We start from the raw sequence: 140,557 nt of genomic DNA, 5'->3' as shown, positions 1-140,557 counted from the left end.
AGAAAAGAATTCAGGGGTTTTCAGGGAAGGAAAACACCTTAATCGTAACAAAAAAAACCCAAAAACCATCTTAAGTATTTCTCCTTCATCTACTTCCTATTGCATGTTTGGAAGACGAAACAAGGAATTGACCTGCTAGAAAAGCTGGATTTATTTTAACTCAGGTGTTCCCTGAGTAAATACAAATCCATTTTTTAGTGTGATTAGTGCATGGCATTTGCTGATCTCTGTGCTCACTTGCAGTTGGGGAGGATGGCCAAGTGAAAATCTGGTCTAAGAGTGGGATGTTGAGATCCACTTTGGCTCAGCAAGGTGAGTTCATTTGCTCAAAGCTCCAGCAGAACTTCTTCCTTTGGGTTATCCTGAAACACATTGAAATAACAGACCCTAAATGTGGCACTGATGCTTTGTTCAAGGGTGTTAATTAAAATTAAATGTAAGTCAGAGCTGCGTTTCAATAAAATTTCTCAAAAAACCATTTTGTTTTTCAAATTAAAAGTAATGCAATATTTTTGGGCCGTAGTCTCAGTCCCACCCCGAGGATTTGGTGCCATTTCAGTGAAGATCCTCAGCTAAATTTTGTTTTTCAGACTTTTCATAGATGGAGCCCATGTGACCCTGTGACATTTTTTGAAGAAACCACACACACACACCTGGGCTCGGGGTAAATGTCAGGCCCTTATCTCTGCCTGAAACAAATGATCTGAATTCTTTCAACCTGGGGGGGGGGGAGGCATTTTAACCACAGCACTGAGTGTAAAATGCATTGCTGTGCTTTTAAGGAAGTTCACATGCCCCTGCAATGTTTGTCAGGTGGGAGGATAAACCAACTGAACTAGAATTTTAAAAAAAAATTCAAATTGAAGCTCATATTCTTGAGTATATCTCAGTTGATGCTGTCATTTTTTTTTGTGCGTTATTTTGCTTATTTGAGGTTTGAGAAAGCATATCCATTAAATTCTATGCTGTAAAATTTTCATCTTTTCATGGTTTTTCTGCAAGTTTCTGGCGCAGTACAAAAGCACAGTTGAGTCCCCCACGGAACAAGTGTCACCTCCTATTTGTGTATTCAATTTAAAATCTTCTGAGGCCCTGAAATCCTTGAAATTGAGAGTCAGAATCCCACAGTCCCTGTTTTAAGTGTGGCCATACCTGGGATCAGCACAGGACTCTGCAGGAATGCTGAATTTCAGGGAGGTGCATCGTGTTCAACTGATTTTTCCTTTCCTTTATTATAATAAGAACTGGAAAAAAAAGAAAAAAAGATCCCATTGCCACCATTCCTTTGCCTCATTCCCCTCTTTGTGGTAGAAATAACTTCTCAGGCTCATATTCTGGGGCGATGATCCACGTGCCTGTTCTGTCTTTGGCCTTTATTCCTGCTTCAAATTCTTCTTTTTGTTCATTCTCCTTACACTTCAATGTTGTATTTGGGATCCATTTTGATGAGGAAACTTTTCTCCATGGATTTGCCTCAAGATTATCATGGAATCCTGGAATGATTTGGGGTTGGAAGGACCTTAAAGCTCATCCCCTGTCACCTCCCACTATCCCAAACCTGATCTTGGACATTTCCAGGGATCCAGGGGCAGCCACATCTTTTCTGGGAATTCCATCCCAGCTCTCCCAGGGAGGAATTTATCCCTGATATCTATATTCTTCAAGATCTAAAATCATTTCAGTTATTTTTTCTCTTCCTATGACAATCCAAAATCCCCCACAAACTCTTGGAATTACCAAGTGGGATAAGCTGGATCTTTCTTCCTCAAATGCCAATTTTCTGCCTTTTTTCCACTCCTTTTCTCCCAGAACATTCCTGTTTATCCCTGCAGGATTTTATCCCTCTGGGTTTTCCAGGGTGTTGGCAACGTTTTCCCAACCCAGCCCTTGTTAAGTGCAGAAGGAAATGAGTTAACTCAGCTCCTGCTGTTAAGCCCTGGAAATTGTGGTTTAAGTCCTCAGCCATCATAAAAAAAAAAAAAAAAAAAAAAGAAACATTTGGTTTAAATAGGGAAAAAAAAAAAGCCTCTTCTGATTGTCAGATCAGCATTAGGACAGGACAAAAAAAAAATTAAAAAGGAGTTTATTTAGAATTTCTGCTCCAGCTGGTGACAGAATTTATGGCGTTTTCACCAGGAATTGCCAGGAGGAAAACCAGCCAGAGGCACATTTATTTAATATACGTTGTGTTTCTGGGGCTTGTCTGCTCTCGTGGTTGACAAGTTCAAAAAAAAAAATCTGCCATAATTCTGGATTTTTTAAGGCATAAAACCCCCTAAAAGAAAATCTGTAAAATCCAGAAACCTTCAAGAGCAACGACACCAGGTCTCAGTTCAGAGGGTGAATATTTGGGAGCTGAAATCCAGTTTAACCAGAATAAAATCAGCTTTTTTGCACAGAGAGAAGTGGGGATAATACTGGATGCTTTTAGGGCAGTTGTGGCTCAGTTCTCTAAGTCTCATCAAAATATTCCCGTACAAAAATATTCCTGAGTCATTTTTGGAAATAGAATTGAATATGCCAAAATTTGTCACTGAGAATTTTTCCCCTGTGAGAGCATTTTTAAGCCTTTTGGGGTTTTTTTTTATTACCATAAAGTCACATTAAAAATTGTTTATTTGAACAATTTAAATTCAGTTGCTCAGTTTAATACTTAGAGATGCTTTTTACTTCACTTTCTTTGTTTTATTTCAAGGAATCAAGTTGCAAAATCCTTTGATTTTTACTTCAGAGGAGACAAATCCTGTCAAATAATATGGAAAATATTTGCATAGTTGGCAAGTCTGACTTTTTTAAATTCTTTTTTTTTTTTCCCCCTTGGATGTTTTTCCATCTAATTTTTGCTTTATTCTGTTTTCAAAAAAATAAAAAAATCTAATTTGAAAACTGGAACATGATTTTTTTAAATGGAGCAGTCAGCTTTTTTTTCCCAGATACAAAATTCTGGGGGGTTTCAGTCTAAGAAAATTTCAGTAAATTGGGAAAAATCTGTCAAGCCTGTGGGCCAGTTTTATTTATTGCCATTTCTTTTGGAAGTTCTTTGTGAATGGGATGTTTGTGCAGCAAAACAACACTCTGTGTTAATTATGGTGCCCCAAAATCTAAAAAAAGAATCATTTGGATGCAACACAAAACTTTTTCCTCCCACATTTGTGTTCAGCCTCATCATCTGGGGTGAAAAGATTTTTTTTTTCTGGTGTCTCTTGGTGAGTATTATTTTGATTTTGGAGTGGCAGACAATTGTATCAGTGGGTAAAATCTGAATATAAATACAAAATGCAGCTTATTTCCTGTTGCTTCTCTGAACTTTTCTGGATTTAAAACTGTTCGCTTGTAAGAGTTTTAGAAATTGGTAACGTGGTAAATTGCAATAGAGAAAGAGAGAGAAATGTTTAATGCATGTTTATATAATTCTATATAATTTATACTGTATTATCTGCATAGATATTTAGGTCATAGAAATCTAATACATTTTATTGCAGTAATTGGGTGTTCTATTTTATGTACTTAAATATCTATATTTCTATATATTATATATAATTATATATTTTATATGTAATTATATTTTTTATTTCTTTGTATACTATATATAATTATATCTTTTATTTCTTTATATATGATATATAATTATATCTTTTATTTCTTATGCACTGTTGTATCTTCTCATCAATATTATTTACTATTATTATTATTATTATATTAAAAATACAATATTAAAAGGAGTGTAGGAATTCCTGCAGGATTTGTTCAGCCAAAGCCCAGGAATGTTTTCCATGGTTTTTTCCGTGGTTTTTTCCCCTGTTTTCCATGCCCACAGGAACACCAGTGTACTCAGTGTCCTGGGCACCTGACTCTGACAAAGTTCTCTACACCTCAGGAAAGCAGCTGATCATTAAACCCCTCCAGCCAAATGCTAAAGTTTTGCAGGTACCATCAATAATCTGATTAATTAATAAGATTTCTTTGCATAAATAAAGATACAGAAGCCTTTCCCTTTGCTCTTGTTAAGAGGCAGTTGTTGAAAACAGGATTTTCAAGCAGACTTTGGTGCTTTGATTCTGCCTTTTTCAGGTTTATTTAATTCATTTTTCTGTTAAATCATAAAATCCTTAAGGTTGGTAAAAAAACCTTCGAGGTCATCAAGTCCAAGGAGTGATAAATATTAAAAATAGGAGTTGTCAGCATTGTTGCATCTGTGAAATTGATTTTTTTTTTCCATTTCAGTGGAAAGCCCACGATGGGCTGATTTTAAAAACTGACTGGAATTCCGTGAATGATCTGATTCTTTCTGCAGGGGAAGACTGTAGATATAAGGTGAGTTCTTCTTCAATTTTAAAACTACATGACAAAAAAATTCATTAGACATCCTGAAATTTTTGAATTTTACCCTGGAAGCCCAAAATGAAATGAGAAATCTTCCACTTCTCAAGAAAAAATTGTATTAATTACAAATACACCTCACTCTGTGTAGTAACATAAAATTACAGATATTTTTAAAATACAACAGGATAAAAATTGGTAAAATGGGAGTGAAACAAAAAGAAAAATATGTACAAATAAAAAAGTGGTTATTTGATATAAGCTGACATATCAAATTAGAGGAGGTAAAGCTGCTGATTTTCTACTACAGGAACATTAGTGAATCTCTCATTAAATTTTTACATATATGAATATATTTTATATATAATATAAGACAATATAATTCAATATTATATTATATTATATTATATTATATTATATTATATTATATTATATTATATTATATTATATTATATTATATTATATTATATTATATTATATTATATTATATTATATTATATTATATTATATTATATTATATTATATTATATATATCCATATAATCTGCATCCAAAATACAAAGCACGTTTTCTGTACCTTCCCTTAAATAAAAACTGATTTTTAAATGTATCATGTGTTGGTTCTGTCATTTAATTGTGTAATGGCTGCGATAGAAGATAGACAATCAAGAAATTTGAATTATTAAATTGTTTTGTGGACTGGCTTCCTGGTATTCTGTTGATTTCCATTTAAAAAATCTCTTTTTTTTTTTTTGGAAATTTGCAGAGGGGCCTCATGAGTGCAAACAGAAGAAACTTTGTGGTTCTTTTATAGACTTGGGGTCAATTTACAGGAAATAAAACTCAGGGGTGCAAAATATTTTCTGCAGAATATTTTATTCCAGAATTAGGTGACATTTGCCACGGCAAAAAGCAAAGTCTGTTGCATTAAATAAACCAATTCTAATTAAATAATAATAATATATGTGTGTGTGTATATATATATATATAGTTACACATAATTAATTAATTGGGCAATTATTTCTAGAATTTCTATAATGTCGTGAGGGAAAATTATACTTCTGACATAATAGAAGTATAACAAGTGTATATATGAAATAAATGTGAGGTATAATACAGATGGTTTTCCCAGTTACACTAAATCATGTGGGAAAATTACACTTCTGGAATAATAAAAAATGCAAAAAATAGAAAAAAGTGATCTATAGTACAGGGGATTTTTAAAGTTACAATGAAAACATGAGGGAAAATTACACTTCTGGAGGAACAAAAATACAAAAAAATATATCTATAAACCGAAATTGAACTGTAATACAGGTGATATTTCAAATGACGCTAAAACACGGGGGGAAATTTTATTTCTGGAATAATAAAACCACACCCAGGACGTGCTGCCACGGGTGGAAATTTGATTTTTGCTGCAGGTTTGGGACAGTTTTGGCCGTGCCCTGTACAGTTCCCAGCCCCACGAGTGTCCCATCACTTCCCTTGCCTGGGCTCTGGATGGGGAATTCTTTGCTGTGGGATCTTTCAACACTTTACGTCTCTGTGATAAAACTGGGGTGAGTAAAACTCCTCAGATTTCTTTTTTATGTATATAAAAAAAACATAAAGTATCATAAAAATATAAAATTCCAGAGTAAAACTCTAAATTTCCTGATAATACAGGAAATACTCCTCAGGGTATCAGTGTGCAAGTGGGTATTTTATTAGTAAAAACTACTTGGGATTGCCAGCACTTTTTTTTGCTGAGCAGAGTATTTTATTTTTATTTATATTTTGCCTTTGGGGACATGAAATTTTTTGCCTGGAGACCACACAGTTCACGAGCATCTCTTGTGATCATAACTTATCCTAAATTGCAATTTTTAACCATTAAATGGAGTGTATAACAGTAACCTGATAGAAAAGGAAGGGGGAGAACCATGTCCTGCACATTTATTATTAAATCTTTTTTTTTTCCCTTGGAGGTTTATTCCTGAATCATTATTTTTAGAGTTGTTTTTTTTTTTGCAACTCGGTCTCCAATTAAAATGAATTTAATGCAATTTCACCTCCCTTCCTTGGTTCTCTTGAGTTAGCACAGCTTGACCTCGTTGTCTCTGTGAGTTTCCTGTGGTTCTGCACATTTCTGCTCAGATTTTTTTTGCTGCAAACCTTGAAATTTTTGGGGGGGACTTTTATTGTCTTGTTTTCTTGTTGTGTTGATTGCTCTTTTTGGGAAAAAAAAAATTGCTGTGGTGTTTTGGGTGTGCTCAGTCAAATCCTGGTTCACCTCACCATGAATTTGGAGTGTGTGTTTCAAATATTTTCAGTTCATGAAGAGGAACCTTTAAAGATTCAGGATAAAATCTGAGGTTTCCTATAGTGATTCTGATCCCACTGGTTTTCACTGCCAGTGTAGAAACAGAATTTAATTACAAGTTTGTAAGTAAAATTTAATGACAATTATCTTGAGGGAAAGGTACTCAAATGTTTTCTTCTGTCAAGTGTCAATTTGCTGATTTTAAAATGTTTTATTTTGATATCCAGAGAGCTGTAATTTCATTTCCTGTAAAAACATGCAGGCTAAAAAGGAATGTTTTAATGAGCATTTCATACTGGACAGGTTATTGGGAATTTTAATGGAGACAGGCTTATTTCTGGTATAAAATCAAGATTATTTTACCTGGTTTATCACTCAGCTCTTAAGCAAAAATGAACAGTAGCTGCTGTCAGATGCTCTGTGTGTTTAGCAGGTTTTATTCTCTCCAAATTCAGGATTTTGAAGGGAAATCATGAGATTGAATGTAAATATTGCTGGAATTGAGGGAGAAGAGGGAATGATTCCCATCCCAGCCAAGGGCTGGAATTTGAAGAGAACCAGAGCTGCCTTTTCCTGCTCAGCACAGACACTTCTCTTGTGTCTGATGGAATGGAAGATCGCTCCCCAGGGAGCCCTCAGGACAATAAATATTTATCATTAACTCTTCCCCAGCATGTGTGTTCACTTTGGGGCAGAATTGAATTCAATTCTTGCACTCAATGCTCTTTTTTTCTCTTTTTTTTTCCCCCCCCCCCCTACCTCCCTGTCACGTTCAGGCAGCTTCGTGGTAAAGAACAAACTTACAAATTGAACAGTAACATTTTAAATTAAAAAGACAAGAAATGATGTATTGATGTGTGAAATAAATTAATATAGCTACAGGCAAGTTGTGTTCTTGGAAGTGTGGAGGGATCAGTGATAAAAAACCATTAAAAGTGAAACACTGGTCAAATAAATCATTTTAAGTAGCAAATAGGGGCATCCAATTTATATTTAAAGAATGCTGAATGTATTTATACATCTTCTCTTAAATATATTTATACATCTCCTCTTAAATATATTTATACGTCCTCTCTTAGTGACTGACTCACCCTGAATGGGACTGACCAGTTTGATTTAATGCTTTTGTTTATTTTCCAAACTGCTTGTGCTCCTCTTGTTTAACATTTGTTTTCTGCTGATGTTTGTCTGTATATTGATGTTTATTTGGCTGTTAAATCCTGCCCTCTGCTTCACTCCTGTCTTCAACACTGGGCTGAGAAAATCCTATGTAATAAAAGCAATTATTTCCATGAACCCGTAAATTTTTTAATTCTTTTGAACATTCTTCAGACTTTTCCTTGTGTTTACAGAGTGAATTTTGACCATTTTACGGCACTGGCAGTTTGCATATTTGACCGATCCTCTTATATTTTTATATTCTCTCAAATTTTACTAGAAATTCTATTTGAAGGATGGAATATTGCCTGATGCCTTTGGAAAATAGAGGGGAACATTCTGCAGGCTTTTGCTCTATTGTGCAATCAGAAAAGGGAAGCTCAAGCTGCTGCTTTTTCTGGATTTATTTGATAAAATGAAACTTTGAGAACTCCTGGGCTTGTTCTTGAGAGAATTCAGTGGAGAAATGAATGATGGCACAGGAAAAGGAGAACCCCAAATATTGCAATAATGTCAGACCAACATTCATTCCTGGAGTCACTGTCAGACTTTTCCTAAAAATATTTGAAAAAATCCATGTATTTAGGAATTTCACAGCAGTTTTAAAAGTTGTTTCAATTTCCTAATGAAGAGCTCAAATGATTTTCTTTCTGATAACACTTTATGGCCACGATAAACGCCCCAGACATCTGCAGGGAGCATGAATCACTGGAGTGCTCTGCCTTACACAGAGCCTTCGAAACAGCTGGAAAAGAAAGCTTGGAAATGGCTTTTTCTGTTGTTTTTTGGTTGTTTTTTTTTTTTTTTTAATGTAGGTTATGATCTGGAAATATTTGAATGATTTTCAATGGCCTGAAGGAAAAAAAAAAAAAGTTTATTAAAAGAAGGAATTTTGGGAACGGACGCCGTCAGAGCTGCAGTGGCTCTCTGCTTTCCATGGAAAAGCAGCTCCAAAAAAACATTCCTGGAGCTCCTTAAAGTGGTTTTTAATTCTGGCTTGATGTGCTTTGATTCCTTCTGGGTGGATCCTGGATCCAAGGGAAATGACCTCGGAAACAGGCGGGTCTGCCTGGGAGGATCCCAGGGCTCGGCTTGAAACGGCTCCTTCAAAGTGTTCCCAGACAGATTCCAGCTGGGAAAAACATCTGGAATGGAGCTGCCAGGGCTGGAGGCAGCCTTTAATTATTTGGGTTAATTATTGGGGAGGGTTTGGGGCTGAGTTCAGCCTGGCCAGGCAGAGGAGCACTCGTGGGCTGGTCAAAAATCGGAATTTCGGAATTCGGAATTTGAAATTTCCCAATTCAAAAATGGGGATTTCCTTCCTTGGAATTCAAAACTGGAAATTTTCCTTCCCTTGCACAGCCAGAGGATGATGGGGAAGGTGAAGCCTTAAAATCAGGGCTTGAAAATGGAAATTCAGGCAGTGGCAGCATCACCTTTTACTCACCCTGGGGTGTAAAAAAAAAAAGAGCTTGAATTCCTCTCACAGTTCCCAAAGCAGGAGCACCACTGGGCTTGGATTCCATTCACCCCATGGGATTTCCTTCCCACTGAACCTTTTAGGGTTTATTTTACTGGAATTTTTGTGATTTCCTTCCACCCAAATCACACAAAGACACTGATTTCTGATTTGGGGGATTTCCTTCCACCTAAATCATAGGAAGACTGTGTGTGAAGGACTAATTTGTAGAGATTTATGCTCTGCAAAAGAAATCAGAACATGAGATGTGTTAGAAGCATCAGGGGAGGATTTTCTTCCAGCTGTGCCCCTTTTGGGATAATTTCATGTGTCCAAAAGTCAATGCAATATTTACATGAATCTTCAATCACATGATTTTTGTTATTGATTTGCTCTGTGAGATTTCAAATATATTTGAATATTCAGGTAGCTCTTCAATTGCTACCTTAAAAAAAGAAATTCTATTCCATAAAGAGGAAATAATTGAGATTTGCTGCTTGTTTTAAGATCTGCTTTAATATCTTCCTCAAATTCCCTGAAAAGGTTATTTGATTTTTAAATTTGTCATCCATTTTCAGGGAAACATCTGTTTGGAGATTCAGGATGATTTGTGTTTCTGATATGCCGGAAATTGAAAAAAAAAAAAAAGCGTCTTGGTCTGAAAATTCTAATTTTTGACAAGAATTTATTAATAAGGATCTAAACTCCAGAGGAGTCTCGTGGATAAGGCTGAGGCAATGAAGAATTAAGGTCTTTGCTGGAGGAAATCTTGAATTAATCCTTCACTTGGACAGTAACAGAGTGGAGGAAGTGTAATTATTTCTTAAGCACCTTAATTTTATGTAGTGATTGCCTGGATTTATGAATGAGAATAAATTATGAGTAGGAAACTGGTACCTGATATACTTGAAGCATTATGACTTTATTAATTTCTGCTTTACCTGATCCTTTTCCTTCTTTTTTATTTTCCCAAAGTCTGACTTCAACATCCAATCCCAATGCAGCAACAAAATCATTTATTGAAAAATCCCAACCCTGCAAACCTGTTCATGATGATAAATAACTCCTAAAAAGCACAGAATAACTTAAATTATTATTGTTCTTTTCTCTTTTTGTTCCAGTGGTCTTATGCCCTGGAGAAGCCCAACACTGGCAGCATTTTTGCCATGTCCTGGTCCATGGATGGCACCCAGCTGGCCGGAGCCTGTGGGAATGGCCAGGTCATCTTTGCCCACGTGCTGGAACAGCACTGGGAGTGGAAAAACTTGGAAATCACCTTAATTAAGAGAAGAACCATGAAGGTAAAATCACCTCAGAGCCTCGGGCTGATCACAGAGCTGGTTTTCATGCAAAATGGGAATCTTGAATTGGATATTTGTGTTTCCAGACGTTGACTCACAGCGTTCGTTCTCTGGGATTTAGAATAAAGATTTCCATCCTTCCACGTTTCCCAAATTACACATTTGGGCTTTTCAGCAGCAAATTCCTAAACAGACCCTTAAATGCTTTGGGTTTTGTTTTTTTTTTCTTTTTCTTTTCGTGTTGGGTTTGGAATTGGGAAGAGCTGGAGCAGCAGCAGGGCTGGATTTGGGGTTGGGGCCGTGGGTGGGATGTTGTGAGTCAGTGTCTGAGAACACACCAATCGACTCAAAATTCCCAAGTTTTTTCCCCTCATTCCCAGACATCGACTCGTACCAGCTGGACTTGGGAACAAACTCCATGGGATTTGAATTCTCTTTTTCAAGATGCGAAGAGTCAGGAAGTGTAGCTGACCCTGACTCGTCTTTCATTTTCGTTGTTTTACAGTGATTTTATTCCTATATATTATGTAGGAAAATCCTACAGAAAACCTTGGAGATGGAATTTTTTCCTGAGTGTTACAATGGGAAAGTCAATCAGTGATGCTGTGGTGGGCACAGCAATTAACATATCCTTGGGAATGGTTTCTAGACTCTTGGAATAATTGAGGTCAGACCTTGTTTTGCAGTTGGTGGATAATGGAGAACATCAGAAGGAAGTTACCACCCTCAGAACGGTGACATCTTCTAAAAAAAAACCCCAAAACACCCCCAAAAATAGGATACTTTGTTGTTTAAGGTTCCCCCCTTGGATTTTTAGCTCCCTAAAATCTCTGAGCTGAAAAATCTGTGTTGATTTGAGGCAAATTCTGATTTTCTTGAGCAAATTTTAAGCAAAATAACCACAACCTGCTCCCCCAGCTCGTGCCCTGAATTTCCCGTGCCTCCAAGTGTGGAATCACTCAAATTCCAGAGCTCTGCAACGTCTTCATCCCATTCCTGGATATTGCTGGATTGTTTGGATGAACTGTTTATTTTCATAACACTGACATTTATTTAAATAACAACAAAATAAACGTGGACCTGTTTATTTCAAACAACCAACAACTGAACAATCTGAAAACGGGAATTTTCAGACTTCCTCCTCAAAATATTTTCTCCGTAGGAATATTTCTTTAATAAAATTTTAATTTAATCTCTGTTGTTTAATTGCATGTGCCTTTGCTCAGGTGCACAACGTCCTCAACGACGCCGTGGATTTGTTGGAATTCCGGGACAGGGTCATCAAAGCTTCCCTGAATTATGGATATTTGGTGGTCTCCACTTCCCTGCAGTGTTACGTGTTTTCGTGAGTAAAGCTAATTTCTCTTCCTCTGATTGTTTGGGAAAACAAAAAAAAAAAAAAAAAAAGGCAGAAACTCGATTGGAAGCACAAGAATGAATTTAATTGTTAATTAATTGAAATATTCGGTGGAAGATCTGCTCAGTGGACATTAATGCAGATCACTGTAAAAGAGTCAGAAGTATTTTTAAAGTATCTTTTAAATAAAATAATCCATATAAATATAATTTTGCTGGATTTTAGGGCTCCTGAGGCAGCTGCTGCTGATGTGAAGGGATGAAACCATGAAGGCAAAAATGTTATTCCATCATATTTTGTGTTTATCAGCGTTCCTTAGTTCCCTAAATGCTTGAAGTTAGAAAACATCCTTTTAGGAATATTTGAGGATGAAAAATGTGTGTTTTACTTACTGAATCCAGCTTTGTGTTTGAAATACGTGGGAATTAGTGATTTTAATGCTGGGTTTTTTTTATATTTGCAGGACGAAGAACTGGAACACTCCATTGATCTTTGACCTGAAGGAAGGAACTGTGAGTTTGATTCTCCAAGCAGAAAGGTACCTGACTTCTTAAAATGCTCATTCTGACCATAAGAAAAACTATTCAATAAAGAAATAAATTTATTTGTTTCTTGTCTATAGTATAAATTATTTGTTTATTTATTAATAAATGTATTTATTGGATTTCTAATAAATGTATTTATTATGTGCATATATATATAATGAACAAAATAAGCTTAAATTGAAGTATCAGAAATAAACAAAAATTAGCCAGATAAAATCAGAAATATTTCACATAATAAATATTTCTTCTGGAAAAAAAAGATAATACATTAAAACCAAACTTCTCCATACAAAACTTCCGGAATATCTTGAAAATTTAAAGCTTAGGAGTGATGGAAACTGGAAGAAAGTTGCAGGATGTTAAACAATGACTTTCCCGTTGTTGAAAATATCATTTTTATATTATTTAGTGATTTACTTCTTTGTTATTGGGTGGGGTTTTTTGGGGTTTTTTTTTTTTTTTAGGCATTTTCTTCTTGTGGATGGTGGAGGACTTTATTTATATTCCTATGAAGGCAGATTAATTTCCTCTCCAAAATATCCAGGCATGCGAACAGACATTTTAAATGCCAAGACAGTGTCCCTGAGCAATGACACCCTGGCAGTGAAGGACAAAGCTGATGAGAAGGGTAAATTCTGCTTGATTTAGGATAAAAATACATATATTTTTTCTAAAAAATGAATTCAAGTTACGGGTCTTGCTTAGAATTAATTTAAAAACATCAAGAGAATGGTTTGCTGCTGAATTTCCAGTTCATCCATGGAATGTTTACAGAAAATACTTGAATGAGTTTTTACTCCCTGATGGGATTTTTCAATTTTCTCTCTTTCTAAACAGTCCCATTCATTAAATTGTGGGATAAGATTGAGTCAATCTGATCTTGGAAATGGGGATTTATTTAAATAGTGGGTGCGAATTTTATCACAATTTGGTGTCACTTCTGTAAACCCCCATTTGAGACAGGAAATGAAAAATAGGGATAGGAAATGAAAATTCAGATTTTGTACGATTTTATTATCACCATGTGTGAAAATCACTGGTAAAGCTCACACAAAATATTTTGTCCACCTAAATAACACTCTAAAAATCATGGAATCACTGGAGGAATCCATTAAGAACTTCTGGGTTTAATTATTAATAAGCTATATAATTATATATTATTATATGTAGTGAACCATATCATGTATTATTATATTCTAGATATAAATACATTAATAAATTATATAATATATAATTATTTTCCTTCAGTTATCTACATATTTGAAGCTTTATCTGGGAAGCCACTGGGTGATGGAAAACCTCTGACCCACAAGGTAAAGTGAAGGCTTTAATGATTTTATTTTACTCAGAAATTAAGAATCACTAATGGTTTTTCCTCAATAATGGGACTCAAAACCCATTAAAGGTTTTAAAATCTTAATAGAAAGGAGCTTTTCAGCTGACTTTTAATGCTCTGTGTTGTCTTCAGAATTGTTTTATTCCTCATGAAATTCAGTTTATAAAATCACAGAATCGTGGGATGGGTTGGGTTGAATCTCTTTGAATGTTGAAATATAAAATCTCCAAAATAAAAAAAAATCAGAGATTCTCTCTTTTATCTTTTCAGACAGAGATTGTGGAGATTGCTTTGGACCAGAAGGGACTGACAAGTGAGAGAAAAATTGCTTTTATTGATAAGAACAGAGATCTTTTCATCACCTCAGTGAAAAGGTTTGGGAAAGAGCAGAAGATTGTCAAGATAGGTGAGAAAAATTCAAATTGATGTTTGGGAAGATGCTGGGAGGGAAATTAATTTTTTATTTAATACAAGAGACAATGTTTTGCTTAATTAATAGTGAAATTGAATTCTAAAAAAAAATATGGCTTTTGTATGATAGAGGTAGAAACAATTTTAGTAAATTTTATTTAATTTCTGATGATTCTTCTATCAGTTCCATGCAAAGCAGCTTTTAAAATGTTACAAATTTGGGCTTAAAACCTTAGAAAAGCAGCCAGAAATGCTGAGTAACCACCCTGTTAGAACTCCCCTTATTTTGAAATTTCTCCTCGAAATGTCTTGTTTGTTTCTTTATCTCTTTGTTTATTTATTATCATTATTTATTGTGTGTAAATGAAGGGACAATGGTGCAAAGCCTGGCCTGGAATGACGCCTCCAACATCCTCTGTGGCATTCAGGATTCCAGGTTCACAGTCTGGTATTATCCCAACACAGTCTATGTGGATAAAGATCTTCTCCCAAAAACCCTCTATGAAAAAGATGCCAGGTGAGAAGGCCTTTTCTTAATCCAAATATCATTTATTTTCATTATTTCCCTCCTTTCTTAACAAATTGTGGTCAGGAGAAGTGAAAGCTGGCCTTGTGACTTTTAAAATTCTCCTGGTTCTTGATTGGGAAATGAAAAAAAAAAAGGCTTTTATAAGGAAAATTATAAAGTTTAGGGTTGAAATGGTGATGCAGGGTTTGAAAGCAGAGCAGCAGCTTGAGGTAAAAGCAAAATTTGAATTCTTTCTCATAAGACATTACCTCAGGTTTTGTCAAAAACAAGCAGGAAAGATCTGTTTCCCTGGCGGCGAAAATTGAAAGTAACAAAATACCGGGTGACAAAAAAACTGATCTCAAACTCTTCCCTGCAAAAACCAATGAGGAGTATGAGTTTCTTTTCTCTTTCTCCACGCAGTGAATTCAGCAAGAACCCCCAGATTGTGAGCTTTGTGGGCAATCAGATCACCATCAGGAGAGCCGACGGCTCCCTCGTGCACCTGCACATCTCCCCTTACCCCGCCATCCTCCACGACTACGTCAGCACCTCCAGGTGGGAGGACGGGGTCAGGCTCTGCCGGTTTGTCAAGGTAAAGTGGATTTTTTGGGGGATTATTCACTTGCCATTGCATAGGATATTAATGGTTTTGAGTGTTCTTTAGTAGTGAGCTCTCCATATCCAATGCTACTGTTCATTTCCAACCTGCTTTGTCGCTCGTGGTTTTTTTTTTTTTTTGGCTGTTCGTGGGAAATGATGTGGTTTCCTTAATTCCATCACTTCCATGATAAATAATAATTCTTATTTTTAGGCACAACAGACTCCAGCTGGATTGAGCACAGGTGTTCAAAGAATTCAGTTCTAAACTTCAATCTGCAGGTCTGGGCCTTGATGTAACCAATTCAAAGTGACATTCCCACAGTTACCTGTGTAATTTCCATATTTTATTTCACTTCTTTTTTTTTTTTTTTTCCTTTTTGCATTGCTTTCTTTTGTATTTATTTAGACAACAGCAACAGATGAGGTGAGTGTGGTAGTTTTTAAAACAGCAAAATCCCTTCAAACCTTCCTTCCCATTTATTCCTAGAAAAGTTCAACACTTTTGTCATGACTTTAAATATGTATTTCAGACATTTCTGTGATCAGTTATTACATGAATGCGCACCTAGATAATTTGGGTTGCATAATTAGAATTAATTGTAACAGAATCTTTATTTGCAGTGTCCCATGTCACCTGATTTAAGCATCCAAGTCAGGATATTTTGATTTTGGCAGCCCAGACAGAGAGCAAAAAGAAAATATGGGAATGTGTTTTGAGCACCCTCAGTGCAGGTGTTAATTGTGATTTCTGTCAAGAGTGATCCTTCTAAAAACCTTCACAGTGCAAAGTCTTTATTTCCAGATTTGTTGTGGAACACACTCAACAAAAACATTAAAACCACCTTAATTCCTGGGCTAGCAAGTCCAAAATTACATTTCCCCTGTCTGAATGGAGTTTTAGATGTGGTAGCTTAAACTGTGTTAAAATATGGTTTATTGGTGTGTGTTTGTCATAGTGTTGTCACTTGAAAATCCATCAAAATCTCATTTAGGATTTTCCTGGATTCTGACTTCACGAGGTTTCCTCAAGCTTGTGCAAAATACCCAAAATACTCAAAGAAACAATAAAAGTAATAAAAAATATAAAAAGGTATAATATTATTATTACCATGAAGTTTTTCTAATTCCTAGTTCAGAGAAATCATTAATGATTTCCTAATAACAGACGTGGACCACAGTGCCATAAATGACACGCAGAGAAATGTAACATCCCACATCATTGTCAGGCCTGGTGTAGCAGCTTTGAGGAGTCACTTGCAGCAGGACAATAAACATTTGAAGGTTCCCAAGTTGTTTTTATTTTGAATTTCAGGATCAGACCCTCTGGGCTTGTTTGGCTGCCATGGCAGTGGCCAACAAGGACATGAGCACAGCTGAAATCGCCTACGCAGCCATCGGCGAGGTGAGAACATGCAGTTAGAAAATTGGGAATTAAATCCCAATTGAAGGGATGCAAAACCAAAGTGACTGATTAATATCCTCCTGAGCAGATTGACAAAGTGCAGTACATCAATTCCATCAAGGATCTGCCATCCAAGGAATCCAGGCTGGCTCACATGCTGCTGTTCAGTGGGAACACCCAGGAGGCTGAAACCCTCCTGCTTCAGTCAGGCCTGGTGTACCAAGCTATCCAAGTCAACATTAATCTTTACAACTGGGAAAGGTAGGGGTGGCTTTTTTTTCCCCATTAAAATATGTTTTCCTAATTATTTCCATCAGTTGTTTTATTGCTGACTCATTTTTTTATCTTTTAATCACTCACAACTTCAAACAGAAAAATGAATTAAGTCATTGCCTGATGATAACCAGAAAAAAACCAGCATTTCGTTGTCGTGTTTAGAAAATACAAATATTTGGTGATAAAAGCCCAAAACATTCCTGGAAGCATTTTGAAATAACATTTTGCTTTCTCATCAGTGCTAGCGCAGAGGAGCCCTCAGTGATGCCCCAGACTGGCTGGGGAATTTGGGCTGCTTGAAAATGTCTTGTTGCTAAAAATAAAACTGTGGCCACTCAGACTCCCAGCATTGTGTAGGTGGAGAAAATGTGAATTGAGGCTGAGAAAACAAAGGAGGAATTTCTCCTTTAAACAAAACCCCCACGTTTTCTGACAGAATCCTCTGAGTTGTTTACTCCTGATTTCTCTGCTGTTGTATTCAGGCAAAAGGTTGATTTTTCCCCACCAATCTGTAATTCTGTTTTGTTAGGAAGCTGTGTCAGGGGAGGTTTAAGCTTAGGAAAAGAATATTCTTTTATTTTATCATCTAAAAACTCCCTGTATATCCAGTACCAGCATTCTTAAGCCATTGAAAAGAAACCAAGTGTGAGTAATGAATTAAATTAATCTAGTGTCTGATCTTTTCCATCTATAAATTATTTATAAATATTACATAGAATGTATCATCAATGTGTATAATGAGTGTCCAGAACCTCTTTCTGCCTAGAAAAAAGTTATTAAACATTATTATTCTTGTGCTAAACTCTGAAATGTTCTGCATTTCCTTGAAAGAAACAACCTGCTGGGGTCAAATTAATGATGTGATGGGGTTGTCAGTGGGAATAATTGTTGGGTATTTTTCATCACTGACTACTTTTAACCTCCTGATCCTAATGTGGGATTGGATTTGGGATCTCTGCTCTCACCCTCAGAGCTTCTGCAAGACCTTGGTGATTGTGGTGATGCCAGAGCAATTCCCAATCCCTTTCCTGCTTTATTCCAGAGCCCTGGACCTGGCAGTGAAGCACAGGACGCACGTGGACACGGTCCTGGCTTACAGACAGAAATTCTTGGAAGATTTTGGGAAGAAGGAAACCAACCAAAGGTTTTTGCAATATGCACAAGGTGTAAGTGTCCCTCAGGGCTTTCCCTGCTGCTTCACACCGTGACAGATCTGGGAGGGTTGGGATGGGTCTGCACCTCTGCTGTCCTTCTGTGCTTCAATTGTGAACATAAGTGTGGAATTTTTTACAGTTTTTGGCCAGGAATAGCTGGGCATTTTGGGGTTTGAAGATTATATATATTTAATATCTGGTAAAGATCACGCAAGTGGAGGCACAGTTGTTTTCTAGAAACAGGGAGCTAAACTTCACTGTGGTTCAGTGAGTCTCTCAGATAGTTCCATCATTTCTGTGGCATTTTATGGATAGGAACAGTAACAAACCTTGAAGGAATCTGGATATTTATAAACTGCAAACCATTCTGGTAAATACAATAACCAGTTCAAAATACTTTTATTGGAAACCCTCTGCATCATCAGTAAGTTAAGTTATTAGTATTTCACAGATCCTGAGGGCACATCCTGAAGTTCTGATGCTGGATCTTGGATTCCACTGGAATATTTCCACACATTTCCCTCAGGAGAGGCACAATTCCACTGAGCAGCCCTTGAGTCCTTCCTGCTTTTCCCCTCTTTATTCCTCAGCATTCTGAGGGAGAAATGATCAAAAAAGACCTTTCCTTTGTGTGAAATCCTTTTATCCACTGCAGCTGATGGATCAGGGAACACCTGAGCTGGGAATTTTCATTGGGCACTTGGAATAAAGCTGGATTTCTAATGGAAGTCATTAGCTTTTAGCACTTTTAAAGATCCTCATTTCCCCAAACAAAAGTCAGCCCCTAATGAACCATTCCACAGTAGTTTACCTGGAAAATACAGAAAAATAAAGCACAGATTCCAAGCTTTTTTATCCTGCAGCTTTTCCAGCTGCTGTGCGGGAAGTGTGTGTTCTGTAAAACCCATTACAGAGCAAAAATCACATAAATTCCGTGGAGATAATCCTGATTTTCTTCAAATCCTGGAGAAAGCTGAAGATTCCATAAGGATTCCTAAAAAATTCCACCTTGGCAGTGACAAGGTGTGAGCAGGGTGATTTTTCAGCTTGCTCAATCTTGACGTTTGGGTCTCACTTAGGAGATTTCTGGAAGGAAAAAGTCCTTTTCTTCATCCAGTTGCTGGAGGTCTTTGCTGGATCTGAGAGTAGGATGGATCCACTAATGGGAATTTTCAGCTGGAATTAAATTCTTCATGCAACCTATCAGACTCACAAAGCAAAATCAGGAAGAACTGGATAAGAAAAGCCAGATTTTGTGCTCTGCTGTTGCTTCTCAGGGATAAAAAAGGGTCTCAGCTTCCCTCTCACAACCTAAAACCTCTTCAGGCTTAAATAAGGAGTTTTTTCCTCTCTTTTCTGCAGCAGGCAGGATCTAAAATTGTGCTTATTTTATATATCAGCTCCTTAATACCTTACACCTATCCTGAGAATCCTGGAGCCAGTCCATGCCTCTAGAACTGAGGTGTTATTATCATATTTTCACCTGAGAATGTGGGTATTTCACCTCCCCTCTTAGAGAATCTCCCCTGTTATTCCATTACTTAATTACAGCAAAAAAAAATTCCCTGTGCAGCCCTGAAAATCCTTCTCCCATGCCACCTTTGACAGTGTTAATTCTCCAGCAATAAGCTGCACTGCTCAGTGACATTTTTGGATGTGTTTTATGGCCATCAAATGCACCGTGATTCTTTTTTTTTTTTCCTTGTCAAGCATTTTTTTTGGGGGGGAAGAAACAACTTTTCTACCCACATTTGTGCTGTGAGGTTTCACTGACACAGAACACAGCCAGAAAATGCCAATTCTCTGCAGCTGGAGAAATGCCAAGGTTCAAACTAAACCATTTATTGATGCAGAAGGGCAGTTCCAAGCAGGAATCTGATTTCTGTTGGGGCAGATAACTGGTTTCATATCCTCTCATCTTCCTTGGAGGAGGCATCACTCCTAAATTAATGATGCAGGGCTGAATTTTCAGTAACAGGACACTGATGTCATGATCCTGAATTAGAAGCAGGTTATTTTTGTGTTTTATTGCCAGGCACAATGAGATTTATTAAAATATCTCAGCCTTGGTTTGTTTTAAAGGTGGAAGCTCAGTCAGAACTCAGCTGTGCCTTCACATCTTTCATAAGTTTGGCTGCTCAACACTTAATAATTGTGTTTTTAAATTTAATAACTCACCTGTCTCTCTCTGATGTTGAGCTCTGTGTGTTTAATTTTTCTCTCCTTACAGCTGGAAGTGGATTGGAATAAAATCAAAGCCAAGATAGAGATGGAGATTGCTAAAGAAAGAGAACGGGCAGCAGCCAGTCCTGCAGTGAGGACCAGCGTGACTGTGCAGCAATAATTCACTTTTTGGGCACCTTCAAAGTGCTGCTACAATATTTCATTTTGAGCTGGATTTATTTATATTCTGGTGCCAGTGATGGCTTCATATAGGAGAAAAAAAAAAAAAAAGGGAATTAACTGTTCCTCTCTTAGTGGTTTTAAATTTTCATTGCCATTAATATCCTTTAACTGGGGTTATCTCTACTGAAATCACAATTTAAGCCCCAAGTTCAGCAGTTTGGTTATTTCTGCAGCCTCAGGGACCTCTCCAGGCTTGGTTCAATTGCCCTAAAAACAAATTTAGCAAAATGGGAGTGCAGAAAATGCAACAAAAAAAAGGAGCTTGAGCCTCTAAAGTACAAATATTTCCCTCACAGTTGTGGGAATACGTATTTGTTAGGACATACCAGAGGGTTCTTTAATAGATGATTTCAGATGATTTCAGCAACTCAGGTTTGTCACTGAGCAAAACATTCAGCAGTAAAAAGATTTTTTTTTTTTTTTAATACTTTGGAATGTGCTTTCAGGGTTGTTGCCAGTAACAAACAGCATTTGTAGCATCTGACGTGTAAAATTAACAAGAGTATTTAAAATAAGAGGATATTTCATGTATTTTTTTCTGCCCAAAGCACTTGATTTGTAAATACTTTTTTTTAAAATTTATGTTATTTCATCAAGATACACTTCTCTTTGTTTCACGCCCAAAACTCGATGCATTCTCTTCGTGTTATGAACACATTACCAGCTTATTCATCATTGGCAAGGTTTATTATGTATCTTTCAAATGTTGCCAGCAAAATGGTAAATATCTGTACATACAGGAAATTTGTAAATCGTTGTGTGACCCTTTCTTGCACAGCTCAGAAATTTCTGAATGAAACCAAATAAAAGTGGAGGTTTTTATTGGATCTGAGAGCTGAAAAAAAAAAAAAAAGAATATTTGGGGTGTTTTAATTACATTTGGAGGGGATGGGAGAGGTGTTTGATTCCATTTTTTTTTTATCACACACATCCAGTCCTGGTGCTAAATGGAAAACAAAGCAAAATATTTTGGAAAAGCACTTTTATTCCTTGTTTTCACCAGGTTCGAAATACAGTTATGAGCCTGGGTATGAAATCTAAATTTCAAGATATTCTCAGGAGAAAATGTTCCTTTATGGCTTTTCTGGCACTGTGGCAGGGATTTTAGGGATTGTAATTCCAATTCTGGTTTTTTCTTGGGGTTTGCAAAGTTTTGCATTGTATTTTTACCTGTTTTCAGGTTTTTTCAGCATTAAATAAAAACAAATAGCAGGATACAGATGTTTCAGGTACGTTTTGGTTACATTATTGCCCAGGAAAAGAAATTATTTTAAAACCCTCTCTCAAAAAAAAAAACCCCAAACCTCTTATTTAATTACTGACTGCTTGATTTAAACCATTATAAGCCAATTTAAGAAACAGATTAATTACCATGATTAAAATTCAGTTGCTTAGGTGCTGCTGTTATGAATCAGTAATCAAAAATAACCCAAATTTTGCCATTGCAGGGTGGGAGTTGAGTTCATTCACTTCATTTAACCTTGGCCACAGTAAATCCTCCCTGATTGTAAAAGGAGAGGTTGAAAAATACATCTTTAGGTGGAAAATAAAGTCCTCAAGTGAAGTAAAATCAAAAGCTCCAGGTGGGTGTTTAAAAACCTCCTGCATATTTATAATAGTTCAGAGAAAAAAAAAAAAAAAAAAAAATCTTTTGTTTTCTGGCTTTTAAGGCAATAAAACTTTGAGACCTGGATTTGTCTGTGGGATTTTTACCCTTTGGGACTGGGGCAAGGAGGAAGGTTTGAATCATCGGACATGAAGATTTGATTTTACAGATTATGTGGAACCATTTCCTGCAGAACAACCGTGGTGGTTGTTGCCTTATTCACTTCAGAATAGTCCAAATTAGAAATGAGCAAGAATGGAAAAGCTTGAAGCTTTCTGAAATTTATTTCTGAAAATTTTTAATAGATATTTATAGAAATATAAAGTTTGTATCACTCACAGATGGGGGAGGAAGTTGGAGAGAAGCAATTTACTGTTTTTTATATTATAGATATGGGGGTTTTGTATTGTTTTTTACATGTTTTTTATTAAACATAGAAATTTTAAGACCTCCATTTCTTTCTTTTCATGATAACAGAGATGAGATTTTACTCTTCAGGGGATGGGGAAGAGCCAGGGAGAAAAAAAAAGATTTTTATGAATTGATCACATGTGAGAATCTCTATTTACAGAGTTTATTTTTGTTGATCCCAATTGGAAATAGAAAATTTCCAATACTGGAGTTTAAGCTTTTAATTTTAATTCAGGTGCCTTTGCCCTCCTGTAAGAGTTTGGGGAAATAGGATAGTCTGGTACCTTCAGGGAAAGAGAGGGATGAGTCTGCACAGAGCTTGGTTGTACAAAACCCCCAAATATTTAATTATTTCTGTGTTTTTCATGAAGACTCGGCAAGAATTATCTCACTTTGTATAAAGAAATGACTGTGATAGTTGGCGGCCTGCAGTTTTGAAAAGCTCTGATCTGTATTTTAAATAAACCTGCAGGTTTTTCTTTGCCATTAGAGACACCTCCACAAGAGAGAAAGGGAAGTGGCTGCTGCTCCTGCCCTGAGCACATCCTCACTTCCGAGGGCTGAAGTCGTGCTAGGAAAGGAAAAAACAAAAGGTATTTAATGGAAGTTTTGGGCACCGACCAGATCCATTGTCGGGAGAGCTGGGCTGAGCTCGGGGGATGCTGCAGGAAGAATTCAGGAGTAAATAAATGAGGGGGGATGCTGCAGGAAGAATCGAGGAGTAAATGAGGCACTCCCAGCTCCTCCAGGGGTGGTGGCACTGAGGGTGGAGGAGGTTTCTGCCTTTCCCTGGGGTTTGGTGTTCGTCTTGTTCACAGATTTCCCAGCTGTGGGCAGGAGCTCTGTCGTTTATTTCCCTCAGTGCAGGAGAGTCCCAGGTCCCCGCAGCGAGCAGGAGGTGCTGATAATTTATTTGCAGGTTTTGCAGAGGTTCCCTCCTTCTCCTGCTGCCCAGGCCAGGTCTGGCTGTCCCAAAAAACCTCCCTCTGGCACCCGTGGGGGTGAGCATCCCCCAATCGTGTCCACACAGCCAAGTCCCACAGCCGAGAATCCCAAAATCCCCGAGGAACACGAGCCCGGGTGAGGGGATTGCACCGAGCTGCAGCCGGCTTCTCCCGTCACTCCATGGCCTTGCGCTGGAGCTGATGTCCCCAAGGAAGTCATCTTCCTCATGGAATTCCTTCCACGTCCCTGTGGGGCTGTCCCAGTGGGTCCAGGCAGCGGGTCCCACCCCTCCACGGTCCTCAGGAATCCCCGATGTCCCTTTGCAGAGCCCGGTGTGCAGCAGCTCACACCCTGCGGCGTGCAGCATTCCCGGGAAACCCCAGTGTCCCACCAGAGAACGCTTCCCGGCTTCGCATCCCTCCTAGCACACCTGGGGCCGTCCGCTGTGTCTCCCGAGGGTCCGGAGGAGGATGATGATGATGATGATGATGATGATGATGATGATGATGATGATGATGATGATGAGGGTGATGCCATTCCCGCCGGTCCCTCAGTGCGGTGCCCGCGGGGCTCAGCGGGCCGGCCCGGGGGGGCTCAGCCCCGCATCCCCGCGGCCGCGCCCCGTTCGGCGGGCGGGCAGCGCTGCGCTTCCTCATAGCTGGGCAGGTGCTTCACCTCCTCGTAGCTGGGCAGGTGCGGCAGCTCCATGCCCAGCCCCGCTCCCGGCGGGCCGGCGGTGTCCCCGGTGCCGGGAGCCGCGGGCGGAGCGCGGCGGGGCGGGGGTCGCGGCCGGCGGGGCTCGGGGCAGGCGCGGCGGCGGAGCGCGCAGCCCGCGGCCACCAGCGCCAGCAGCACCAGCAGCGCCGCCAGCCTCCGCGCCAGCCACCGCGCCCGCGGAACCCACGGGGGACCCGCCAGCGGCCCCGAACCGGCGGCGACCCCCGCGCCGAGGCAGCCGTCCCGGCCGCACGGCCCCGGGCCCCGGCCGCCCGCCATCCCCGCTGCGCCGCTCGCCGCCCGCAGCGCCGCGCTTTATCCGCGCCCGGCGGCCTTTGAGCCGCATGAAATATTGATGGGGCCGTTTGGCGGCCGTTCACGGCCTAATGGGGCCGGGGAACGCGGCCAGGAGCGGCCTCAGCCGCGGGGTCAGCGGAGGGATGGCCCCGCCACCGAGTCACAGAGGAGCGTGCTCCAAGCTCAGCGCTGGAACCTGCCGGGGGTGATCTGTGCGTGGGGACAGGGCAGCGGTGCCCGGGAGAGGCGAGGAACCAAGGGACCAGCAGGAGCCGAGGATGTGGGGATGAGAGGAGAGGAGAGAGTGAACCTGAGGTTCAGGGATGAGCAGGAGTCAAGTGATGAGTGGTACCCAAGGATGGGAGAGTGAACCTGAGGATGCAGGGATGAGCAGCAGCCGAGGATGTGGGGATCAGTGGTACCCAAGGTTGGGAGAGTGAACCTGAGGATGCAGGGATGAGCAGCAGCCAAGGATGTGGGGATCAGTGGTACCCAAGGATGGGAGAGTGAACCTGAGGATGCAGGGATGAGCAGCAGCCAAGGATGTGGGGATCAGTGGTACCCAAGGATGGGAGAGTGAACCTGAGGATGCAGGGATGAGCAGCAGCCGAGGATGTGGGGATCAGTGGTACCCAAGGTTGGGAGAGTGAACCTGAGGATGCAGGGATGAGCAGCAGCCAAGGACTCAGGGGCTGTGTGGCAGCCAAGGGTGTGGGGATGAGCACTAGCTGAGCAGGTGGGATAAACCCAAAGGTGCAGGGGTGAGCAGTACCCAAGGATATCAGGGTAAATGATATCTGAGCCCTGAGCTCGGGTTTATGTACCCTCACCTCTGAACTCAAGGTGCAGAGCCCAGCACGGATTTTGCAGCTGAAAAATGGGACCAGCAGCAGTGTCAGAGCAGGCACTGACAGACTGGGGCCTGGCACCTGTGCAGGCACAGTGAGACCTTCTTCTTTTTTCATGGGTTTTATTCCTGCCATTAAGGTTTCACAGGTCCCTGTGTCACCCAGTGATGTCCCAACCCACTCCCACGAGCACAGCCCCTCATCTGTGTGGCTTGCTGATTGCCTTCAGCTTAATTGCAGAACTCCAGCCAAAGGGAGAGCAGAGGGAGCTCTCATCATGGAAAAACTAACATCAAACATGGCAAAAGCTGACCAGACCTTTCCTGCTTGGTTTCCTCTTCGGTGACCCTGCCAAATCTGATAGGCAGCTGCTGACCCACCTACGGGAGCGCCGCGTGGGGTAAATTTGTTTCCTTTGTCCTGTTTGCTCGCCTGGTGATGATTTCACTGCTGATAGCTGCAAGCCATCCCCCCTGCTGTCAGCCCCCAGTTTTTGGGTAATTGTATTCCTGACATATTTTGGACAAAAACGAGGGGAAAATTCTCAGCTGTGATACGGAGTTCGAGGAAGGAGGTGATGGTGCTGCTGGGGCTTCTGGCAAACAAGGAGAAACTGCTGTTTCTTTCTGAATTTCAGGGGTTTATTCTGCATCTGTTCCCTCATTTTGGGGACATTCCTCCCTGCAGAAAGGGACAGGAGCTGGCAGAGGAGGGCAGGAGGTGCCAGCAGTGGGTGCAGCCCCAGCTGCTTTAGGAGCTGCCATCATCACACGGGGGTGACTAGGAGGACCCTTTCCTTTGGGGGCTCATCCCAGGATTTGGGATGCTCTGCAGCAGCTCCAGCAGCAGCTCCAGGGGCCACATTCCCTCCAGAGCTGCCCATAACTGAGGTGATGTTTCGAAGGCAAACTGGGAGCAAACAGCAGGCGTCTGTGCAACCTGCCCGGCCGTTAATAGAGCTCAGCCTTTTAACAGCATTTCTGAGCAGCTGGGACTCCCTCAGAACTCCATGAAATATTAAAGCCTCTTGATAGCTCGTTAAAGCCAACGTTTCGGCTGGGCCTGTGTGCTGTGAGCCAGCCTTTGGTGCTCAGCCTGCAGCAGGGGCTTGGGAACACCTCCTGTCCCAGGAAGGAAGGACACGGAGACGAGGACAAGGAAAATCGTGGCTGGAGTGAACAGGGCACAAGAAGGAATAAGAATTCCAATCCTGGTTTGCAGCTGTGCTCTGCAGCAGCCCCAGCTCCCTCAGCCCCACGCCTGGCTTGGAAAAAACTCAGGAATACAGGCTCAGGAGGAATCAGGGCCAGAGGATTCATCCTGGGGTGCCTGTGGATGTAGGGGCTGCATCCTCTGTGGGTTCGGGGGATTTGGGGAGGTGCAGCTGGCTCAGCTGCTACATTTTGGAAATCTGTGGGGAGTGGGAGTGTGGGACTGTGGTGGCAGGCAGGGATCTTTGATTCCAGCAGGATTCCACAGGCAGGGACACTTTCCACTAGAGCAGGTTGCTCCCAGCTCCACCCAGCCTGGAATTTCTCTGCCTCCCAAGCAACAGCAGAGTTCTGAGGGAGGACCAGGAGCTGCTCAGCAGGAATAAACTCATCATTAGTGGCCACATCCTGCCTTCCCCCATCCCAAAATCCGTAAGAAACTCATTTTGAGACTCCCTGGAGTCAGGTAAAATCCGGAGCCGCCGCACAGTTTCTGGGAAGGAGCTTTCAAGTTGATTTTCTCCAGTTTTGCAGGGGATGGACAACTATTGATCCTGCAAATGACCCCTGCAGAAATCCATCGATCCCCTTTGGAGCAGCAGATCGTTAAGGCTCGACTTGCAGACCTTCCAGGTGGAGCCAAAGTGCTGACACAGCAGAATGCCCATTGCACGGTGTCACTGTCCCTGGGAACTTTTGGCATTTGGGGAGCTCCAAACTCCTCCCCCGCGGGAACCTGCTCCACCAAATGCTCTTTGCACAAGTGATGCTTCACATCTGAGTTTTCCTTTGGTGTGTTTTTCCCTCAAATATGGGGAAAACTACTCGGGGAAAAAACCATCATGATGACCTGAGGTTTGTTTTTTTTTAGGGGGGGGGGGGGAAGAGTCTGAAAGCCTCACGTGTTTGGTGGCTGGAAAAAATCCCATGGATTGATGGAGGGAAGCACAGCTTTGGATGTGGATAGGAACGAGTTCAGCACTCCCAGCTTCAATGATATTTTACTCTCTGATAGATCCAAACCTTGTGATAATTGAGGCTTTCGTAGGGATTATGGAGCAAATCTCTGCTGCACTGGAGGTTGGACAGAAAATTCTGTGGCTGCCACATCCCTGGAAGTGTCCAAGGCCAGGTTGGAGCAGCCTGGGACAGTGGGAGATGTCTCTGCCAGTGACAGGGGTGGAAGGGGATGAGCTTTAAGGTCCCTTCCCACTCAAACCATTCCAGGATTCCACGATAATCAAACACAGCCTGGTGGGAACCTCCTCCAAGGCCAAAATAATTCTTCAATCATTCTTAATAGGACAAAATACTCCTGAATATTCCTGTGAGAACTCCCAGAGGAGCTCCTAAGGAAGCCTCAGGAGCTCGGAGCAGGGCTCAGGAAAGCTCTGAAGTGCTGGAATCAAACTCCAAAGCTGAGCTCCAGTGCCTCCCCTTTCTCAAGCACATCTGTAACTGCAATGAGGCCCAAAACCCGAGGAGATGACTCTGCAAATGTGAAAAAACTCCACCAGCCATTACCTCACAGCTCAGAAATCTCCTCTGCCAGCAAATATTTGCTGTTGGACTGTTTAAAACCCAGGGAAAGTGAGAGAGGGAGGCTGAAACCCTCCTGGACAACTCTGATTCCTTCCCAGGCTGGTGACAAGTTTGGGTGTCCTCCAGAAATGAAATGTGTTTTCTGTAATAAATCAGTCAAATCGAAGAAATAAATAAAATTTAATCATTGCTATCGATTCTGTATTTGTTTCTGTATTTTTTTTGTGTAAAACGTTTATTTATTGAAGATAACTTTCTTTCCTCCAGTGAATGAAAGGTGGAAATATCAGGGCAATGATATTGATGTCAATGGGTTTTCAGGCTTCCACCTTGCACGTGACACTGAAAATAGTCTTCTTTATTCCTTCTGCTACCCAGAAGCATTAGAAAGATTGGCTTGGGCTGGTTTTCCCTTTGCAACAATTCCTGATAATTAGGATTTTAATCCCTTGCCTCCGTGGAAAGGCAATGCAATGACTTTGGCGGAGGCTTTTAGAGTGACAAATGATGAGCAGCTCTTCCTATCGGGGACGATCTGCTGCTTTTCCTTCGAACCAAATGATCTTAAGTCCTAAAAGTGATTCCAGGACGAAGGCTCCATCCCGCATGGAATCCCTCTGGGCTCCAGGCAGGAGCTGAGTTGCCACACAGGGCTGGGTGGGAGCAGCTGAAACATCCTCAAATGCACCAGAGGAACAATTTGTCACAGTTGGAAGGATCCTTGTGTCGGTCTGGAATAACCAAAACCTTTTTTTTTTTTTTTTCATTTTGAAATTCTTCGTGTTTTCCAGGGAGCAACGTTTTTCCTCGTTAGTCACAGCAGCTCTCCAGAGGCTGCCGCGATCCAAGCGTGGATTTCTGCCGTGATTTCATCCCGCTGCTATTTACAACCAACTCAGCCCAAAAAAAAAAAAAAAAAAAAAAAAAGGCTTAACCTCTTCCTATTATTTGTGGTTAAATATAGCAGCGGGTTCTTTCCCATCCCCGCCGCTCTCCCACACGAAGGGCATGAGTCAGGAGCAGCGATTCCCAGCGGGATGATCCCGCCCCGCCTGCCCCGGGGCATCCCGAGGTGAAAGGATTTGTGTGACACAGCCCGGGATGCTCTGCCGGCTCCAGGAATTCCAGGAGGGATCGTCCCGGCTGCATTCCAGCTGCCATTCCGCCAGGAATTCCAGGTAATCCCGGTTTTCCTGGCTGGTTTCCGTGTCATTCCACCAGGAATTCCAGGTAATCTCAGTTTTCCTGGCTGCTTCCCTGTCATTCTACCGGGAATTCCAGGTAATCCCAGTTTTTCCTGGCTAGTTCTCTGCCATTCCACCAGGAATTCCAGCTAATATCAGTTTTCTTGGCTGCTTCCCTGCCATTCCACCAGGAATTCCAGGTAATCCCAGTTTTTGTGAGGTCAGAAGAGTGGGGCAACGCCCCAGGGCAGGGAGTGAGCACCAAATCCTTTCCCATTTCCTTCTCGTTCTCCCTTTCCTTCTGAAGAGATTCTATTGTTACCAAACCAAACATTTCCCACCCCAGTTTGCACACAGGAGCCCGAATTCCCTGGATTCCCTGTGCAGTCAGAGAGTTTTCCTGGGGGAAAATCCAACCCCCCCAGCTGAGGCTGCTCAGAGCATCCCCCGGGCACAAGGCTGTTAAAAAATAGGGGGGGAAAGGGAGAAAATTCAAAAAAACAAAAGGAGAAAACCCTTCCAGCTGTTTTTTCCAGGAGTGAGGCAGGCACAGGTCTGTGTGTTCCACAGGGAAGCATCCTCCAGGAGGGCTGATGAGGATGCCGAGGGGGCAGGAGAGGTTTTGACCCTGCTATTTTTACTCTCCTTGAACAACCGTGCCAGCCTTGGAGGAGGCGGCGTGGAAAACAGGGAAAAGCTCTGCAATGGCCCCTCCTGGTTCCATCCCAAGCCTTGGGGGTCCTGCTGGTCCCTTTTTTGGGCAGCACAAAGTGGTGGGATGGCTGGAGAAGGTCAAACATTCCCCGCTGGAAAATGAGGTGGGTGGCTCCTGTGGAGCCCCAAGAGCAGATTTGCCGTGTCCAGCCCCGGTTTCCTGCGCAGCCCGGCGTTCAGTTGCTTCACTCAGTGACATTTCAATCCTGAAAATCGGGAGGGAAATCAGGGAAGCGCTTGCTGGTGAGACGCTGTGCTCTGAGGGGGTGGCTCTGAAGGTCAGGGGGGCTCAGGGGATGCTGAGCTCAGGCACGGCGGGGAGAAAGGGCTGCAGAGCTGGGCTGGGGGTGGGTGATGGCCTCGGAGCCTCCTGTTCCACACAAATCAACCAAAACACCGAAAAATAGAAAACAATAAATAACCTGCAGTGACTCCGAGGCCACGAGTCTGAGCTCTGATCCACCAGAGCATCCTTCTCCCTCCCTGTGCCACTCAACGAGTTGCGACAAAATATTTGGTGGCTCCTGCAATTCCTGTCACCTTTCGGGGCTCCGGGTTGACACGACCTGCAGCAGAACGGGGTAAAAGCAGTGAATATCCAGCAAAAAAAATAACGTGAGTTAGGCTGTCCCCCCCTTTTCTGTGCTGCAGGAGCTGCAGTGACACAATTTTGGCTCCTCCATCCAGCCCAAAGGGGATGTTGGATGTTTGGAGTTATTCCTTGGAGGAACAACCCACACTGGTGATCAGGGATGTGTTTGTGCAGCTAAAATTGGGGATTTTGTTGTGGCTGGGACGTATCCCCTCCCATGGGGGTCCCTGGATGTCATTTGGAGGGGAAATGTTGATTTTCTGTCCGTCACTTTTGCAACCCACATGGTCGGCTGAATGTATATAAATAGTAAAAGATGTATTTAGCATTATATATATAAATTATATAGTGTAAAATCTACATTTTACTGAGCAGCCTAACGAGTATCTGAGGCTACAACTCCACTTCTCCTTTCATTTTCACCTTCCCCCCGTGCTCTTGACCTCGCTGTACCCCCAAACACCAAAAACAGCAACAAAATTCACAGCTTCTCTTGGCCACCTCTGCCAGCGGCTCCTGACCCTCACAGGGAGGAATTTCTTCCCAAAATCTTATCTAACCCTCCCCTTTGGCAGTTTAAATCTGCTGTAATGGGGAAAAGAAAGAGTTGGGAGTGAAAGAAAAACTGCATTTGCAACAGGCACCTCTCCCTGCATTATCCCGTCCCGTGCTGGGAACTGTCTGAGGGATGAAGCAGGAGAGCAGAGGGAGTTCCTGAGCCCACGGGGAATTTTGGGTGGGATTACAAACAATTCCCCAAATTTACAGCCACCAACTCCTCCATAATCAAACAGCCCCATTAACCGACTTTCTCACTTTTTTTTCACTCTCTGATTCTATTATTATTTATTTTATTCTCATACCATTACTTCTTGATTTGATGTTATTGTATGTGATTTTTGATTTCTGACGGCGACATAATATTATTACGGGTGACATTATTTATTCCTGCATCCTAGGAGCCGGGATGGGCCGGGCGGAATCCCGGGAGAGCAGCGCGGGGCTGGGGAGCTGTTGCCATCTGCAGGCGACTCCGGAACAAATCCCTGTGTGCTGGAGCCCTGGAGACTGAGAATTTCGGGCTTTCTGTGCTAAAAAAAACCCACCACATTTGACTTGAGGCCGTGGAAAAGGCTCCCAAAATTGAGTGACAGCACTGGGGTTGTGGGTGTGGGGTTTGAATAGAAGTGTGGGAGATCACAGGGTGCAAAACTTAGATTTAGGGTTTTAGTACAGAGTAATATATATAAAGCAAGATGGAGCGTTTAGGGTGTTGTCTTTCTTCTTCATCTTCTTCTTCATGGTTTTGGGTGGTTTTTTTCTTTATGGGTGAATTAGAAAAATCATCCACAGGTATGTTGGTTTCATATCTTCTTTTCTTCGTGTTAGAGCCGGGATTAATGCACGGGATGGAGTTCTTGTGTTCGGACTCAGGTGTTTATTAATTCTTATCTATAGCACAGTCTCACGAGTTGTGAGTTCCAGCTAACGAGGTGAAAATGGCTCCAACTCTTCCCAAGGGTATTTAAGCACTAATTACCCAATAACGAGATGACACCTGTAGTATTTATACTTTGGACCCAATAACTGCCCACCCGTGGCCCACAATGCTGACCTTTTCACCCAATTAGAAAAAGACACCCAAACCCTTGAAGAAGGAGGTGAAGAAGAAGGACTTAGACAGCGCCCTAAATCCTCCATCTCGCCCCAATGTATATTACTCTGTATTGAAACCCCAAATCTAATTTTTCCACCCTGTGAGATCACACACTTCTATTCAAACCCCACACCCACAAGCCCAGTGCTGTCACTCAGTTTTGGGAGCCTGTTCCACGGCCTCAGGTCAAACGTGGCGCATCCCTGAGGGTCAGCACCTTTGAGCACAGAAAGCCTGAAATTCTCAGCCTCCAGGCTTCCAACAATCTCGTCTATTTGCAAGGTCATCCCTTGAAAACTTGTTTGTATTATTTCTATTATTTCTAATCCATTTCCCGCGGGGTTTTCAGGGCGCACAATCGCAGCCCTCATTCCCAGGCTGGCACAGGAATTCCTGCAGGACTCGGTCAATGGCTGCTCTTTCAGCGCATTCACGCAGCTCCCTTTGCCCCGATCCCTGAACACTCCCCTGTTGTGCTGGGATGCTGCAGGGCCAGCTGCGCCCAGAAACTACAACCAGACACTCAGCCAGCTTGCCTTCAAAAATGGAAACCCCTGCAAGAGCTGGACAATCCATCCCAGCACTGCAAACCCTTCTCACCCTCGTGAGAAGAGAGAAAAAAAAAAAATAGCCGGGACCAGAAAAGTGGGAGATTCTGGGAGGTGACAACAAATTTTTTGTGCCTCTTCCTTATTTTCTGTTGAGTGAGCTGGTAAATGTATCGATTGCTCAAATAGTACCCAAAAAGTGAATGGATCGCCTGCTGTAAATAGCAAAAAAAAATAAAAATAGTAGTAATAATAATAATAGTAATAATAATAGCAATAGTACTAATAATAGTAATGATAATAATAGAAGAAAGGGAAGAAGATTAACAGAAGAAGGAGAAGGAGGAGGAAAAGAAGAAGAAGAAGATTCAAAGAAAAAGAGGAAGAAGAAGGAGGAAAAGAGGAAAAAGAAGAGGAAGAAAGAAGAAGAGGAAGAAAGAGAAGGAGGAAAAGCAAAAGGAAAGAAGTGTCATGAACTTCTGTCCTGAAAAACCTCCAGAAAACCCAGCTCCAATCTGCCAGGGAAGAAAGAAGATGTCTCTCCTCAGCTCCTTAGATACTCCTGCTACCCTCCACATATTTGCTTCAGTCCCGGATTTCTATGATTTATCCCCATTTTTAAAACTGGGATGAATGTGGGGCTCAGGGGATGGACCTGTAGAAAACAGAGGGGTTGTGGGAGGCTGAAATTGCTCTGGGGGCCTCCAGAGCCTGGTTTTTAGGTGGTAAACGTCTGGCACCCTGAAGCCTCTGCCTTGGCTAGGTCCTGGCAGCAGGAATTCCCCTGGGAGCTGCCTGCAAGGACCTGTCCCGGGGTGCCACCAGCAGCTGCGGTTTCCTTTTCCACACAAAGGCCTGGTTTATAAAGTGCCAACAAAGCTGTGCCTCAGGTCTGTCCCCATCCTTGGGAAGAAAAAAAAAAAAAAAAAAAAAAGCTGATTTATGCTCTGGGAAACTGAATCCCAGCACCACGAGACTCCCAGTTTAACTGGGAAGGGTTTGTTGATGTAAACTGGGGCAGTTTTTGGCTGGGGGTGAATCAGCCCCTGAGAGGAAAACTGGAAATCGGAGAGGTTTGAGCTGCTGCGGCTCCACAAACAGCGGGGCTGGGGCTGCCCCCGGGGAGGCTGCGGCTCCTCGGTGCCCTGACACTTCCCGGGATATTTATTGTCCATCCTCGGGCCTGGGGGCCTCTGGAAAAGCTGGAAAACGACGGCTCTAAGCAGCATCCCAGGGATGAAGGAGCTGGGAATGACAAAAGGCACCAGCCCCACCTTCCCCTCCCTCCTCCTTTCCCTCCTGCCATCGCTTTCCTTTCTTTATTTACTCTGCTTTGTGGGGGATTATTTACACTCCCAACTGTCGTCGTGCCATGAACTTTTCCCGCTTCCTTCTGTTTGTTCCAGGCTGGATTTGCCTGGACGAGTCGATAACAGGGGATTTCCTTCCCCGGTACTTCCCAACCCGACCCCTTAAGTCACTTTTCCAGGGTCTCCCATTAAAAGTTGGATGGTTTCGTCAAGTTTCCGTCGGTTTTACATCCTCCCTTTGCTCATTCCTGTGAGCTCCGTGCTTGGAGTTTCCCGGGAATGTGGATTTTTCCAGAACTCTTTGGTGTCCTGGGGCTCCAGAGGGCTGGGATTTGGGGCGAGGGGCAGAACTCCCAATGCAGGATATTTCCAGGAGCACCCAAAAGGCGCCTGGAGCAGCGTTCTGAGCCCGTGTTTGCTCAAGTACTTCGGTTTATTTATGGAGATTATTTTCGTTTCTGCTCCAGGCCCTGGGCAGACACACAAAAAGGGTCACCCCAGAGCCCACCCGCACCCCAAAGCTGCTCTGGGATGGGCACAGGGAGGGAGGAATGATGCTGAGACATGGATTGGGGCTGGATCAGCTCTTGGAATAAGAGAAATGCCCTTAAACCACACGTCTGAACCCCCCTCTTTCCAAGGGGCACAAACGCAGGTGATTTCGGCTGTTTCCAGCCCGGGAGGAGCCGGGGAGGGCTCTGAGGGGTTTTCCTTGGCTGGAGCTCCGGAATTCCCCACACGCGGGGTTTGCAGGTTCGCTGCAGGGCGGGGACAGGTGCCTGCTAGGGCTCCAAATGCTTCTGCTTACGAGGCTTTAATTCCCTTTTTATTCCTTTTTTTTTTTTAAATAAATAAATAAACAAAAATGTCTGAATGTGCCGCAGGTCTGGGCTGGGTTGTTTTTTGGTTTTTTTTCCCCCTTCTTTTATTTTAACTTTTTCCCTCTAAGCAGCTCTGCCGGCAGGAGGCAGATCCTGACGTGTCCCAGGCCAGGTTGGACAGGGCTCGGAGCAACCCGATCCATGGAAATTGTCCCTCCTCCCCTGGAAGCAGGTGAGCTTTAAGGTCCCTTCCCACCCAAACCATTCTGGGACTTTAAAAAGGAATATTAACTCTATATTTATGAATTATTCCGGCTAGATCCGCACCTACACCGAGGTGATGGACACGCACAGCACCGGAGTTCTGAGGGGGGCGAGCAGGAGCTCCAGAGGGTGTCCGGGGGTGGTTGGGGGTGTCCTGGGGGTGTCCGGGGGTTTTTGGGGGGTGTCCGAAGAATAGAGTAAGAGAAATATTAGGGGTATCCGGGAGTGTCCGGGGGGTGTTTGGGGGTGTCCTGAGGGTGTCCGGGGGTGTTTTGGGGTGTTCTGGGGTGTCCGGGGGCTGTTTGGGGGTGTCCGGGAGTGTCCGGGGGTGTCCTGGGGGTGTTTGGGGGTGTCCTGGGGTGTCCGGGTGGTGTTTGGGGGTGTCCTGAGGGTGACCTGAGGTGTCCGGAGGTGTTCGGGGGTGTCCGGGTGGTGTTTGGAGGTGTCCTGAGGGTGACCTGAGGTGTCCGGAGGTGTTCGGGGGTGGCAGGGGCGTGTCCAGGGGTGTTTGGGGCGTGTCCAGGGGGCCGTGCCCCCGGAGGTCCCGCCCCCCACGCGCGGAGGACGCGGCCGTTCCCGCGCGGTGCCGCCGAGCGGAACCTCCGCGATGTCCGGCCCGGCCCCGGAGCCCGACAGGTGAGCGGGGATGGGGTCCCTGCCGTGCCCTCGTCCCCCGGCATCCCCCCGCGGCCTCCTCGCCGCTCCCCGGGGCTGCGCGGCGTCCCCCGCCACCCTCCACCCTCGCCGCTGTTGTCCCTTCCCGCTGTCCCCGTGCACCCTCCCGATGTCCCCCTGCACCCTTCCAGCGTCCCCCAGCCCGTCCCGCAGTCCCCCTGCGCCCCCAGCCCCGCCCCTCGCATCCTCCCATCCCCCACTCCCCCTGCATCCCCGGCGTCCTCCCGCTCCTCCATCCCCTCCCGACCCCCTCGTTCCTGGCCACCGAGCCCGGAGGGTCCCTCCGGTCCCCAAACTCGCCTTTCCACGTCACTTCGGGTACCCGAGCGCGGCCGTGCACCTGCACCGGGGGCTCCGAGCGCCGCCGGCCGCGCCGCCGCTGCAGAACAAAGCGCGGCTCCCGCTCCGCCCCTCCGCACCCCCGGGCTCCCTCCGCACCCCCGGGCTCCCCTCCACCTCCCCTCCGCCTCCCCCGGAGCCCCCCGAGCCCCCGGTACTTCCGTGACCCCGGGCAGAGCTCGTCTTTATCTTCCCCTGTTTTATCGCGCCCCTTTCCCCGCGCGGCTCCTCCCCGCCGCAATTAATGGTTACAGTTATTAATGCACAGCGCTCCGAGCCTCTGCGGGCGGGTTTTTTTGTTTCTCTGGGGTTTTTTTCTTCTCTCTTCCCCCCCCGTTTCTGCGCTGTTTGCCAGCGCGGGAGGAGGGAAATGCAGCTGGAGGGGCTCGAGGGAAGCGATCCCAAATTAGCAAGCCAGCACTTGGTGGAAGGGTTGAAGGGTTGCACAAACATCGCTTGGCTCAGGTGCCGGCCCTGGAGAGCATCCAGGCTTCGTCCAAATCCTCCAGATAAATCCACTTTTTTTCCCTCTCTCTCTCTCTCTCCTTTTTTTTTTTTTTTTTTTTTTTTTTTTTTTTTTTTTTTCTGCGAAGATACAGTTTGGAAGAGCAAATTGTTGTGTAATTTCTCGTGGGGGGAAAAGCTTTTCTCAAGCATTTCTTCCTGCCCTTGACCCAGAAACTTTTGCAGCCCCTTGTGCTGTGCTTTGCCAGGACTCCCCCAGCTGGCATCGATTCCCTGAGCTCCTCAGGAATCCTCACTCATTTGGGATGTTCCTGCCTCTTTGATTTCTTTATTTTTATAAGATTTACTTCTTTCTTTTTTCGATTTTCTGGCAGAGTGCTCCAGCGTGACCCCAAGGCTCTGGTCCCCGAGGTGATGCCCCCTCATTCCAGCCCAAATCAGCCCCCAAATCATCCCCCTGAGTTGAGCAACTCCCACATCCCAGCTTCTCCATCCCCAGCATCTCTGGGATTGCACTAGGACCTTCACCACCTCCAGAAAAAAAAAACCAAAGGGCTGGATGAGTTTTTTTTTCCCCTCCCTGCTCTTCCAGCTGTCCCTTGGCAGGGTGGAGGTTGTGGAATATTTCCCGGTGCCACCACCGTGCTGGATGTCACCTGCTGGTTTATGGTGCCTGCACCCAGGGCCATTCCCTTCCTCAGGGCAGCTTTTCTCTGCTGGATCTGCCTGGCAGATGTCGTGGAGCTCCTGGAAAAGGTTTTCCAAACAGGATTTTTATCTGCGAATGATACACACAGTATCATATCCCTTTCCCAGGAGGGGATGGAGGCTGGAGCTTGGGGTGAATTTGCCCCAGCTGGCTCTGCTGGAGTGCAAAGTTTATCTTGAGTTTTTCTGCCTTCCTGGAGATTGGTTGGATCGCTCCCAAATCCAACGGGCACCTGGCATGGGATCCTGGAGCTTGGCAAGAGGGGCTGGAACCAGGAATTGTGCCAGTGGGAATTGTGTCCAGCAGAGCCAGGTGTCCCCAAAAAGGGCCAGGAGAGAGCCCGGGCAGGGGTGATGCTGCAGGGGATGAATATTCCATCCCCAGCTCCCAGATTGCTGAGGTTGGGAGCCATGCCAGGGCTGGAGCTGGGAATGCTGCCCCTGTGCAGGCGTGGGAAAGGGCTGCCAGAGGTTTCATGTGTGTCTGCTCTTGTCTTCCAGCGGAGCCGAGTCCCTCTCCTCGGATGAAAAAGGTACAGGGATTTGGGGAAGTGCCCATCCTTGGGAATGGGAAGTCTAAAACTGGCTTTAAAAACCAGGTGAAAAGATGCAGGGATTTGGGGAAATGCCCGTCCTTGGGAATGGGAATAAGAATTCTATAAGTGGCTTTAAAAGCCTCGGTGTAAACCCTTCGTTTATGGATTACTTTGGTTTTTCAAATCCCTGTTCTTTTGTTATTTATTCCCTTTCTCTGGGTACAAAATGGGCAAGAGAAGAGTTAAATCCTGCTCAGCTTTTTATTCCCCGCTGTTCTCTTGCAGAGGTGACACCCAATGGCATGGAGGGATCAGGATCGGGATCGGGATCGGCCGAGGAGCAGCCGGAGGGTGAGCGCGCCATGGCGGAGGGATTCCCTCACTCATGGCATGGTCCTGCATCCCAGATTTCCCCCAGCCACATCCCAAAGCACATCCCACATCCCTTTCCAGTGCTGGTTTCTCTTTGAATGACATTTGTAAGAATAATTGAATTAATTGAAGCCACGTTTGGTGCATCCCGCTTGGTGGGACACAGCTCCCGCCAAGGCTGCTCCCACCTGCCACGGAAAACCATAATTTATCTGGGATGTGCCATGGGTGAAGCTCCAAAATGATCCCAGGTTGTAGAAAACATGAGAATTCAATATTCTGAACACCCTTCAGGTGGGACTGTGTGACCCCAGAGTCTCCTCTGGTGCTGGGATTTGATGCTCTGATGTTTTGCTCTGCCTCAGTATTGCTTTTTTTTCTGTTCCATTATCTAACCTGCTGCCTGGCCTGATGGATCCAAACCTCTGGACGGATCCCTGGCCTCACATTCCACCTGTCCCTATTTTTTTAGGAGAAGCCAGTTCCGAAAGCAGCTCCAGCAGCAGCTCAGAAGAGGAGTCAGGTGAGCAGAACATGGTGATTTATTTACCTGTCATCCCTTTGTTAAAACTGATGTTCAGTTCAAACCAGCTGATGCTCTTAGGAAGAGTCTCACAGTTATTAGGGAATGCTAACTCTGATTGCTTTCCCAATAAAATTTTTGGGAGGCAGTGATTTCCTATCAGTGATCAAAGGGCAGCACCTCGTGCTGCTTTCACCTCGCAGACACAACAGCCCAGACACGACACCCACGGGGTGTTTTTACACCACAGCAGTTGTCCAGACACCAAGAGGCCATAAATTTCCTCAAAAGTTGGCAACAGAACCGGCCAAACAGGATGGACAGGAAAAGAATGAAAGGAAATGTTTGCTCTCGGTGGTTTTGCTCTTCCATGGGTTTTGCTGGCAGCAGTTTATTCTGTTTTTATGTAATGCTGCGAATTAAACAGTTCCAGTGGTTTTTCCCTGCAGATGCAGAGGGGTGGGGGTGGAGGGAGGCTGGCTGAGTGTGGGTTTGTTGTCCCTGTTATCCCTTGCTCAGCAGGAAGAAGGCAGTTGGGATAAACAATGCCCCAGGAGTGATGTGGGATGGCAGGAAGGATCTCTTTGGGGAAAAGGAACTGCTGGAGAGCATCCCTAGGAAATGAGGGGTGGAGTTTGCACGTGCAGGGAGTGTTCCTGCTGTTTGCCAGGCTGCTTGGCCTTCCCTGCCTCTCCCAGCCCAGCAGGAGATTGGACTTCCAGGATAGCTCTGGGACAGCCTCCAGGATCCTTTTTTTCCTTGGAGGGAGGTGGGATGGGGAAGCAGCTGATCCTGGCAGCTCTGCCACTCCCCTGCTCCCAAATCCACCCCTCAGGACACAACCTTTGGGCTGAAGTGTCGGCTCTGCTGGAATTCCGTCCTGTTGGATGCAGCCAGGAGAATGCAGGCAATTTAAATCATTTTAGGGACAGACACACTGCAGACAATGTGGTGGTTGCTCCTTGGGAAAGCTGTTCCCAGTTTCCACGCCTTGGCACCGTGAGGCTCATCCCGGGATAAATCTCTTTTTTAACCCCCCGGGAAAATTCCCAGGAGTTTGGGCAATTAAGGAGCCTTTGGCAAATTTGTATCCTGATTGTTCAGCTGCACCCCCCGGCTGTGCCAAGCCTGCAGGGGCTCTCAGGAGTGTTCTCCTTTGGATTTGGTGAATTTAAGCCAATGAAATTGGGTTGTCTCGGGTGAATGTGGGAGCAGAAACTCTCTGGACATTGAGATATTTACTCCAAGCTCCTTTTTCCTAGATGAAGAACAGGAGGAGAAGGAATCCCCACCTTACTGCAATGAGTCAGGTAGGAACAGATCTCCTGAGGGTTTTTTTTTTTTAAATTCCTGGCTGTTTAATTACTTGGCTTTTCATGAGCTCATCTTCCTCTTTTCCCCTTAGGAGGGAGCTGCTTGCCACCCTGTCAGCACTGCAGGAATGATAATGTAGGTTTGTGAGGAAAAAAAAAAAAACCAGCCACTTATTTTGCATGAGATCATTTGCAAACTGCAATTCTACAGTTCTCTCCTCACCTTTTTAAAGACAATTTTTTTGTTAAATCTATTTCCAGGACCAGAAGGAGCAAGTGACCCCCAGGAGACTTGCTGGAGGACAGTTTATGTATGAATTTTTTTTTAATGTGATGGGTTTGAGTGGACATTGTTCTCATCAAGGTGCTTCGGTTTTCGGTTGGAGTGGGCAAACAGCTCATTTGCTGCACAAATCCATTTGGATTTATACTGGGAGGTGCACCCAAATCCTTTAAAAATCACAGTTCAGAGCCTGTGCTGCCTCCAGATCCTGGTCCAAGAGAGCTCTTGGCAGGGTTTTTCAGGATGCTGCCACAACGACCAGCAGGCCCATTCTTCTGGGCTTATTTCAGCCTGGGTGCACACGAGGCATCTCCCCCGCCTCACCCTCCCCTTCAGCACTGCATTTTCCATGGATGCAGCGCTGTTCTCCCTCTCTGCGCCTTGCAGTGGGCGCTGTGGATGTCAGTGCTATCCATGGGAAGCCTTGGCTCTGACACTGAGCCCTGCATGTGAGAGCAGCTCCTGGCGCGGGAAGCTTGATGCAAAGTGCTCATTTCCAGCTGTTTTGCATAGGCTGGGTGGGCCCTCAGCAGTTTTTAACAGCCCAGTGCCAGCTCAAATCTAGCCTGGAGCACGTTGTGCCCCTGTGCTGGGGAGATAAAGCGGGAGGGAGTCTCTCTGTCACCCCTGGTACCTTTGGCCGAGTGCCACGTTTCTGGATGTCTCTTGCAGGGTGCAGCTGGATGCAGAGGGCTCCTACCAGTGCAGTGTCACTGGGCTGATTTTCGAGGTGACGGGCACTGCCAGGATCACCTACTCCCTGTTATCCTGGAGCAAATACGCCCGGCTGGTGGAGAAGCCCTGGATCGTGGGCGGGCCCCTGTTCGACGTGCGCTGCTCGGCGCCCGCCGCGCTCGGCTCCATCCAGTTCCCCCACTGCCTCTGCCTGGGGGGTGAGCCTGGGGCCGGGGGTGAGAGGGACCCCTGGGGGTGTTCTGGGAGCTCTGAGCCCTGTGGGAACCCTGAAGATCCCCTCAGGGAAACTGCCAGGCTTTGCCCTGGGAGGATTTACCACAGAGTTCCCTGCCTAGGCTGAAAGAGAAGACTGCCTTCGGGGTGCCTTGCAGAAGTGCTGCCCATCTAGCCTGGATTGCTTCCTTCGTTGGTCACTTAACCGTGCCCTCCCCAGCTGTTCATCCCTCAGACCCCTCTGTTGGCCTTGCCCTTTGCACTGCCCCTGTGCCCGCAGGTCTTTGGCTAGCGGCCCCGTCTTTAACCCCTGAGCACCCCATGGGTTGGGTCTTCTGTCCCTGATCCCTCCAGCATGCTGGAATTAACCCTGCTGGATAATATCATACAGGAGGCCCCTTCCTGTCCTCCTCTGGGGCCTCCGTGTGCGCATGGCCCTGACACGGCTGCTCCCGTGGCCTGCTCCGGGCGGCTTCTGAAGGAAACCCTTGGGGAAGGCAGCGGCGTTTCCCACTCCCGCCACAACGCTCCGTGTCCCCGCAGGTGACGGCGCCGCCGTGGCCTTCAAGGTGCTGCACATCAAGGGCGGCGGCGCGGCCATGGAGCCCTCGGCCGAGTTCTCGGCCTCGCACGTCAAGTGGGTGGTGAGCTCCTTGTCCCCCGTGGGCCCCCTGATCCACAGCCCCCAGCCCCTGCAGTACCACGGGGCTGTCATCCTCTACAAGGCCATCGACGAGCACCCCTCCCTGTCCTTCTGGGTCTACCTGGCCACCAACAACGACTCCTTCATCAGGGTACGGCCCCGGCGGGGAGCTGGGCGTGGGGAGGGTGGGCTGAGGGACCCTGGCTTGGGAAGGGACCTGAAATCCCTTCTGATTCTAAAGCCTTAGGGGGGTTGACCTGAAACAGAGACTGGAGAGAGCTAGAGGATCAAGTAGAGGTTTATTGAAAGGCCTCCAGGATGCACCTTGGGCAGGACAGGAGCCTGGCCAGGGCTACAGCCAAGCTGGACCCAAAATGGTCATAAAATGGTCACAGAATGGACAAGCAGTCATGAGGTCTCACATTTTTATAAGTTTTGGTCCATTTGCATTTTGGGGTTTAATTGTCCAATCCCAGCTCCAGGCTGTGAGGTCCCATCCTTCTTGTTCCTCCCTCCAGCCCACCCTTGTTTGTGCTTTTGGGCCTGAACATTGTCCTTGGTGTGCAGCAGGAGAAGGATTTGTTTTGTGTCCCTGCTGTGTGCAGAGCTGAGTGACACTGACTGTGAGCTCAGAGCTGCACCCCTGGGCAGCACAGGATCTGAAACACATGGAATTTAAACTTAAGGCATCAATTTCATCCCTGCCATGGCAGGGACACCTTTTGTGTCCTAGGCTGCTCCAAGCCTCAATGTCCAGCCTGGCCTTGGACACTGCCAGGGATCCAGGGGCAGCCACAGCTTCTCTGGGAATTCCATCCCAGCCCCTCTCCACCCTCCCAGGGAAAAATTCCATCCCAGTATCCCATTTAAACCTACAATCTTTGAATCTGAAGCCTCTCCCCCTTTTTTTTCTGTCGCTCCATCCCTTGTAAATTCTCTCTCTCAAAGCTTCAAAGGACAAAAAAACCTTCCATTTTATTCAGGTTGTGAACTCTCTTATCCCATTTCGCCCCCGTGGCAGAACAGCTGGAGAGGTTTAGTGGTGCTTTTTGAGCGTGGTGGTTATTCCACAGCTTTCTGGGAAGTTTGTGGAACAGATTGTGGCTGTTGTGTAAAGCTGGGGCCAGAGAACAGCCCAAGGAACCACCTGAGCACAGGTTTTGAATGTTAATTCCCTTTTTGAAATCAGTAACATTGAAATATTGAGCCTGGAATGGTGTGTTTAAATTTTAGGATATCTCAAAGGCTGTAAAGCACTCCAAAAGGAAATTTGTTCAAATTGAAAAGCCCCCCGTGTGCCAGAAATTACTGCAGGAAGGAAAGAAGTACAGACTGATCTGTGAGCCAGAAGCTGAAATCACTCCTGAGGTGAGTCCCTTACACAGCCCTCACTTCCTGCACTGCAGCTTCCCTGGAAATAGGGCACAAACAGGAACCTTTTGCCTCTAGGAGCCCTAAAATTTGGGGATGAAATCCTGATGCTAAAGTCAACGGCAAAACTCTGGGGAAACTGTATTTGGTTCAGATCTCTCCCAACAGCCTTCTGTTTGGTTTATTTGAGGTGAATATTTATATTTGTTTTATATTTCTGTTGCGTAGGAGATTGAGTTTGTTGACGGATCACTGTTGAAACTGAAGAGTTACTTTGAGGTGTATCTGGAGAAGCCTGATGACTTCACCCTGTCCCTGGTGGAGCAGGACTCGGATGAGACCGTCTGGAAAGCCAAACTCCGAGAGAGTGAGTCCCTGGGAATGCTCTGGGGTGGGAGGACCTGAGACATCATCCAGTTCCACCCACAGGGACACCTTCCATGTCCCAGGTGCTCCAAGCCTTGTCCAGCCTGGCCTTGGGCACTGCCAGGGATCCAGGGGCAGCCACAGCTGCTCTGGGAATTCCATCCCAGCCCCTCATCACCCCCACAGCCAGGAATTCCTTCCCAAAATCCCATCTAACCCTGCTCTCTGTCCATTTGAAGCCATTCCCTGTGTCCTGTCCCTCCATCCCTTCCCCAAAGTCTCTCTCCATTCCTGCAGCTCCTCCAGGCCACCCTGAGCTCACCCCAAATCTTCTCCTCTCCAGGCTGGACAATCCCAACTCTCCCAGCAGAGCTGCTCCATCCCTCTGCTCATGGAATTGTTTCATTTGGAACTTAAAAGACCATCTAGTTCCAACCCTCCTGCAAATTACTCCATGTTCTAATACATTATTCCACAGATTATCCATGGAATTGTATCATATAATATAAAATTGCATGTTATTATTCCATGTTCTAATATATTATTCCATGCTATAATATATTATTCCACTTATTATCCGTGCAATTGTAAATTATATGAAATTGCATGTTTTTATATTATTATTCCATGCTATAATATATTATTCCATATATTATCCATGGAATTGCATAATATAATATAAAATTGCACGCTTTGGCATTATAACTTGCAATTTCTCTTGCCTCTTTGGGCCTGCTGCAGCACGTTGGATTAAAGGGGAAAAAAAATCTCATTCTGTCAAACCCGAGGGGTTGGAATCCACCCAAGGGCTTTGCTTTGTGCCTGGGAATTCCTCCCTCACGTGTTCCCCCTCTGACCTTCCCCAGGGGATTGGATCCATTATGACCAGAACAAGAACGAGCAGAAGAGGAGCTCAGCCAGTGAGTGACTGCAGATGACCCGGGGTGGGGCCCCTGTTCCTTGTGCCCCTCCCTGGCTCTGGGGACAGCAGTGACAGCACCTCTGTCCCTGCCCAGGTGTGAAGAAGAGGAAGCCAGCCCTCAGCATCCTGGAGGAAGAGGGGCTGCAGAGCAAAAAGCAGAAAACTGGCGGCACTGCAGGTGGGAAAGAACCTGCCTGGGGTTGGTTTTGTGTCCTGTGCTTGGAACCCGGCTGCCTTTTCCAAGGATTTTTCCCTGTGGAGTGGTTCGGGCTTGGGGAAGGAAAGGTGTCTGGTGGGAAAGGAGCTGGGGGCGAGGGCTGGGCATGAGCCAGGGGCTGGAGCAGCTCAGGGAGCTGGGGAAGGGGCTGAGCCTGGAGAAAAGGAGGATCAGGGGGACTTTGTGGCTCTGCACAACTCCTGACAGGAGGGTTTAGCCAGGGGTGGGATTTGGGATTTTATCCCAGGGAGCAGGGACAGGAGGAGAAGGGAACGGCCTCAGGGGGAGGCTCAGGGTGGATTTGGGGGAAAACCCAATGTTTTCCAGATGGAATGGGAGCCAAAAGCTTGTCGGACAAAGAGCTGATGATGATCGCCAAGCAGCTGGACCGGCGCTGGCGGGAAATCGCCATCGAGTGCCTGCAGATGGAGATGAAGGACATCGAGGACATCAGGGCCATGGAGGAGGAGGTGAACATGCAGAAATTCCTGGTGCTGAGGAAGTGGAGAGACAGGGAGCAGGGCAATGGAACTGCAGAGGCTCTGCAGAGCAGCCTGGGGGAAAAAGCCACCTACGAGATCCTGCAGACGCTGCAAGGTACCGTCAGCTCCTGGGCACTGAGCCCGTCCCTGTTCCAGCTGGGTTTGGGGGCTTCCATCAGGGAATTCGCAGATCCCTTTGTTACGGAGGGCAAAATTGTCTCACTTCCACCTTCAGCAGCTGACTTCGTGTTTTGGGGTGTTTTCATCCTTCCCTTCAGGGGCTGATACAAAACGAAGAATAGTTTTGCTCTGGTGTCCAAAGCAGTTCTTGGGATTCCCTGGAAGTCCTAAGAGGGGATGTTTGGGTCTTTATTTCAGGAATGGTTAATTAATGGTTAATTAATTAAGTAATCACCTTCCCTGATGGCTTTGTGGTTCCATTCCACGTGAGGCTGGATTTCCCAAGGGAGCTCCCCCTCCTTTTCATGGAGTTCTTATGTTGCGTTCACCTTCTGCAAATCCAAGTTATTCAAGGGGCTGGGAATTATCCCTGCCCGTGGCAGGGGTTGGAATGAAATGACTTTTAAGGCCCTTTCCAACCCAGACCATTCCATAATTTTATGAACTCAGCCAGCCAAAGAGAATTGTCCTCAAAAATCACGTGGATTGTTTTGTTTTGTTTTGTTTTGCAACAGCAAAACTCGGTTCTTTCTTAATTCCTAAATTTAGGACAAAAGGAAATGGCCTCAGGTTGTGCCAGGGGAGGTTTGGATTGGAAATTGGAAAGCTCTCCCTGACAGACTCTGTGCCACAGCCTTGTGCTGCCTCAGGGGTGGAGGTTTAACACATTGATTTTTCAACTTAGAGAATTTGAATTTAAAAATCTTTCCGTTTGAGCCTTGCAGGAACTTCCGGAGATCCCATGATCCAGGTGTGTTTTTTCCCTTCCCTCAGGTTTCTCTGCTCAGAGCTGAGGCAGCTGGAAGGAGGAGGAGGAAGAGGAGGTGGGAGCTTCCTCACCCAACCATTCTGCTCCCCTGGGATCCTGCTGGGACTCAGGAATGTTCGTGGCATCACCGCTGGCTGGGAAGTTGAGGCAGGATCCTCCGGAGAAACGTGAATGGAATTTCTGGGTGGATAGAAGCCACTTCCCAGACTTTCAGGAGAGGTGGATCCCGGATTTCCAGGCTTCACCCACAGGGAAAAGCCTCTCTGGAGAGACACAAACACTGGAAAAAAACAAACCACGTTATCTTTTTCATCAGCTGGAAAAGATTTTTTATTTCCATCAGGGAAAAAAACAGGGAGAAGAATTCCCCTGGAAACTTTTCACCCCCTTCCAAAAAACCCACTGAACTGCCAGAATCGTGAGGTGCTTTGGATTTCTCATGGATCAGGGAAGAATAATCCTAACCTTGCACCAGATTCCTTTCCAGAATCGCTGTATACTTGGAATTATTGTATAGCTCCTGTACATCCAGTCCTTGGTAAGCTGTGGTTCTGCTTCCTGAAATTCCCAAAGTTGGGAACACCACTATGAACTCCAGGCAGCTCGGAATTTCCCCATGGAATTTCTTCCCCCCTCTTTTCTGTATAGCTTGTCTCCATTTTTTTAAAAATGTTGTTTAATACTTTTTTTTGTATGAGAAACTTTTTATACTTCTTTTTTTAAACTTGATTTATTCAAATTTGAATAGAATTTAGGTGCTTAAAAATGTGAGGAGCCGAAATCCCTGTGCTGCAGGATTGGAAAAAAAAAAAAAAAATTTGGGAAGAATGGAATTTGCAGAAGAGAGGAGTGACCAGATCCAGGAATGTCTTGTTTTTAAGGCCGTGGGATACTTGGGATCATCTTCCTCTGTGTATGTTTGGGAAAGGAGAACATACTTTTTAAAAAAATAAGGATTAAACAGGATAAAATTCCATCATTTCCATGTGAATTTTGATGTTTGTTTTAGTTGGAGGAAGTGTTGGGAAGTTGTTGATGTCCTGGGAAGAGGAGGAGGATGGAAGTTGTTCCTCAGCCTCTGGAGGTGCCACCAAAGGCACCCAAGGGGGTTTTTGGGATGGAAATCCCAAAATTTCCCATTCCATTTCACCCTTGCCAGGGGCAGGGACACCTTCCCTATCCCAGGTTTTTTCCAAGAGGGAAACTTGGATTTTAAACCACACCAATTCCAGGCAGGTGCCTTCCCATGCCAGCCATATCCAAAGTATTTCCAAGGATCCATGTTGGATCACAAAGGACAAGAACATCTCCATGATTTTGAAGGAAACTTTGATTTTATTAGGCAATAAATAGAATAAATAGGGAATATCATAAATAAATCACGGACCAGAATGGAATCAGGGAATAGAATGGAACATGGAAGGAATATCATCATAAATAAATCAGGGACTATAATCATAAATAAAGCAAGGAGTATTGTCATCAATCATGAAATAGAATGGAATCTCAGATAAAGCAAAGAGTATCATCACAAAGTGGGGAATAGAATGGAATATCATAAATAAATCAAGGAATATAATCATGAATAAACCCAGGATTATTGTCATAGATCAAAGAATCTCAAATCAAGGAATTCCATCACAAAGCAGGGAAGAGAATGGAATATCACCATAAATAAAGCAGGGAACGGAATGGAACATCATCCTATGTAAATCATGGAATAGAATTTCCTGAGTTGGAGGGGATTCCTAAGAACAGGGATCATCATAAATTAGCTCTCAATTCCAGAGAAATCAGCAGGATAAATACAGGATAAATCAAGAGTTAGGAACATTCTGGTGTTCGGATGCAGCTGAAATTCCAAAACCCCGGGAGTTTCAACACGGATTAAAAGGCACAAATCCCTAAAAAACAAGTTGTGGGAGTTCCACCGAGTGCCAATCCCGCTGTTTTCCCTCCGGGATCTGCTGGGATTCCGGGGATTCAGAGGGAGCTGAGGAAGTTGAGCATCCTGCTGATGGTGACGCTGCGGATGCGGAAAGCCAGGAGGGCCCCGCAGAGCCGCAGCCGCGCCGGGAACGGCGTCCTGCCCAAGCCCACGGGTGATCCCACTGATGATCCCACGGGTGATCCCACTGATGATCCCACTGATGATCCCATTGATCCCGATTCCGCCTCCGGATCCTTCCTGGTGCAGTTCTCCAGGGCCTGCCCAGGAATGGTTTATTAGGAATGGTTTCAACCAAAACAAAAAATTTCCTTGGATTTTTCTCCCCCCCCGGCCCCTGCTCAGGGGTGAACGGCAAGACCGGGATGTAAAGATGAGTGGAGGGGAAGAATTCGGGATGTTTGATTTATCGTGGATAGAGTGAGGGAAGAATTTGGGATATTTAATTTATCACTAATACAGTAAGGGAAAAAATGGGATATTTAATCTATCATTAATAGAGTAAGGGAAAAACTGGCAATATTTAATTTCTCACGAATAGAGCAAGGAAAGAATTTGGGATGTTTGATTTATCATTAATATAGAAAGGGGAAAATTGGCAATATTTAATTTAGCATGAATAGAGTGAAGGAAGAATTTGGGATATTTAATTTGTCATTATTAGAGTGAGGGAAAAATTGGGGATATTTAATTTATCACGAACAGAGTGAAGGAAGAATCTGGGATATTTAATTTATTGTCAATCGAACGAGGGAAGAATTTAGGATATTTTATCATTAATAGACTGAGGGAAGAAATGGAGATATTTAATTTATTGTGAACAGAGTGAGGGAAGAATTGCAAATATTTATCATTAATAGAATGAGGGAAGAATTTGGGATATTTGACTTATCATTAATAGAAAATAGAGGGGAAAATTGGGGTATTTATCGTTAATAGAGTAAGGAAAAAATTGGAAATATTTAATTTGTCATTAATAAGGTACATTTTGAAGTACTTAGTGGCATCAAGAATAGACTGAGAATTGAAATATTTATCACGAATAGGGAAATTTTGGAAATATTTAATTATTGCATTAATAGACCGCAGGTAAAGTAGTTAATGCTTTATGAATGTATTTATTAATGCTATCATTAATGAGGTAAATATTGAAATATTTTGTGTATTGTGAATAGACTGGAGGCAAATTTTGAAATATTTCTCAGGAATAGCTTGAGGGTAAAACTTGAAATATATAATTTAATTAATGAGGTAAATTTATAAATATTTAATGGTTGCCTAAATAGACTGAGGGTAAAATTTGAAAGAATTATATCATTAATAAGGTAAATTTTCCAATATTTAATGATGGCATTAAAAGACTCAGGATGAGATCTGAAGTATTTCATGGCAGCATTTACAGGGTGCATTTTGAAATATTTATTTTACTCTGAATAGCCTGAGGGTAAAACTGGAAATATTTAATTGATCATTAATAAGGTAAATTCTGAAATATTCCACGATTGCATTGATAGACTGAGGCTGAAATTTGCTTTCTCAACCTTTAATCCATCCTGTGCCACATCCACTGCACTGGGTTTGTTAAATTTCAACAGCTGGAGGAGAAATGGAATTTTTTTCCTTCCCTATTTCCTGAATTTTGGAGGAATTTGGGGCAGGAATCCTCACCTCCATCAAAGCATCCAGAGCCACCAGCAGCTGGGGATCCTCCAGGCTCCTCAGGTGTGGTCTGTAGGCTCTCAGATCCTCAGAGATGCCTTGCAAACATTTTCCCTGGGAAAAAAAAAAAATGTTTTAAAAATAGGGAATTGTCAGGAAATGTGGGAATTGCTGCTGGTTTAAAACCCACAAGGAGAAAAAGAAGGAATTTTTTGGGGGGGATATTTCCATTTACCTCATCAAAAGTTGATCTTTCCAGGACTGGGCAGTTTCCAGGCTGCGAATTAAAGAAGAAATAAGATTTGGGATTTAATGGGGAACGTGGGTTATATACATTCCATGCAACTACGAGGTAAACCTGCGTTTTTTCTCTCTAATTTCTGTCTGTTTTACCCCTGGATCCTCAGCCGTGCAGGCTCTGATGGTGTTCATTTGGTCCTCAGTGATGTCCTTCACATCCACCTCCTCAAAGGTGCAATTAAATCTCAGGACGCCACGTTCCTGCGGGGGGAAAAGGAATAAAAAAGGCTCCTTGGCGTATTCATGGTGCAATTTAGATCTTTTTATGCATTTCTCTGTAAATACACACAATAATTTGATGTATTTTAACTGCCTGTGCTTAGATGGATCCCAGGCGTGAGGCTCTGTGAGGACCGTGGTTAAATGTGAAATACAGGAACGAGATTGGGAATAATCCCAGGTTTTGCACGGATTTGTTTTAGATTTTCTTGGGAATAGTTCTGCCTCCGTGGCTTTAAATTCCTGTCAGATGTGGAATTTGGGGAGAACTTCATGGCAGGAGAGTTTCAAATGGAAGTGATCTCTTAGAAAAGCAGCGAATGCGGTGTGGGGAACAGCTCCTGTTTGGTGCTGGGGCTTTTTTTTGGGGGGGGGTTCTCTGCCATGAAGGGTGTAAAAATAGCAGGGAAACTTAGCCCCAAAAAAAAGGGAAAAGGAGGAAACCTGAGCAAAGCCCTGTCCTGTGAGGCTGATCAGGGCAGGAGGAGAGCACAGAGCAGGGAGGGAGGTGCGGAGGGAGGCTCCAGGGAGTGTCACCCTCCTGGGGACACCACTGACACCCTGGGGACATCCCTGGCACCTTAGGGACCAAAACTGCTCCAGCAATTCCTGGTTCGGTGTCACCACTGCCCCATCCCTGGGTGCCATCCCTGCCCCATCCCCGCTGCCCCGCATCCTCCCCGTCCCGTCCCGTTCCCCGCAGACCTTCAGGCGGTGCAGGGAGGCGTTGGTGGCCTCCAGCAGGTCCCAGGAGCGGTTGAGGCACTGGGCCAGGGGGTGGCTGTGGCGGGGCAGGGTGGGCGGTGTCCGGGCAGCGCCGGGCGGTGTCCGGGCAGCGCTGGGCAGTGTCCGGGCAGCGCTGGGCAGTGTCCGGGCAGCGCTGGGCAGTGCCCGGGCCGGGGGCAGCAGCAGCAGCAGCGCCAGGCACAGCAATGCCCGCCCGGCCCCGCCAGGCGGCGCTGCCCGCCCGCTCCCGCTCTCATTCCCGCTGTTCTTCCCGGTGCCGTTCCCGGTGTTCCTGGAGCCGCTCCCGCTGCTGTTCCCGCTGCTGCCGCTCCGCTCCATCTCGCTGCCGTCGGTCCGAGCCGGGACAGCTCTTATAGGGCCGCGGGCCGAGCGGGATTTCCCCCCGGGCTTCTCCGCCTCCCCCCGCGCTCATCCCGAGAGCGGCGGCGCCGGGAATCCCGCCCGGGGCTCGCTGGGGCCGGGGCTGCTGCGGGCTGGGCACAGCTGGAGCTCCTTCCCTTCCTCGGGCTCTGCGCGGAGAGGAAAACGGGATCGCGTCGGATAAACTTCCGTGGAATGGCAAAGTCGTGGAATGGTTTGGGTTGGAAGGGACCTTGAAGATCTTCTCAATGGCAGCGACACCTTCCACTATCCCGGGGATGCAGGGGCAGCCACAGCCCTCGCAGCCAGGAATTCCATCCCAACATCCCGCCTAAACCTCCTCCTCCCTCAGCCTGGAGCGGTTCCCTCTCTGTTCTGTCGCTCCAACCCTTGTAAATCGTCTCATTCCAGCTTCTTCCGTGTCTATTCTTCATCCCGCTTTCTTCTCAAGGAAAAAGTGGCAGAACGAGAGGGAACAGCTTCAGCTTTCACCAGAGGACGTTCGTGGTAGATATCAGGGAAAATTCCTTCATGGAAAAGGTTGGCAGGGGTAGAGTCCCCATCCCTGGGGGATTTAAATCCCTGTGGAGGTGACACCTGGGGACAGGGCTCAGGGGTGGCCTTGGCAGCGCTGGGGACGCTTGGTCTGGATGAACTTTGAGATATTTTCCAGCCCAAACCATTCCACGATCCTCTGGTTCCCTAACGACAAAATCTCACTAAGGAACGTCAGTGGAAACCTCTCCGCATGTTTGCTTTTGCTGAAACGTTCGGAATAATCGACAAACATTTCGATATCGGCTCCTCATTTCAATATGCCTCGTGGCCATTCTCAGCTGCACCGAAAGGCTGCAGAAAACTTTCCCGTGCTTTGGGACTGCCGTGAAGTCACCGGGATTTTTGCTGTCAAATTGGGAGGGAGCAGGATGAATCAAGAGTTTTATATTGCATTTTCAGATTCTTTATATTTTCGCTGTTTCCTATAAGAAGCCTGTGGCGTGTCCTGAGACTTCGTTTTGCTCCAACCCCAGCAGTGCATCATTTATCCAATTTCTCTCTGTTGTTTCCCACTTCTGCGCCGTCATTTTCACTTTGGGCTGTGGTTTCCAGCTCGTGTAGGAGCCAAAAGTGAAAGAGATTTTGGGATGTGCTGCAGGGGTGTTCCTGAAAGGCACCACTTTGGCTTTCCAGGTTTCTCAGCCCTTGCTCCCAGCAGGACACGAGGTTTCCCAGCAGGGTCAGCACCGGGGTGGGATTTGGGTTTGATTTGCTGCTAAATTGGAATATATCCTAATTGTATCCTATAGATCTGTGCTGTAATTCTTCCCTGGATCCCTGGAAGTGTCCCAGGCCAGGCTGGATGGGTTTGGAGCACCCTGGGGTGGTGGAAGATATCCCTGTCCATGGCCGGGGGTGGAATGGGATGGGATTTAAGGTCCATTCCAACCCAAACCATTCCGGGATTCCGGGATTTTAATTCTGGTGAGTGGAATCCATCTTCTCCTCCTTCATCTTCTGCTTGACCAGGCTTAGCCTGAATGAAAAAAATCTTGGTAATTAATATTTCTATTAATCATATTAGAGCAAACTGATGTGTTTTATACATTAGAATATGTTTAAACAGGATAATTCCTCCTTGAGCAGCTTGGGGCCAGTGCAGTCCCGGAGGAAGGGGAAGCATCCCTGAAATGGAGCGGGAAGAATTAAAAAACCCGTGGGTTGTGATGTTCCTTTGTGTTCATTTCACGGAGTCATAAAATCGTGGATTTTTTTAGGTTGAAAGGGATGTTAAAGCTCATCCAGTTCCACCTTCCATTATTCCAGGTTCCTTCAAGCCCCATCCAGCCTGGCCTTGGACAGTTCCGGGGATCCAGGGGCAGCCACAGCTTCTCTGGGCACCCTGTGCCAGGGCCTCCCCTAAATAGTAAACAGAATTAATATATTAAATATACTAAATGTATTAAATATATTTAGTATATTTAATATAATATCGATAATATAAATAAGAATATAATAATATAGGTAATAAATATAATATCTATCTATATATAAAACTGTTAAGTTACAGAAGTGTTAGCAGCTGTAGGATTTTCCACAAGAAAATGTAATTCCACTGCCCGCATTTCCTCCAGAAATTGCTTTTGTTGGAATTATCTTCCGGAGGAAAAAAAAAAAACAAGGATCATTCCGTGTCTCTATGAAATTAGATTTGATCTGATGCAGTCAAAGCTGGGGGGAATCCCTGCTCCGGGCTCTGCCCTCACCCAAATCAATACCCAAAAATCCTGCTTGAGAAAGAAAGGGAGAACAGAAATCAGAAAGAAACCCGGTGAGAAAAGCCCCAAAGCCCAAGGCCTGGCCTCAGTTTGGTTTTGAGGCCCCGAGAGTTGGGTGATGAGAAATGGGATCAGCTCAAGCCTCTCTCTTCTGGAAGAGCGGGAGGTTCCTGGAAATGTCCCGGCTTTTTGTTTCTCTCTCGGCTTCTCTCCCCTCCAATAAATAGAAATAGAATTTTTTTTTTTGGGAGGGGGGCTTCATTTTGGGCCAAGGGAAGTGAAGTGGTTTCCAGGTAAGGACCGTGGACGTCAGCCTGTGCTTTGAGGGAAATGAGGGTTTGGGGATGTTTCCTAGCAGCTGTGGGACGTTGTTTCTCCTGGAATTTAAAATCAGGTGGATTTTCCTCCTTACAAACCCTTTGGGAAGGTCGTGGAGTCACTTGTGACATCCTCGGTGGGGAGGGTTTGCTCCTTTGTAGGGCAGCCCTGTTGCCTGGCATTGTAATTAGCAAGGATTTTATGTCTCTAATTAAGCAATAGTTGCAGAGAAATATAAATTAAAGCTCAGGGTGATTAAATCCCACCCAGGCCGAGGGTCAGCTGTAGGCAGAGATCACTGCTCCATTAAAAAAAAAAAAAGGGAAAACACTGCATGGAATGGGATTTCTGGATGCAATAAATAAGAGAAATTTGATCCTGTGTGCCACTCGCAGAACTTGTGGAATGTTGAATCAGTTTTTTTGCTTCTGGATTGTTTTTTGGGGGAAGACCCAAGGTCAGATTTCTCACCAGAAGAGCTTCACTGGCAGAAGTTGTTTCTGATTTGGGTGGGGAACCGATGGCTCCATCAAATAGGGGGAAAAAGGAATCAGGAGAAACTTTCCTAGTGTTTTTGTGGCTGCTGGTTCTGATTCCTCGTGGAATTCCCTGAAATCCCTAATCCCAACCCTCTGCTTTTGCTGGTATTTCATCAGGGCGTGATTAAATGGTGTTTCTGAAGCTTCCTTGGGGTGCTGGAACCTCTCAAATCCTGGCTCAGTCACCTGCATCTCTTGGCTCTTTTCCAGTCGCCACCAGAATTCCTGAGGTTTTCCCCAGGATCCGCTGGCAGGTTCCTGGCTCTTGGACTCCTGGCAGCTCTGGGACCACCCAGCCTTGGGATCCCCAAATCCAGAGGTTGTCATTTGCAGGCTCCAAAGCCTCAATCCCCTTTCCAGGGTAAGGGATTCATCGTGGGAGAGGGATGAATCCACTGGGACCCACAGGATCAGGGTTGGGATTCCCTAAAAAATCTCACAGGGTGAATTTTGGGCAGGGAATTTCTCCCACTGAGCTGGGAGGAGCAGATATCAGGGAGGAATTCTTCCCTGGGAGGTCCCAGCCCAGAGAAATTGTGGCTTCCCAGAGAACTTTAGGATTCCCCATCCCTGGAAGTGTCCCAGGCCAGGCTGGATGGGCCTTGGAGCAGCCTGGGATGGTGGAAGGTGGAACTGGATGATCTTGGGGGTCCCTCCCAACCCAAAAAACCCCCAAACCATTCCGTGGTTTTATGATTCTGTGCAATAAACACGAAGGAACCTCTCAGCCCAGCCCACAGATTCGGAATTATTCCCATTCCCTAGGGGCCCATGGAACGGGGATTTAAGGTCCCAACCCATCCCAGGATTTTCTGCCTCCGTGTGGGTCCTGTCAACCCTGTGGGCTTTGTTTTTAATCTCCACAGAGTTAATGGCCATAAACCCCCCCAGGAAGCACCAGCAGGAGCCGCAGGGGGTAGGTGCATCCCGCTGGAATTTCGGGAATCCCGTGAGCTCACCCTCCCTGCCCCCAGGCCCTGAAAACACCCCGGGGTGAGGAAGGAGGTGATGCCAGCTGTGCCCGTGGTTTCGTGGCACTTTCAGGGCGCTCTTTCTCTCTCACTTTCAGTTTTCACCCCTGACAGGATTTCTCAGCTCTGGGTGCTTTTTCTGCTCCTTTTTTTTTTTTTTTCCTGCCCCTCGTCCATCCCTGTCACCTCCTGGCTGTGGCTGCTGCGCTGGGATGGGGAGAAAAGCAGGAATCTTGTCCTTGATGGGTTTGGATTTGCCCTTTCACCTCACACTGGCTCTGCACGTGGAGAAAAGAAAGGAATCTGATACTGGATGAGCAGGAGCTGATCAGGGAGATTTGTTTCTTAGCATTTCTTTGATGTAACAGAATTTTCCAAGTGGCAAGTGATGTAATTCTCCATTCTAGCCCGAGGAAGCTGTGCCAGGCCAGCACAGAGGAGCTGGCACAAAGCTGAGGAGCTTGGGGACACCTGACAGCTGCTGGGGTGCCAGAGGATCCCCTGAGTTTCAATCCCAAGGACATGGATTTGGCAGGAGTGATTCCCAGGAATGCTGTGCCCAGGATTTCCTGCAGGCCGGGCGCTCTCCTGGCAGGAATTCACCCTGCAGGCCCAAAACTCAAAAGGTTAAAAACTATTTTTATGGTTTTGCTGTGCCTTGGTGAGGAGAAGGTGGTGATGAGTGCGGTCCCAGTGAAGTGAGGAGCTGACCTGAAGGAGACGAGAGCTCCCAGAGTTTTGTGGGAAAGGTGGGGAAGGTGGGAATGATGGGGAAGGGACCAGCCCTTCCCATGAAAACAATAAACGGGAAAGCTCCAGGAGAAGCCAGAGAGGCACATTTGGCCAGGGGGAATGGATCCCCACTGCCAGAGGGCAGGGATGGGTGGGAATTCGGGAAGAAATCCTTCCCTGGGAGGGTGGGGAGGGGCTGGGCTGGAATTCCCAGAGCACCGGTGGCTGCCCCCGGATCCCTGGCAGTGCCCAAGGCCAGGCTGGAGCAGCCTGGCACAGTGGGAGGTTTCCCTTGCCGTGGGAACGGGGGGGGAGATTTCCCTTCCAACCCGAAGCATTCCATGGTTTTGGGATGATTCCTGGAGGCCAGGCCGGGCTGGGAGCCCAGGGAGGTCTGGGTTGGGTGACGTGGCTCCCACAGAGGGCACAGGAATATCCTTCCCATGCGGGGGACATCCAGGGCTCCCTCTCCTTCCAGAGGCAGCTGCTGCCTGAGGAGGAGCTGGCAGAGGCCGGGAGAACCCTCCTGCCCTCGTGGCTTCCCGTGCGGGAATAAACTCCGGATCGTTTCACGCCAGCGGCGCCGAAAACGAGAAGGGGTTTCGCTCCGACTCCCGTGAGCCGCCGAGCGCTCGGTGCCCTTTCCCCGCGCTGGAGCTGGGTGTGAGCCACAAATGAAACACAAACCTCAAACATCAGCGAACCCAAACCCCCGGGAGAAATCCCATCTTTTGTTTGCTTGTTTCTTGCCACACCCAGAGGCTTCGGTGCCTCAGGGTGACATCCAGCTCTGGGGTTTTGCGGGAAAGCCAAAGAATTCCCGAGTGGGCTGAGCCGATCCTGAGAGCCCAGGAGGGATTGCACGGCTCTGGTGCCAGCCGCCAAGTTCTCCTGCAGGGCCCATGGACACCGGGGTTGTGTCCCTGCTCTGCCCGGATTCCTAGGTGCAGGATGAGGGGGGTGCCTTCCCCACTCCCAAAAAATCCCTCCCCGTGTGGTTTGGGAGCTGCAGAGCCGCTCTCCAGCTCTTCTCCTTGCTTTGGCCGTCAGTCCCCTGAGCCAGGAGTGCTTATTCCAGCCAAATTCCCTGAGCGTCCAGTGGGATTTCTCCAAATCGGTGTCTGGGGGTGGCAGCCCTTTGTCCGCGGGGAGAACACCTGGGGAAATTCCTTCTCCTGCCTGGAAGCAGAGCCGAGCTGAGCTGCCTGGAACAGCTCCAGAGATCCACGTAAAACCACAATTCCCGTTTTCCAGATGGATCAGGACGCTTCACTCTCCATTTAAGGCGAGTTTCTTCCCCAGATGTGCTTCCCTTGGGGAGCTGAGGGCTCCATCAGCAATCCCAGCCTGGCCTCAGCCACTGAAATCCGCGGAGCAGGAGGGGCTGGCATGGCTCAGAACCTGTGGAACCCCCAAAAATCGGGATAAACCCTTTTGCACCCATCCTTTTTGGGTTTTGGTTTTTAGTTTTCTTTTTCTCCTCCACAGCCAAGAGACTTTAAACAGCATTTTCCAGCTGGAAAGGAGCTGACGGTGGATCTGAGGGAAGAGGGAAGGGCTGATCCCACCAAGGGACCGGGAAAAGCAGATTTCTGCCGTTTTCAACCCAAATTCCTTGGAAAACTCCCCGCTGGAGGATTCCCTGCGCTCGGGCGCGCAGGGTGTGAGCAGCAGAGGAGGAGGAGAGCCCTGCACACGAGGCTTTCCTTGGCTTTATGGTAAGAGGGAAGAGAAACTCCGTGGGTGTGGGATGTGCGGGGAAGGGAGGGACGTCAGCTCCAGCCCACGGAGCCTCCCCCGGCCTGAAGGGTGGATTTTCCTCGGAGAGGGAAAATCTGGGAGCCGTTCACCTTCCCTGTGAAGCAGCAGGGATGTCCTGGAGCAGGCTGGGGACAGGAGGGACACGGAGGGAGCGTGCCCCCATCCCAAAATGTCTCATCTGAGCCTCTTTCGTTATCCTAATTTCATCAGTGGAGGGTGAAAAAGAAGAGGAAAAGGCTGGGTGAGTGGTTTTTACGGGATTATGGAATGGTTCGGGTTGGCAGGGACGTTAAAAATCATCTCATCCCACCCCTGCCTTAGCAGGGACACCTTCCACTGCCCCAGGCTGCTCCAAGCCCTGGCCTGGGACATTTTCCAGGGATGGAACAACCACAATTTCCCATTTTTTTTTTTTCCCACGCTCCCGCTCCATGGTGGTGCCTCTGTCCAGGGAGATGCTGCTCAGCACACCCAGGAGCTGCTGCAGAGGGAGAGCCAAAAAAAACAAAAAAAAAGAAAGAAAAAAAAGGGCAGAAAAGCCCAAAAAAGGGGAACTCAAACCGCAGGGCTTCCCTGCCAGGAAGCAGCCACCTCATAAAGCTCACCCCAGTTCCCGAGGGTGGGGGATCCACCTCAGCAGGACCTCGGCTCCGGCAGGAGGAGGATTTGGGGGGTTATTTCTCATTTAATGCAGCATTTCAGGCTCTTCGAGCACGGGTGGGTTGAGGACGAGACTTGAAAAATAGGAATGTTGTGGCTTTTTGATCAGCTGGGAAACAATTCCCAGCCTGGCATGCTGTAGGAGGTGGTTGACGCTTTTTTTTGGGAATCCAGAACCCGCCCAGGAGGATGCAGGAGGCTCCAAGAGCCAAGAATAAAACCCCCAACCCCGAAATCTTGCTCAGAAACCACAGCAGATCCTCGTCTTTTAGAAATATCCTTTAATCCATCAATTCCAGCACTGCCATCATCCACAGCACCCCTCGGGACACACACAGAGCCAAGGAGACCCAGAACAGGAGATTTTTTTATATATATATATATATTTTTTTTTTCCTTGAAAAACCCAATTCCCCCCAGGACAGGAGGGGGGAAAAAAAAAAAAAAAAAACAGCGGTGGGTGAGTGGAATGACAAAATCTCTCCAGCAAGTCAAAGGCACTTAGCAAGGGAACGGAATTCCAGCCTTTCCAGGCTGCCACATCCCGGTGCTCCAGATGCCAGGGGGAGCTCTGGCATTCCCCAGGAGCACCCAGGGGCTTTCTTGCTTTGTTTCTCTATTTATTTATTTTCTTTTTCCTTAAAGCTGAGAGCAAATTCAGTGTTCGGGGTTTTTCTTGCTTTAAATACAGCAGGAGGCAGCTCCTCCGTGGAGAGGTTTGTGGGGTCAGACACTGCAAATTTGGGGGAGGGGGGGGGTTCGAGGGAAAATATTTCACCTTTAGAGGGAAAATTTCAAGCCAGCAGCTCTCCCCCTGTGCAGGCAGCCACCCAAGAGCTGCAGGGAAACCCACACCCCAACATTTCTCTGCATTTTCTGCATAGATTCCAAAATCAGGAAGAAAAGGGTTGGTTGGTTTTTGGGTTTTTTTTTCCTGGGTCGCAGGTGAGGGCTGCTAATCCATCCACCCTGCTCCCTAAATGAAACCAACCCCCATCCCAAACCCCTCCGAGGGCTGCTTCCAACCCTGCCCTTTCTGCAAAGAAAGAAAGGAGGGGGGGGAAAAAAAGTCATTTAATTTAAAAAAAAAAAAAAAAGCTTTAATAAAAGCCATTCCTGGCAGGGGATGAAATTTTACTGCAGCTGAGGCTTTTTGCAAACACCCTGAATAAGTCATCAGGCAGAGCCTTGGCTGGGATGGATTTGCCCCCGAGGAAACGAGAATTAAAAGGTAAAAAAGCTGCTGGGAGCACCAGGCTGGGACTTAGGAAGAGCTTCCAGCTTTAAATCCAATAAAAGAGGGATGGAGACGAATTTATTTTGTCCCAGTGTCCCCTCTCCTACAGAGAGCTCTGAGCCTCTCCTAAAGGCAGAGTAAGGAATTTCCTATTTAATCCTTTTAATTTGCTGCTCATTTTAAAACACAGATTATTCTTTTGATTTCTAAAATTTCATTTCAAAGTTCAGCCCAGACAACAAAATATAAGAAAACCCACCCGGGGCGCGTGTGCGTGTGTCTGCTGCTTCCAACCAGCACAAATTCAGGGCTCAGTGTTACAGAGGCCCACGTGAAACAGAATTAGGAAATTACAAATAAATCACTCCACAAAAACCCTTTTCTCCTTCTCAGTTTCATGTGGTCGGCAAGGCCAAAAAAAAAAAAAAAAGTAAAAATAATAATAATAAAAAAGGCTCTTTCTGGGGATGATAAATTGACACAATTAGCTGGAGGATCCACCAGCAAACTGGCAACAAACAGGCGTGTCATAGGAAACAATGGTGGTAATTTTTATTTTACAGCTTTATACAGAAAACTTCCAACTCTCCGTGTTAATGGCACACCCAAAAAAAACGACCCTCAGGTGGTCAACATTCCCCCCGAAAACGCTGAGAGCTGAGTCAAATGTACAGATTACTGAAAGCTACGACGTCACTACGAGGCAGGCATGGAGTTTTGTTTGTTTGTTTGTTTTTGTTGACTTGTATAGCACCGTCAAGAAACAGGTTCTTTATTTGAAAACTACAGTGAGGAATAAAAAAGTAGTCAATGGTAAAATATCGTCCGACCAACCCCCCACCCCACCCCGCCAAAAAAAAAAAAAAAAATCTCTAAACGACCAAAAAATAAAGTTAAGCCACCCTTCTCTTCTCGCCCATGATTTATAATGTTATAAGTACTGTACAATTCTCTTTGTTTCTGTCGTAATAATAATAATAATATTATTATTATTAATAAAACGCCTGATATTTAGTGGCACGAGTAAAAAAAAAAAATATTAAAATAAATTAAGAAGCGGAGGCAGATCAGCAGACAGGAAAAGCTTCAGACACGGTCAATGAGCAACACTGGGATTGTGGAATTCCCTGGAGAGGACAGAGGCAGGATGAGGGAGGATTCACTTGGCTGGCATCTTCTCCGCCATGTGCTTCTGCTGGCTCTCGGCGTGTCTGGGGACAGGAAGGGGCTGTTATTCCCTGTGCCAAGGAAAAAATGGGAAATCCAACCCACCTGCTCCAGCAACCAGCCGGGAATTGTCTTTTCCCATGGAAAACCACAGAGGATTTTTGGATTTCTTCCTGGCAGGAGGGGGGCAGAAAGGCCAGGGAAGCTTCTTTGGGGTTTCCCTGAACCCTGGAGTGCTTTGGGGCACCCGAGATTTTTCCCTCCCTTCCCACCTTTACCCCCAAATACCAGAGGGATGATGGGGACAGCCAGTGCCCCCAGCGTTCCCAAAAAATGCCATTTATGAAAGGGCCAGGACCCTGGGGAGGAAGGAAAGCACTGCCCAGAAGAAGGGAGGAGAACCCAGGAGATGCGGCGGCACTGGGGCAGCTCCAGCTGCCATCCCAAACTTCCCCCTCACCACTTAATCTGCTTTTTTTTTCCCGCCCCTCAATACTTCAGTTTGGAATCACAGCCCTGGTGTGCTGACACCACCCTTCCTTTCCAGCTCCTTTCATTCCCAATCTTTACACTTCTGACTGGAACATTCCGAATATTTCGGAACATTTCCTATTTCGGAAGCCCATCCCTAATTATCCCAATTTGAGCCTTGCTGCCAGGGCGTGGAGCCCTTTAAGGGGAGCTGTCCATACCCTGCAAGGCTTTTTTTGTTTTATCAGTTATTAAATATTAATATTCCAAAGTTTTCCCCCTGCCTTTGTCCAGCCCTCCTGATGGCCTTGGACATCCAGAGAACTCCTGGATCCTCACAGGAAACAATTCCTCCCCAATATCCTGGATGGAAATTTGGGATTTTTTTAGTCCCAAAACCCCTGCTGGAGGAAAACCCCTCTCCCCACGGCAAACTGGGGGCTGAGAGGGGAGAGAAACCCCTGCCGCACCTGGTGAGGTCCTCGATGTCCACCAGCATGGCATCCTGCTCCGTGTGCAGCTCGTCCCGGATCAGCAGCAGCTGCACCAGCTCCTCGTTCAAGCCTGACCCAGGGAGAAATGCCCTGAGTTTGGGATGTCCTGGGGGACCCCAGGATGGGGTTTCCCCCTTCCCCCCCCAAAGTGCCACATCCACAGGGCTGTGAAATCCCTGCAGGGATGGGGACTCCGCCGCTGCCCTGAGCTTTCCGTAACGAATATATAAAGATTCTTTCCATGAAGAATAATTATTCTTTATCTTTTTTAAAAAAAAAAGAATATTTATCCTTTATATCTTTGAAACTTTTAATATTTATGCTTTCCATGAAGAATATGTATTCTTTATTAATATTTCTCCCGGAAAACGGTTCTCAATTAAAGGAGGAAGACCCCAGAATAACTAATAATTAATTAATAGTAATTAATAATCACCACTTACTTTCTATCTGTGAGTGAAGGTCATTGACTATCACCTGTAGCTGCCCAATGGTCATGTCCCTTAGGTCAGTGGGTTTTAAACTCCTCTTCATCAGGCATTCACTTATATGAGGCATGTGTGGCAGCTGGAAAGGAATATTCGGTGTTTTACTCCTTTCTTCCAAGGTTTTACCGGTTCCTTCCAATATTTTCCTGGTTTCTTCCAATTATTTCTAGTTCTGAGCGGTTTGTCCCCTCAGTTTTTCATCCCCCCTCCCCGGCAAACAGGCAGCACCGACTGCACCACACGGAGCTCAGCCACCACCGCAGCACCGAGCCTACGGCTCGCGGTGCACCAGGATCAGGAAACGACGGGAACATTTGATGGGATTGGGGCTCAGGGTGCCGGTGACACCCTGGTGACAGCCCTGGCCCGAGGCAGGAGTGCTCCAGGGTGGGAAGAGCTCCAGCTCAGAGGTGCAGCCTCTCATTCCCTGCTCCCAGAGCTGCTGCCAGCTGCCGCAGCCAAGCCCCCCGTCCCTGTCCCGTCCACGCCTGTCACAGCGGCAGAGGTGTGAGTGTCCCAGGGCCGCGCTCAGCCCTGGCCTCACCCCTCACTCACCAGATCCGCTACCGGAGATTTCTTCCTGTTCTGCTTCTCCACCTCCACCTGCATCTTGGCCATGGGCTTGGCCATAGCCAGGGCCATCTTGGCTTCAGCCTGGAGCTTCTTCTGCCTGCTGAGGAAATCCATGTCATCCAGGGACTCCGACTCCTCCTCCGTGGTGTCTCTGTCCGAGTAGGACGAGCTCTGCTTGCTCTGGGGAAGCACAGAAGCCACAGCAAAGTTTGACCTATTTTTGTGCTTCTTTTTTTTTTTTTTTTTCCCTACAGAAACCGTGAAGGGCACGGATTTATTTTTTTATCTTAATCTATGGGATTATCTTTAAAAATCAGAGTGACTCCCAGCTCGGCCTCCTTGGCTTTAAAGGGAATGAGGAGAAGATCAGGAGGTGTTGAAAGGTTCAAGTGGAGGCTGTGGTGTTATATCCAAAAAGGAATGCTGGATCCACACAGAAAAACAGAGGGAAGCTGCTGGGAGCTGACACCACTTCCTATCCATTCCCTGAGCCAAAAAGGAAAGAAGGAAGGGAGGAAAGAAGGAAGGGAGGGAGGGAGGAAGGAAGGTTCACACAAAGGCATCAGCTCCGCAGCATCCAGGGTGGTTTCTTATCTGTCCCTCAGCATCTCGCACTTTGCAGAGGGCTGAAAATGCTGCCGGGGGGTTTCGAGCTGCCATTTGAACAGGATCAGCTTCCTGAGGGACGGATTCCCTGCGGCTGCCCTGCTGCAGGCCGCGAGCCCAGACCCACCATGGGTGACAAGGGCGTGTCCAGGCTGGTCTCCGTCTTGCTGTCATCGCCGTCGCTGTCCTTGTCGCTGCCGCTGTCGTTGACAAAGCAGATCTGCAGGTTCATCCCGCTCTGTAGCCTGGGGGAGGACAGGGACAGGTGACACTGCTGTCCCCTGCGGCTGGCAGTGCCGCCAGCAGGGTCACCAGTTCATCGGGGGACCAGCTCAGGGTGACACTGGGAACTCGGTGTCACACCAAGGCAGGGCTTCTACCACCCTCTGCTGATAAACTGCAGGATTGCCCCACACCGCAGGGATTTGGGGGGTTTATAAACTGCAGGATTGCCCCACACCGCAGGGATTTGGGGTTTTGATAAACTGCAGGATTGCCCCACACCGCAGGGATTTGGGGGGTTTATAAACTGCAGGATTGCCCCACACCGCAGGGATTTGGGGTTTTGATAAACTGCAGGATTGCCCCACACCGCGGGGATTTGGGGGTTTATAAACTGCAGGATTGCCCCACACCGCGGGGATTTGGGGGTTTATAAACTGCAGGATTACCCCACACCGCAGGGATTTGGGATTTTATGAACTGCAGGATTGCCCCCACACCGCAGGGATTTGGGGTTTTGATAAACTGCAGGATTGCCCCCACACTGCGGGGATTTGGGGGTTTTATAAACTGCAGGATTGCCCCCACACCGCAGGGATTTGGGGGTTTTATGAACTGCAGGATTGCCCCCACACCGCAGGGATTTGGGGGTTTATAAACTGCAGGATTGCCCCACACCGCAGGGATTTGGGGTTTTGATAAACTGCAGGATTGCCCCACACCGCGGGGATTTGGGGGTTTTATAAACTGCAGGATTGCCCCCACACCGCAGGGATTTGGGGGTTTTATAAACTGCAGGATTGCCCCACACCGCAGGGATTTGGGGGTTTATAAACTGCAGGATTGCCCCACACCGCGGGGATTTGGGGTTTTTATAAACTGCAGGATTGCCCCCACACCGCAGGGATTTGGGGGTTTATAAACTGCAGGATTGCCCCACACCGCGGGGATTTGGGGTTTTTATGAACTGCAGGATTGCCCCCACACCGCAGGGATTTGGGGGTTTATGAACTGCAGGATTGCCCCACACCGCAGGGATTTGGGGGTTTATGAACTGCAGGATTGCCCCACACCGCGGGGATTTGGGGTTTTTATGAACTGCAGGATTGCCCCCACACCGCAGGGATTTGGGGGTTTATAAACTGCAGGATTGCCCCCACACCGCAGGGATTTGGGGTTTTATAAACTGCAGGATTGCCCCACACCGCAGGGATTTGGGGTTTTTATGAACTGCAGGATTGCCCCCACACCGCAGGGATTTGGGGGTTTATAAACTGCAGGATTGCCCCCACACCGCGGGGATTTGGGGTTTTATGAACTGCAGGATTGCCCCCACACCGCAGGGATTTGGGGGTTTTATGAACTGCAGGATTGCCCCACACCACAGGGATTTGGGGTTTTGATAAACTGCAGGATTGCCCCCACACCACAGGAATTTGGGGGTTTATAAACTGCAGGATTGCCCCCACACCGCAGGGATTTGGGGTTTTATAAACTGCAGGATTGCCCCCACACCGCAGGGATTTGGGGGTTTTATGAACTGCAGGATTGCCTCCACACCACAGGGATTTGGGGTTTTGATAAACTGCAGGATTGCCCCCACACCACAGGAATTTGGGGGTTTATAAACTGCAGGATTGCCCCCACACCGCAGGGATTTGGGGTTTTATAAACTGCAGGATTGCCCCCACACCGCAGGGATTTGGGGGTTTTATGAACTGCAGGATTGCCTCCACACCACAGGGATTTGGGGTTTTGATAAACTGCAGGATTGCCCCCACACCACAGGAATTTGGGGTTTTATAAACTGCAGGATTGCCCCCACACCGCAGGGATTTGGGGTTTTATAAACTGCAGGATTGCCCCCACACCGCAGGGATTTGGGGGTTTATAAACTGCAGGATTGCCCCACACCACAGGGATTTGGGGGGTTTATGAACTGCAGGATTGCCCCCACACCGCAGGGATTTGGGGTTTTGATAAACTGCAGGATTGCCCCCACACCGCAGGGATTTGGGGTTTTTATAAACTGCAGGATTGCCCCCACACTGCAGGGATTTGGGGTTATTTTTTTATAAACTACAGGGATTTTGGGTTGTTTTTTTATAAACTACAGGGATTTTGGGTTTTTTTTTATAAACTGCAGGGATTTTGGGTTCTTTTTTTTATAAACTGCAGAAAGAAGAGAACAGCCCTGGTGAGAGATCCCAACCCATCCCCACTTTCTGGAGGTGGAGAACCCCCCCCCCCAAATCCTTTTAATCCTCATTCCCAACGTGATGGGAGCTTGTATTGCTCCTTAGGAACAGCAAACTCCCATTTTCCATTTATCTCTGTCGAGTTTATCAGTTACTATTACCACAAAATAAACAGGATTATTAATTGTTTATTAATGAATAAGTGAAGGTGGTGAGATCCTGGCAAGGAAGCTGTGGCTGCTCCATCCCTGGAATTGTCCCAGGCCAGGTTGGACAGGGTTTGGAGCAACCTGGGATAGTGGGAGGTGTCCCTGCCCATGGATAAGGAATTGGATGAGCTTTAAGATCCCTTCCAAGCCAAGCGTTCCCCGATCCTACTCTGTAATTCCACACAAAACCACGGGAATAACGTCCTGCGATTGTTCCTGGAGGTCCTGGAGCAGGGAATACTTCTCCAGGATTATAAATATTAATGAGCACCAGATCCTTCAGGCACAGCTGGCAATTTCTGGGGGGCACAGCTGCCAAACCCTGATGAGCTGCGTTAATTAGAGCCCTGCTCTAATTACCAGACAGCAGCTCCTGGTTCAGCTGTAACTACACGCAGCGAAGCTGTTTTCCCTTTCAAATGATCCGCAGCTCAATTTAATTCCACAACTGTCCCTCTCCCCTGGAACAGCAGGATCCCCCCTGGGTTTCTGCCTCCCTAAGCCTCCTTTCTTCTCCCAATCCATGGCAACAGGTAGAGCTTCACTCCCAGCACGGGAGGTGTTCAATGCTTCCCCAGTGCCCTGGGTTCCACCCAGCTGAACATAAACAGGATTTTCTGGAGTGTATTTGATGCCAAAACATTCAAAATCCGGGAGAGGAATCCATGTGCAGCCCCAGGGATGGAGCCATGTCCAGAAGCAGGGCTCGTGGATGTGGAGGGGAGGCAGGAAGCCACATTAAAGCTTCTTTTGTCCATCCCCTGGTGCCTCCTGAGCATTAATCACTCTTCCAAATCATTAATCACAACTCCGGAATCGTGGAGGCTGGAATTCCCAAACGGTTTGGGTTGGAAGGGACCTTAAAGCTCATCCAGGGCCACCGCAGCCATGGCAGGGACACCTCCCCCTGCCCCAGGGTGCTGCAAACCTGGCCTTGGGCACTGCCAGGGATCCAGGGGCAGCCACAGCTCCTCCGGGCACCCTGTTCCAAATCCTAAACGGAAACCTGAAGGAAACCTAACCCAGAAAACGTTCCTCTCATTTCCTTTATCCCCTCAACATCCACACGCCGTTGTCCCCGGCCTCAAAGGAGTATTTCCCCACATCATTTGCAGTATTGACATAACACACGAGTATTGCACTGGGATGTTGTCCTAACCACAGAACATTCAGGAATGGGGTTGAAAGCAAAGTGTGAGGGGTGGGAGATCTCCATCCCACTGGAGATGTGTCCCGGTTTCCAGGCTGCCCTGAGGCTCCGGGCTCTGGCTTACCGGGAGGACAGGCTGGGCTTGCCGCTCTTGCTGCAGCTCGTGTAGAGCCCGGGGCCATCGTCGAAGAAACTGCCCAGGGCCAACTTCTGCCTGATGGACTCCCGCTCATTCTTCTGCGCCTGCAGGGAGGGGACAGCACGGCATCAGCCTCGGGGAAGGGACACTGGGGAGGATGAGCTCTGGGAAGGGACAGGAAGGGATGGAGATCTGGGAAGGGATGGGAAGGGATGGAGATCTGGGAAGGGACAGGAAGGGACGAAGATCTGAGAAGGGACAGGAAGGGACGGAGATCTGAGAAGGGACGGGAAGGGACGGAGATCTGGGAAGGGACAGGAAGGAATGGAGAGTTGGGAAGGGACACATGAAAGGATGAGGCTCTGGGAAGGGACAAGGAGGAATGAAGATCTGGGAAGGGACAGGAAGGAATAAAGTTCTGGGAAGGGACAGGGCACGGGAAGGGGGCTTGTCCCACCAGCCCCACCACCAAGCTCAGCACATCCAACATCTCCCGAGCTTTGCACACTTGGGTCAAGCACAGAGCACACCCCACAGGGAATCCCCAGCGTGGCATCTCTCTCCACGTGGGATCAGCCTGGTTTGGCTTGGAAAGGACCTTAAAGGTCATCTGATTCCAACCCAAAGTCGCCGACAGATATATCCCGACATATTCCCCGATATCTGTATCTAAACCCACACACAGCCACCCCCAGCGGCATCTTCCACTTCCCTGAGCAGCTTCCAAGGCCACAACAATCCCTCTCCTGCCAGCCTGCTCAGCGATGGATTTGGAACCATTGTCATCAAATCATCCCTGGGTTTAAAAATGTCTTTTTATATAAAAACATAAATATAAGCACAAACAGAAATAGAAATAGAAGTATGGGAGTTCTAAAACAGCAATCATCAAAGCGATTTGCAATGAATCCCTGATCAATAACTGGGTAATCAACGTGCAATAGATGCAGATCTCAGATCTGGATCCAAAACCTCCCCCGGTGTCTGTCACTAAGGGGTCACGCGCCGACGCTGACAACAAATTCCGGAAGTTATTGATGGAAGGAGCGCTTGGAAAGCCTCAAACATTGAATTATAAAATAACACTCAATACCCAACCCAGAAAACACAACAAAAGGAAAACGGAGCAGGCAAGGCTGGGCTGCTTCCATGCGGTTAATTCGTGGAATTGTGCTTCCCATACCCCACCTCAGGGAAAAAACAAAGCACCTTTTTGTACAAGGAAGCGTGACGAAATGCAAATTGCTCACCTAAAATAGCTAATGATTTAATTCCAGCTCCAGTGCTGATCACACACATTATTACCCTGCCCATTAAATTGTCAACCCCTTACCAAAATACTGCATTTATGACCTAACTCCTTTTATTTCAAACCCCTCAAATAATGAAAATGAACCCCAGGACACCAAGTGGTGCCGAGTTCTCGGGCTGAGCTCCAGGTTTCTGAAGTTTTACCCAGATTATTGTGTTTTTAGGTTTCAATAATCAAATGGAGACAAATTTAGAATTAAAAATAGCCAGCCAGAGCAGGGAAGGAGAAAAAAAAAAAAGCAAAAATGAGTGAAAATCATTTTTTAATGAACTGGAAGCAGAAGGTGCCCATCTCAGGGTGCCCTTGGCTGTGCCACTGCACCAATATTCCACCAAGTCCTGGAAATTTCCCCTCGCCCAGCTCAGATGATCCTCTCCCACATCTCCCCGTCTAAATTTCATTCTCCTTGTGCTCCAACCCAAATCCACCTCCACTCCAGCTGGGACCTCTCCCTCCCTCCTCCGAGCATCCCCACCTCCTCCGTGGGCACCAAAAGCTGCTCTTTTTCCATTAAAACCCAGGCAGAGTTGGACATTTTCTCTCATTTTTGACAGATCTGTCTCTCGAGATCTCTTTTAATTTTGCTGTTTCCCACCGCTCCCAGGCTGACATCTGCACATTTAATCAACGTGCAATTTGTTTTCTCCACCAGGTCGTTACTGAGGATTCTCACTAACTCTGCTCCCAGGACTAAGCTGGGAATATCCCATTTTCCAAGCCAGTATAACAACCATAAAAAAAAATCCAGAGTCCTATTTGTTATTATAAAATGGGGAGCAGTTACCAAGAAATAAAATATACCTGGGGGAACTGGGCTTTGGATAAATGACCTGACAGCTGCACTCAAAATCCAGAGCTGGGTATGGAAAAAATATAAATGGAGAAGGGAAACAGATCTATCTAAATCTAAATCTAAATCTAAATCTAAATCTAAATCTAAATATAAATATAAATATAAATATAAATATAAATGGAGAAGGTTTTGACTATCAAATATTCTGACTTGGTACAGAAGGAGCAATGGGTCAAATCCTCAAAATGCAAAGGTAATTCCAAGGAAAACATAACCCCGTGGTGCTTAATGTTTATTTTGGCACCACCGAGTCAAAAAAAAAAAAGTGTTTCTGCTCCGTGCAGAGCTGAGGACAATTCAGCTCTCACGATGCTTTTGAACAAAAAGCTGCTTTTGATTTTTAAGGGGAAAACAAAACAATCTGGGGTGGATGTTTTCCTTCTTCCCCTCGACCTTCCCTCTCGGAAGGGCAGCAGCCACCTGTGCTGGGGCCCAGGAACGAGAACACAGTGTCAGCCTTGGCTGCTCCAGGGAAAAGGGCAGCATGTCACCGAATCCTGGAATGGGCTGGGCTGGAAGGGACATTAAATCCCATCCAGGGACAGCTCCCATTATCCTGGGCTGCTCCAAGTCCTGTCCAACCCGGCCCTGGGCACTTCCAGAGATCCAGGGGCAGCCACAGCTTCTCTGGGAATTCCAGCTCAATATCCCATCCAGCCCTGTCCTTTGGCAGTGGGAAGCCATTCCCTGCGTCCTACCCCTCCAGGCCTTGTCCCCAGTCCCTCTCCAGCTCTCCTGGAGCCCCTTCAGGCCCTGCCAGGGGCTCTGAGGTGTCCCTGGAGCTTCTCCTCTCCAGGTGAGCACCCCCAGCTCTCCCAGCCTGGAGCAGCTCCGTGCTCCCCTCTGGCCTCTCTCCAGCAGCTCCAGGTGCTGCTGGAGCCCCAGCTCTGCAGGAGGGGGCTCAGCAGAAGGGGACAACCCCTTCCCACCCATCCTCCAGCACCAAACACCCCAGGGACACCGGGACACCCAGCAGGAGCACTGGGACACCGGGCCAGGCCACCAGGGCTATTTTTGCCAGGCTCTGTCATTCCCAGCTCCACACCAGGACTATATTTAAAGTCCCAGAGACCACGGGCAGCGTCTCATTTTATCTCTGCACGGCACAGGGCCTATTCTGGGATTTACAAACAACGCAGAAAATGTGGGGTTTAGCTCCTTTTTTTTTCTTCCCGGGGTAAAAGCAAACCCGAGTCAAACTTTTTCGAGCCACGTCACGAAACGCTTCAAAACCCCGGGGGCTTTCCAGGTGGGAGAAGGCCTTTGGAAACTCCCCCCGCTCTTTTATCACCAGGAGATAAGGAAACTAGCAGGGAGCAAGCTTTGCCCTTCGCCAGCACTTCAAAATCCCGTGGATTCTCCCTGCTCCAGCCCCCCGGCTCCCACCGGGCGTGGGCGGGATCTGGGCAGCATTCCCGCCCGGTGGCACACAAAGGCTCCTTTCTGTCCCTTTTATTTTTTTTTGCGTCCCCTTTACCTTTTTATAGCTGCCCTCCGCGGGCGGCGGGGCTGCTTTCCTGATGATGTCACCCATTCCATCATCCCTCTCCCGGCTCATCATCATCATCCTCCTCCTCGCTGCCGGCTCCCGGCGCGGCCGCTGGATCGCTCCCGATCCCGGCGGGACATCTCAGTCCTTCCCTGCCTGCCCAACCATGGGATGAAGGGTTCGCTCCAAAGCGGTGCTTTCCCAGGCCGGGATGATTTTTTCCCAGCACCTCCGGAGCACCTTGGTTTTCCCAAATAAAGTCAGGGAGCCGCAGGGAGAGGAGGCTCGGCGGGGCTGGGTGAGCCGCGTCCTTCCCCAGCCGCTGCCAGCGCCGGATAAAAATAACCCCCGAGGCTCCAGCGGCTCCACAAGGGCAGGAAAAAATCCCGGTGTCTGATGTCAAAATCCCAGCCTGGCAGCGCTGCCGGCCCGGGAGCAAGGGGCTTGCTCCTTCCTGGGGTTGTTGGCCGGGGAGGTTATCCCAGGGAATTCCTGGGGGTCCCCATCCAGCACAGGAGCGGCAGCAATTGGGAACCACCCGATGGAATTTTTACTCCACCAGCAAGCAGTTGTTCCCTGGCTAAATCGGCTCCTCCAGGTGCAAAAATTCCTACATTTCTTGGAATTAAGGATCAGAGGCACCCAGCCTAACCCTGCTTCCCATCCTGCGGGTGGGGAGAGCCTGGGGATCCCCCAAAAATCCCACCCCTGCCTCCTGGGGGGACTCACAGCCTGCAAAACCGGAGCTTCCAGCTCCTGCCTCCAGCATTCCTGCCTGGAGATCCTTCCCAAGGCCACCCGTGACCTCCTCCCACAGGAATCCCGCTCTGTCCCTGCTGAGATCCCATCCCAGAGGGAAAGGTCGGCCTGGATCAGCTGCAGGGAGAGGCAGAGCTCATGCTCAGGGCAGCAATTCCCAAAAGGAATCCTCAGGAAAGTGGAACTATGCCCCAGTTTCTCCCCAAATCCTGGCACAGCAGCGAGAAAAATCCTGATTTTCGGTGCAACACAACTAGAGAGAAATCATTTTAATTGCCCTGTGATGTTTAATGAGATATCCAAGCCACGCCAACATCATCCCACCCCAAAAGCAAATTCCAGGTCAATTCCCAGCTCTAACAACACCCAAGTGAAGCATCCCGGCACGAATCTACTCCGAATTTCCAGGGCAAAACCAGCAGTAATAAATGTTTAATTCCATTCTCGTCCCTGGATGGTGCTTTGCAGCTGTAAATCCCAAAGGAAACAAAGTCGTTCTCTGGACATTTCCTTATTTTTAGTTCCCCTCCGCCACTGACTCGTCGTGTCTTTCCTGCTGTTGCTAAATCCACTTCCTCTCCCAGGCCAGGATGGATCCTGGCACAATAAATCCCGAATAAATAAATAAATCCCAGCCCCGGTGGAAGGATGTGGCGGCTGGGGATCTGTCACGAGTCCCCTCCTGATTTGTGCCACTCCTGCATCACCCTGTGCTCATCCATGGGCAATGTCCCCATGTCCCACCCCTGCTAAGTGACACCAAAGCCACCCCTAAGGGCAGGAAGTGACACGACCCTAAAACCAGAAATCTAAACGAAGCCGTTCCACCCGTGTCAGCTTTTAGGATGTTTTGTTCCCTGTCCCAGCCTTCAGACCAGCTCCCCTCTGCCCTGCCCTCCTGGGATGCTCCAGGACATTCCCCGAGCTGACCCCACAGAGCTCCCGGGAAAACCCAGCGCCCAGGAGCTATTCCAGGCCACGGGAAAATCCCAAAGCTGGCTGAGAAGCACAGCTGGGACACATACCTCCCTGCTGGAAAAGGCCGATTTCCACCTGGGGTATCAGAAGGGAAATGAATTTGGGGATTCTCTCAGCACAGGGCCCAAACCCCTTTGGTGTTCAGCCCTGACCCACCTTTGTTCCTCCGCTTGGAAAATTCCCCCAAAAAAGCCTCCAGTGGCTGAGGAATGCAGATCCCACTCCCTCAGGCCATGCAGGAGCTGGGGGAGAGCCCCATTTCCATTTTCCAGCAGTAAGGGAAAGCTGAGAGCAGCAAAACCTGGGGCAGGTCAGCTGGGGGGATCCCTGGGATGGGAGCACACGGAGCCAGCACTGCCAGCAACGCCCTGGGAGCGTTGGAATCATCCCTGAGTGAGGCGAGGAAATGGGGCACAGCCACTTTGGGGTGTTTGGAACACGGCTCAGAAGGACAAGAAAGCAGCAAAATTCCCCTTTTCCTGAGCACAAAAGCATTGCTGGAGTCAGTGAAATCCCCCTCAGGGGGAGGAATTCCCCCTTCCTGCTGGGATCAGCCCCCAAACACCGCTGGGAGGAGAGGAACCCCCCGAATTCCCAGCAGAGTTCAAGGAAAGCCCTCGGAGCTGCCAACATCATGGGCACGGAGCACTCAGGGGACCGAGGTAAATTCCAGGATCTGGGAATCTCAAGCCGCCAGAACTATCAGGGAGAGGTTCTTTACAAGAGGGTGGTGTGACAGGACAAGGGGGAAAAGGTTTTAAAGTGGAAGAGAGCAGGGATGGATAGGATACGGGGCAGGAATTCCTCCCTGGGAGGGTGGGGAGGCTCTGGGATGGAATTCCCAGAGAAGTTGTGGCTGCCCCTGGATCCCTGGAAGTGTCCCAGGCCAGCCTGGATGGGACTTGGAGGAACCCGGGCTAGTGGGAGGTGTCCCTGCCCATCAGGACGGGGTTTTAAGGCCCCTTTCAATCCAAACTATCCCGTCATTCTGTGATCCCATTCCACAAAACCTCGATTTTATTGCAAGAGTTGGAATAACCCTCTCCCACCAGCCCTTTCCAAGCACAAACTTGCAAGTGCACAAAATTTCGGGATGAGCCGGGCATCCCTCTGGCGATGCTTCCCTGAGCTTTGGCACACTCCAAGTGCTTTTCCAGCACTTTTTTTTTTTTTGGGATCTCTGGGTGAACGAGGCCTCAGAGCTCCCTGACAAAGGCTGTGTTTGATTGTCACGGCTGGGGGACGTGGGGCAGTGGCACGGAGCCTCCTCAGCTGTGCCAGCCTGAGCACCCTCCACGGGCAAGAGGCCAGGCCAGCAGATCCCCAGCCTCTCCACACTGGATTTTCATGGAATTCTGAGGTTTTCCCCAAAAGCCTGTCCCTTGGGGTTACATTTGGCCACCAGAATTCGCACTCACTGTAAAGAAAAAGGTGATGTCAGCTGATTTCTGGAGCCTCCAAACCAAAGAAACCTCATGAAATCTCCAATTCCTTTAATTCCTTTAACGAGCCACTTCACATTTCAAAACCTTGTGGATTTTATGGATGAATCCTGTGGTTCACTGGGATCCCAGGAGGGGTGTGTGGGGGGGGGGGGGGGCATCCAGCCTGGCCTGGTTCATCCCTGGGGCTCCCAGCCTGATCCAAAGTGGCACCAGCACCTTCCCAACGCACAGGAACACCCGACACAGGCTTTGCCAACAAACCCCTCCCAAAAAACCACCCAGTCGAAGTCAATCCCAACACCTGCACACATCCCAGAAAAACCCCGCGGATCCAAGCAGGCTCCGCCACACCCCCCTCCCTGCCTCACCTCACAGATGATTTCTGAGCCAACAAAACCTCTTTTCTCCTCAGCATCTCTTCTCCTTTTTTAGTTTTCCTCGCACGTGCGGAGCCTGGAACCACGGCCAGAGCGACCCCGGTGCCAGCAGATAGCTCAGCCCCCGGCTGCTGCCAGCACACGCGGCCAAATCCTGTTCCCAGGGGAACTGGGAGGCTCCTGCCTCGGCCACTGGGTGCCCCCGAATTCTCTGCTTTTCATCACAGATTTAAAAATCCACCACTCACCCGCATCGCCCGCTTGCATAGCAATGGTAAAAAATATGGATTAAGCCAGGAAGAGGCCGAGGAGCCTCCACAGATCTGTCAGGCCCTGCTGAAAATACAGATTTACGAAGCAAACTGAGCGCCCGGCAGAGGCTGAGGGCCAGCCAAGCCCAGCTGAAGCACGCAGCAGAATAAAACCTTTATTTCTGGGCTCAAGCCTGGATTTGCATGCTGGATTTTTATTCCGTGTGGCTTCAGAAAGCATCACTCAGTGGGAACCGGCCAAGGTTTCCCCGGTCAGGCTGCAGGTGGAATTATGGAGGCCTAAATAAAACGTTTGATACAAGGGAACGAATGGGAATAAATAAGAAAAATAAGAAAGTAATGTATGGAAAGAAAGATACAGAAATATTCTGTACAGAAAGAAAATAAAAAAGAAAAGGAGAATAGTTAAGAGAGAAAATCCATGGCAGCACCCAGCCTGATCCCAGGAGGCATCCGTGGAAAAGATGGCAGATGCTGGAGCCCCCAGACCGTGGAAAATCCAGCCTAAATTCAAGGAATTCACCTGACTCAGCCACATCCAAAGCCCAGGAGAGCCCGGGGCCCCCTGCACTGCCCAGCCCATTTCTGCGGGAATCAGGGATTAAGGCAAGGAAAGGAACACGACAGGAACATCCTCCTGTCCCTCTGCCCCATTCCCAGCTCCCTCCCTGCCATGGATTTGGTGCCCCAGCCGTGACCTGGGCACGTCAAGAGGTTTTTTTTCGGCTGGAATCCTTCAAAACAAACCCATTTCCAAGTTTTCCCAAGCGCTGACTCGTTCCTCTCTTTGATTTATTTTTAGTTTCTTTAACCAGCTCCAAAAATAAAAACCAAGAAAAGGGGTGCGAGGAGGGAGCAGAGCAGATGAAACACGGCCACCCCCTCCCCCGGGCAGGCACCGAAATCCCATCATTGCTGGCTTCCAGCGTGATCCCAAAGCCCGGGATTGCCATCCACAAAAGGATTAAAACTCGCCCTTTGGCTCAGTGGGGTCGGGAGGGGGTTGGGGTTGTTCTTAATCTCTGGAAGGTTTGGAAACAGACCTAAATTGAAAAGACGTTTCCCTGGATTTTTTTTTTTTTTTCCCTAGGATCTGCGTGGTTTCTGGCTGGTTTCCTTGGAATATTTACGGGTTTGGAGGAGAGAGGAACCAATCCATAAACAAGCAGGCAAAGGCGGCAGCGTTGTCGCAGTAACACCCAGGGATTTTGGCCAGGCCTGTGCCGCAGCTCGGCATCATCATCACCATCATCATCACCATCACCATCATCATCATCATCATCCCACCCCCCCGGAGCCGCTTCCAGCCGGGAAACAATGGCCAACCTTTAACCCGTGCGTTCCTGAGTATGCTGGGAAAACATCCGCTGCTCCCAAACAATGGCACCATTTATCCCGGCTGTCCAGAGCAACAGGCTCCGAGCTGCAGCGAAATCAAAGGGCTGGGGGAGGGGGGGGGGGGGAACCCACCAAAAACCCAAAAAAATAAAAAAAAAAAAAATTAAAAAATCCACCCCAGGATATTTTTTTCCAAAGAGGTTCAAAATGGAAACTCACTTCCAAGAGTGGCTAGACTGGATATATTCCGTGAAAAATCTTTTCAGCTCCTCTCTTGTTTCGCGTCTTTTTTGCCCTCCGCGAGGGAATTTTGCATCTGAGATATTTTTTGTTGTTGTTGTTGGAAAACACGGCCTGAAGTTGGAATTAAACACGGGGATGGAGGAGAAACAAGGACGGGGCGCTGGCCCGGGCAAGGCCCTGCTCGCTGAGGGTCCAGCTCTGGGAATGTTTTGGGAATGGGGGTTTTCCAAAAAAAACCCCACCCTCAGTGCGCGTCGGCAAAGGCATTTCTCAGCATCGCCGTGCCCGAGGGACAGATGTCGGCGCATTTAATAATCGGCCGGTGCCATCGAGCCCCTGAATGTGCCATCGAGCCCTCAGTTAAACCATCGAGCCCCTAATTGTGCCACGGAGCCCCTAAATGAGCCATCCAGCCCCTAATCGTGCCATCAAAGCCCTAATCGAGCCATCGAGCCCCTAATTGTGCCATCGAGGCTCTAATTGTGCCTTGGAGCCTCTAAATGTATCATCGAGCCCCTAAATGTGCCATCGAGCCCTCAGTTAAACCATCGAGCCCCTAATTGTGCCACGGAGCCCCTAAGTGAGCCATCGAGCCCCCAATTAAACCATCGAGCCCCTAATTGTGCCACGGAGCCCCTAAATGAGCCACCGAGCCCCCGGCGAGCCGCTTCCCGTGCAGGTGCACCCACAGCACCCATCCTATATCCAGAGGGAAATGAAGCCACAAACGCAGCCCACCCCAGCTCCCGATTTCCCCACTAAAATAACCCCGATGTTCCCCAGACACGGGGGGACCCCCAGGGATGGGGATGCAGGCCCACAAACACCCCCATCCCCTGCGGAACCGGGAGCGGACCGCAGCCCGTGAATCACCGCCCTGCGCTCGCACAAACGTGGGAAGCGCAGGAAATCGTCTGAAAAACACATCCCCGCTCTGCGGCAGCTCCGGGCCCGCGATCCCGCGCCTCTCTGCCTTCCAGGGAGCGGTTTTATCCCGGCAGGAAGGCGGCGGGATGCGGGCAGCGGGGCCCGGGCAGGCGGCGGGATGCGGGCAGAGCATCCCCGGCCCCGCTGCGCCTCCGAGCATCACATGGCGAGCACAAAAGCCCCGGGGCTGCTCTGCCCGCCGAGCCCTGGGGTGCTCGGTACAAAACCCGGGATGCTCGGTACAAACCCCGGGGTGCTCGGTGCGAACCCCGGGGTGCTCGGTGCGAACCCCGGGGTGCTCGGTACAAACCCCGGGATGCTCGGTGCGAACCCCGGGATGCTCGGTACAAACCCCGGGATGCTCGGTGCGAACCCCGGGATGCTCGGTACAAACCCCGGGGTGCTCGGTGCGAATCCCGGGGTGCTCGGTACAAACCCCGGGGTGCTCGGTGCGAATCCCGGGGTGCTCGGTACAAACCCCGGGATGCTCGGTGCGAACCCCGGGGTGCTCGGTACAAACCCCGGGGTGCTCGGTGCGAATCCCGGGGTGCTCGGTACAAACCCCGGGATGCTCGGTGCGAACCCCGGGGTGCTCGGTGCGAATCCCGGGATGCTCGGTGCGAACCCCGGGGTGCTCGGTACAAACCCCGGGATGCTCGGTACAAACCCCGGGATGCTCGGTGCGAACCCCGGGATGCTCGGTACAAACCCCGGGATGCTCGGTACAAACCCCGGGATGCTCGGTGCGAACCCCGGGATGCTCGGTACAAACCCCGGGATGCTCGGTGCGAACCCCGGGATGCTCGGTACAAACCCCGGGATGCTCGGTGCGAACCCCGGGATGCTCGGTGCGAACCCGAGGCGGCGGCCCCGCGCTGCCGCAGCCCCAGGGGTGGCACAGAGCGGCGCTGGCCCCGGCCGGGGCTGGCTCGGGGGCTGCCCCGGAGCTGCCCGGGGCTGGTGGCCAGGCCGCGCTCGCCCCTTTACCTGGTAGGAGCAGTTTTCCTGGTGAACCATCTCGGTGCATCATCCGCCGCTGCCGCCCCGCCGGCAGCGCCCGCAGCCGCCGCGGCCCCGGCGGGGGAGGAGGAGGAGGAGGAGGATGGGGAGAAGGCAGCAGGAGCAGCAGGAGGAGGAGGAGGCAGCCCGGGAAGATGGATGCGGCCGCGCTGCTCCGCCTGCGCAGCGGCGGCCCCGGGAGCGCGGGGGGGCCGGGCCGGGCCGGGGCCGCCTCCGCCCGCTCCGCTCCGGGCGGGGCCGCTGCCGCCCTGCTCCTCTCCAGGAGGGGGAACAAATCCCTCAAACCGCCCCCCAGGACACGGGGAGGCTCCCCCGGCCCCGGCGATGCTGCGGCAGCCGAAGGTCCAAGCCCCCCCCGAGCCCCCCGGGACCGGCCTGGCGGGGGATGGAGCGCGGCCCCGAGACACCCCGAAAACCAGCCAGCCCCGAAAGGCGAGCTCCAGACACCTTCCTTGTGCCTGCTGCCTCGGGAATGCCGCGCGGGAATTTCTGGGAGAGGCTGTGCCCTACATTCCCGGTTATTTTTACCTCCTGCAGGCGGCAGGGAGGGAGCGGAGCTCGGCCCCAGCGCCCACCTGGCCCCGGTGGTTTGGGGCACGGAAAGCCGGGGGACACGGGGAAAAGGCCCAGCTTGGATATCAGGGGAAATTCCCGCACTGAAGGGTGGGTTAAGCACGGGAAGGAGCTGCCCAGGGCAGCGGTGGAGTCACATCCCTGGAAAGGTTCAAAACCCGAGCGGATGGGGCACTTGGGAATGTGGTTCTGGGTGATTTTGGAGGGTTTTCCCAACCACGACACGAACCCCGAGAGCCTCATTTACAAGAGTAAAAGCACCCTCCGCGGCTGGAGGGTGAGGACACACCAAATGTCATTGTCAATCCTTGTTTTGTTTGGACACAGCTCATCCAAGGGACGCTAAAACACCCAGAGAGAGAGGACGGCGGGCTCACATCACGCCCTGGGCACTCCCAGGCAGGGAACAGCAGAAATTCCATGCCCTCTTCCCTCCTTTCCTTCAGCAAACTGGGATTTATCCTGCTCCTGGGCCCAGCTGTTCAGGGATTCATTCACATGACTGAAATCCGCGAACACTTGCTCAGGGCAGCTCGGATTTGATTCCCCCACACCAGATGTGCCTCTGGAAAAAAATAAAAGGCTTTTGTGGGATCATCACCCTGCCCCAGCTTTCCCGCCTTCCCACCAGCACAGACAGGCTGGAGCAGCTGTGGGAGGATGGATGGAGAGTCCCTGGAGTCCCTGTGCAGCTGGGGCACGGATGGAGAGAACCCCCAGATCCTCCTCCCCAGTGCTCTCTCTCCCCTGGAGCAGCAGACTTTAAAAAAAAAAAACCAAAAAAACACGCTTCATTTAAAAAGAAAAAAAAATTAATATATTCTGCATAAATTTTTAAGAGAGGGTGAAGTCATCCTTGGTTTTTCCTGGATCTGAAGAGAATCCCATTCAAGCAGACATCAAAATAAAAATCCATCCAAACAAACCATCCCCACTCGGCAGTTCGCTGCACAACCTTGGCTTTGTTGGGAGAAGGATCTGTGGCAAGCGAGCAGCGACTCAAATTCCATTTATTCTGTGCATCACAAGGAAAACTCCCAATCCCTCCCCTCATTCCCACCCAAAGCTTGGTGCCCAGCTCCCCATTTCTGGGGCTGGAGTGGATGGATCCCCCCCCCTCCCCAGGAATCAACAGCTTTTCCCTTTGGGAAAATGATCCCAGAGGGAGCCACGTTCACCTGCTGCACCAGAGCCACCTGTTCCCACACGGAGCCAGCCCCGGAGGTGGGAAAGGCCAGGAATTACCCTCGACCTCTGGATTTGCTCCTCTGCCCCAGCTCCATTTGCACTCCCCGGCAGGAAGGAGGTGGGCAGGCAGGTAGCGATTAAAGCTGAGAGGGATTAAAGGCAGGGAAAGGCTCCCGGCTCTTTTCCAGCTGGGTCAGCGGGGGGAAGCGATGCTCTTGGGTGAAGGATGAGCACAGGCTGCAGCTTTCCATGGAGCCACAATCCAGTGGGGAGCTCCTGGGAGCCCTACCAGCCTCTTCCCAGCTGGGAAAAGAAATCCAGGGGGTGCCTGCCCTGCCTGGTTTGCGTTTCTTAATGAGGCACCCCCTAATTTAAGGGGTCTGATACCGCTTGTGAGACGATCCAGATGAGTTTTCCCAAAGATTTCCCCAAAACCAGCTTGGGACAAGGAACGTGTGGCTGGGAAAACCCTGGAGAACATCTCCACAGGGTCTGACACAACACTGGGGTGAAACCTTTCCCTTCAAACCCTTCCAGGACTGGTCCAGGAGGATCGGGAAGGCGCTGCTCTGGGGGTGAGGTGGGCACCAGGAATGAGCCAGGCCTGATTCCTGCACGTCCACAGGGCCTCAGGACACAGGGAATTCAGGGAATTCAATCCCAAGGCACAGGCAGCACATCCCTGCCCACGGACACGCAGGGAAAAGAAACCCCAGCTTTACCAGACACTCCAACTCGTCCAGTGAAACAACAGAAATTCCATCATTGTTCCTCCTCAGAAGGACGAAACACCTGGCATCCCCAATTCTGGGCCAAAAGAGAGAATTTCTGCTTCCGGGCTTGTGTTTTTAGGATTTTTTCCCCCCCCATTCTTAAACTCACGGGAGCCCCCTGGCACATCCCAAGCCTTGTCCCCCTCCGGCGGCGCTGAGGTGGCCAAGGCAGGGCAGGGAATTCCCAAGTTTTCTGCTTTCCCTGGCTGCCCGAACTCCAAGGAAACCATTAACAGGGCGGAGGGAGGAGCACAGGGAGGTTATCGGCTCTCCCATCCTCGTTCCCGCTGGGAAAAACACTCCTTCAAAGGGATAAAGGCGGGCAGGGAAGGCGATCCCTCCCATTCCCAGTGCTGGGAGCCGTGCGAGGGAGGGAAGGGGAAGGATCCCGGATTATTACTCACACAGCAAAGCCACATCCAGCCCTTTTCCCGGCGTTTTTGGGGCATTTCCCACTGTCCCACACATTTATTTTTACACGCTCGTGTCGTGCTCTGCGCTGCAAAAGGCTTCATCCACAAACCTTGGGAACGGGAAAAAAAAAAAAAAAAAAAAAAAGCAGGAGCAGCAGCAAGGCAGCCCAGACATGGAATTATTCCCGCTGGAAACGCCAGGAATGTTTTCCTGCCCACAGGCATTCCCAGAGGGGCCTTATCAGGTGGGAAGGTTTGTTTTCCAGGCTGGTGTTGCCCAACCCACCCGGCTCCATTCGTGGTTTAGTTTGGTTTGGTGGCTTGTTGTTTTTTTTTTTTTTTCAAATCCCAAAATAAATACGCAGCTGGATTGTGGAGCAGGTGAAAATCAGGGAGGAGTTCAAGAGCTGGGAATGTTTTATCTCAGTTTTCAGAGAACTGCAGGACCGTGGAATGGTTTACTTCGGGAGGAATTTAAAGCCCATCCGGCCCCACCCCTGCCATGGGCAGGGACAACTCCACTGTCCCGGATTGCTCCAAGCCCTGTCCAGCCTGGCCTGGGACACTGCCAGGGATGGTCAATCCTTGGGAAAATCCATTCCAGGGCCTCACCATCCTCACAGGGAAGAATTCCTTCCCAAGATCCCATTTAACCTCTGGCAGTGGGAAGCCATTCCCTGTGTCCTGTCCCTCCAGCCCTTGTCCCCAGCCCCTCTCCAGCTCTCCTGGAGCCCCTTTAGGCCCTGGCAGGGGCTCTGAGGTTTCCCTGGAGTTTTCCCTTCTCCAGGTGAACATTCCCAGCTCTCCCAGCCTGGCTCCAGCCCTTGGAGCAGCTCCATGGAATCCTCTGGGATGATGGAAACAGGAATTAGATCCAGCATCCCGGGATTTCAGCTCTATTTGCTGATGATTTCCTGGGACTGAGGGATTTAGCTCCTCTTTAAGCCCAGCTAAAGCTTTCCCTGGGTTTAAATCCAGCAAGAAAAATAAAAGAAGAAGAAGGAAAAAAAAAAGGGATTATTTTTAATCAGTTAATACTCGACATCTGCTTGGGAAGGGGAGTGTTTGTTTGGATTACACCCATGGATAATGCTCTGCACTGTTCTGGTTTTGTTGGAGCGAGATGATGCCCAGGGGTTTTCGCTCATTTTGCTCCAGGTGGGAATAAACCTCCAACAGGTTAAGGACCCAAAGTCCTCCCTTTTTCCATGCCTTTTTTTTACTTCCCTGGAATTTTCTGGAGCCCCTTACAAGCAGCACCTTCACAGGCCTCACCTGAAGCACCAGAAATGGATTTGGAATAAAAAACCACACAACCAGACCAAGATTCTCCCTTTCCAAAAAGCCTGGAGCAGAAGGATCCAGCAATTCCCTGATTCCTCCCATGTCAAACACTTCACGGGGAATTGCAGGGACTCATTTAAGCCACCCAAGTATTTATAACTCTCCAGTGATATAAAAGTCACCCAACATATGGAAAACAAGCGGATTTTTCTTTTTTTTTTTTTTTTTTTTCCCCATGGAAGCCATCCAGGAAGGCTCAATGGCACCACACAGACTTCATTTCATTTCATTTCATTTCATTTCATTTTCAGTTGGACAATTTCTAAAGCTGGATCAGGAGGGCTTCAAAGGGAATTTTGAGGAGCTCTGATGGTGAAGTCTGAGCCCACCAAGGATTCACTGCTGGGAATGGAGAAGGGAAGGATCCAGGGAAACCTTGCAGGGCCTAAAGGGGCTCCAGGAGAGCTGGAGAGGGGCTGGGGACAAGCGCTGGAGGGACAGGACACAGGGAATGGCTTCCCACTGCCAGAGGTTAAATGGGATCTTGGGAAGGAATTCTTCCCTGTGAGGATGGTGAGGCCCTGGAATGGATTTTCCCAAGGATTGACCATCCCTGGCAGTGTCCCAGGCCAGGCTGGACAGGGCTTGGAGCAGCCTGGGATGGTTGGAGGTGTCCCCATGGCAGGGATTGGGACTGGAAAACCTTGAAATTCCTTCCCGGGCAAACCATCCCGTCTCCATCAATTTATCTCCAGCACTTCAGGAGTGTGGGGAGACAGCAGAGAAAAGCTCCAGCTGCCTCCTTGCAATTTGATTTATTTCTATTGTTAGGAATCAAGAGTTCTCCGGGAAATGCAGCATTCCCAGCGTGCAGAATCTATGGAGAACAGCAGCTTTTCAGCAGGAAAAATCAGTTTCCATCTGAGCATCAATAAATTCCCATATTCCTCGCTCTGCAGCAAGATCTGGGAGAGGATTTGTAGCAAATCCCATCAGCTCCAAACGATTTTCCCCCAGTTTTGGCTGGCATACACAGACCTGACATTCCCAGGAAACAGAGGGATCGGCCTGGGTGGGATATGCCAAATCAAACCTCACTCAGCTCAGGGCAGGGCCAGCTGTTCCCAGAGAATTCCCCGTCCCTGAGGATGACAGAGTGTCCCTGGCTGGAGCAGCTGTGGCCCAGCTCCTCCCTGTGCCAGGAGCAGCCTGGCACTGCCGGCCGGGACATCCGCACCCGGCACGGAATTCCCAAATCTCTGCCTCCAAATCCCGTTTCCTGCTCCAAGCTGGGCTGGGCTGAGGGATGCTGGCAGCAGCAGGATGCACCCATCCACTCCCAATCCCACCTGGGAAAGATTCCCAAAGTTTCAGGTCCGTATTGATCCAGAATAAAGCAAAATCATTTCAAGCGACACCCTCGTCTGATCTCCGATAACAAATTTGGGAGGAGTTTTTATCAGCCCTGCTCAGATCCATGGGCAGCACATCCAGCCAGATTTTCCTTGTCCCTCCTCTCCCCATTTATTTGGTTCATTTTAATTTTTCCAATAAAAACTTGCTATATTTGAAAAGAGATTTGAAACATACAAAGTTGCCCCCTCCAGCCCCGTCAAAACGGCAGCAGGGAGAGGAATTAATGGATTTTTCCGAGAGGGGAAAAATGGCCCAGCAAGGGATTTTCCCTGAGGATGAAGGACAGGGTGAAGCAGGAATTATTTGGGAACCTTGCTGGATTGGGAGCACAAACAGGAATTCCACGTCCCTGACTCAACACTTCAGTTACTGGTCTGGAATATATTTCTGGATGGAATACAAAGCCCTTAGAACTGTGGCAAAATCCCTGAAATTGCAGGCTGAGGGAAGCCTCAGCTGATTTAAATGCAGGGGATTGATTAATTAATTAATTAATTACTCCTCGAGTGTGGTGTGTCCAGTGTGCTGCATTTACCCAGCCACAAAAAATCCAGTTATTAATTATAAATAAAGCACTGAGCCAGAGGGCAAAAATCTGGCAATTTGAGGATGGGATTATCCCACTGCCATCACTTCCAGCCCATCCATCCTTTTTTTCTATTCCCTTTGTGCTTCCTGGTGGGAACAGCTGAGAGGCCTGATTTCTTCATGGCTTTATTTTGCGATTTTAATTGCAAAAGGGGTGGCAAAAAACCCGGGGCTGGGACTCGCAGGCCGAAAAAAAAAAATAAACACAGCACATTCCACAAAGTGCACGTGGAATGAGAAATTGTCTTCTTCAACAGAGCCAGACACCAAAACCAGGAGTATCCCGAGCCAAACAGGTGACAGCAGCGGCCTTTAAATGCCTCCTCAAAGAAGGAGTGACTTTGCAGGGACAAATCTTCCTCTGAGTCACGGTCGGGACAAAAATAGAAGGGGATTTTTGCCTCAGCTCCAAAGGCTGATGCCCAAAACTCCAAAGTTTCTCTGGGCAGAAATCCACTCTTTTTGAGGGGCCTCCTTAAAATACGTCCCCCAAACCCGAGAGGTTTCAAACCCTGCAGGGATTTTGGGGAGGACGGACTTTGATTTTTTTGTGGCTGGATAAATGCAGGTGGCCACACCGCACTCAGGGTTAATTAATTAATTAACGAATCCCCTGGATTGAAATCAGCTCGGTTCCCTCTGCCTGCAGTTCCAGGGATTTTGCCACAATTCAAAAGGGTTTCGTGTTCCATCCAGAAATGGCTTTTGGCCCCAGACCGGGAACTTAATGGTTGCCAAGAGGAGGAGGTGGGATTTCTGTACCTGCTCCCACCCCGGTGACATTTCCACAGAATCCCTGCTCTCCCAGCCTGATTAAAGCCCTGCTCTTGCTCCAGGATCATTTTCAGTCCCCAGCCTTTAAAAAGTGGAGGAAAAGATGATTTTTGGAGTTTGTCTCCTCGCCCCAGGGTCACTGGGAGAAAGGAAAAAAAAAAAAAGGAATCCTCTTGTCTGCAGCTGCCTGGGTCACACAAAGGTGATTCTTCTTCCCTGGGTGTCACTGCCAGCTCCAAAAACAATTCCCTCAGGGACGAGAAACCCCAGCCCTGCCTGCTCTGGACAAGCACTGAGGTGCAGAGTGAGTGTTTTAAATCAGACAGGGCAGGCGGAGCGAGCAGGAGGCTGGAAAAAGCTAAAAATACCAGGATAAGCAAGGGTGGATCCCAGCTGAGCCTCATTAGTCATGGAGCGAGGGAGCTGCTGGTGGCACAGCAGCACCATATAAGAGCAAGAAAACAACTCTGGTCTCTTAAATCTCCTTTTTTTTTTTTCCCTCTCCCTCTCCTGTTCCACCTCAGGCTTTTTTTTTTTTTTTTCCCCCCCCTTTGCTCTGGCAGCCTGCAGCTTTTCCTGCTCCTTTAGTTTTCCTGGAATCTTTCCACAGGCTGGAGATCCCGGGTGGTTCGTTTGGAGGTGTCTGCTGGGATGGGGCCAGATTTCACAGACAGGCACGGGACGGGTTATTAGAGGTTGGATTTGGGGTTTTTCTTTCTTTTTTCTTTTTTTTTTTTCCCCATTTACACCATCAGGTCGAGCCTTTGAGTCAAGCCATGGGGACAGGTGTGAAATGTGGGAAACCCTGCTCCATGTGATTTACGGACAGCCTGGATTGGTATTTCCTGGGAACAGGGATGATTCCTGCAGCCTCTGAGCAGGGAGAAGGGCTGCCGGAGCTCTGAGCACCTTGTTTGAGTCACTGAAATATTATTAATATATGGAAATGTCGGCCAATTTGATCACTTGAGGATGGATCCAAAGGAATTCCAGGAGAACAGGGGGTCAAGGCCGTAGCCAAGGATCTCAGGAGCATGTCCTGATTTTCACCTGCTCTGCCCTTCCCAGTAACAGACCCTTGGAAAAGGTCCTGGAGGTGTTTTTCCAGCAGGATGTTTCCCTTCCCAACAGCTCCCAGGTCAGCCCCAAGCTGGGAGCCCTCCTCTCAGGAAAAGCCTCTTGGATCTTTGCAAGGCTCAGCTAAAAGTTGCCTTTAAACCAAGAAATGAGAGATGAGACAGCAGCAGGAGAAAGGAAAGGCCGGCTGGAACGTGCCAGGAAAAATGCTAAAAGCTGGGATATTATGCATTCATGCAAATGCAGAGAATTCCAGATGGGGGGAAAAAAAAAATGATCCCCACAATTATTTTTCTTCTGAACTCCTAAGAACAATTGCTCATCAAACACCTGCCAGGCCAAGGAGCCGGAGGAGAGGACGACCCTGGTACAGGAACGTTGCTCTTTCCCCAAATCCCTCTTCAATAAATCCAATGGAGGGATTACACGGAAATAAAACAAAAAAAAAAAAGTTGGGATTCAATTTTTAATAACTCGCTAAAAGCATTTGGATTCCCCACGGGCCACGCAGCTTTTGTGTGCATAAAGCATCCAGCACTTTATAATAAGAGTTCTCTTTCCTTTTTTTACCATTGCCTCTACCAGAGAGAGGATTAAACCTCAGCCTGGCACTCGTCTTCCCTGGGAAATCCTATTTCCTCTCGGATTTCCAGAGGAACCAGCAGGAAGAAATGGCCCCGGGGTGTGATTTTCCTCATTAAAGGAGATCTATGGATCACCAGATGGGGGCTATAAATAAGATCTCCCACTCTGGTGACGCACAAACGGCTCGGCAGGGAAAGATGAGGGTGCCCCAAAATGATCTGAGGGCCTTGGAAAAAGCTGGAAAAGCTCCAGGGAAAGAGGGATTATGGAGCACCTCGTGTGAAAGGATAATTGGAAGAGGGAAAAATCGTTTTCCGCCGAATCCATGGGAGCTCTGCTGGAGCAGGATTGATTTCAGAGCCAGAGCTGGGAGAGAGACTTTCTCTTTTTTTTTAATCTTTTTAGTTCTAACTGACGAAATTCCAGCACAACAGCAGAATTATTCGAGATTGAAGAGCCTGAACACACCAAATTCTGGTTCTCCTCAGCCCCCCTCAGCAGCGTCCCTGAATTCCACAGGAATTCCTGGATCACCGTGTCCAGCCTTGGAAAATATGGAACTGAGCAGGTGATGGGATTATTTTCAACAGCTTCATTTTTATAAAATTCAATTAATACCCACTGTGAGACACGGGGAGAAGCTGGGAAATCGCATTTCCTCCCCGTGGGGATTACCGCCGACTTTGGTGAATTACACCGGGATTTCGTATGTCCTTTCAAGAGGCTTTCTCCTCCAAAAAAGTCCGTTTTTTTCCCCCTAAATCCAATGGTCCCTTAAAGCTCCTTTGGGCTGCGGCACCTCCTGAGGAGATGGGGACACAAATTCGTGTCACTGATATTGATTGTCCTGATTTTTTTTTTTTTTTTGCTGTTGGGAGTAGGAATAACGCCGCTTCGAGCGATTTCTTCCCAGTTTCCACACAAGCTTTATAAAACAATCAAGTGCTGCACCTGCTTTTCCAACCAGCTCAATGCAAACCACCTTAAATCCAGGCAGAGAGGAAGAAGGAAACAAATCACAATTCCTGCTGTTCTTATCACTGCTAAGGCAACCCTGCTGCTCACAGAAACAAACTCTCTGGGGGGTGTGGGGGGTGTCTGGAGCGTTATTTGGAACATTTAAACAAAGCTTTAAATATTTAAACGATATTTAAATCATTTAGAATAATTAGAACATCCCTGAGGCCCCTGGAATTTTGGAGGCAGGACAGTCCCGGTTTTTCCAGGGCTCCTCAGCAGATCTTCAACGTGGTTGGGGTTGCACTGAATAAATCCCTTTTTTTTTTTTCCTGGTTTTTAAATATCCTCTGGCTACAATTTCTCCCTCCACGTGCACCTGGATTTTCCCCAATCCCAGGTGTTCCAGGCACCCCATCCCACAGGCAGAGCACATCCATCCTCTCCATCTGTATGGAAAATCAGGGGTTTTGCACAGCACAGGGCAGTTGTGGGAATTAAACCTCCCCCTGCCTCGCATTTATCCCACTTAATAAGCCAGGAATATTTGCCTAAGTACATAATTATTATCCTGGGAAATCAAAATTCCTGCTGCCTGCTGCTATTCCAACCTGAGACACTTGGGTTCAAGTGGGAATTTGAAGAATTAGGGGAGGGATGCAAAGCTCCAGAATCTCCCTTTTTTAAAAAACAAAAACCCCACTGTTCGGAGATATTCCAAATTTTGCTTGGCATAAAGGCTCACCCCTCTCCTTGGAAATCCTTTGGATTTCTTACTCGTGATTCCCAAACACCAAAAACGGTCACTTATAATAAAATTTACCGGTTTTGCAGAGCCAGATCACAACCGTGATCCCGTAGCGTCGCATTAAAGGGAGAGTCACTGCTGCCTGCACCACAGTTAGCGCTAAAAAAATTCCAACTTTTCCAGCTTTTCCACATCCCACGGGGAACATTCACTCACCGACCAACTGGACTCCATCACCTGGAGGAATTCACGTGATGGCAGCACTGGGAGAAAGGAGAACCATCCCTCCAGGCGGAACCCACAGGCTGCTCCCCCTTGTGCTTGGCAATTCCTTCAAGGAAAGGCTCAGGGATGGGAAGCAAGTTTTTCCTCAAGTTTTCCCTCAGGGTTTTTAACCCTGGGAGTTTTGCCTGGCTCGGTTTGAGAAGCACCAAAGGCCCATCCCTCCAATCTACGGAATTCCCAGACCAAGCAGCCTGATGGTTTTTTTTTTCCCCAAGGGAATGGCTCTGCTCGCTCGGGCAGGATCAGGAATCTCCCAGCCAACCTTTGAGCTGGGTGGGAAGTGGCCAAAGTCCAGATCCACCAGCAGCAGCTGCGTCGTTCCTGCAGCTCATCCCACCCCCAGGACACTGGAACGAGGCAGAATTACAGCTTTTTCCACGCTCCAAAGGTTTGTTTTCCACGCCAAAGCCTCACAACAACAAATAAATTGGCCCTGGAGAACCTCCCTGAACGTGGATTTCCCTTCTCCAGGTGCCCGGGGAGGAGTTTGGTGCTCGGATCCAGCAGGGACAGGAGGTGTCAGGGGGACAGGGAAGGTCTGGCTGAGCAGTGACAGAAATGCAATTTCCTGCAAGCCCCGAGGCAGATTTTGGGAAGCAGAAATTCCTACATTGACAGCTCCTGGCCGGAACAATTCCTTCCAGGCATTAATCGTGCTCCCAACACTCCCACCCCAGACATCCTCACATCCCTGGGGAGGAGGGAACTCACACTTCAGGCCGGCTCAATGAAGCAATTAATGCTTATTTTAAGTGAGAACCACCCCACTGACAACCTCCAAGCCAATATTTGCTCCCTGAATGCTCCGAGGTGGATCCAGGCTTTACACCAAAGGTCTGGGCCTGATCCCAGCCCTCATTCCCAAAAATCCTGCTCCACCAACACTCCCACGTGGCTTGAACAAGAACCTGTTGGCTCCGTTTCTCTCCTCCCTCTCGCCAGGCTGGTCCGCACATTTTTCCTTCCATTTCGATCCACGAAAATCAGATCCCTGCCCATGGCCGGTTATGAAATGATTTCAAGGTTGTAGCCCGTGCTTCATTAGCTTCAAATGTTCAGAGAGACCCAGGCAAGGACGAGGTGTTCACATGGTCCACGCGGAATTCTGGAATATCCTGGGTTAACCCTGAAGTCTTCTCCCGGAATCGCTAAGGTGGAAAAGCCCTCTGAGACCATCCAATCCAAGAATTAATCCACCACCACGGTCTTCACGGATAAACCACGTCCCCAGGAGCCACTCCCACGCTTTTTGAACACTTCCAAGAGGTTTCCAGCATTTTCCAAAGGCAGACCTGAGGCTTTTCCACCCTCTCCAAGGTGAGTTCAGGACTCTGGATGTTCTTTGCTGCCTTTCAGGGTCGCCCCGTGGGCAGCTCCAAGGGAAGCAGGAGCACCATGCCCACCTCCAGAGGCTCAGGACAGCCTGGAGGACCAGAGCAGCTGGAAGGACACAGGTTTAACTTCCCAAAACGCTGGAAATGCAGGAGTCCAAGTGTCTGGAGAGATGTGCGATTCCTCGGATTCACCTCCACAGGGATGGGATAACGGCATCCATCCATCTCACAGCACAGGCAGGAACATTCCAGATGTGAAAAGATAAAATAGGGACCCAAGCACATCCTTCTCCATGCAGAAAGCTCCGGCAGAAGTCCTGGAAGCTGTAGGGACGAGCTTTTAGCAGCACTGCCTGCCCTAAGCCTTGTGGGCAGCAAAATTCCTCCCGCAATTCCAGCCCTCCCTGGGCAGCCTGGCACGGCCCAGCCTGCCTGAGCCACTTCCCCTCCAGCCAGCGTTTCCTTAATTGACTCCAGAACCTGCAGATATTCCTCCCAGCCAATCCATCCTATTGATTGCAATTATCCTCCGAGAGGCAAAGGGAGGGATATTAAAGCCATTAAGGCAGATTTGGATTTGATTGGAGCCATTAGCGGAGCCTCACCGCTTCCCCGGCACCTCCACAGGGACACAAAGCATCCCATGGCACATTTGGGACCACTCTGGTTGCAGCCAGGAGTTGAGGAAAGGAGGAAAAAGGAGAAAAAAATAATAAATAAATTGGGAGGGAGTGGCTTCCTGCAGCTGGGTGAGGAGATTGAGCCAAGCATCTCCACAGCGAAGCTTCCAAGCAGCAAGTGCCTTCAGGAAAGAGGTTTCTCCTCTTAGGTGGAGGCCAGAAAACTCAAGAGTCACCTGACACAGCCCAGCAGGCTTGGAGGGACTTCTGCCACTCAATCCGGCCCCCCAAAAAAGTCATTTCACCCTTTCTGGGGGGAGAGAGACAGGAATATTCTCCATTTCTAGACAGCATTTGCCCACCTGGGACCCTCCCAGAGGGAGCTGGGGGCATTCCAGCCAGCCCTCACCCCCGGAACAGCCTGCCCATGGACATGGAACATCCAGGATCCAAAAATTAATCGCCCACCACATCCATGGCCACCCCAACCCGCTGGGCCTCTGCTTGTCTCAGCAGCGGGGCTGCCAGTGCCAAGCAGAAGTTGCCAAATCCTTCCCAAATTTCCTGGTAGGAGCTTCTCAGGCACCGTCACCTTTGTCTGCACCCTGAGGGAGCAGCCCTGGCCCTCACATCCTGTCTGCGCCGTGTAATCCCACCTGGAAGCTGAACAACAGCCTTTTCCATGGCATTAACATCATTCACGTTCCCTTTTCCAGCCTTTCCAGCGACTCAGGGCACATGTCTGCTCTGCGGATGTCACCAGAGGTCCCTCATCATTGAAACCTTTCATTTAGTCCAGCTGCAGCATCCCCAACCCAGCCCAGATCCTCCCGGCTGGGAAAACCTCCTAAAAACATGGTAGAGCTTCCGTGGGAGAGGGAATTTCCTTCTCCTGTGAGTCCAGCATGGTCCACACCCCTGAGCACAGTCAGGGTGGGACGGCCAGGGCACAGCACAGCCCTGGGGATCAGCAGAGATCCCTGGATCCGGGCTGGGATGCTCAGCCAGGGCCAGGGAGGAGGGATGGAGCAGGCAGGGATGCAATGGAGAGGAGCAGAGCCCCAGGGAGCAGCAAAGCTGAGGCCACACCAGCCCCTGATGGGTCACCCCTGTCCCCCTGGGGTGACCCCTGCCCTGCCTTCACTTGGGGCATGAGAAACCCCCGGAAAATCAGGGCCTGACGGCTGAAAAATCTGAATAAATCACCCTAATAAAACCACCTCAATGAAACATGTCTCCCAGATTCCTGGGAGCAGCAAGCAGCCGAGGAAACACCTCCACTCCAAGCTGCTTTCACATCCCACCCTGATTCCCCACCCCAGCCAAGGCTTTTCCCACCGAAATCCCCCTTTTCCCGAGGAATCCTGCAAGCAATCCAGTGCATTTCCCTGCATTTGCTCCCCGGCTGCCTCCTCCCCATGATCCCCGTGTTTACAAACACTCGGGCTTCCAGCGGGGCAAGGCGAGGGTTTGTTATAAACACTGAACCGCAGGGAAAGGTCAAGGGCAGGGAAAACAAAAATAAAAAGAGGGATTTGCACTTGGGTCTGGTTCAGTTCTGGGGACACGCAGCTGGTGGGACACGCTGGGAGGGACAGGGGGTGTCCTGGGGACATCAAACATCCCTTCCCAGCCAGCCAGGAGGGGAAATGTCCCTCCGCAGCAGCCCTTTGATCCAGGTGGGAAGTGGGAGGAGCAAACTGGAACATTTCCTCCTCCTCCTCCTCCTCATCCCTGGGAGCCAAGGGAAGGGGAATCCCGGAGCAAAGGTGCCTCCAGGACAGCTGCGGAGTGCAGAAAGTCTCCCCAGGGCCACAAACACCGGGAAAATCCCAACTGCAGAGTGGCAGCCTCCAGATCCTGGCAGTGAGGAGTCCTGGAGCTCAGTCCCACCCATGGGAGATGCTCTCCATGCCCAAATCTGGCTGTCCAGCCAGCCCCGGATCTGCACAGCACAAACTCCAACACGGGACAAGTCAGGGCGTGAGGCAGCCCCAATTCCTTCCAGAGCCTCCCTGCCTGGAGGAGGGAATGGCAGGAAGGAGGAGGAAAATCCTGACAGGGGTAGAATTCCTTAGGTGACAGCTCACCTGGTTAAACTCATGCCTGGAGGCAAAGAGTTTCCAGCAGCGCCAGCAGAGCCGATCAGATAATGCTGGAGAAATCAGCTCTCAAACCACAAAAAATGAGGAGTGGTTTTTTTCTTTTTGGTGTTTTTTCTTTTTCCTTTTTTTTCAGGCTGAGTTCCTGCACAAATGACTGTAATTAAAGCTGTTACCTGTCAGTTCCTCAAGGCACTGAGGCTCCAGTGTTCAGGCTTTGGGGAAAAAAAAAACCAAACCATCCCTGCATGGCAGCAGTCCCACTCATCCCTCAGCTTACTCATCCTGCCCAGCACCCACCCAGATTTGTCACCAATTAGTTGTAATTCAAGGATCCAGGGGGAAATCCCCACCTCCCCGAGCGAGGTGACTTCACAGGAAGTTAGGGCACGGAATGCCTTTTAAACAACAAAAAGAAAAATCATGGAAAGAAAAAAAAAAAAAAAAGAAAAAAGATCATGTGCGCCAGAGGCGAGGCCAGGGGGGTACGGCTGGGGAGGCACACAGGCGTTCCTCAGCCATCCAAAGGCTCCTGCAGAGCTTCCAGGAGAGCTTTCGGTGGATTCCTTTGGAATTCATACATTATGGAAGAGCCTCAGCCCTGCCGTGTCACCGGCGCGTCTGCAGCGCTTGTTCCTCTCACATCACTGCGGCTCAGAAGTTCTGTGCGATTCCCAAACCGCCCTGGATAAAACGGGATGGGGCCGCGATTCCCGGGGGGTTTGTGTAAAAACAGCAGCGGGGGCTTCATCCTGACTGACCCCGGGGCCTTGGGAAGGTTCTTTCCCGCGGGGAAGGAGAGCACACAGCCTGGGAAAAGCTGATATTCCTCGGCCTCTCCAAGGGGAGCCGACTCGGAGCCAGCCGGGTGGTGGCACCCGGACACCAGCCCCCGCCACAGCCCTGGAGCTGCAGGGAACCAGCCCCACCAGTGCCCAAGGATGCTCCGGAGAAAGTTGCAGAATCGTGGAATGGTTTGGGATGGAAGGGACCTTCAGACTCATCTCATTCCCTGCCATGGGCAGGGCACCTTCTACTATCCCAGGTGCATCCAAGCCCCGTCCAATCCGGCCCTGGACACTGCCAGGGACAGTCACAGCTTCTCTGGCAATTTCAGCCCAGCTGCTCTCCACCCTCTTTGGGCAGGAACAATTCCTGCCCAAAATCCAATCTAAATCTACCACCGTGCAGTTCAAAGCCATTCCCTGTGTCCTGTCCCTCCATGCCTTGTCCCCAGTCCCTCTCCAGCTCACCTGGAGCCCCTTCAGGCCCTGCCAGGGGCTCTGAGGTGTCCCTGGAGCCTTCTCCTCTCCAGGTGAGCACCCCCAGCTCTCCCAGCCTGGCTCCAGAGCAGAGGCGCTCCAGCCCTTGGAGCATCTCCGTGGCCTCCTCTGGCTTCTCTCCAACACCTCCACATCCTCCAGGCGGATCCGGCAGTCCCGGCAGCATCCCCTCCGCGCGAGATCCCACCACCCCAAACCAACACCCCGCTCCCCCCGCCCCCAGCAGCGCTCCCCACTCACCGAGGCGGGGCTGGCCCGCGCCTTTCGCTCCTGCTCCCGGCACTGCAGCCCGGCCAGGTGCCTCTCCAGGGCTGCCCAGTCCATGGCCGGGGGCTGCGGGTCCCGGGGGGGCCGCGGGTCCCGGGGGGGCCGCGCCCCTGCGCTCCTCCTCCTCCCTCCGGGCCCCGCGTTCGCTCCGCGCCGCCGCTGCGCGGGGTCCGAGCGGGGCGGGGGCCGCGGGCGGGGGCAGCGCCGGGCAGCGCCGGCCGCGGGGCCGCAACGGCGCCCATGGGCGGCCGGGCAGGGCGGCGGGGACGGCGGGGAGCCCCCGTCCTCCTCCTCCTCCTCCTCCTCTTCCTCCTCCTCCGAATCGTCCAGCGCCGCCAGGTCCAGGCTGCTGGGGGACGGCGAGGACTTGCCCTCCGAGCACGGCGTGGCTTTGCTGGAGTTGGATTCCGAGCTGGAGCGGCTGCTGCCGGCGTCGCTGCCTAAATCCATGCCATCCTCCCGGGAATCCTGCCGGAGAGAAGCGGAGGGCAGCCCGCGGCAGGGATGCCCGGAGCCGTGGCTGCCCGCCGGGCACGGGAAACGCCGGCCCGGGGCCGCCCCCGCGCTCCGGAGCTGCCGCCGGCCCCGGGCGGAGCGGGCGGGGGCGGAGCGGGGCCGGGCTCCGGCTCCGCCGCTCGGGAGCTGCGGGAAACGCCGGCTGGCGGCGAGGAGACACCGCTCCGACGGGCACTAAACCGCCTGTTCTGGTGTTTCATGGAATTATTCTCTTTTCTCTCTCTCTCTCTCTCTCTCTTTTTTTTTTTTTTTTTTTTTTTTTTTTATTTATTTAATTTATTTTTTTTTAATTGTGACTAGGATGTTAGCTGATGGCGTTGTGAGAGCTGTTGTAACAGAGGTTTTTTTGGTTATCAAAAAAATGATTGTTATTCTTTATTTCCGCAGTTCTTAGGTCGGGACGGTCCCAAGTGATCCCCGAGCATCAATCCAGGCTGGTTAGAGAGTGGATCAGATCAGGCCGGAGGGAAAAGGTTTGGGGGTGTGGGTGGAAGAGAAGCTGATCCTGAGCCGGCCCCAGGCACTGACAGTGCCGAAATCCCCCCTGTGCTGGGTGATCCCACAGCGTGGGCAGCGGGGATGGGGGATTCTGCCTCGCTCAGGTGAGACCCCACCTGCAGAGGCGTGCCAGGGCTGGGGGCCAGCACAGGGGGGACCTGGAGCTGCTGGACAGAGCCCAGAGGAGGCCCCTGGAGCCAGGCTGGGAGAGCTGGGGGTGCTCACCTGGAGAGGAGAAGCTCCAGGGACACCTCAGAGCCCCTGGCAGGGCCTGAAGGGGCTCCAGGAGAGCTGGAGAGGGGCTGGGGACAAGGCATGGAGGGACAGGACACAGGGAGTGGCTTTAAACTGCCGGAGGGCAGGGAGAGGTGGGATATTAGGAAGGAATTCCTGGCTGGGAGGGTGGGGAGGAGCTGGGATGGAATTCCCAGAGAAGCTGTGGCTGTCCCTGGATCCCTGGCAGTGCCCAAGGCCAGGCTGGACAGGGCTTGGAGCACCCTGGGACAGTGGAAGGTGTCCTTGCCCATGGCAAGGGGTGGCACTGGGCGGGCTTTGAGGTCCCTTCCAACCCAAACCATTCCATGATTTTCTGGCTGGAGGTGGCATCATCCCCCCCCAGTGGATGTGGGGCCGTGGGTGACTCTGCAGGGAGCCACATCCTCCCTCCCACGGCCCGAGGGACCGCAGGGAACCCGCCACAACCCCCTGCTTCCACCCTCTCCCTTCCTTTCCTTCCTTAAAAGTAATTTAAAGTAACTCGTTAAGAGTCACCTATAAATAACTCTGCTAAAAAAAACTAATCTAGTTTCTGCATTCTGGGTCACCGGAGCCAAGTTTAACACGCAAATGTTCCCATTCCCAAATCCAAGGCAAGGAGACCTTTTAAGGTGCTGTGTCTGCAACGGGGAGCATCAATCACATGGATTAGGAGCTTCGCCACAGGGTTTGGGAGAGCACCCAGCTGCCCTCTGATCCCTGCAATCCCAACCCTCCAGAGGGGGAGAGTTCAGGGCCAGGGGAGAACCTGAAACTCTTAATCAGAGTGAGATTGGAACGCTGCGTCGGGTTAGGAGCTGATTTTGTGGCGGGATTTTGTGTGAGAAACGTCCTTGGGGTCACCCAGCGACAATCAAAATATCGCTGTGCTATCAACTCTGTCTCCACCACAAATCCAAAATGGGATTGAACTCTGCCCCAAAAGCACCACGGAGGGGTTACAAATGCCCTGGGGAGGGAAAGGGAAAGGGAAAGGGAAAGGGAAAGGGAAAGGGAAAGGGAAAGGGAAAGGGAAAGGGAAAGGGAAGTTCCTGTACCAGGTCTGACTCCACATCCCCCTCCTGGGCAGCAGCCACCGTGGAGGGGCATCCCAGCATCCAAACCCCACCAACATCAGATGGGAAAAACAACAGGAACAGGGCACGGACTGGGCCTGAAAGGTTTTAGTGTCCTGGAGTCATCCCCTCTTCTCCCTGTGGGCTGGGAATCAGACTCATGGAAAGGTTTGAGCTGGAAAGGAACTTAAAACTCATCTTGTCCCTGACAACTTCCACGGTCTTAGGCTGCTCCAAACTGGCCTTGGACACTTCCAGGGATCCAAGGGCAGCCACGGCTTCTCTGGGAATTCCATCCCAGCCCCTCCCCACTCTCCCAGGGAATAGTTCCTTCCCGATCTCCCTGTGGCAGTGGGAAGCCATTCCCCCTTGCTCTGCCACTACATTCCCTGGTTCGACATCCCTCTCCAGCTTTTCTGCAGGAGACTCTGACTCCCAGGCACGGCTTCAGAGGGATAAAGGGGCTGGGACACACAGGGAATGTCACAGGGTTTATTTGGGATTAACCTTTCCCTTGAGGTGTCTCCTCCAGGTGCTCTCCAGCTGCTCAGCCTGGATTATCCCAGTTTTCTCCCCTGACCCCCGGGAGCAGCTGAATCCCTCCCTCTCCCCATCTGATCCCTGCTTCCCTCCCAGGCTGCCTGGTGGCTGAAACTCCACAAAAATCAGGCGCTGCAAAGTGCAGTTTTAAAAATAATCCCCAGCAAATGGCAGGAAGGAGCAAAATCCCGGAGATGAATTCCATGGGGAAAAGGTTTCACCGCAGGGTTAGGAGGGGGTGGCATTTGACACAGTTTGGGTGCTGCAATTCTTTATTTGGGGCGGCTTTAACGTCACCACCAGCCTCAAAAGGAATTTTTTTTTTTTTTCCGCTGAGCAAAGGAGGAGCTGCCTGTGGAAAGTTTGATTTACAGGATCTTCACTGGGGAAGTTTCTTCCCTTCAACGCCGCTGATAATGTTTTGTGAGGACAAGAACGCTTCCCTCTCCCTGAATTCCCCAGTGTGGACATCTGGAGTGCCATGAAAGGAATGGCAGGCACTTCCCATTCCCAGTTTTCCTGTTTTAGTGGGATCAAGCTGTTTCAGCCTTCATTCAAGTCATGCTTTAAGGTGCCAGTCCTTGCAAATCCCTCCCCGCTGCCCTGTCCTCAGACAAATTTATTTTCTTACAAGGTTTAACACACCATCCACGTGATTTTTCCAAGTTTCCCTTTTTTTTTTTTTTTTTTTTTTTTTCTTCTGCAGACAGATCCGATCATTTTTAACCCTCCCCACTTCTAATTATACACAGGGACCATATTTCTGCTGGACCCTGCTCTTGCTATTCCAAACACAAATGGCATTTCTCTCTTTCACAAACCCTTTCCCAGCACCGTGGAAAACTTGGGATTTGTAGGGATTTTCAAGGGTGTGAACACAAACCCTTGGAGATGAAAGAATCTGTTTTACAGCTCTCTTATTCAGTGCAAAGGAGGTTTAACACAAACAAGCTTTGTGGGGTTGATTCTGAGGCAGAAATATATCCCATAAAATAAGATTCCTATTCTTTTCCTGGTGCTGGTTCAAGAGGCAGTTTGCTGATTATCATCAGCTATCAAATTGATTCGACTTTTCTATTTTGGCGCTGCTGTAACCCCATTCTAGAATGGGTTTCTTGTGTTCTCTCTCCTGCCAAATTGCAGAAGTTTTTGGGTCAGGGAAGGAGGAGAGCAGGGAAGTCACAACCACCCTTAAAACCCCACAAATCCCTAAATATGGGTTCATTTCTGCCAGCTGGGTCTTTATCCCAACACCCTCATGTCCACCCAGAGCTCCCAAATTGTGTTTTTACTTTAAAAACTGGAGTTTTGGGGTTTTTTTTCTTGAACTGACTCCCACCCAGAGCTGAGCATTGTCCCTACCCAGGTGGGATTTGCCAGGGAAATGATGCTGGGGTAAAAATAGGCCCAGGATAAAGCAGGAAGTTTCCTCTGAGCACAAAGAATTTCCCTTTCCTGAAAGGAAAAGGGCTGCACCGAGATCAGGGCACATTTCCTTTTCCTGCTGCACCCCCTCTGTGAGTATTCCTGGGGTTTTGTTGATTCCATGGGCAGGAAGAAAGCTCTCAGAGTTCACCTGGGATGGTGGAAGGTGCCCCTGCCCAGGGGATTGGAACTGGATGAGCTGTAAGGTCCTTTCCAACCCAAACCATTCTGGAATTCCGTGATCTGATGATCCTGGGCTAAATATTCAGGCAGAGGGGAATATTCTACAGCTTATCCATAGAGAAAATTTATCTCCTCTCCACAAATGCCCAAAACATCCTGCAGTACCTGTGCACTCTGATTATCCCAATCCCTGCCTTTGGGATTAGGAGCGCTGGGATGCTGCAGGTTTTCCAGCCCTGTGCATCCCTGAGATTCCAGCAACAAACCAGACACCACCCCTGAAACACCGACTTAAGGGATATTAATTTACAAATAGACACGGTGGGGACTCACCTGCAGCTCCCTGGGGTGCAGGGATAGGATCCACGCAGCTGCATTCCCCTCTGGAATGCTGCATCCCCCCCGGGGAAGCTGCAGGGCACAGGGCTGCCATGGCACAGCATTCCTGGCCGCGGGCAAAAGCCTCGTGGGCATCGTTCTTGTACCTGCTAGGATTTGCAGGTTTAACTCTTTAAACTTGGCTAATTCAGTTTAGCCAATTAATCCTTTGCTTGATTTAGAGGGGGGATGAGGGGGAGGGGAATCACAGCAGGGCTCTGCGTGATGGCACGGCCACCAAAGCTCTTCTGGTGGCACAGGAGGGGACAGAGGTGCAGGACAGGGATGGGAGCAGCATCCCAAAACTAATTCCTCTCAGGCCACGCTCAGTATTTTGGGCTCTGGCACCCCCCAGTTCTCCAAACTGGGATTTGATGTCTGCTCCACCTCTGCCAGGGCTTCCCTGACTCCCAGAAGTTTCCCCCACATCCTAAAACACCCACAAAACCCACGTTGTCCCCTTTCCTTTGGGAAAATTGGAGGATGAAGGAGCTGCTCCTGCCCAGACTGGTTTTCCTCTAATTTATTCTCTCTGGGGTGAATCATCAAATCACGGAGCGGGTTGGAAAGGACCTTAAAGCTCATCCCATGCCCTATCCATGGGCAGGGGCACTTTCCCCTACCCCAGATTGCTCCCAGCCCTTTCCAACCTGTCCTGAAACAATTCCAGGGCTGGAGCTGCTTCCCCTGTGCCCGTCCCAAACACAGGAGGGCCGGCAAAACCCTCGGAGTAAACAAAAGGGATCTCCTTATCTCTCCAACAGCCTCTGGAATTCCGTGTAATCATCAAGGCCGGGGTGGGGGGGGGGGGAAATGTCCTTTAATAAAGTGCTTCGGAAGGCACGTGGGGAAGGAATGCGAGCGGGGAAATAGCTGGAATATTTCAAATGCATGAATCCGCAGAGCCCTGCTGAATCTTAATATTTATGTTGCCTCCTCTAAATGCATTAACTCCCGAATTCCAGCGTGTGCGCGGCAGCTTTTTGCAGCATTTCTCCCCCGAAATCCCTCCCGATCCTTTGGGCGGAGAGGAATCGGCCCCTAAAGGAAGTCTCAGCTTAATTAAGGAGTGTGTTAATCACCTTAGGGGCCTCTGGTTGTCACTGGGTGGGGCCGGTGTACAAGAGAAGCAGGGAGGAGCGTGCTCAGCTCCAGCAGAATCCAGGAGGGTTCATCCCACCTGCCTGAGGCCGGGAATGTTGGGAGCAAAAACCAGCATTCAGGAATTTCTCCCAAGTTTTTGTGGCATCCCGGACGATCCAGCTGGCTGCCTGACTTAGGGCTGAGGACTGTAAATTTTCAGGGACTGTAAATATTTTACTTTTTTTTTTTTTTTTTTTTTTTTTTTTTTTTTTTTTTTTTTTTTTTTTTTTTGGTCCAGATCAGTTGAAGGAGAGGCACAGAAAACGGTTTGGGAAAATCAAGTTTGGATACTCCTCCCGCAATCCGCAATGTCATGTTGCTCACCAAGATCCCCCTCGCTGCCAGCACCGTCTGAGCCCAGCTCAGGGGTTGAGTCAGGTTACAGATAATTAATTAATCCCAGCCTAAAGCAGCCAAAGCCTGGACACAGAGCCAACCAGGAGAGAGGGGAAGGTGCAATTCCGGCTGCAAAAGGAATTCCTGCTTCAAAGGGTGGGGTCGAATCCCAGCAATCCGCTCCGTTCCCAGTGAATTTTGAGGCAACAGCTGTTGCAGATTCCCGGTTCCCTTCAAGGCCAATCCTCCTTTGCTGTTCCTGCACCTCCAGGATCCCGTTCCCAGAGGGATGAGGTTCAGCTCTGCTCCAGGGCGTTCTGCAGCTTTGCCTTTCCCTGATGATTCCTGGGATCCTTCCAAGGAGCCATCGGAGCAGCACAGCTCAATCATGGGGCACAGAGCAAACTGTTCTGGGTTTAACTTTCGGTTCGTATTCTAAATCTCGGGCCTAAACTCCCTGCTCTGCTTTCTCCTCCCCAGTTTTCCTCTCATTTCTTTGCCGGAGGCGGGGCTGGGTGTGTGGGATGGTCCCTGGGTTGCCCACGGAGTTCCCTGGATGTGGGTGTGAGTTCCCTTGGCTCCCCTCCTGCTTTGGGGGGTGAAAAGGTTGGATTTGATGGGCTGGGAGGGCTTTTCCCTTATTGATTCTGGGATTCCTTTTCCTTAATGATTCTGGGATTCCTTTTGGTGAATGATTCTGGGAAACTTTTTTGGTTAATGATTCTGGGAAACTTTTTTGGTTAATGATTCTGGGATTCCTCTTTGTTAATGATTCTGGGATTCCCAGAGCTGCTTTGGGGAAGGCATCACTGAGAGCCCTGACCCATTCCTGGTGGCCTCCTGGAGCATGTCCCTGCAGTTATCCCCCAAACCTGGGCTGCATCCATGGGGCAGCCCCAAAGCCGCAAAATCATGGAATTATTTAGGTTGGAAAAGGTCTCCAAGATCATCCAGGCTGGGCCTGATCCCTGCCTTGTCCCCAGCGCAGAGCACTGAGCGCCACGTCCTGGAATTCCTTGGACACCTCCAGGGGTAGGGGCTCCAAACCTCCCTGGGCAGCCCCTTCCAGTCTTTAACAACCTTCCCACGAGGAAATTCCTGCTGATTTCCTCCCCTGGGCCAGCCTGAGGCCATTCCCTCTCCTCCTGTCCCTGTTCCCTGGGATAAGACCCCAAATCCACCCTCCAGCTGTCCCCTCCTGTCAGGGAGTTGTGCAGAGCCACAAGGTCCCCCCTGGCCCCGCTTCTCTCCAGGCTGATTCCCTTTCCCAGCTGCTCCTCCCAGGATTTGCTCTCTGAGGAAGCCGGAGGAGCAGCGCAGGAGCCCAGGGAGGCAGCAAAGGGTGGCAGAAGTGCAGCTGCACGGGCACAGATTCCTTTCAGGCACTCCAGAATTGCTCTCCAAACTAGACCACTGTGGAACAGCCACCTGGGAGGGGGGAACTGCTGAGGGAAAGCAAGCTGAAATCCCTTGGGATTCAGACTGCACACAGGGAAAGACCGGGAAAGGCATCCCTGTTATCACCCCAAACACCCTGCACCATCCAAAGGCTCTTGCCTGGCTTTTCCCTGCTTGGTTTTCCCAAATCCGTGGATTTGGGAAAATAAAATCACCGGAGATTCCTCATGTGCCACATCAGGAATGTGGTCACGCGGCCCAGGGAAGTATTTTTATACTCATTTATATTAAAAAAGAAGAAGAAGAAATACAACTTAAAAAAAAAAACAAACCCACCCCAAACTCCTTTATGACACACAAATCCAGGGAAAATAAAATCTGTGACTGCAGCAAATGGAGCAGTGAGGAACGAGCTCTGCTCCCTGATGAGGAATTGTCCTTCACCCACGACAGATGCAGCTCTTGATATTTGTTTTCTGCATAAATCTACATTTTAGGCTGAAAGCAACTGCTCAGGCTTTGTCTTGCTCTGTTCCATCTCTCACTGCTCTTTTCAGCTCAGTGCCTCCCACAAACAGCTCCACTTTGGGCTTTTCCAGCCCCAAACCCCAACCTTTGGAGAGACCTGAGAGACTTTGGCCACGGAATAACTCTGCTGCAGGCCTGGTGGAGTTCAGGATGCTCCCTTTTTCCATGGTTATCAATTCCTGCCAGCAGGGACGGTCCATCCCAGCCCCGGGTGATGGGCAGAGCCCTCAGGGCTTGCAGCACCCAGGGGAACAAGGAGGGAGCAGCTGGAGGGGGAATTGTGCCTGCAGGATCAGAGCTGGAGACAGGAATTGCTGCAGGACACGGAGCTTGTGCTGCAACTTCCGAGAATCCAGGAGTGGGTTGGGTTGGAGGGACCTTAAATCCCATCCAGTGCCACCCCTGCCATGGGCAGGGCCACCTCCCACTGTCCCAGGGTGGGACAAACAGGCCTGGGACACTTCTATTCCTGCTCCAGGCACTGCTGGAATGGGAATTGCTGGTGCTGTCAGGCTGTGGCCCCCTTGGAGCTGCAGGCAGAGCGGTGTCACTGTCGCTGCTCCCCAGTGTCACGTGGACACAACGGGACCGGGCTTTAGGATCACGACGTGGCACATCCAGGGTTACTCCTGGATTAGGGAGAGTTTCCAGGTCTTTAGGCTTTCCCTGTGAGAGGGATGACAGACTTGTCTTTACTAACAAACCCGTGGGTCCCAGGGTTTTGGGAATGGCCTCGTGCCGCCGGATTTCCCCCTGGAATGGGAAGTCGAGGAAACAGAAAGTGGATAATCCTCTTAGCGGGGCTGGTGAGGCTGTGCCAGGCCCCAATTAACACCAGAGGGTTTGTTATTAATTACGGGAATGAGGGGAAATTGAGGATGTTAGTGCTGGGAGAAAGGAGTTGGCCCCAAATAACTCCCGGGGAGGGAAAATGGAATGCCAGGAGAGCAGCACTGGATCAGGGACGGAGGACGGAGGCCTCTGGCCACTCTGGTGGTGACAACAAATTCCCAGACCTGGCACACTCCTGCAATCCCAGAGCTGCTTTTCCCTGGAGCCAGTAGGTCTGGGAATATCCCTTTTCCCTCAGAGGGTGCTGGAGTTCAACTTTGCCCCCCCAAACCAAATCCCTCCCCATCCAGAGTGTCCAACCCTCCACAAAACCCAGCCCGAGCAGGAATTTAAAATCCAGCCAAGATGAGTCTGAAATCCAGGGAATTTCAGGGAAATGAGCCAAATACACATTGTCCCAACCTGTGAGGAACAGGGCAGAGGATTGGGGAGGGTTCCTGGGGTGGACACCCCGTTTCCCAGGCTCTGTGTCCCCAATTCCCATCCCTCCGGATGGATTGTGTCCATGAGAGGCAGCACATCCATGGAGCAGCTCCTTCCCTCCCAGGGATGGGAAACCACGGCTGGAGAAGCCCCTGGAAACAGGGATGATCCCAAGGGATTCAGGGAGGGATCCCGGATCCAGGGGGTGCTGCAGACCCCAGAATTCCTGGCCACCAACTCCTGCCTGTCTCTGCCTCCTCCCAGAACATCCATCCCTGAGGGGAAGATGCTGAGTCACATTCCCAACATCCCAAATTCCCGTGAAATCCACAGCTCTCACGCCCCCAGCTTAAAACCCCTCCTGGAGTAATTCCCTAGAAAATCCCCAGCCCCACAAACTCCCTTTTAGGTCACTCCAAGGAATTTGCCACCTGCCCTTGCTGTCCTCTTTGAGAAACAAAAACTTAAAATTCACCAAATAAATCAAATTAAAGTTAAAAATAATGACCTGAGATCCATTAGGATCCCTCCCAAGGATCCAAGATTTGCTGGTGGAGCTGTTGCTCCTGCAGAAGAATAAAATCCATGGATATTTTTGGCTGCTGAGCTCGGAATGGAGCCTGGGGTGCATTTGGGGATGTGGAGAACCAGCCAAGACTTATTATTATTATTATTATTATTATTATTATTATTATTATTATTATTATTATTATTACTTGCTGTGTGTCCCCGAATAACAATAAATTTCTGTGACGTTTTTATCTGAAATTCTAAGCCTCCAGGGTCTCAATGTATTTCTTAATAAATAAATGAATGTGTAAACAAATAGTGTCCAAATAAACATCTTCATAAATAAATAAATATCTTAATAAATAAATAAATAAACGTCTTTAAAAACAGATAAATGTCCAAATAAATAAATGAATGTCTTAATAATCAGTGTCTTTGTGAGCTGCTGAGGTGGGTCCGGGCTGGGCTGGCCTCCAAAATCAGAACCCCTGGAGTTCTTCCCTGTCCTCCAGCTCCTTCCCCGGTGCCTATAAAATCCTCCTCAATTCCAACCAGGTTCAGGAGGGGGTTTTTTGGGAATTATTTAAAGGATCTGTCCCCCAGACTGTTCCTCCCAGAGGGGCCTGAGGTAAAACCGAGCAGGAGAGCAGAGCTCAGGCTGCCAACAGCCCATTTCCAGGGTACTCACATTCATCTTCCGCTCCCGGCTCCTTTCAGGGCATTTTGGGACAAATCCCAGGGATTGGGATGTCGGGATCCCGAGTCTCGCTACGGCTGCACTTCCCCCTTCCCGCTGCCCATTCCTCCGGGATTCGCCCGTGGAGTTGAAAAATCCACTTTGAATTCCTCTGGCATCCGCGATTCCAGCTGAACTCTGTGTCCCGAGCCGACGGAGGCGCTTCCAAAAGAATCTCCCCAAATCCAGCCGGGTCCTTGGAGTCGCCTTAACCCTCGGGACGGAGGCAGATCTCTTCCCGAGGAAAGCAGAATGCTGCTCTCTCCCAAAAAAAAAAAAAAAAAAAAAAAAAAATAATCCTCCCCTTCACAAGCCTCGACCTTGCCAGGGAAATCCTGTCTGCCTTGAATTATTCATCCCTCTTCCCGTGCTGCTCCAGCAGACAATTCCAGGCATTAATATGCCATGACTTTTCATCCTTTCGGGGTTATTTTCCCCTCCTCTGCTTCCAAACTCACGCCATCCTGGAGGTATTCATCAGCATTCCTGGGATTTCCCAGATCAAATCGGCGTCTCCAGCCTCTCGCAAGCCCTTCCCGGTGGGAATTAGCAGAGGAAAAACTCCGGGAACAGGGATAGCAGGGCTGGATCCAGCCGGAGCTCCTGCTTTTGGCAGCACCTCCCAGTCTGCCTGGGCATGGAATGCACGGGAGGCTTCCAGCTCTGCAAGGAAAAACCGTGCTGGGAATTCCAGGAAAAAAAACCCGTGGGATTATCCTTTTTAAGGAATTCTGGTGGTGTTGAGGGTGGTGGCCAGGCCGGGCTCTGCTCCCCGTGGTGTCTGCTGGGTTGCATCCCAGTGGCTCCCGATGGGATTTGTCCCCGGAATTTCTCTGTTTGTGGCAATCCCAGAGCTGCTCCGAACTCTGGAAAGGGTTTAAAGCGTCCAGAGGATCCTCTTTCCTTCCTCGTGGAGACCAGTTGGAGTCTGGGGTGCCTGAAGCTGCTCCACGGTGGTCAAACCCCAAAATCCGCTCTTTCCCCTGGAAAACCCCTTTCCGTTGGAAGTGGGATGAGCTCATCACTAACTTCCCTCTGTTCAAAGCAGGGCTGGAAAAGTTGGAATTCCTGTCCTGTTAGCTGAACTAAACGACATTCCAGCAGCAGGGAACTCTCGCCAATGAATTCCCAGCCTCAATTCCTCGCGTTTTTCATCCCTTGGATTCTTTTCCATGTTTAAGGTGGGCTTGTGGCTACCTTGCGCTGTGTCTGAGAGGAGAAGGGTGAAGGGTATCCCGAGCCATCCCAGCATGGAATTCCCAGCCTCCTGCAGCACCAGTTTATCCAAAATAGGAACAGACCAATTCCAACAAAATCCCCTTTTCAACAGATTTTGGAAAGAAAGGAATATTGGAAATACTTTCCCTATGAACAGGAAGCTGCAGTTTGGGATGGGCTGTCCTTGGCTGGAGCAGGAGCCAGCTCTGGGATTAGGAACTCCCAGAATTTAGCGGGATTCGAAAAATCCCCGATTTCACCTGGGGAAAAAAAAAAAATTTCCCTAAATCCAGAATTGCTGGGAGCTGCATCCTGATCCACCTGGAGGGATTTCACTGCGAGGAGCTTTTTTAGGAACAGTCGGGAACGAAATTAACCCAAACGAGGCAATAAACATCGTGTCTGAGAACCGGTTATGGGTAACGGAAAAGAAAAACAAAAAACCAACCAAAAAACAACCACAGAACAAAAATAATAAATAAAAAGCAAAGTATAAAGGAGTTACCCGACTAAAGAGGGCTAGAAAAGACAGAGCAAGGGGGAGAAGGGTTGGAGGGAGCGAGAGGAGCCAGAGGGAAGAGAGGGCGATGGCAGCGGCGGTGGGGCGGTGACCCCGGGAACGGGGATGGCTCCTGCGCTGAGGGGACACCGCGACAGCCGGGCCGGGTCCGGGCACCGCTCGGGCTCCGAGAGCGGCAGGGCTGGGCGCTGCTGGCTCCGGCAGGGAGCAGGGATGGAGCAGGGACACGGGGAGGCAGGAGAAGCGTGGGGGAGGAAGGATGGCCGTGAGGGAGGCAGGATGGCCGTGAGGGAGGAAGGAGAGCCGTGAGGGAGGAAGGATGGCCGTGAGGGAGGAAGGATGGCCGTGAGGGAGGAAAGATGGCTGTGAGGGAGGAAGGATGGCCGTGAGGGAGGAAAGATGGCTGTGAGGGAGGAAGGATGGCCGTGAGGGAGGAAGGATGGCTGTGAGGGAGGAAGGATGGCCGTGAGGGAGGAAGGATGGCCGTGAGGAAGGTAGGAGAGCTGTGAGGGAGGAAGGATGGCTGTGAGGGAGGAAGGATGGCCGTGAGGGCGGAAGGATGGCTGTGAGGGAGGAAGGATGGCCGTGAGGGAGGAAGGATGGCCGTGAGGAAGGTAGGAGAGCTGTGAGGGAGGAAGGATGGCTGTGAGGGAGGAAGGATGGCTGTGAGGGAGGAAGGATGGCTGTGAGGGAGGAAGGAGAGCCGTGAGGGAGGAAGGAGGGCCGTGAGGGAGGAAGGAGAGCTGTGAGGGAGGCAGGAGGGCCGTGAGGGAGGAAGGATGGCTGTGAGGGAGGAAGGATGGCCGTGAGGGAGGAAGGATGGCCGTGAGGGAGGTAGGAGAGCTGTGAGGGAGGAAGGATGGCTGTGAGGGAGGAAGGATGGCCGTGAGGGAGGTAGGAGAGCTGTGAGGGAGGAAGGATGGCTGTGAGGGAGGAAGGAGGGCCGTGAGGGACGAAGGAGAGTCATGAGGGAGAGCCTGAGCCCGCCAGGGCGGCAGAGCCGAAAGGTGGCCAAAACACCAGTTGAGGCCAGGGCAAAAGGGACAAAACACGGGCCGGGGCCAGGGCAGAAAGCATAACTCAGCTGCACCCCCAAAAAGACAAAAGCATAAGCTTCAAAAGCCCCAGAGTCAAAAAAGCAAAAGGCACAAGACTCACAAACCCTCGCTCACACAGCCAGTTCAGAAAGGCCCGGAGGTTTGCGATGCATTTAGTTTTTCTGCCCCTGGCCCCTTCCCATCTGATTGCAGTGTCCCTGCAGGGGACAGTGTCCCCGGTGTCCCCTGGGCATGACACCTGTCCCTGGCGGGACATGACCTGGCTGCACAGGGTCCCCACAGACAAGGCCTTCCTCCATCTTCTCCTCGGTGCCTGCTGGACATGGCACCCGTGCAGCCCCTTCCCCACAGGCCTCTCACAGCCAGGGTTGGAAAAATAATAATAATAATAAAAAAGTAAGTAGGCTCCTCACAAGGGGATTAAAGGGGACTGTGGGAGCGGGAATTTGTGTTTTGTCCCTAAAAATCTGCTTCTCTTCTCTCAGATCTTGCCCCTCCTTTAGCCAGGACCAGTTTGTTCCTGGCTCTCCCAGAATTAATTAATTAATGAACTGTTCATCATGTGCTACAACTCCAGGCACAGACAATTCCTTGGGTCCCTTAATCCCCCCTTTCCAATACAGGATTAGGATTTTCCCTAATGGGTTTCTGCTAATTCCTTATGAGATCGGAGCACAAACAAACACAACCCTGATTCCACCTTCCTCTTCCCATTCCCATCCTGTGAACACATTCCTTGGAAAAGGACAGGGAAAGGGGGAATGGCTTCACAATGCCAGAGGGTTGGATGGGATGTTGGGAAGGAATTTCTCCCTGTGAGGGTGGAATGGATTTTCCCAAGGATGGAAGTGTCCAGGGTCAGGTTGGAGCACCCTGGGATAGTGAGAGGTGTCATAGAAAATTTAGAGATCATCCAAGAAAAAAAAAGGGGAATGTTTCTAGCAGTGAGAAGATTGCAGGAAGCTCAAAAATGGGGATTCATTTCCAAGCACCAATCCTTGAAATCTGTCCATGAACTTCTCCTTTCCACAGGCTCTGTGGATGGTGGGAAAAGGCAGGAAAAATCCCCCTTTTTTCTTAGTCAAACCACAAATAAAGCAATCCCAGACCAATATTCCAACCCTTAGTTCCATTCTGCCTTTTAAATTCCCACTTGTCATAATTCACTTTTTCACAGTAAAGCTTGGAAATCTCACCCCATCAGGAGTTATTCCCTTAAATAACCTGTCCTGACTTTAAAAATTCCCTTTCTTAATGGACTAAAAGGAGCTGGGAAGGTTTCCGCAGCAGCTGTTGGGATGTTCTGCATCTTTACAGGAAATCCAGGCTGACACTTGGAGCTGGAGAATCCCAGGAGATGTGTCCCCAGTGCCCTCTTCGAGCTTTTCTTTAGGTAAATTTTTATTTTTTCATGGATCAGCTCAGCTGGAAAATGGACTCAAAGTACTCCCTGCAAGTCTCCCCCAGGAAAAAAAAATTTAAAAAAATATTTATTTTCCATCTTTTTTCTCATTGCAGTTCCTCAGGGATGTGTTAATCCTCAGGGGATTCCTCCCAGGAAGAGTCACAAGACAAACAATTCCTTCAAAGTTTAAAGGGAAAAAAAAAAAAGGTGAGGAATGTTCAAGAGAGAAATTTTCATTTTCAAGGATTAAATTATGCCTGACTGAAATAAAAACAAGGAAAATAAATCCCAGAAGGAAAGGGAATAAATCCCAGAATTTGGCATTCTAGGTCCATCTGCTGTTGGAAATCTGGAAAGATCATCAATACCTCCAGCAGGGGCAGATTGGGGGAAACCCTCCTGAGCAAAGCTGGAGTGAAAAACACCCAGAGAGAGTGGAAGAAAGTGCAAAAAATGGGGTGAAAATTATTAAAAAAGGAAAAAAAAACCCCAAAAAACCCAAAAAAATCAATGGGGGTGGTGGCACAGAAGGCAAAAATTGGAGGGAAAAGCCCCAAAATTGAGATTAAAGGGAAGAAATTGAGCAGACAGGGGGGAAAAAAAAATAGCTTAGAAAAGGTCCACGTTGGAGCACAGTGACAGGAAAAATACAGCGAAAAGGGGAAAAATGCACCAAAAAGTTGAAGAAAAATACTGCAAAAAGCGGAAAAGGTACAGCAAAAAGGGGGGAAACAGACCAAGAAGTTAAAAGAACACAACTTGAAGTTAAAAGCCGAATTTATATCCCACCTGAGCAATGGTGGAGCCTGAGCAGGGGCAGCAGGACCAGCCTCATTCCCTTCCCCTGAATCCCTGCTTGGAATAAAAGAGATTCCAGAGCAAGGGAGACCGTTAATTATTAATTAGCAGGTGAGAATTAAAATTGGGACGAAAGCTTGGATAATTTAAAATAAACCTAAAGCAGAGCTGAGCTGCAGAGGGGGAAGGAGAGCTCTGGAAAAGCTGGGAAGAGCCGCTCCAGAGGGATAAATAATTCACAGGGCTTTTCATTTATTCAGCTTTCTTTACTTTCTTAATGTTCCAGAGAGGGAAGGAGGGAGGGAGGGGTGGGGATGAGTGGCTCAGGCAGGAGAGGAGAGCCCAGCAATCCCTCTCCTGCAATTCCAGCATTCCAGGACACATTTCCATCCCTATTTTACACTGAAAGTGGGATTTTATATCCGTTTATATCCATGAGGTGGCTGAAATCAGCCCTCGTTAATTAATTAATTCCCGGAGCCACAGGGCTGTGCCTTTCCTGGTGTCTCCGGGATATTCCCAACCTCCAGCTCCTCATTTATTGCCCATCCTGTATTTATTTCTCAGGCTCCCTAATCAGGAGGAAACAAGTGATTAGTGCTGATGGGAGGCTAATCAAGAGATTATCAGCGAGGACAATAAAATCAGGCAGGCAAAATCCGGTCCGCGTTTTCCCTCCAACCAGGCAATTCCATTATGGATTCCAGGAGAAATCCGGTCCGTGTTTTCCCTCCAACCAGGTGATTCCATTATGGATTCTGGGCATGATCTGGTCCAGGTTTTCCCTCCAAACAGATGAGTCCATTCTGGACTCTCTGTAAAATCTGGTCCTGGTTTTCCCTCCAACTGGGCAATTCCATTACGGATTCTGGGTAAAATCCAGTCCGGGTTTTTTTCTCTAGTGGGCAACTCCATTCCAAACTCTTGGAGAAATCTGATCTGGGTTTTCCCTCCAGCAGGCAACTCTAGTCTGGACTCTGGCCAAAATCTGGTCCGGGTTTTCCCTCCAACCAGATGACTCCATTCCGGACTAATGGATAAATCCCATCCGGGTTTTCCATCCAACTGGGCAAGTCCATTCCGAATTCCGGGCAAAATCCGGTCCCAGTTTTTCTTCCAACCGACTCCATTCCATACTCCGGGAGAAATCCAAAATCCCCTCCGGGTTTTCCGGCACGCTGGATGACTCCATTCCGTACTCCGGGAGAAAGCTGGGACACAAATCCCTCCTGGAAATGCAAATTCCGGCTGGGACTACAAAAAAAATGGATTCTGGGCTCCGGCAAAGGGATAAATTTGGGTCGGGAGGGGCTCAGGTGAGCTCAGAAAAGTGGAGTCAGCTTGAGTTCCATGAATTAATTTGCATTTTTGCGGTGACATCACTTGGCAGCAGTGACACAGCAAAATTAGGGATTTCTTCATGGATTTGGGAGAACTCTTCACTTCCTGAAGTGTGGTTTTATGGATGGGAATGATGGAGCTGAACCCTGGAGCAACGGGAAGGTTTGGAATCCACCCCAGCTGGAATTTTCCCACTGGTAGGAAGAAAACCAGCAGCAGGAGTTGCTCAGGGACCACAGGTGCCATGGAGCCATTCCCAAAGCAGGAATTGGTTGTGGAAAAGAAATCATCCCTGAGAAACCATCTCCAAAGCACATTTCCTGCAGGATTTCCTGCAGGCTCTCCCAGCAGCACCCCAAAATTCCCTTTGCTCTGTGCCAGAGGGGCAGCTCTGATCCCAAATTCTGCTCCCTAAGGACAAATCCAGCTGGGAAGAAGCGATTCCTGGCTTTGAAAATGAGATATTTTTTTGAGCACCAATAATTCCTTTGTGTCATTCTCTGCATTTCGGGTCGGGGAATTGAAGGCCTGAGTGAAACTGGTGGAGACCAGAACCAAAAAGATTCCCCCAGCTTTGATCTGAGGCCAACCCTCAGCATTAAAACTGCAAATTGATCCCAAAAGTTCTTAAATGGAGTGACACTTTTAAAAATTTTAAATTATTTTTCATTTTTTTAAATTAAATTTTTTAAAATTTTTGATTCAAATTTTAAATATTGTTTCGAAATTTCTTTTTAATTTTTAACTTTTTTTTAAAACTCTGTTTTATTTTCCACCACGTAAACATTGCTAACCCCTGGTGACAGGAACGAATCTCTCCATGGACACTTCCAGGGTGCTGCAATCCCACACCTGGACACTGCTGGGTTGGGATAAATAAAAATCAAGGATTTCAGGGCTTCTCTCATCCCATCGCTCCCAGCTCAGGAACAACACCACCAGGATTAATTCCCCTCCCAGGAAACAGAGTTTAAAAAAATCCAGTGGCAGCACAAACTCTGGCCAGGATCTCCTGGATCCCAAAAGATGAGGTGGCAGCAGCAGAGAATTTAATGAAGAATAAAGAACTTTTCAGAGCAGCATTGCTGAATGATTTTTTTTATCACTGGAGAGGGGGAAAAAAAAAGATCCAAATTTTCCTTGCTGGTTTCTATTTCTCCAACTCCTGACAGCCAAAACAGTGAGGGCCACAGAAACTTTCCCAATGAGATCTGGCAGATTTGTGGGAAAATAAATTTATTTGAGTTCCACACTTTTTGCTTGATGCTATCCCTGGGAAGAGGATTTGCAGCTGGATTTGCAGCTTCCCAGTGTCAATCTTTTCTAGGAATTGTTAATAAAAGTCAGATGTCCTGGGGGCAGAGGGAGGGGGTTGTTGTTTAATGTTTCAAATCTAGACTCGTGTAATAATCCCTCATTAATTCCATCAGCTCCCCGGCAGACAGCTGAAGGGGGAAGGATTTAAAGGAAGATCCTGGCAAAGTGATTTACCACCCAACCTCCATCCCAGTGAAATCACGACCCTGGGAAGAAAATTCCTCTGAAAATTAAAGGTAAATGCCAATGGAAATGGCTTAACCTTTCATTTAAATATTTTCACTCTTCCCCCTCCCCTTGTTTTTTTGTTTGATCAACCTCTTTTTGTTTGTCTTTTTTTTAAAAAAAAAAGTGGATCCAGGTATTCATATTTTGTAGGATATTTTAAAAATTCCATCTTCTTTAAATTCTCTCATTCCTTTGGAAGTGAAGCAGAGCTGAGCATTACAGGCATTCATTAATGTTTCTACTTCAGCTTTTATTGTTCATTATGGACAAAAGCCACTGCAGGAAATTGTTGTGTCCCCCACCTCTGGTTTTTAACTTTCTCTTTGGGATTCCTGTTGGGAATGGAGGAATTGAGAAGGAATGCAGGAATCTGGATCAGGTGGTTATAAACTCATTTATTAAATAAATCTGTGATAAGAGGTAAGAACATCACAGCAAATAAATATCTGCCCACGAAGGTTAAACTTCAGGCTGTCTCATTTGGAGAAAATCATTGTTTCCTTAAAATAAGCAACTCATTAGAGTGGGAAATAGCAGGAATAATTCCTGAAAGAGGCTCCATAGCTCTCCTGAGACTGATCTTTATTGGCAGCCAGGGGAGCATGGCCCCCTAATGGGACAGTTTAAATGCATAACAGCTCCAATAAACTCCTTAAAAGGTGTCTTCACATTCCTTATGTTGATTCTCCCAGAAAATCCTGGATACCTCAGAGGCCTTTAAAGCAGGAGGAAATATTGTCCTGCCTGCCTCGGGGTGAGCCATAACCACTTCTCCCCTTACAGGCAGGATGGATTGTGTGGAAGGCAAAACTCAAATTCCCCTTTCCTTGTTTTAAACAAACCTAAAAAAAACCCCTGAAAACTGATTCTGTGACCACGTCAGCTCCCCCAAAATAAAGCAACAGCAACCTGCAGTGGTGGGGAAAGAATGCAAACTTTGGGACAGCATCTATGAGAGGAAAAGGCGTGGATTTCATACTTTGGGAGAAAATCCCTCGGGAGCAGCTCCTCTTTGTCTGGTTGTTTGAAGGGTCACCCAAAATTGAACAATTTGGGTGAACACCAGAAGATTTCGATTTCTCCTGATCAGATTGTCCAAACCCAATTCAGTTTTTCCTGACCCAATGGTCCAAATTTCCCTGAGGGTGTAACTGATCTAATTACAAGTTAATTAGGCTCTGTTTTTTACATATTTAATATTTTCCCAGTTTTTGTGTTGAGGTAACAATTATTTGAGATTTAACAGCACCTCCAAGTCTTTGATCACTCCCAATCTTTCCCCGCTGGGATTTTTGCTCCTTACAAATTTGGGCTCTCAGAAAGCCGTGCCTGAAACGCCCAATTTTCTCCCGGAAAATTAAAAAGTAGGTCCTGCCTTTGCTCAGGAGCAAGACTCGAGGTAAATGAACTCTCACTTTGGGTTTTGATGGATGTTTAATGAAGCCAGCATTGTTCAGCTGGAAATCTTGGAGCTATTTTTCATCCCCAAGCCTCTCCTGAGCCGCGCCTTTGACAGGTTATTAAGATTTTAGTGTCACTGTGGAAACATTTTTCCAGGCATCTCAGCTGTGATCAGGAGGGGTTCACTGCTCCTTTTCCATCTGCTGATCTCCCAAACCAGCTAAATTTAAAAATCCACCTTTTTTTTTTTTTTCTTTGGAAATATTTAATAAGCAACATCCTAATGGCCAAGCAGGACTTTCCCGTGGTTTAATTGAGGTGCTGAAGGGGCGGAAGTTGAGTTATCAGTCAGTGGGAAGAGTCAGGCTGCTCTGATAAATCCCCAAATTATGGAGGCAGGGAGAGACTGATCCCACAGCATCCCTGTGCCAAGGGATCCAGGAGTTGGGATAGCAGATGGATGCTGGATATTTGTGTTTTGCATGTGTCCATCCAGGGTTTATGGAGCAGGAAAACATTTGGATCATGCAATTAAAAGTTACTTCATATATGGAAATATTTTTATTGGGATACAGCTGCGTTTCCCATTTACATCAAGGTGAATTCCCAAAACCTCTGGTAATTTCTGTGTTTTAAGTGAAATTCCACAGGAATTAAATTTCTCTCCAGCACTGTTTTAACCAAGGAAATTAACGACACTTTGGGAGACCTTCCCCATCCCTGGGAGTGTCCAAGGCCAGGCTGGACAGGGCTTGGAGCACCAAGGGATGGGATTTAAGGTCCCTTCCCACCTAAATCATCCCGGGATTCTGGGAAAACACAGGAGGAGCAAAAAATCCAACACATTAAGAATTCACTTTCAGACATCTGAGTTTCTGACATGGATCTATCCAGAATATGCAGCCCTGCAGCCAAGCCAGTGCTGAAATTCCAAACACAGCTCATTCCCATTGGTTTGGCTGCTCCACGACTGGAGAAGACACTAAAATAAATAATAAAATGAGGAAAACACACCATAAACCAATGGCCCACTCAAGTTCCTGCTCAGCCCTAATTAAATGGGAAAACCCCAACATCAGGTTATGCTAAAATGACTTTTGATTCAGCTTCAAAAAAAAATTTGACTTAATTAGAGTTTATACTTGCACATTAAAAACAAAAAACTCTCTTGGAAGTGCCCCAGTTTGGGACTAAACCCAGATTTACCTGAATTAAACCTGATTTGTTCTGTCACACTCTAAGCAAGACCCTTCTCCAACCTCCCCTCTCTTTATGCTCCTGTTGCTTCCATAAAACATCTCCTGAAGCTCATGTATCCCAGAAGAAATTCCATGAGTTTTTAGGACCTTTTCCAGCCTTGGCATCCAACCCTTCCAGCAGACAAAGTTCCACTGTGTGGCAAAGGCAGGAAACAAAGGACAGTGGTGCTGCAAAAAGCCAAATAAAGCCCTTCAGTGCTGCTGGAAAATGCGTCCATTGACAGCCAGGAGCTCTGCAATTCCTTTTCCATGGAGAGAGGAGCCGGTGACAGCCTCTCATTTCTTTGCCATGATTATCTCATGGTGGGCACAGCCTTTAAGAAATAATTCATTTTTTGTGTGTGTGTCAAAGAGCAGGGTTTGAAATAAAAGCGTGGAAGAGATAAATCCCCCCAAAACAAGGACAGCTGAAAGGACACTGCCACAGAAAGTCCGAGTTTATGCTCTGAGGGAAATTAAGTGGGAATGTTTGGAATTAAAATATCTCCTCGCTGGGAAAAAAAAAAAAAAAAAAGGTGAATATTCTTAATTTTCTGGATCATTAAACTCCTCCTGGAAAATGAGGGAAGGAACTCTGGGATTTTTTTACAGCATCGAGGGTTTGGGGATTTCTGATGATGTGATGAGTCAGGCTCAGATTTGCAGAGAATCACTGCCCTCCTAAAGATTTCTCTAAGAGGGAGCAAGAATCCTTAGGGAAAGGTCACAATCAAGGCACAGAATTGTCCAATTCCCTTTCTTTTGGGATAAGGAGCAGCAAAGGATCTGTTGCATTAGCAGGGAATGAAGGAGTTCCTGCAGATGGACTTAAATGTATCAGGATTAAAGGCATGGAATGGGAACTGGGACATGGGAAAGCCAGGCTGGGATTTGTAGGTGCCGATTGCAGGCTCCTCTGAGCCTCAGTGTTATCCTAGAGGAGATTTAGGACTCAGTCCAAGGTTTGGGGCTTTTTGTTTCCCCAGAAACGGGAAGGGACAGACAAAGGTCCAGCCCTGCCCTACAGCCACCCATGGAACTCCACCCCACAAAGCGAATTTAGAATTATTTTGGAAGAAAACCCAGGAACTATTTGACTGTCATGAAGAAATATCAAAATGGGCCCCAAGCAGGCAGGAAGGCACAGCAGGATTGCCAGTCTTGGGAGAGACACCACGGCCATCATTTCATGGAATTCCAGAGCCCTTGAGCTTGGAAGAGACTCCCAAGATCAATTCCAACCAGCCATCAACCCATGTTTCCCACTAAATAATGTTCTCAAGTCCCACATCTACACATTTTTAGAACATTTCCAGGGATGGTGAATCCATGAACCCACCACTTGCCTGGGCAGCCTGTTTCAATTTCTCTACATCCCAAAAACCAACAGCTCTGGACTAAAAATACTGAATTCTCCACGGCACCTCCATATTCCCTTTCCATTTCCTTCGAGGTAGGAAAACTGTTCCTGAAATTCGGCTTCAAGATTTCTTATTTAAGTTTGCATCCCAATTTTGCGAAATTAAACACGGGCGACATCCCCGGCATTGTGGGAAGCACAGCAGGTTTTTACAGGAGAGGGGGAAACAGCACTGCAGTGTTCGTAAATACCATGGATTCAGCATGGGAAATATTATGACATCTTCATCTAATTTACATAATTTACATAAAAATAAAATTACAGGGGAATATTCAATTCCTGCATGCAAAACCTTCTCTTTTCCTTTCCCTCCCTGAATGAGATTCTCCCTTTTGCTCCTCTGTGGATTTTATCCAATATCTGGCATTTCTGGACACTGACATAATCCAATCTAACAATAATTTGATTTTCTTCCGAGCTCCTCAGAGCACCAAAGCGATTTTATTATTCTAAAGATGCTTTGAAAGCGTCTTTATTGAAGGCCCATAAATGTCTGTAAAGACATCTCGGTGCCAACGGATCGAGAACACTCCTGAAATTCCTTGTTATGCCTTGTACCTGAAAAATCCATTTGGAACAGCTTCTCCTGTATTGAATTCCTGTCTGGAGCAGCTGATTTAGGCAGCTGATAGAGGATGGCAAGTGGCCCATTCATTGCGTTATCATTTTATACACTCTGTCCATAAAACCCCCAGGAGAAGGATGGACTGTCTGTCCGTGAGAAATAATCCACTGGCTGAGGTTTATTGGAACAGCGATGGAATTTTAAATACCTTGGAAAAGCCAAAGCCTGGCTGCTGACGTGACTGGAGCAGCGTTTCCCAAGCTCGGAATGAGAGGAATTAATGCAATTAAAGCAGAGCCTTAATTAGGAAGTGAAAACAAGGGGTTAGTTGGAAAAACAAGAGCTCCTAAATTTTCAATTTAGGACCACGTGGGGAATTCGTTATCGGAGCAGCAGGAAAATGTCAAATGTAATAAAGCACAGGAATATTCCAGAGTTCACCTCTGCCTCTGGTGTTCCCAGGTGGGAACTGCTCATCTTCCAGCATTTTCCTGCCCTGGCCAACGGGAGGAAAAATATTTCATTCAAAGAAGGGCAAAATAAGGTCAAGATTTCAGAGGTCACCAGTGAAGGAAAGTTTAAAGCACAGCCCAAGGGATGAGGACACAAGTGGGGTGTGAGGTGATCCTGGCACTGCTAAACAAAATCTTACTGGAGAGAAGAGCCTGGGAAATGGGAAACCCCTCCAAAATTCACTTACATGGATAGGACAGAAGAATTTGGGGGAATTTTGGGGCTCATAAAGGCTGACACTTTAAAGGAAAGGGAGAAAGAGCAGCAGAAGTTAAAAAAGGGAGAACCAAGTGATGCAATCAAATCATGGAAATAACGAACAATCCAGAATAAACCCCAGATCCACTGCTGGGCTTAGATCTCTTAGAGACCTTTGCTGAAGGACGGCTTTGCCAAAAATTATTGGTGTGAGAGATGGGGTTGGGAGACAATCTGAAGACCTGAATAACTCCAGCATGGGAATCTCCATTAACACAAGATTTAATGAGGTTTTAAGTCAGGGTTTAATCAGATTTTGTTGAGGACCTGGATAACTCCAATGTGGGAATGTCCATGAAAACTGGATTTAGGGAGGTGTTTGTTGAGGAGCAAAGCTGCCCCACCTTCCTCCCAAATGCATCACCCGTGGTTGGGTTCAGCTCCAGGATGGGCAGAGCAGGTGGGACACGAACACCCACCACCAGGGCACCTCTCTGCTGCTCTCTTTGGGTTCTTTGTTAAAATTAAAACGGCTTTCTTTTGTACCCCCAGTGAGAAATTTTCACTCCTTTGAAGCAATTCCCAAAGAAAATACGGCTTTTTCCTTAAATGCTTCCCTAAAATGTCATGTACGTCTTCCTAACGACCTTCAGCTGACCCCAAGAACTCATTTCACAGGTGGAAAATTGCCTCCAAAAATGGACTTACTGAAACAGAGTCAGAATCTCCCGAAACCCAGAATAATGATTATTATTTGCTTAAATTCCGAGCGGTGAAATAGCTCGAATCATATTTATTCCCACAAAAAATGTACTTTTCCGGTGTATTTACTCTGAAAATTCATTTTACGAGCAGGAATCAATACTGTGCCCTTTGGGAGGAGATAATCTGGATATATTTGGGAAGATCCACTGTTCTGTAATAGACCCCATTAAAGTGCTGCTGCCACGTTTCAGTGGTGATAGAGCCACTAAAATAATTTAATGGCTCAGGATGGGGCAATTTCCATTGGATTTTCCCTCCATCCCAGTAAGTTTCTATGAAATATATTTTGCACACCTAATTCCTCCTGGTCTAATCATGGACTTTATGGTCCATTACTTAAATTTCTTACATTTTCCCCTCTTTTTCGGTCTCATGAAAATATAATTCATTCCAGGCAGTGAAGACGATTCCTTGTGGGAAACCTGTGGTTGGAAATCTCCCAGTCTCAAAGAATTCCATGTTGGAGACACCCCACCATTCCCACTCTTTCCTTCCCATTCCAAATCCATTCCCATTTCCTGCACTGCTCCAATATTTGACTCTGGACTGAGCTGTTTGATCTCTGCACTTGAGAAGGGGGACTACAAAAGGCCCCATAATTTTGGATTTGCCAAATCCCGGAATTCCAAATAATTCCTGGGAATTATTGGTGTGCCTTCTTCATCCATGCCCAGCTCTCAAGTCACCAACCCCCAAAGCTGTGATCCCAGAGGGTCTCATTGGAAACTCTACATATTTTAGGACATTTTAGCTGCACATCCTAAACAGCAGGAAAAGGTGGGATCTTTCCTAGCCTAAAGAAATCGGGGCATTGTCATCATTCCCAAAGAATTGCAAATGCCATCAGCAAAGCTCACTGCTCACAGAGTAGAGAATCATGGAATGGTTTGGGTTGGAAGGGACCTCAAAGATCATCCAGTCCCACAGGCTGCTCCAAGCCCTGTCCAACCTGGCCTTGGGCACTTCCAGGATTCCAGGGGCAGCCACAGCTTCTCTGGGAATTCCATCCCATCTCCTCCCCACCCTCCCAGAGAATAATTCCTTCCCAATATCCCATCCATCCCTGCCCTCTGGAAGTTCTTCAGACAAAGGAAATTGTGGATTTTCAGTGTGTTGTCACAGGGCTGGAGAGGAACCCCCCAAGAACTTTCTGTGATGGTGCAAACCTGCTCTGCAACCCTGCTGCTTAATTAAGCATTGAAGTCTTCATTAATATTATTTTCCTTTGGGGGGCTGGCTTTAGAAAAGGCAAGCAGTGGAATTTCCCTGTTGTGGGAATAAATGAGATATTGTAGATAGAATTATCTTAGAAAGCATTTATAAAGGATTCAGTCACATTTCCTGAAGTGGGACATAAATAAAACTATTTTTGAGACCTCTCATCGATACCCACCAGAGTCATCACAATGTGAACCTTCACAGAGCTAAACTCACCCCAGAACCCAAAAAAACTGTTCTCAAGTGTCACAAGCAGCCGAATATCCCCAAAGAAACATCATCAGAAATGTCTTATCAGGGGTTTTATCATCAACCGAGATCATTTCTGGATTGATTTTGCTGCTGCTAAACCGCGAGGACTCAAACTGACATCGATAATCGCATCAATACCCAACCCTCAATACACACAACATAAAAAACAAGGAATTATTGGTGTTCTGCTCCCACCAGCAGAAAGGATCAAGAGGGTCCTTTTGTATGCCAGCAGTTAATATCTCATGGGATAATGTTTGTAAGGGAGATAAACTCGGATAATCATTGGGGATGATTATGTGCACAGATCAACACAAACTCAACAACTATTTCTCCATGAGAAACCCATTTAAAAGACAAATTCCACGTTAGGCCACAGCACCGTGAATTCCCTGCTCACATTTAGAACCAAGATTACCCAAAGACAATGGGAGGGATTGAAAACAGCATTTTTTTTCCATGTTCCCTTCATTCCAAGTGTTATCTGACAGCCACATCAGCATTAATGTTCCTCCCCAGCCCATCAAATATTTGATTTCTAATTAAGGCCTTTTCATCTCAGTTGGATTTGTCTCCCTCATCTTAAATTATGTTTCCATCCACGCCGCTCGAGAGCCGGGATTTGCATTTTTACATTATATAGAAATCACATTGTAAATATTTATCAGATGGCTCCCTCCCTGCTGCTCGTGGATTTGGGAATTCAGGCTCACAGGAAAGAGGGAATGTTCCCCATATTAACACCCCACTGCTTGTTAGGATTTCACTGCCTCCTGTACATTGATTTTCCCCTCTCCCTCAACTTCCCATCGCTCCTGCAGCTGCAAAACCCACCTGGGAATGTCACAGACACCAGTGGAGAAATGGGATTCTCCTGGGAGACCCAGGAACAAACAAGGGCTGCAGAAAGATTTTGTTCTATTTTAGAACCAAACCTCAATAAATCACTGAGGAGAGTCCCAGCTTTGAAGGTACCGCACGGGGCAGGGAGGACAAACAAATGGGTTTGGGGCAGAGAAGTTTAATCCCAGCTTTTTTCCCCCCTGGATATTTCTGTGGCATCAACCGATGGAGAAAGAGTGGGGCAATAACCATTCCTGTTTGGAAAAGCAGGTTTTGTATGGCTACACCTCTAAAAAAAAGCATTTCTTGGTAGAAAGTTGCCTGTTGGAGCACTTGGAAAATGGGAATTTTACGGAATCAGTTCGTGCCATTCTCATGAGCAACCCAATGATTTTTTAGGAGAGGACAAGAGGTGCTCTGCCAGGGTGGGAGGTCAGGAGTGATGGGCTTGGGGTAAGATCCGCGTTAAAGGGCAGCGAGCCCCGAGTCCCGGCCGGGGAGCGGGAGAACCGCGCCGCTGTCCGCGGTGCTGAACGCCCGAGCCCCGCCACCCATGCCGGGAACTCTGCTCCTCTCCCGGGCAGGTGGGAGCAGGGTAACACATCCTCCTGGACACCGAATGATTCCTGAGACCCCGCCACCCATGCCGGGAACTCTGCTCCTCTCCCGGGCAGGTGGGAGCAGGGTAACACATCCTCCTGGACACCGAATGATTCCTGAGACCCCGCCACCCATGCCGGGAACTCTGCTCCTCTCCCGGGCAGGTGGGAGCAGGGTAACACATCCTCCTGGACACCGAATGATTCCTGAGACCCCGCCTGGAATGCTGCACCCAGATCTGGTGTCCCCACAGTAGGAAGGACGTGGAAGTGTTGGAGCAAGCCCAGAACAGGGCATGAAGTTGTTGAGAGGACTGGAGATTTCCCTATGGAGACAGGCTGGAAAAGTTGGAGTTTTTCAGCCTGGAGAAGAGGAAGTTTTGTGCAGAGCTCAGCGCTCCTCCCAGAATCTGAATGGGGACACGAGGATGTGGAGAGACTTCATTGGAAACTGCAGTGACAGAACAAGGGAATGGATTCAAGCTGAAGGAGTGGAAATTTAGATGGGATATTGGGAGGGAATTCCTGGCCGGGAGGGTGGGGAGGCCCTGGCACAGGGTGCCCAGAGAAGCTGTGGCTGCCCCATGACCCCTGGAATTGTCCAAGGCCAGGGCTTGGAGCAGCCTGGGACACTGGAAGGTGTCCCTGCCCATGGCAGGGAATGAGATGATCTTTAAAGCCCCTTCCATCCCAAACCAATCAGTGATTTTGGAGGAAAAAAGCAGAAGCCCACCCAGGATTGGAAGTTTTGGCACTTTTCCACACAGTAACAAAAATTCAAACATTTACAAGCAAGAACATCATTTCAAATCTGTTATGCGTCTGTCTTCTAATTTCTTTTTAGCAGAAATTAACACGCAAAAGGAAAAAAAAGGAAGTGAGGACAACCTGCGTGCTCCTCATACCATAACCTGATCAGTGATCAATGACACATCTTTTCCAACAGTTAAAAAACTCTTTGTACTGCACCCACACACAAACCTTGCTTTGCTACAAAGCAGCAGCCAAACAAGAGTTCTCCATTTCCCGTCTCATCCCTCGAGCTCTGACATTCCGCCCGTTCCCTCAGTCCTCTCCATGGCAAGGCTCCCCACAAATACAGAACTCCCAGATGCTCTTACTGAACTCCCAGACATCCCAAAATCTCGTTTTCTGAACGGGATTAGTGCTGGGGAAGCTCCGGAGCACCCGGGAGCGTCCCTGCGCAGGGTACGAGGGACCTCTGGTGGAAGCAGATTCCAGCGGCAGATCCAGGTTTATATCCTAATTTATTCCTCTAAGTAAAGGAACCAAACCCCTTTAATCCATGAAACATCAGTGTCCAACCCAATATTCCAACCCACTTTATCCTTCTGCTCTCCAGCTCCCAGCTAAAAATAAACCCTCAGGAATATTTTATTAAATTCTGTCAAGCACCGTGTTCCAAAATAAACCTGTTGGAAACCTAAAAGTCCCAATTCAGAGACAGTCACAGAGCTGTTTGTATTCCAAAAATGAGGTCTGTGTTTGGGGTTTATTTAGGGAGACCTTAAAAAGAGAAATGCAGCCTCCAGCTGCTGATCAAGGCGGAATATTTATTCCAAAATCAAATTTAATTTTGATTCCCCTAAATCAACTTCTCCAAGTCTCTCTTAGCAAATATAAAACTCAACCAACAAAACAACCCCAAAAAATCAACCAAGAAACCACATTTCTTTGCATGAAAAGCATCACAGTTTGAGGGGGTTTTTGGGAACACAATATCCTAGACACACAGGACACAAAACCACTTGGAACAATCTTTTTTCCAGCGAAAACACCTCCGAAATCTGCTGAAACCCAGGTCTGATTTCCACAGTCTCACATCCTGATGAGCCAACAAGAGGGACCTCTGCCTGGAGCTCATTTGAGACACCGAAAATTCCCTTTTTAACCCATTAACAACCCGGTGACCCCACAGCTGAGCTTTCACTTATCCCAAACCCCAAGAGGAAGCCAACAAAGGGAAAAGGAGGAATTCCAGGTGGACTCACGGGGGTGCTGCTGTCGGAGAAGGTGTTCATGCTGATGGACCTGCTCATCTTGCCCGAGGCCGGCGACCTTGGTGACGTTGGGGACGTTGTTGGGGACGTTGTTGGGGATGTTGGGGATGGGCTGTGCTTGTCCCGTAACTCCGGGGATGGAGACAGGTCCTGGCGCTGCAGGTGCTCACGCCATGCTCGCTGGATGCTGAGGGAATAAAGGATTTCAGTCCACATCCCTGGCTCTAAACACTGGGACCGGGGGTTCCTGCATTTTGTGTTCCTATCTGGAGAAGGATCACGTGGAGCTGCCTCTGTAGGGTTTGTATCAGGCACTGCTGGGATAATTTAGGATATTTATTAGGGAGAACCAGGGAATTCTGGAGTGGTTCAGGTTGGAAAGGACCTTGTAGATCAATTTGGTCACTTTGGGGCCTTCTCTTTTTTTCCAGGCTGAACAATCCCAATGTTCTCAGCTCCACATTCTTAAAAATAGAGAACTTAATTAATTTGCTAATTGGAAGCTCTTTTATCCAGCTACACAGAAACCCAGGATGGATCCAGTGTGGATCCTGCAGCTCAGGAATTAGACACCCTCAGCTGCATTCCAAGGCAGACCCAGGGCTTTTCCTTACTCACATTTTCACTTTGGATTCCAAGGGCTGGAGGTTGATAGGATATTCCTGGATATTATTTTCTTCATCCATGGTGAGCTGATGGCTACAGAAAAGAAAAGGAAATGAGTTTAACGTGTTCTAGCCTGACATTCCTGCAATCCTCTGGATGAATTCCATAATCTGGACAGGAACAAACAAGAGCTGCTGATCAGAAGGTGTTGCTGTCCTTGGAGGAAGTTATCTGGATCTCTGTGTCCAGCTCCCAACAAAAAAAAAAAAAAAAAAAAAAAAAAAAAAAAAAAAAAAAAAAAAGGGAATTTGGATCCAGTTTCCCAGTGGGAACCTGCCTGAATCCCTGTTTTAAATCTCCCAGCTGCCACAGCTCCAGGGACAGGCACAGCCAGCAAAAAAGCTGCTGGAAATTAAAAAAAAAAAAAAAACCAAAACCAAAACCAAAACAAAAAAAACACCCCGGCAAATCTAACAGATATTCCTGCTAAATTAACTTCCATCCCCATGGCCACACTGGGAAAAAAAAAAAAAAAACAACCTGGAGAGGGAAATGGAAAGGAACAATGGGAATGCTGGCAGCAAATGAGTTACAGCAGCAAAAGCCACAGGGGGGAGCGAAGAACAAATTCTTTGTAATAAATGACGGCCGAGGAGTTGCTGCTGGGAGCTGGTGGCTTGAGGAAAGCAGTTTGAAAATGCTGGAACATCCAAATCCAGCAGCTGGGAGCACTGCCTTGGATGGGAGCAGCAGCATGGATTGAATGGCAGCTCCTGGCAGGGAAATTTGGGAGATCAGATCCCAACCTGTGGAGTTATTTTGAGACTTTACTGGGCGCTTAGCGATATCGTTGTCAGAAATTATCCTCTTGTAGATAAAAATAGGGATTGTTTATGGGAGAAAGGCAAAATTTGGGATATTGTCTGTGACAAAGATGATCCCTCAACAAAGGTTTCACGCCTTGGAAAATCCATGTCACTTTCTCATGGGGGGGGATATTTTGGAAAAGGCACATTTACCTTTGGAGTGAGTCTTTGCCATCATTGACCTGTTCCAGGGTGTGCTGGAGCCTCCTGAGTTCTTCCTGCAAGAACAGAGAGAGAGAAAAAAAAAATCATTATTTTTATGGAAAGCCCTTGGAGATTCCCTCCCAGCCTCAAGACAAACCAAGTTTTGTGCCAACCCCCAAAAACCCCAATCCCTCAGGTGCCATCTGTGAGATTTCAAACTTAGAAATCCATAATAATGACAAAGAAACCGATATTTTATTGATAATCCAGCACAAGTTTGAAAGGAAATATCAGAGCTACAAAACCAATACACAGAGTAAAAGAGACACATTTTCTTTCCCATCTTGGATGTCTTTGATTCCGGAGATGGTTTTGGGAAGAGCAAGCAGCTCCTGCTCCCTTTGTTCTGCAATCAAAACCTAATCAGGCTCTTCATTAAGAGATTTCCAGGCTGCCCCAGTTCCTGTTCCAGCAGCAGAGGTGGCCCCAGTTTAATGTGGCAGATGTGGAGCTGGGAATCCCCACATCCGTGGTAATTCCCAGGAAAAACCCATCCCTGGCGTTCAGCACGGACGTTTGGCTTTAAATAATGGAACTTTTTTGAGTCCCAGCTCAGTTCAGAGATAACCACACCACCTTTCCTTCTCCCACATTTTCCCTCTGGCAGTTTTTCCAGCCTCCTCCAGAGCTGGGCACAGTAACTCAGAATGTGAAAACAATGTGCAGTTGACTTTATCCATAGCTCAGGGTGCCAAAAGCTGCCTGACTTCCATAAATCACTCCTGGTGTTTGACATAATTTTCCATTAACCCGGGGTGAAGACCCGACAGAGAACAAAAAAAAAGCAAAAGCCAAAATTGGCTGTGACGTTTTTTGACTCTTCTGGATTAAACATCACAGGGCAGTGCCTCTAAAAGCCGGGATCAAAGGCGGCTCTGGAAGGGGCGCAGCGAAATCTGCATGACTGGGAAGAGGAGGAGACAGGAAATCGATCCTAATTTCACTTGGGCGTCATTAGCTGCGGAATATCGATCGGGGCTCCTCGCAGGGCGATTTATGGAGCTGCCCGTGGTGCTGAGCCCGTGGAAAAGGGCTTGGAGGCTGCGGGGACACTGAGGGGACAGGGACAGCCACCCCCAGCTCCACATCCTACACGGAGTGACCCGGGATCTCCAGGGAATTAAACTGGAAGGGATCCACACTGCTGTTGGAACACGGATTAGTTACGGCGTCTCTCTGACTACAGACAAAACAAATAAAGTTTGAGACTTCCTGGGCTTTTCCTTTCCCTCCTTCCGCTGGATACAGACGTGGGCAGGGATCGGGCAGCTCCAGACATAGAGACAGCGAGGGGGAAAAAATCCAGGAAAGCTTGAGGAGCACATTCAGAGCAACCTGAAGTGTCTTTTCCTAGTCCTGAACGTGCTCATTCCGTTTGTCCATTAATTATTTTTCAGCCTGAGCATGTCCACCATCCTGGGGTTTGTTAATTTTATAGGGTTTTTTTCATTTTTTTAATTGCTTTAATTGCACTACACACTTGGGTCTGGATTATTTTGGAGAGGAATACCAGGAGATTGGAATGCAGACAAGGTGAATTCCGGTACGGCAGGGAGGGGAAGGCGGAGGGAAATCTCACATGACAGATCCATTTCTGAATTCCCAGGGGAGGGGTTTTCCCCAGAAAAAAATCAGGAAGATCTTTTTGTAGCTCCTGAGCCTGTTCATTTTAGTGACAACAACAGAGGAGTGTTTGAAAACGGAAAGGAAATCTATTAATCCAATTTTCAGCTTTCCAGCACGGGGGAATGTCTTATTCCCACAAAAGAGGGATGAACTCCTTTGGGAATCAGAATGTTCCTGTAAAAAATAACAATCCCACCTATGAAAAAAAAAATTATTTCTACGTTCTTTTCTTCCTGGGATTTTAGGAGGAAACCTGAGGAGTCTGGAGGGTGGAGGAGGCTTTGTGGCCCTGCACAACTCCCTGAGAGGAGGGACAGCCGGGCTGGGATTGGGCTCTGCTCCCAGGGAACAGGGACAGGAGGAGAGGGAACATCCCAGGCTGGGCCAGGGGCGGCTCAGGGTGGACAGCAGCAGGAATTTTTTCATGGAAAGGGTGCTCAGGCCTTGAAAGTGCCCAGGGAGGTTTGGAGTGCCCATCCCAGGAGGTGTCCAAGGAATTCCTGGAGGTGACACTCAGTGCCAAGGCGGGGATCGGACACTGGTTGAACCCTGGAGGGCATTTCCAGCCTGGGTGATCCCGGGATTCTGGCCATGGGAAGAAAATCCCATGGGTGCCGAGCAGGGAAATCTCCGCTCCCGGCCGCCGCCGCCGGCCCCGGAGATGTTTTTAATTGCGGGCAGTTGCTCCGCAACAGCATCCCGTGTGCGGCAGCGCCGCTCCTCGCCTGGAGCGCGGAAACACCGGGATGGCTCCGCACAGACACCGGGATGGCTCCTCGGGAACAAACACCTGGATGGCTCCTCACAAACAAACATCAGGATGTCTCCTCAGGAACATCGGGGTGGCTCCTCACAAATCGGGGCGAGGCCAGGAAACAGCGACAGCAGCGAGCCATGCGTGCTCCTCCTCAAAGTACGCCTCTCTGGTGCCGAGCAGCAGGAAAAGCCATGGGAACTCAGCTGCAGGTGGAACTCATCTCTCCTCCTCCTCCTTCCCACCAAACCAGTCTGGAATTCCATGGCGTGAGACTGCCCCCAGTGTCCATGGGATGTGGAGATGCTGCTCATGTTGGAGGCTGGTGGGGCATAGAACTCCAAGGAAGCCTTGGGGCACACACTGAAGTTCATCCCAATCCTGGGTCTGTCTTCCCAATCCTGGGTCCGTTTTCCCAATCTTGGATCTCTTTGCCCCATCCTGGGTCTGTTTTACCAATCCTGGATCTCTTTTCCCAGTCCTGGATCGGTTTTTCCAGTCCTGAATCTCTTTTCTCAGCATGGATCTGTTCATCCCAATCCTGGATCTGTTCATCCCGATCTTGGGTCTGTTCATCCCCATCCTGGATCTGTTTTCCCAGTCCTGGATCTCTTTTCCCAATCCCATTTAACACAACCAAACCTAAGCAGGTTTCAAGTGGCAGCTGAAGCAGAAGGGTTTTGACCTGGGATCTCAAATCCCATCTCATTCCATCACCTGCCGTGAGCAGGGACACTTCCACAGACTGGGATTCTCCTGCTAATCTGACACAGGGCTTGGGATGCGCAGGACCCTTAAAACCAACCCAGAGCTGAAATGACACTTTTCCCTTGGAGGTCATACTCCAAAGTCAAAGCAGAACCACGGCATCATTCCTGAGGTTTCTCAGCTCCTCAGCTATCCCATTCCCATTCCCATTCCCATTCCCATTCCCATTCCCATTCCCATTCCCATTCCCATTCCCATTCCCATTCCCACAGCTGCCTCAGGTGCTGTGGGAAGTGCTGGGCATTGAGCACAGAGCAGGTTCTGGATGTTTAACAGAATCCCCCAGCACCCAGCAGAGCTTTGGGATAAAAAAAGGGCATCCCAGGAAAAGCTGAAATGCAAACAAACAACAACAACAACAAAAAAATCACGGGAAGCCCTGAGATGGAAACTGGTCACATCCAATCTGGGAAAGCAAAGAGCTGCACTTGGTATGAATAATTCACAGACAGCCTCAGACAAATGATCTCAGGTCTAGAAGGAAATGGGAAAACCTCTGGAGGCTGCAACTCTTTTTATTCCTGCCTGGTTCCCGCTGAATGCTGTTTTCTCTGGGGTTGTTTTTTACTCTTTAAAAAACCCCCACGTATCTATGGATATCTAAACAGTTATCCTGGATGTTCAGAGAACACAGCAGACCCCAGGGAAATCCTTTCATTTTTATATTCATCACTGGCTGGTAAATTATTCATTAACAGGGATCACGCAATGGGGGGAAGAATTAAAAATTGGCAAATTAGTTTTCATTTGTTGACGTTAATTATTTAGCGTTCTTCCCTTTTATTAGAGAAAACACAGAGGGGGATTAGTCTTGTTCTGGCACTCTGAGTTTGCTCCCCAGACTGCTCCCAAATTAGCATTGCTGTGGCTACTTCTGTGGAAAATCCATGGGAATGTCATCCCAGCGCTGAGATGTCGGGGCAGAGCTGGATTCCTGAATTCCACATAAACCTCCGGATATTTTTCAACAGCACTTTGGGAAAAAAATAGGCAGGTGGGGCTTTATTTCCAGCTGTCATCCCAACCACGGCATTAATGGAGGTGCCATTAATTCATCTCCCTGAGCTCAGCCACAAACACCCAACGTTCCCACCAACCTCATTCTAATAAAGAAATATCCTGATATTTAACAGGCAGTGGAAATGAAATCGTCTCTGGAGCAGTTTGGATTTTGCCCTGAGGAACGAGAGGCGGGAGAAGTCAATCAGAATTGCTGGAGACGGACTAAAACTGAGCTTTGCTTCCCAAATCTCCAGCTCTCCTTAATCCTGCTCCTGAGCTCACAGGACCTGCCAGGGGAACTCGTTCAATGCCTCATCCAATTTTTCTTCCCTCTAATTTCAGTGGCTGCTCCATCCCGAAAAGCTGGGAAAGCTTCGATTCCTCCCAGCTTTTCTACACAACTCCCAGCCCCAACTCTGATTTTTCTGCATTGCTCTCCAAGTGAAACCTGCCACACTCATTTATATAAAGATGTATAAAATAATAATAAAATAACGATTAAAACCCCACCTGACTTTGTGGGAGCATCCATTGTGACCAAAATCTATATATTTAGAGTTTTTAAACAAGTTGCTGAGAGATAAAACTGCTCCTGGTGCTGCTCAGCCGAGAGCAAAGAGCAAATAATCCCAGCTGAGCCTTTCCAGGGGAGTTTGATTCTTCAGTCACAGAGCCAAAATCCTGGTTTTCTGCAGCAGCTGCTCCTGCTCCTGCATTTCTTTGCTGTGAAGGTGATGCCAGGACCTGCAGCATCCTCGGTAAATTCAGTCAGATGAATTAAACACTCTTGGCTTGATTGGGTTGTTAATTCTGCCCTCCCTGGCTGAGGCTTTTGCTGCATCTTTACAGAGGGAAGGGGCCTTTCCCCAGACTCAGTTTCCTGCAGACACACATCCCTAGGAGAGTTTCAAAGACACATCCACCAGGACAGGAAATTAAAGGTCTCAACTCCCAGACATCTCAAGATCAGATCAAAAAACCAAATCAAATCCCAGCGTTCGCAAACAATACCTGGGATAATGGAAGGAGGAGGCCCTGGCCACGGGAAGGGGGCGGAATTACATCAGCTTTGTTGCCCTTCCAGGACCTTTCTCCCCGCTAAACCAAAATGCTGCATAATTATTCAGAGTGAAAGAACCCCCAAAGGTGACGAGGAGCCCCCCTTCCCTCACTGTCTGCTCTCCCTGCAGTCCCTGCCAGGAAGGAGCCTCCGCTTTGGGTTTCCGAGAGCAAAACTGAATTCAAACGTCACAAAAAGTAACAACAAACCCCTTCCTTTGAAAGGTCTCCATCCAAGGGGCAGGGAGGACAGAAACTCAATTCCCCAGAGCTTTGAACTTTCCTGCCATCCAAAAAGCAAGGCAGAGCCCCTGGGCTCCCCCATGGCAGCGTCTCGCTGATTAAATCTCTTCTTTCCCAGCTGCCTTTTGAACACCTTTAATTCTCAAAGTTCACAGTGACACCAAAGACCTTTCACAGCCGAGCCTGAGAGTGAAACGTCCCTTTCTTTTTCTTTTCTTTTTTTTTCTTTTTCCAGGTTTAATGCTACAGGAATGTCAGGGACACCACTGAAACAACACAGAGCCTCTGCCGAGCTGCACCGAGGTCACAGGAGTGAACTTCATCGACTGGAGAGCAGCAGAAAAGGTCAAACGGGCACAAGGAGTCACATTCCTGTGGGTTCTGTGTGTGGAGGGGTGAGGGGGGGAGCTGGAAGGAAACGTTCTGGAAATGTTACGTTGGAGACGCTGCTGAAATGCTGTGCTTGGACCTCTGGCAGCTGCAGCATTCGCAGGAGGGATCTGTCACAATCTGGCTTGCTAAAAAAATACAACTATTGGGGCTGGGTGTTCTCCTGCTGCCTTTGCCAGGGGGTGCTGGAGCTGGTAAAGGTCAAATCACGGCTCCCACAGGAAAGGCTTCCCAGGGAGATCAGCTCTGGCTGTGGGAAGGGAAGGGAAGGGAAGGGAAGGGAAGGGAAGGGAAGGGAAGGGAAGGGAAGGGAAGGGAAGGGAAGGGAAGGGAAGGGAAGGGAAGGGAAGGGAAGGGAAGGGAAGGGAAGGGAAGGGAAGGGAAGGGAAGGGAAGGGAAGGGAAGGGAAGGGAAGGGAAGGGAAGGGAAGGGAAGGGAAGGGAAGGGAAGGGAAGGGAAGGGAAGGGAAGGGAAGGGAAGGGAAGGGAAGGGAAGGGAAGGGAAGGGAAGGGAAGGGAAGGGAAGGGAAGGGAAGGGAAGGGAAGGGAAGGGAAGGTGGGTGGTGCTTTGTGATCTCTGCGAGCCAGGCAAAGCTCAGTGTTGGAAATGATGCGGGGATGCTCTGGCTGCTGGGGTGTTTGGGTGTGTTCCTGTCACGGGAGGGAATTCCATCCCTTCCATCCCTGTGCTGGGCTCTCCAGTGGGACACGCAGCTGGGATGGGGGAATTGGAAGTCCACAGTTCTCCATCCCATGTAAAGCATTTAAACCACCATAAAACATGAGCCCTAAATTTAGGGATTAAGCCCAGGAGTATCAGCTGGATCCCTGGTTCAGTGACCACTTCCTCATTGAAAAATCCATTTTTTTGGACAGAAGAAACCAACAAAAAACACCAAAGCACCAGGACTGTAAAGCTGTGCCATCCCTGAGGAACTCCTGAGGGCCAAACTCTCCTGCTGGAGAATCCCAGGATGGTTTGGGTTGGAAGGCATCTTAAATCCCATCCCATTCCACCCAGGACAACTTCCACTGTCCCAGGCTGCTCCAAGCCCCATCCAAGCTGGCCTTGGACACTTCCAGGGATCTGGGGCAGCAACAGCTCCTCTGGGAATTCCATCCCAGCCCCTCCCCACCCTCCCAGGGAGGAATTCCTTCCCAATATCCCATCTCCATGGAAAGAGAAAAAACACTCCCAGCTCAGTTATGAGGACGGCGAGCAAAAATAAACCAGCACCGAAGAGTTTCCTCCTTCATCACACAAATAACCAGGAATGCACAGGGCTGTGTGATGCTTGTTAAACAGGATCTCGTGCCTCTGGTGGGAATACAATTCCATGGCAGCAGTTTGTCCTGGGAAGTCAGCTCGGTGGGGTTACAGCGTGCCAAGTTGAAATGGGAACCATTTGTTTTGTGTCTGCATTGCAGCAGGAGCTGGCAGGGGTTTTATGGAGCGTCCCTGACAGCCTCCAAGTGTTATTTTTCCAAATTAACGCCGTGCCTGTGGAGTTAATGGGAGTGCAGGCAGCCAGGGGTCTCTCCACAGCCCTGGCAGCGTGCTCAGGATCCTTTGCAGGAGCAGAGAGTGAAATGTGATGCAGATTTCTGGAATTACTGCTCTGCCTCGTGTCACCAGACACAGCCCGTGCTGCTCTCATGACGAAGGAGACGGCGCTGCTGCTGCTGCTCCCCCAGACTGAGGGCACCAGGAGGCCCAGAGGACACAAACCCCCACGGGAAGGGGGCTTGGAAAGCCAGGAGGTTTTGGATTTGTGAGGGTGTGGAGAACTCTCTGCCTTCCCAGGGAGTTCCACAAGTCCTTGACCCCCACCAACATTGATTTCTGATTTTGGCTCTGCAGAGTTTTACCTGAGGACATCCTGGGGGCACAAGGAAAGGCAAGTCCTGCTCAAAAAGGGAGTGATCACCCCAAAAATTCACCCAGGAGGTGATGGAAGCCCAAGGTGGACATTCCTCCTGCCACAGGAGGCTTTGGGACAGAAGGAGGCACACAAGTCCGCTCTGGTGGATAATAAAGAATCCTGGAATATCCTCAGCTGGAAGGGACCACCAGGATCATCCAGCCTTGCACAGACACCCCAACAATCCCACCCTGTGCGTCCCTGGGAGTGTTGTCCCAATGCTCCTGGAGCTCGGGCAGGTTTGGGAATGTTCCCATTCCTTGTTCAGTGCCCACCACCCCTCAGGGGAAGAACCTTTCCCTGAGATCCAGCACTGGAGAGGCAGCAAATCCTGCAGCCTTTAACCTCTCCAAGTCCCATTTCTTACAGAAATATTCCAGGTTGGATGGCTCCAGGACTTATCCTGTGCCCCAGAATTTCCAGGCCACGTCTCTTCTCTCAGCCCCACCCTTTCACAGATCCCTGAATCAGTGAAAGGGATCCCTGGATCCCTTGCTGATCCCTGCCCACCTCCAGCTCTGGATGTACCACCCTTCCCTTGTCCCATCCTTGCCCTTCTAACCTGCATCTTATCCATCTTGACAAGGAATTTTTCCAGCTCTGAAGCAGCCTTAAACAATTACTCCATCCCTACCACATTAATCTGGTTCCTACAGAACAGCAGCTTTGCCACTGGACTGGAGCAGGGGAATCAATTTTCTGGGAGCAGCTTGTCTTTATTCCATCAGCTCTTCCTTCCCAGTGATCCCTCGTCCCTTGCCTTGCCCCGACAGATTTTTGCACGCAGAATTTTTTCCAGATGGCAGATCCGGCGCAGACAGCAATCTGCATAATTTAAAATCTGCTGCCTGGCATGAATTACAGCCCAACACACTGTGGGGTTTGATTTCCAGGGCTGGGCAGTGCCCAGGAATTGCAGGTGACTCTGGAAAACCCTGCCTGAGCCATGGCACGGGGAAGAGCTGAAACCTGAAATATTTCCTCATGGAAATAATGATTCCCAGGGGAATGTGCTCCAAACAGCACCACTGCAGTGAACTCCACCAGCTGCTCTGGAGTGAGAAGGTCAAGGAGAGCTCCTGGTGGCAAAATTGGATTTTCCCACAAGGACAAACACAACTCTGGGGCTGTTCCAAGAAGGTTGAAGCAATCCATGGCCAATTAATCTCTTTTTCCCCAACTGAAGCCGGGCTGAGAGCTGGAATCGCCTCTTTGGGATTCACAGCGCACACGTTGATCCCAAACATGCCTGGTCACTTGGGATGCAACCCCTCCTGCCAAAAATAAATTAATTATTCACCTTCCAGAGGCTCCAGCTTATACCAAACACAAGTTTCTGTCCCAAAACACAGCCAGGAAGAGACGGAAGCACCGGGAGCAGAAACGCGCTGGCAAACACGGAACGCAAACAGATCCTTCCACCAGAGAACCCCACAAGAGGAGCCTGAATCCCCAAATAATCCCACTAAAACACACGTTCCCCAGATCCTGCCTTGCCTCCATCCGTTTGGTGGCACCGTGGGGCCATTCCCACCCCTGGCACGGGTCCTGCGCTGAGCCTGGCCAACACTGAACATCCCTTTGTCCACTTGGCACCGGGGAGGGACCCGAGGGACCCAAACCCCTCGGGCTGCAGCCCTCCGGGGTGCTGAAAACAGCAACAAACTGCAACAGTGCTGCTTTTAATCTGTCAGCACCCCAAGAAATGTCTCCAAACATTTGTGTGTCTTACGTCTCAATTAATGCCTTTTCATTTCTGCACCAAGTGTTTGTGGCCTGCTCTGCCCGTTAGAGGAGAGAATTAATTTTTCATTCATTTTGCCACTGCTTTGGGCTCCCTGAGCCCCGTTTCCACCGTCAGAACTCGTGTTTAGGAATGCCAGATGCTAAATTCCTTAATTCCGTTATTTGTGGGGTTGTGACGGGCCCCACAAGTCTGAGGCCACTTCATGCCCAGGCAGGGAATGCCTGCACCCCCTCATGATGGAATTCCACACTATTAAGGCCGTATTTTCAATTAAAATTTGCCTTGGAATATTCAGAGGCTGCTCCCAGTGCAATTCCATCCCCCCCGCCTGGTTTGTTCTGTCCTGATGGTGAATTCCCGTCAACTTTCTGCCAGGAAAAAATTCCCAGGTGCTCCTCAGTGGGAATCACGTCCATCACCCTCTGCTCCACTTTTAATTACAACCCTCAGGATCCTTCCTTCAAATCCTAGACCCGAGGAGGAAGGAGCTTTTCCTTTGCACAACATCCATGAAATCCCCTGCTCCAGTGACATCCCTCTGCTGCTGTTTCCTGGACTAAGGGAGAGATTCCCCTCCTTTCCCTTTTCCCATGAAAGATGAGTTTGCCCAAAGTCACAATCCCTTTAAAACCAGTTGCGTTTCGTGCCCACACTGAATTATCAGGATCGTTTTCCATCAGCAACTGCGCTTGTAAACGGATAATTCAGGTTTGTTTTGCCTGGGATATAGTTGCAGTTTGAACGCTGGTTTAATTTTAATTACACGCAATTTGGGTCTGAATTTTTAGGCGCAGGCAGATCCTGTTTTCAGCAGAATTTTGGGATGAGGAGTTGGACACAAATCAGCTGCTGAAACGCTGACCTCAAATAATCCTGAGCGGGGCTTACAAAGACACCTCCCCCCATTTAGGCTGAGCCTAAACCCCCACCAGCATTCCCAGATTCCTTTGGCATCTCTCCCTTTGCAATTTTCCATCAGGATTCCAATCAATGACCACCACCACAACATCCCTGCCCGATGGAAAATTCCCTTCAGGCACTGCTGGCCTCATTGAGATCCTCCAGGGAGACAAGGAAAGGGATGGGATAAAAGCTTGGGATGTTTTGTGGGGAGGGAAAACAATGCAGGAGATGATTTCAAATCACCTGGCAGTTCAGGCACCTGGAGAAACGGAAGGCTCCACACTCCTCATTCAGTTATTAGCACGTAAAAACCACTTTAAATACTTGATAATTGAAGGAACTTAAAGGATTAACAGGGAATCAATTAATAAAAGACCCTCGTCTGTGTCTTTCTGAAAGCAGCCACTCCACATTGTTTCAAAAGGCGCCAAGTTGAACATTCTCCAACTGCTTTTTAATAAATGTAAATAATATTCCAAAGCAGGGACGAAATGCCAGCAGTCGAGGGGTGGCTGAGCCATCCATGGCATGTAAATGAATCCCCTGCCTGGATATCAGGGATGTGGATGTGCAGCCTTCAGGAATCAAATGAGCAAAACTTGCACAGCTCGAAAAGAGCTTCCCAGAGCTCCCCCCCCCAAAAAAATCCCTTTTATTATTCATGTGGGAAAAGCAGAGGGGGAAGAGTTGCAGGTGATCTCCAGGATTCAGTGAAACCTGACAGAAAATGCTGGATTTTGGTGAAATTGAGGGCAGATGAATTAGTCATGAACAAGGGAAATGCTAAAAAAACACTGGAGGATGTAATTGGATTTACACACAAAGCTAATGGCAGCGTTCCTGCAGCTGGGAAAATCCAACAGGACTGCCTGGGAAATCATCTCCCATTCCTAAGGGATGGAAGTTCCTCTCTATTCTGTTCCCAACATTTCAGCCTGGATTGTCCGGAGGGGTTCAGTGGCCCAGTTCAGTGTCAGATTGGGTCTCAAATTCCCATTTCTCCACAGTTTTCCTGTTTCCACTCCCTTTAAATGAGGGACTGTCCTACTCCAATCTCCAGGTCTCACAGAGAAAGAGAATCCCTGAGAATTCCTTTTGCTCCTGGATATTTTCCCAGCTCTGTTTTTTCCTCAAAACCACTCTTTAGACCCTTCCAAGGCTCTGACCTTTCTGAATGGAAACATCCCCACAGCAAGATCCTGCTGAAAACTGGGGATGAGCAGAGCTGTCCAAATTCCAGCTAAACCCTGGACTGAGATCCCGTTTCAGGAGACATTTCCATGTTTTCTCTGGATCATTTTACTCTCTGTAGTTATTCTCTCTATTTACTCTCTGTATTCACATCCTGTAGTTGCTCATCCATCCTGTTGGAGAGGAGTGAGTTGGAATTCAGGTCCCAGCCCCTGTTCTCAGGGCACAGCACAGAAATCTGGGATAACACCTGGAGGTGTCTTTCCACTTCCCCTGCCCACCTGAATCCAGGATGCTGCAATCAGCTTTTCCAGCTGTAGCAAATATGGAATATCGGCTTCGCTGTGTTTTCCCAGCAGTTTTCCCTGATTTCCCAGCTGGAATCAGGACACTGACAGACACGGGTGTTTAAAATAGCTACATGCCCCCGGAAACAGGAAAACTTCCCCTTCAGAGAGCTCATCCCAGCCAGGTCTGTCATTTATTCCTGTGTTCTCTTTGGCACCCAGGGAAACTGCTGGAAGGACAAACATTCCCTGGCATTTGATCTCTTCCCTGTATTTCAGGTCTGTACGAGCTTTTGCACACAAAGCCAGGCTTTAGCCCTTGGGCACAGAAAGAGTCTCCCTGGTTTTATTGGGATTCCAGGAATCCCCAAAGTGCCAGAGCAGGGACCCGCAGGAGCCTCAGGACAGAAAATCCGAGTTTTAAAGAGATTTAGAGCAGGGAAAGGACTCCAATCCTGTCTGTGCCTTGGAAAACTCAGGGAAAGCAGGGGACAAAAGTATTGGACACAATTCCAGAGGTTTGACAGTGCTGCATTGGGAGCATGAAGTGAATCCCAGCACCTACAGCTCATGGAAATTCTTCCGGATTTATTTGACTTAAAAGACTCCTCTAGAGCTTCCCCAGCCTTTTGGGAAGCTGAAAAACTTGAACCAGCAAAGGCAACCCAAATATATTCGGCTCCAGGTAAGTGAGACATTCCTAATGCAGCCTTTTTTTTTTTTTTTTTTTTTTACCCTGTGCAATTTAACAAATGAGTTTCCAGTGTGTGACAAGTTATCCTGGAAAACAGAGAATCTGGGATTAATCCCAGCACGGGAGACGTGAGAATTCAGTATTTGCTGATTTCCAGCAATCCCAAACGTGTTCAGCTTCCTCCTCCTCCCGTGAGGAATGGGATGTGCGGGATGGATCCTCACCCGAGGCTCGGCTCCCAATTCCCTTGGAATTCCTGAGGAGCCGTTCCCAACTCCCTGCCTTGCCTCTGAGCGACTCTCCCTGTTTAATTTCCACCCTGTGGTGTTTGTCACAGTCACTCCCATCCATCACATCCCCGTGGATTGCCTTGGAATGAGGTTTGGAAAAGCCTCGTGGGATGTCTGTGCCCAGGGCAGAGGGGATGGAGTTTGGGATGGAAGGAACCACCCTGTGGAAGTTGCTCCTGAGGGAATCTCTGCTCCAACGTGCTGGGAGAAGAGCCTGGCTGCCCAATGCAGCCAGCCCTGCTACAACTACTCCGGCAGGAACCCCCAAAATAATCAATCAATCAACCAAACAATCAATCCATCCTGCAGCGAGGAATTATCTCAGCGCTCTGCCCACTGCCGGAGCCCGGATTGGTCCCGCAGCATTCCCGGGATGACTTCATCGGGATCCAGCCCTGAGCTTTTCCATGTTGACAAACAGCTGAACTGCCGCCTCCAGGAGCCCTGCGTGGATCCTCGGGCTGTTCCAGGGTTTGGATCGCCAGGAGCTGAAATCCCGGAGGAATTCCCAGGCTCAGAGCCGCGGGCTGTTCCCCCCCGCAGGAAGCACAGCCGCGTTTTTCCCCCCCCCCTCCCCCAGTAATTGCACATCCAAAAGAGAAAAGGCGGAGAAATCCTGGGAAATTCTGCTACAGCAGCCCGGCCCTGAGAATCCCTGAGAATCCCTGAGATTCCCTGAGATTCCTCAGGCATCTTTTCCAAGCGCTGTGTAGAATCGTTATCACCCGGAGATGCTTCCCCCCGTTCCCGAGCACAGAGCCCAGCCCTAATAAATCCTTATAAATTCCCCTAATAAACTTACAGCGCGTCAGGAATGGCATCGCCTTTGCTCCAGCCTCCTCCTCCCAAGGTAAAAGTGCCGGCGCATCCCGGATTCCTTAAGGAAATCTGCCTGCGAGTCACATCCACGTCCCGCTGGGCATCATCCCACACCCCCGCCATCCCTTCCTTCCCTGGATTATTCCCGAGGGAGCTGCTCCATCCCGGAGCTGCATCGGAGGGAGCTCGGGGCGTTCCTTGAGGAATGAAATCCCTTACCAGCCGCATGGTGAAGTTTCCCAGGAAAAGGAGGCAGGAATGCGGCTCCTCCCGGCGCTGCCTCCCGTGGAAGAGCCGGAGACAGGGAAGCTGCCAGCCTCGGAGTTGAGCTCGCTCGAAAGGCTCCAGAAAAACCTCAAAGAGAGACGCGGCGGGGGGGGGGGGGGGGGGGGGGGGGGGGAGGAAAGAATAAAAAATGGGAAGAGCCAGAGCGGGAGCGAGCAGCGCACAGGCAGCGAGATGAAAAAC

At 48.5% G+C, this 140,557-nt stretch overlaps 4 protein-coding genes across 9 annotated transcripts in view; 2 read left to right on the top strand and 2 right to left on the bottom strand.

Annotated features, from left to right (window-relative positions):
- Positions 1-24,024, top strand: part of IFT80 (intraflagellar transport 80) — a 30,388-nt gene extending 6,364 nt beyond the window's left edge. Inside the window, exons 4-21 of one of the 2 annotated variants that reach the window (XR_010722607.1) lie at positions 244-312; positions 3,818-3,927; positions 4,225-4,314; positions 5,744-5,881; positions 10,363-10,542; positions 11,769-11,887; positions 12,363-12,437; positions 12,909-13,072; positions 13,693-13,757; positions 14,051-14,186; positions 14,561-14,708; positions 15,123-15,294; positions 16,615-16,704; positions 16,793-16,965; positions 18,023-18,146; positions 20,365-22,123; positions 23,030-23,150; positions 23,829-24,024. Coding sequence is in view for 1 of the 2 variants with exons in the window: in XM_066193676.1 (XP_066049773.1) it covers positions 244-312; positions 3,818-3,927; positions 4,225-4,314; positions 5,744-5,881; positions 10,363-10,542; positions 11,769-11,887; positions 12,363-12,437; positions 12,909-13,072; positions 13,693-13,757; positions 14,051-14,186; positions 14,561-14,708; positions 15,123-15,294; positions 16,615-16,704; positions 16,793-16,965; positions 18,023-18,146; positions 20,365-20,478 (1,967 nt within the window). In the remaining variant the exon portion in view is untranslated. Of the gene's footprint in view, positions 1-243; positions 313-3,817; positions 3,928-4,224; positions 4,315-5,743; positions 5,882-10,362; positions 10,543-11,768; positions 11,888-12,362; positions 12,438-12,908; positions 13,073-13,692; positions 13,758-14,050; positions 14,187-14,560; positions 14,709-15,122; positions 15,295-16,614; positions 16,705-16,792; positions 16,966-18,022; positions 18,147-20,364; positions 22,668-23,029; positions 23,151-23,828 lie in introns of those variants that run through there. The other variant, XM_066193676.1, reaches the window with a different exon arrangement.
- Positions 24,025-35,694: 11,670 nt separating this feature from the next.
- CARD8 (caspase recruitment domain family member 8) lies at positions 35,695-47,259 on the top strand. The gene is made up of 15 exons (XM_066193674.1): positions 35,695-35,843; positions 37,896-37,927; positions 38,216-38,281; positions 38,775-38,825; positions 40,088-40,135; positions 40,231-40,274; positions 40,400-40,449; positions 41,094-41,314; positions 41,874-42,124; positions 43,207-43,341; positions 43,573-43,711; positions 44,577-44,630; positions 44,727-44,810; positions 45,177-45,446; positions 46,286-47,259. Exons 1-15 carry the CDS (start codon positions 35,815-35,817, stop codon positions 46,303-46,305), a joined length of 1,494 nt encoding a protein of 497 aa, XP_066049771.1. The 5' UTR covers positions 35,695-35,814; the 3' UTR covers positions 46,306-47,259.
- Positions 47,260-48,124: 865 nt separating this feature from the next.
- On the bottom strand, positions 48,125-51,471 carry IL12A (interleukin 12A). The gene is made up of 5 exons (XM_066193675.1): positions 51,112-51,471; positions 50,281-50,388; positions 50,123-50,164; positions 49,897-50,001; positions 48,125-48,455 (listed from the first exon to the last, which is right to left on the bottom strand). The coding sequence occupies exons 1-5, from the start codon at positions 51,469-51,471 to the stop codon at positions 48,264-48,266; spliced, it is 807 nt and encodes a 268-aa protein (XP_066049772.1). The 3' UTR covers positions 48,125-48,263.
- Positions 51,472-61,081: 9,610 nt separating this feature from the next.
- Positions 61,082-140,332, bottom strand: SCHIP1 (schwannomin interacting protein 1). Of its 5 annotated transcripts, XM_066193669.1 has the most exons (11): positions 140,309-140,332; positions 126,345-126,409; positions 125,338-125,418; positions 124,711-124,906; positions 94,978-95,472; positions 67,710-67,828; positions 63,934-64,051; positions 63,183-63,380; positions 62,583-62,706; positions 62,116-62,209; positions 61,082-61,218 (listed from the first exon to the last, which is right to left on the bottom strand). In XM_066193669.1, the coding sequence occupies exons 1-11, from the start codon at positions 140,315-140,317 to the stop codon at positions 61,167-61,169; spliced, it is 1,551 nt and encodes a 516-aa protein (XP_066049766.1). In that variant the 5' UTR covers positions 140,318-140,332; the 3' UTR covers positions 61,082-61,166. The 5 variants fall into 5 exon arrangements, with proteins under 5 accessions (XP_066049766.1, XP_066049767.1, XP_066049768.1 ...); XM_066193670.1 differs by lacking the exons at positions 124,711-124,906; positions 125,338-125,418; positions 126,345-126,409; positions 140,309-140,332 and adding an exon at positions 105,754-106,342; XM_066193671.1 differs by lacking the exons at positions 94,978-95,472; positions 124,711-124,906; positions 125,338-125,418; positions 126,345-126,409; positions 140,309-140,332 and adding an exon at positions 81,676-82,214.
- Between the last annotated feature and the right edge of the window lie 225 nt (positions 140,333-140,557).

Source organism: Chamaea fasciata, unplaced genomic scaffold (genome assembly GCF_029207755.1).
Source record: "Chamaea fasciata isolate MVZ Bird 193981 ecotype frontalis unplaced genomic scaffold, bChaFas1.0.hap1 SCAF_11, whole genome shotgun sequence".
Lineage (NCBI taxonomy): Eukaryota > Metazoa > Chordata > Aves > Passeriformes > Sylviidae > Chamaea > Chamaea fasciata.
The sequence above is the reverse complement of the archived record's forward strand: the minus strand, read 5'-3'. Positions and strand labels throughout refer to the sequence as shown.

Excerpts from the sequence above, each read along its gene's own strand:
- CARD8 (XM_066193674.1), top strand. The coding sequence starts at position 35,815 with ATGTCCGGCCCGGCCCCGGAGCCCGACAG. Across the intron at positions 40,275-40,399 it reads AGCACTGCAGGAATGATAAT|GACCAGAAGGAGCAAGTGAC; the intron begins GTAGGTTTGTGA and ends ATCTATTTCCAG. Across the intron at positions 44,631-44,726 it reads GCAGAAGAGGAGCTCAGCCA|GTGTGAAGAAGAGGAAGCCA; the intron begins GTGAGTGACTGC and ends GTCCCTGCCCAG.
- SCHIP1 (XM_066193669.1), bottom strand. Across the intron at positions 67,829-94,977 it reads CGCGGGCCAGCCCCGCCTCG|GCGCAGAAGAATGAGCGGGA; the intron begins GTGAGTGGGGAG and ends CCCTCCCTGCAG. Across the intron at positions 63,381-63,933 it reads ACACGCCCTTGTCACCCATG|AGCAAGCAGAGCTCGTCCTA; the intron begins GTGGGTCTGGGC and ends GTGCTTCCCCAG.
- IL12A (XM_066193675.1), bottom strand. The coding sequence starts at position 51,471 with ATGGAGCGGAGCGGCAGCAGCGGGAACAGCAGCGGGAGCGGCTCCAGG. Across the intron at positions 50,389-51,111 it reads CCTCCCTGCACCGCCTGAAG|GAACGTGGCGTCCTGAGATT; the intron begins GTCTGCGGGGAA and ends TTCCCCCCGCAG. Across the intron at positions 48,456-49,896 it reads CTCTGGATGCTTTGATGGAG|GCGGAATCGGGATCAATGGG; the intron begins GTGAGGATTCCT and ends AAGGATCCGGAG.